Below are 144,179 nucleotides of genomic sequence, written 5' to 3' on the forward strand. Positions count from 1 at the left end.
CATCCAGCTAATTTGTTAATTTTTTTTTTTTTTTTTTTTGGTAGAGGTCTCACTATGTTGCTCAGGCTGGTCTGGAACTCCTAGCTTCAATCAATACTTTTCCCTTGGTCTCCCAAAGTGCTGGGAAGAATACAGGCATAAACAACCACCCCCAACTTGTACTTTCTGTTTTGACCCACCAAGTTTTGCAAAATTATGTTTCAGGGACTAGAATAATTATATTGGACTTCTCTTTATCCTAGGGTGGATAGCAAGAAAGGAGAGGGCATCCCATTATTCACACAATCCTGGGGGTACTCCATTTGTGACTTCATATCCAGCCATGCACTATTTTCCACATAGTTTTCTCAGGAAGTGTTCTTAGTGTCCTTTTATTCCGGTCAAAAGTTTTAAATATCAGATATAATGTTGTATTTATTACACTACCACATAGTACATGATTGCAACTCCATAAAAACTCCATACACACAGACACACAGACACACACACACACATATACACAAAACTACATATATACACACAGATACACACACAAACACATCCATATATAAATAAAACTGAGAAGAAAAACATAGAACAAATATATTTAATTTATTAGTAATGGGTTTATAGGTAGTATTTTAAATCAAAATTTTCTTTTTTTAACATTTAAAAGTGATTTATTTAAAGGAAACAATAACGAATTAGTGCATCACAACGCTTCAACTAGCCAGAATACACACAAAATGGAGCATCCCAGGCAATGGAAGGAAACATTTGTAATAATTTAAAATACCTCAAAAACTCACACCTGTAATCCCAGCTACTCGGGAGGCTGAGGCAGGAGAATTGCTTGAACCTGGGAGACAGGGGTTACAGTGAGCCGAGATGGCACCACTGTACTCGAGTCTGAGTGATACAGTGAAACTTCATCTCAAGATAAATAAATAAAAATAAAATACTTTAAAAACCTATAATTTAAAAAAAATATTTTTATTGATACCTGATCTTTGTACATATTTATGGAGTACGTGTGATATTTTGTTACATGGATAGAATACATAACGATCAGGTCAGAATATTTATGGTATCACCTCGAGTATTTACCATTCCTTTGTGTTGGGAACATTTTAAGTCCTCTCTTCTAGCTATTCTGAAATATATAATACACTGTTGTTAAGTATAGTCACCCTATCCTGCTGTAGAACATTAAAACTTATTCCTTCTCTGTAACTGTATGTGTCCATTAACCAACCCCTCTCACCACCTCCAATACCCTTTCCAGCCTCAGATAACTATCAAACTACATCTCCACCTTCATGAGATTGACTTTTTTTTTTTAACTCCCACATATGAGTGAGAACAAAAAGCATACTAATTTATCTCTGCCAGGATAGACAAGAAATGTATACTCTGGCTTGTCTCTGGAGAAGGGCACAAGGTAGCTATGGAAAAGAAGTAGGAAGGAGGCCTTCCTCTGTATACCATTTTGGTACCTTTTGAATTAGAAATTAAAGTAGTGCATTACCAACAAAAAGAAAGATAGAAAAAAATGTATACTCATCTTCCTTGCCTTAGTACGGGAAGTGGAATTAACATGATTCTTGAATTTTTGTTTCCTTATCTTAAGAATTCTCCACCTCTATTTTATATGGATCTTTTGGAAAACACACGTATTTAAGTAAACAACTTCCCTACATATCATTCAATGAAGCTTAATACCATATATATGACACTTTTTAAGATAACAGCTTAATCTGGGCATTGTGAAACATTCAAAAAGTATAAAATATGGAGAACCTATTTTTTAGGTGATGGAACACATAAAGAAGTATAAGTAATAGGGCAAACTCAAAGTTGTGCACATTAAATTATTACTGCAATGCCCAGCATAGACTCAAACACGCAATTCAACTAGACAAAGATCAGAGTGTGCTAGAGTATATAGATAGAGAAGATTTTGTGCAATGTTGTTGTTAGGTCATGCCAAGCTGCAGTAACACATTCATCCTAATATTTTAATGATTAAAGAACAATGTATTTGCTTATCTCTCATATGGCAGTCCAGGGTAGGTTTGGGGTTAGTTGAGTGACCCTTTTCCATTATCAGAAAAGTATTCAAACTGGGGATTTCTTTGTCTCTACCAATGTGTCCTCAGGGCATCTATCCCAGTCAGCCGAAGGGAAAAGAACACAGAGAAGTATGGGAATACTCTTGGGTGAGTCCACTCCTAAAAATGCACACACCCTTTCCTCTCACACTCCACTAGCTGTGGCTCAGCAACAAGGCCACACCATACTACATGAGATGCAGGGCTAGCCACACAGTTGACCTTTCCATTGCAATAGAGAAGTAGAATGAATTTTGGTGGACAGCTGGGAGTTTCTATCCCAGATACGGAACATCAGTGATTTGGAGGAATAAAGAAGATGACGAATGGCTTTGCTCAGGCAGGAAAAACAGTAAGTATAACAAGACTGTTAAACCTAGCCAGGACTCCATTTCTTTAGCTGATAAAGAAAACTTATTCTAGATGTTTTCTAAAATTGTTTCTGGCTTTTAAATTTCTGTGCTTCTGAGAGCTAACATTCTGTGGGTATTGTGTTCAGCTGAAGCAAGGTGCTCATGTTTGAAATGGTGCAAGATAACTCTTATGATGTGGGTAGAGTGGGTCTTGAATAATCAGTGTATTGCACTGGAGATTTTTTTAAAAATCAAGCAACAGATATTGATCAAGTACCTACTTGCGATGGTTAATTTTAAGTGTCAACTTAACTGGGTGAAAGGATACCCATATAGCTGGTAAAACATTACTTCTAGGGGTGTAAGGGTGTTTCTGGAAGAGATGAGCATTTAAATCAGTGGACTGAGTAAAGAAGACCCACCCTCAGCAGTATGGGTAGGCACCATCCTATCTAGCGAGGGCCTGGATAGAACACAAAGGTGAAGGAACAGCGAGTTTGCTCTCATTCTCTTGCTGAGCTGGGACGTCCATATTCTCCTGCCCTTGGACATTGGAACTCCTAGTCTTGGGCCTTTGACCTTGAACCATGATTCTCCGGCTTGCAGAGGGTATATGATTGAACTTCTTAGCCTCCATAATTGTGTGGGCCAATTCTCTCCATGTATGAGGATAATACATCTTCTCATACATTTTTCTATGTGTCATATTGGTTCCATTTCTCTGGAGAATGCTAATATACTATACACTTTACCAGGTGCTGTGGAGGACACAAAAGAGTTAACTCATTATTTTAGATAATAGATTAAGTACTACAGATGCACCTCAATACACGGGGTTACATCCTGATAAACCCATTGTACGTTGAAAATCCTAAATTAAAAATGCATTTAATACACCTAATCTACCGATCATCATAGGTCAGCCTAGCCTACCTTTAATGTGCTCAGACACATCAGCCTATAACTGGGTAAAATAATCTAACTCAAAGCCTATTTTATAATAATGTGGTGAATATTTCATGTCATTTATTGAATACTTCACTGAAAGTGAAAAACAATGGTTGTACGAGTACTCAAAATGCTGTTTCTACTGAATGCGTATGGCTGTCGCAACATCGTAAAGTCGAAAAATTGTAAGTTGAACCATTGTATATCAGGGACTGTCTGTATTTATGGGACAGCTGAGTTGAATGTAGAGAAGGGAAGTTTTAAAATGGAGCAGAATGGGTTGTGTTCCCAGGATTCCAGACCTCAGAATATGGGGTAGGAGATTGGGGTGAAGATGAAATGATCTTTGAGTATCATCTACAAGACTTTTCTGAAGGAAAAATAATCTCTAATATGAACTTGTTTTCCTGATTTGTCTCTTGCAATTGGCAATATTAAATTGTCATTCATTAAGAGTTCTGATTAATCAACATTGAGTTAACTTTAGTTTCCCTGCAAGTAAGAATGCATGACTCCATCCTCTATATTTTACAGGCCAGTTAATTAATTTAAAATTCTTTACGAGGTGAAATCAAACCTTTAGGCAATCAAGATATTCCCCAAAACATACCAATTCCTATGAAAATATATTCTCAGGTGCCATAATCACCTGAAAACTGCCCAATGTAGTGTTCTACTGCTGTTAATTCTTAGCCAGTCATATTGCTAATGTATTCCAGGACTCCTATCTTTGGATATAAGGATTTAACCTGACTTACTTTGGATTTATCCTGACTTACTTTTCTGTAGTTGCAGTTTTTAAAAAATTTGTGATCATAGATAAATTATTATCCTAAATATTTTAGGGGGAGGTTATTTTCACCGTTTTCAGGTTCAGTTTTGGCTACTGGGTCCTGTCTTGTTATAAACTCATTGCAATTATTTTTGTTGTCTTGAATACCTGCTTCAATTTACCTTTCTTATGTAACGCAAGAGCTGGGACTAGGAGTCAGGAGAAATGCATTTCAGTTGGGTTTGCCATTTACTAGTGGGCACATCATTACCCTCATGGGGACTTGGGTTTTCCTGTCTGTCAAAAAAGAGGATTAAGAAGGTAGTGTAGGTTGCACTCTCTTTGAAATATTACTCTTCTATATGTTAATATGTCTATACGTTTAAAAGTTCTGTTGCTTTAGTTTTTAAACAGTTTGTGACTGAGTGCAAAATTAGCTTCCGTGAATATCCTTTTCCTCAATAGCAGTACTAAAGGGCAAAAAATAGTTTTGTAGAAATGTGTGTATTTGCATGCTTAAGTGGGCTCTGATTTATATTGTGCCAAGTACCATTACTGACAATTAGGTATCCTTTGAAATGAAATTATGACTTAGAAATATATGTGGCATATATTCTACTCCAACTTACAAACGAGCTTATGGGAAACTTTAAAAAAATTCCACAAACCCTGCTAACATCTAAGAACTGTATAAATCGATTTACAGTTTTTTTTTTTTTTTTTTGCATAGAAATAATGTTCACATCTCTCAACTTTGGAACATCAGATAGTTTTAAACCTCATTACTTCACGTCAAAACAATCGTAATGGCAGCTCACAAGTAGAGTTCTTTCTTACTAGATGCCATGCTATGTACAAAATGTTTTATGTGAGTTATTCTTTTGCCCTACTTTAAAATCTCCACAACCAAGATGCCTATTTAACATGTATCTAAGGGAAACCTTCTTGTTCAATTGGTATCACACACATACACATGCACAGAATAAGCCCTTGTGAGGAAAAGAAACAAGGAGAACAGAGTCTTTAAAAAATAACCACCCAGGATTAATGTGACAGATCTAGCAAATTCTTTTTATTTACATAAAATGTGTACACATACTTTCTCTGTACACAGAAAATTCTAAGTATATATAGATATATGATTCCCACATATTTTACAATAAATAATATTTTACTCTTGTTTCTAGGTGAAAATAAAAAGATGTCTCAAAATATTAATCACCAACCACAAAATTACAAAAACATGTGGTGAACTCAGAGCAAGAACTTCAAGCCTGTACTACCACACACTAAGCTTAGTACAATTTTTACAAAAGACAAAAATTGAACACTGCAGATATTACCGGTAAAAGGAAAGAAATGAAGATATAAAATAGAGAACAGAGCTCTTGGTTTTTTGAACAGTGTGGTAAGAGTATTTCTTGTTGTTTAGGACTTCTCTTCCTTTAGTCCTCAATTTAATGTTTTACTTTAATTAATATTTTACAGATAAGAAGGGAGAAAGAAGTTAACATCTATTGTAAAAGGAGTGACCATTCCATGAGCGTCCTGAGTTCTAGAAGCCTTTTTCTTGGCCAACCAGACCCCTGTTTCTGTTCTAATTTAATGATCATTCAGTTCTACCATATAGGACTGCTATTCACCCCCACAGGGAAGATGAGAAGGGCACTGACTGTGAAGTGACATTAATTTGAAAGTCATTTCAAAAGTCTGGTAAGCCAGGTATCTTGGTTGTCAGCACTTAATAATTAGAAATGTTTAAATATAACTCTCTATTTCCACATAGAGTTTGATCTCTTATTCAAATATTAACTAAATGCAAGGGGAACTTAATCTGGGAGGCTAGAAATAATGAATCCATAATCCTGAAATTTCCTCCCTCTACTTCCCACTTTTGTTTTCTATTCTAGTCTAGGAAACAAGCACTTTCACTCAACTTCAGAGCTGTTCTACACATGTGTAAAGAATCACACTATCGAATGAATTGAATAAAGCTCTAAGCTATAGGATGCATACAAATTTTGTCATTTTTTGATTAATTCCACAGCATTTGAATTTATCAGAAGAGTCTAAAAGCATCATGATTTTTGTTATTGTTCAACAAACTTATTCTCAGATTTGCTTTCCCATTACATCAGTATTCAAACTCAGGGGGAATCATAAGAATGGTGACCAACACAGGGCTAAGTGCTCAAATCACATTCCACGCAACTCTAGCTCAGATGATAAGGAACTTGGTTCCACTGTGGCACTGTAACTTCACACACGAATTTTGAAACAAATTTTACCTTTTTTTCTCTCATATCAATAACAGCACAGATGGATGAGGGAAAAGATAGAAATATAAAAAAAAGGGTCCAATGTCAAAAACACAATTCATCTACCAAATACAATCTTTTCCTTTACCACATCTGCTATTTCTGCGGTAACCTTCCAAAACATATTTCAAAGGCAGGCTCATTTCAAGAGCAATGTTTGTCACATGCATAATTTTGTTCCTTCTTGTCACATATTGCTATCATTGATGTTTCTTTCAGAGAAACAATAAGATTTCTAGAACTTAGTCATCTTGCATGAAAGTGATGGTTTCATAAACAGTTTAACTTTTTAGATAAAGGTACCTACGATAGAAACAAACAAATTTCACATTTAAAGATGTCTCTTTTTCTTTTTTTAAATTTGAAAACCTGATAGGGAACTATTGTTCACTGCCAGAAACAAAAGGGATCCTTTATCATAAAGAGCTGGGCTTGTTTCTTTGTCATTCTAATCAAATACATATGTATCCCTCATTTCCACCACAGCAGGAAGATCAGCCAGAAGATAAGTATGGGGTCTCACTATGGTAATTGTAGTCAGGGCACACCTTTTGCACGAGTTTATAATCAACACTGTAAAAGGCAATGTAAATGCAAATGACCTTGAAGGGCTTGGAGCACAACCAAGACACATGGCTCTGAGTCTGCTCCTGGTAGCAGATCTTGGATGGGTCAAAGTTGCACAGGGCGGTCTTTTTCGCCCGATCTGTTTTTTCATACTCAATGCGACAATTGAAAGATTTGGATTCCTTGGTCTCCAAGGTAGACTGGGGGGAAACTTCAAATTCCACCACCTTGGAGGGTGGTACCAAGCTCACTGAAACATTGCCCAGGCCTGTTGAATTATGTCGGAAATACACACTGAAGGTTCCATTTCCATGGTCAACAATTTTCCCTGTGATGAGGAGATTGAGTTTGACAGTTTTAATGTTGGAATGAAAGTCACCCCATCCAAACATTTTCTTAAATTTTCCTGTTTTTACTATTGGCCTCCGTTTAGTTCTTGCCAATGGCTCCTGAATCTCCGTGATGTTGGCCAGCCAATCCCAAAAGTTTTCCATGCTGTCTGCATACGCCATGGGGCCGGGCTTGGGCACCGGAGACTGTTTAACAAACAGGCGCAGGGGACTGATGATCCTTGAGTGCACCACGTTGCCGACCAACGTCCCTGGAGCATCTTTGTCTTCCCAATCCAGCCCCTCCGTGGCATGCACCACTTCCTTACTGTCACAAAATAGCTGTTTGAAAAGAAGAAAGAGAAATAAACTTTAGGTAAGTGCCGTGACTGCGCACTCAAACTGAAGTCAAAGCGCAAGGGAAATTATTTCAACATTATTTAGATTCTTGTTCGACAGCATTTCACACACACAGCCGGGCTCAACAGAGTAACAAGATAAGCATTTAATTCAAGCAATGGAAAACTGCGAGTATGAAAATTAAAAATGGTGAGGTTAAGAACAAAGTATTTCATTTTAATGGGTTGATGTGATTTTAGTCTCTGTTTCCTGATCTTCACAATTCTATTTTTCCAGATTGGGGGAAGTAGTATATTTTGACTTCTCATTTGATATAATCATTAAATTGTCAACTCTTTTCTTTCAGGTGGAAGACAAAAATAGAGTGCTGAAGGTATCTACAAAGGAGCTAAAAACTGTCAATGATATTGATGTCTTTTAAGTATATTTGGAAATATTAAGGGGATTATTACATTCAAAGGCTTATAACATGTAATTTCATAGCTCTTTATATAATTCCATCTCAAACTCTGTAACAAAAAAGCATGTGATGAGGATTAGAAAGTTCTACAAAAAGTTTTAGTTGAAAAAATAGAAGTAAAAATTTAGTTGCCTTTATAAAAACAGAAAGTAATGTAGAGAGGTATATTTTGAATTAATAGGTTATATGTGAGTTAATAAATTTTATTACAACTGAATTATATCCTAAAATAATTGCTAAGAAACTGTCATGTGCATTGTTTTCTGGGTTCCTCAGTATTTTGGTTCAAATCATAGCCACCGAAACGTAAGACTTTATTCGCATTTGATTTTTCTTTTTATTCTTTGTGTAGTATAAGAGTCCCCATGTTTACTAAAAATAATTTAGTTAAGTAGATATGGATTTTGAGGGACAGGATCACTGTATATGATGCTGTTGCATGGAGTGAATATTTATGGATGATTTATTAGAAGTCTGGAAAATAGAGGTTTCTAGTGGAAACACAGCCTCTTATCTCTAATGGCACAAACCACTCTTGTAGTGATTCTACGGAAAACTGTCAGCATGATGAAATGGCTGAGGAAAGAAGTGAGGCTGTGTTTATGTACTTTCTCTAGCCCTTTCAAACTTAGCAAAACACTTGGTAAAAATGGTTTCAGATTATTCCCAAAATTATTGCTTTCAATCCAATTTTGAAAATAAATGAGAGACGTAGCCTGGATTATAAATACTGCATTTGACTAGACGGTATAGTTTGATAACACGAGGTTATCTATTGTGTGTTCATAAAAGTTTAGAAGCTTAAATCCTAACAGGGCTTTGTGAAAAGTGTTTCCACCTATGTCTAGTCCCCAAATCACTTTAAGAATTCAAGGACTCAAAATGTATAGATAGGTTTCTTTAAAATTATTTTTTGCTTTGGTAAGGATGGGAAGGTGCTACAACATATAGTTCTCCCTTTGGTTAATTTCTTGGAAGATTTTCTTCCGCATTCCTGGAGTTTTAAAAAATTCAGAACAAATTGGTATGATGCATATTCTTACATTTTGAGAACCTAAATCCATATGGCCTCTTCTTAGGGGCTTATACACCCTGAATTGATACTCCTTTTTCTCTCCTGGTGTTGAAAGGCTGGCAGATTCCCCAGGGAAAGAGGGATCATTACTCTGGATTTCTGGCTCAAAGTATTTCTGATACTGTAACTACAGCTTTCTGATTTTGCACACTTTTTTCTCTCTTATTGGTATATAATATTTTACATATTTATAGGGGTACACGTGATATTTGATACATGCATAAAATGTGTAATGATTAAGTCAGAGTATTTAGGGTATACATCATCTCGAATATTTATCACTACTATGTATTGGGAACATTTCAAGTCCTCCCTTCAAACTACTTTAAAATATACAACACGTTGTTGCTAACTATAGTATAGTCACCCTACACTGCTTTTGAACATCAGAACTTGTTTTATTTTATTTAAAAAAATGGGATCAATTTTTTTTTTTTTTTTTGGTAGAGATGGGGTCTCAGTTTGATGCCCAGGTGGTCTCAAGCTGCTGGCCTCAAGTGATCCTCCTGCCTCATCCTCCCTAAGTGTTGGGATTACAGGTATGAGTCACCATGCCTGGACTAGAACTTATTTCTTCCATCTAACTGTGTTTGTACTCATCCATCAATCTCTCTTCATTTCCCCCACCCCACCCTCAAATGCTTCCCAACCTCTGGTACTATCAAAATCCTCTATTTCTATGAGATCAAGTTTTTTAGCTCTTACATATGGGTGAGAATATGTGTCTGTCTTATTTCACTTAACATAATGACTTCCAGTTCCTTGAATATCATTTATTTATTTTTAGAGACAGGATATCACTCTGTCACCCAGGCTGGAGGCATAATCATAGCTCACTGCAACCTCAAACTCCTGGGCTCAAGTGATTCTCCCTCCTCAGCCTCCAGAATAGCTAGGAATACAGGTGCACACTACCATGCCTGGCTAATTTTCTTTTTTTTTCTTCTTCTTTTTTTTTTTTAATACAGTCTTGTTCTATCACCCAGGCTGGAGTGGAGTGGTGCAATCTCAGCTTACTACAATCTCCACCTCCAGGGTTTAAGAAATTCTTGCACATCAGCCTCCCGAGTAGCTGTGATTACAGGCATGCGCCACCATGCCTGACTAGTTTTTGTGTTTTTAGTGCAGACAGGGTCTCACCATGTTGGCCAGGCTGGTCTCAAACTCCTGGCCTCAAGTGATCTGCCTGCCTCGGTCTCCCAAAATGTCAGGATTACAGGTGTGAGCCACTGCTCGGCTTAATTTTTTATTTTTATACAGATGAGGTCTTGTTATGTTGCCCAGGCTGGTCTTGAACTCCAGCCTCAAGTGATCCTCCTACTTTGGCCTCTCAAAGTGTTGGGATTACAGGAGCGAACCATCATGTCCAGTCCCTCGAATACTCTTACTCATGATGTGTGCAAACTTCATTCCAATCATTTGGTAATAGCCCATGGAGCTCGACACCCAGACTCTGCTTCTGACTTGAGTTTCCTGAGAATGGAGACAGCCTGGTCCAAGTGACCTGTCCCAGCATCTCTCCAGAAAGAGGGCCAACGATGCATGGGCAGATAAGAAGCTCTTGCTAATCAAGGTCCAATTTCTCTTCTGTGATCATGATTCTTGCTGCCCATAGTCTACTACCTATTTTTCACCTGTTTCCAGTATTTCATGAGATTCACCGTGCTTGGTAAATGCTTGCAGACACACCTACCATTTGCGGAACATCTGGTTTACAAGAAGTGCGCCCTTACTTCCCAATCTCTACTCCCTGATTTGGTACAGCTTCTGAACTTCTTCCCTCACTCCCACCTTCCTTCTTCTATTTCATGGCATAGAGCCCTTCTGACATTTTCCCCTTTAAGCTTGCTTTTAAAAATATGTCTTGATTCTTACCTTTATATATCATAATATCAATTGCTTTATTACAAATACCATGACACTTTATCAGCAGAACTAAAATACATTTTTCATCCAAAAGTATTTTTTCAACCACAAGTATACAAATATTCTTTTATCAGCAGCAACGTGCCCTCTTTTTCTTTAAAGTGCTTGTTTAATGTTATATGTTTCCCTAATTTTTTTTCTGCCTGGTTCATTTTTCTTGTTTTAGTGCTTTGCCCAATTTTCTCCTCACTTTCACATTACTGATAAACTCATAAGAATTGAGCCCATCATTCAACAACCAGTAAGTTTTGCAATCATGTAGTCTTAGCTGATCTTGGTGCACTTTCAAATACATGATAGACACTGATACCTTAAGAGATCCTTCTCTTATCACTAGGACTTCCATTGTGATGGTTCTGAGATTACTCAATAATAATAATAATAGTAATAATAATAGCAACAGGACATTACTGAGACATTTTCAAAGATCTGAAAACTTTCCTTATAGCAGTTTATGTTGTAAGAGAACATGAACCAAATATATGTGACTCTCTTTAAAAAAATGAAAGTAGAAAACATTCTAAGCTTTCAAACAGATAAATTGAGTGTCATTATTTGCTTTTACAAAAGTTGTTTTATTCTTTGGAAAAGGTTCCCTATATGAGAATTTGAAATGAAATTAGATTTCTAAAAAAAAATCATTCTAACACACTACTGTTGAGGTCCAAACCTGCTCAAAAAGCCCTTGATTTTAAGATTAGTCAATATAATAAAAAATAATAAAATTTAGCTAATAGCAAAGATATATAATGTTTCTCTCTTCCAGTGACAGCATTCACTGGCAGTACCTTAGGTAAAAAGTACATATATATATACATATATGTGTGTGTATGTGTGTGTGTATATATATATAAATCTATATAAAAGCACTTTTTTTTAAAATTTGGCTTTCCTTAGCACATCATATTTCTAGCTTGTTTTGACAACAACATTAGCCAAGTTGGAAAAACTGTGTACAACCTCATCCGTTTATTACTTTAAAATACACGGACAGTTCTCACAAGTGCTGACTTCCAAATCTAAACCCAAATATCAAAAAGCTATCTGACAGTGATTTACTGGTAGAAGAATATAATGTAAAGGGCAAATATATTTCTCTATGTCTTTAAACAGATGACAATTTTATCTCCCCTCCCAACTTTCAGCCTTGGTATAACTTGTTCAGCCTTCCTCTTGTTACTAATCATCACTTTATAACATCACTGTTGAGAGCTCAGGCACCCTTTTCTACACCAGGTCTACCTAGATGGTTGTATGACCTAAGTCCCCAGTCCACATGCTCAACATGAAGACCTAATCAGAAGACTGGAGGCTGATGAGCCACAACCCTGCCCACCTCCCCACTGCTTGCCCATATATTCCCAATAGGGAAGCAGCCTGATATGATGTTTCCATGATATCAGAGCACAGGATTTATTGCCTAATGCCATTGTCACCCCTTGCTCAAGTGTATGACCTGAACCTCAGTTTTCTCACCTACATTTCCTTTGCTGTTTGGCTGTAAGGACTAAAAGAATGGACAGAAATTACTGGGCCTATTAAGGCATTCGATGACTGATGGCTCTTCCATGGTCCAATGGATAATCTCATGCCTCCTACTCAAGAAGTGTCTCCAAAGGGTTCTATGAATTCTCAAGCCTCCAGGAAACTGATTAATGGTTAATTGAGCAACTTGTTCAGTGCCATGTGATAAATTAATGACCAAGTAGAAATCAACCCACTCAACCCCAGAACATCAATCAAATGTTTCCCTATGTTTCTAGTCTTACTGGCATCTGAGTCACATCCAAATCCCAGGTGAGCTCTCTTTGCCAACAAAATGTGTTTGTAGATCTTTGATTCCAATCTACTACATAAATCAGCAAAGGGAGCTGAGAATATAAAGTGTCTGGCAGGTGCCCTCATTCCTGAACAGACAATTTCTGTGATACAACATGCTGGGAGAATAATGTAGGTGGTTCTGAATCTGTTGGTAATCCACTCTGTCCAAGGCAAGATTGTTAAATGTTATCTACAAAACACGTAGCTGTATATTCCTGGTTACTTTTGTATTTGCTGGGGCTCTTCGTGCTAATTTCAGTATCCCTGCTGTCTTTTCCCCCATCATATTATAATAATAATGCAAAAACATTTAACCTCAAGCATAAAATGGAGTTTTACAAAGGGGAAGAAAGAAAAATTGCTGTGCTTTATCTGTTTGAACATTCCTTGATTTCAACACATTTATCAAAGCTTAAGTAATTTATGTCTTGGCAGGGTGTATCAATTTCACAAAGCACACACATTAGCTAGATACAATGATATCATATTAGCTTTTTCTGCATCTTACAGAAGAGCTCAAAAAGATTAATAAATGCAGAAGCCTTCATCAATTAAATGAAGCAGGTGGAAGGAAGGGAGTAGAGGAATAAGACTGTATTTCATTTTGGTTCCTTTGTTTTTAGGGGGGAAAAGCTGACAGGTTCAAATCATTCATCATAACAAGCTAAAGTTGAATTTTACTGATAATTAAATGCATTTTTTCCCAAGAGGCAGAGAAGCTGCAATGAATTTTATAGTAGCAGATGTGAGAACTGTCACAAATTGTGGAAATAATTTATAAACTAAAAAGCATCTTCCTCTGCAAACATTATATCAGAAGAGACTTTTTAAACTGTATTCACTATATATTTTTTAATAAACATTTTTATTTTGGAATAATTTTAGTTTACAGAAAAGCTGCATAATACGAAGAGTTCCTATAGACCCTGCCCCCAGACACTGCACTCAGTATCCCCTACCGTTAACATCTAACACTATAGTATATTTGCCACAACTATTAAACCAATATTGATACATTATTACTAACTAAAGTCCATACTTTAATTGGATCTTCTTAGTTTTTCTTTAATGTCTTTTATTTGCTCCAGCATCCCGTGCAGGATCCCACATTAAATTTGGTCATCACCAATCCTTAGGTTACAAAGATTCTCAACTTGTCTTGGTTATAAGTTTCTCAGACTTTCCTTGTTTCAGATGAACTTAAATGTTTTCTGAAGTATCTGGCAGATATTTTGTAGAATACCCTTCAATTTTGCTTTATTCTATATTTTTCTCATGATTACACTAGGGTTAGGGGTTTCGAGGAGGAAATACACAGAGGTAAAGTGCAGCTTTCATCACTCCCTCTCAAGGGTACATGCTAAGCAACTTGTCACTGTGACGTGTCACTGTAATGTTAATCTTGATCTGGCTGAGGTAGAGCAAATGTATTTTTTTAAGGTTTTGCTTTCAGAATTCTCATAAGGGTTGCAGACTGTTGTTATTATAACCTTAGTTGAAATTACCTTTAATTCCGTGGCACTTGGTTTAGGATTTTTTTTTTTTAAGTCAGGAACTCCAAAATTTCAATTTATAACTCTTTACAGTATCACTGAATTATCTAAAATAACCTCAGAGTTGTTTAGGAATTTACAGACTATTTCTAAATTATTCTGGCAATTTTACATGTTGTTAATGTGTCTGTCATCACCATTATTCATATTGCTATTTTATTTTTATTTAATATTAATTCCTTAAAAATTGCACCCACTTTGATAGTTGATAGCTCTATAAAAAAGAGCTTATTCTATGAATATCTTGTATAGAATTAGAATTACTTGCTGACTACATTAGAATCAAATATCCCTTCTCAGTTTAGGAGCCTGCCCATTTTACTTTATTCTACACATCCAGTGAGAAAGGATCAGTCTTTAGGTGCGGCTTTCTTTGTAGGTCAACTTGTTTATCAAAGGGAAGGGAGCTAATGAAAGAAAACATCACTAAGGATGATTCTATATGTAGTGCTCTGGGTGGTGCAGGGACACAAACGCTACTTGGTTTCCTCTGGGTTCTATGACAGTCAGATATTTTCCACGTTTATAGGATAACCCTTTCCTACAGGTTCATCACTGTGATAGCTCCGCTTCTTCTCCGGAGCTATATGTTAGGTTGAATCCTGAACCTCAAAGGGAAGAGATTTCTCCACACTCACTGAATAACGAAAACTAAACAAAAAGCATTTAAAACTTTGAGCTTCTGGGGTTCAACTTCCGTTTAATATAAATCATGCCTTTATCAGAACAGTCCTAATAGGTGGTACTTTTGTTACTTACAGAGACGCTAAGGGAAGAGATACTGCCACCACCCTTGCTGTCCTAGGCCAGTGTTTAACAAGTCTAAATGACACGTTTATTAGCACATATTGACTCTTCACCTACGTGGCACCGGGGGAGTAGGAGAGGCCTGATTTTTTTTTTTTTTTGAGACGGAGGCTCGCTCGGTCGCCCAGGCTGGAGTGCAGTGGCGCGATCTCGGCTCACTGCAAGCTCCACCTCCCGGGTTCACGCCATTCTCCTGCCTCAGACTCCCGAGTAGCTGGGTTTACAGGCATTCGCCACCACGCCCGGCTAATTTTGTATTTTTACTAGAGACGAGGTTTCTCTATGTTGTTCAGGCTGGTCTCAAACTCCAGACCTCAGGTGATCCACCGGCCTCGGCCTCCCAAAATGTTGGGATTACAGGCGTGAGCCACTGCGCCGGGCCGAGGCCTGAATATATGCCCTTTCTGACTCAGCAAGAAGAGACTAGGTGACATTAACACACCCTATTTAAGAAAATGGAAAGCGTAAATCAGTTTAGAAATATTTCCACAAAAGTACTATTTTATTTTTGCAGGATTAAGTTTATTGCTTCACTGATTTTGCCTATACCTGCAATCACAGGAATGTTATTGTATTCTAACATTGTACTGGCTAATCATTGGACTGAGAAGAAAAAGTGGAGTGTCCCAATCAAATCAGCGCATTGCAGAAAAAAATCTGTCACTGCGTCCTCCAGTGACTGAATTTACCCAATCAGAAAAATTGTCCCAAGAGCAAAGAAATGAATAAGAAAAGGAGGGGCAATGAAGTCAATCAGGACAAGCAGGGAAGAGCAAGAGACAGGAACAGAAGTGCTTTGATTTATTAGAAGGATTTGGCGTCAGGAGCATAAAAATGGTTAATGGGTGCTGTAACTTAACAATCCCAGCACACTGTGCAAGCCACATTCCCTCTCTGAGCTTGGTTTTCTTAATAGTAAAATGGTGAAAAGCACAAGATATGGCTGCACTTCAAAGAGATGAAGGAGGCTGCAAAGTGGAAAGTGAATTAGAGTGAGGCTGGTCTACAGGCAGGAATACTTGTAAGGAGGTGAATACTGCACCACAGAGAAGTGAGGAGACCCTCAACCAGGTTCACAAATGTATGAGTTCATTTTTTTAAACACTTATTTGACACACACTTTTCAAACACATTTCAGGAGCCCACATTTGTGCTGTAGGCACTGAGAGTACACTGCTGAGCAGGACAGACACAGGTCCTGTCTTCAGACAATTTGCAGACAGCAAGGGGGTGAAACAATTCACCTAGTCATAGTTCTCATAAGGTCCCATCTCTTGTTCTCTCTCTCTATATATACATCTCGGTATATCAGAAGGTGGAAATGCTAATCCTAATTAAGGGAACAGGGTAAGCAACAGGGCAGGGAGTGAACAGAACTAAACAATTAATATCTTTATTTGGATGAGTGAAATGAAATCCAGGAGTTACTGGCTGATAGTTGATAAACAATGAATTTGTGACAAGAAAACCAATTGATCTTGGAATTTATACTCCTTTGTATCTGGTTCCAAATTGTATATTGATTTGTTTATAATTACTAATGAGAGTGTGATAACATTGTTAAGACAACAGTTATATTTTTTTCCTAGTGAAAGGCTAACTTGGTGACTATTTTCATGACCATAAACAGGCTCCGATGTTCAGTCTTTGCTGAATTCCTGACTTGCAGCTACCAGCTACAGTGCTTGGAAGTGATGACCTCAGCAGGCCTGGCCTTTCACCTTTCTACCTCCAAAGAGCTTTTGAAGGTGCATAAGATGCAGTCTTGGGTTCTGAGACAGTTAACCCTTTGTCATGATTATGCTATAGCCCTCTTCTATATAATCAATATAATATGTATTAGTGCTACTTGATAATTAGGTAACTATGGATTAAAAAGAATACTCTGAAACAATATAGAGTTGTCTTTATGTTTATAGGTGTGTTAAAAATATGCTAACAGAAAATAAATGTAGGTAACACCCATAGTTTTCACAGGGATTACTGATTGTTCTAAATGGAAGGCAAAGCAAAACAACCTAATTTCCCCCCATAATTATAAAATTGAAGAGGCATCTATACTTTAAGAGAATGTTTTCAGATTTCTGTGTTTATACTCAATATAAAGTGTTATGTCTTTACTGGTTGAATATGAAGCACTTGCTATAACATATATAATACACAATGCATAGATTGCATAGATCACCTACCACTAAGAAGGAATGTTGTAACTATTTTATAGTACACCAAAAATATGTAGTCCTCTACTTATCAAAGAAGAAAATTTTGACTTTCCAGGACTAAGCTGAATGAGCTGAATACTCCAAATGTGTGGATTTGCAGCAAGCTGGGAGAGAAAGTTGGCTTTTCCTTGATAACAGGACTGGCATATGCTACTAGAGAAAATTTCATACAGATCAGTACAAATATTTTTTTAAAGGCAGCTGGCTTTTCGGTCTTGGATACCCTATAAGTATTTATTATTGTTGTTTCAGAATGATGACCATTGCTAAGTGCAAGTTTGGAAGAATAAGTGGTTTTCTGAATGGACTTGTTCATGGTGTTGTTAACGATGGGATCTATATTGGTGGTCATTAATGATTTCACTGGGGTTATTAATTTAAGCCAAGAACCCCAAAGTGACCGCTATTATACAATCTAGAGGTGGCTTACAGATCCCTTTACAGTTGAAGAATTATAGAACCAATAATAAAAGGTGGTTCAAAGCCTCATTTGAGTTGCTTACATATAGCTTACATAGTTAGATTGCTTTGACAGTACTGTCCTATATCCTGCAGCTAAAACTAAAATGACAAGCTGCTCAGCAGAAAAAAGAACAACAGAAAAAAACCCAAAACCCTGTCATGATCAATTTTATCGGCATCCCATTTGAATATAACAAACAAAATATATAATTAATGATCAAATTCAGCATACCATTAAATTTATTGCTTGTAAACAAATCTTGGAAAGCATTTCTCTGGGTAGAAATTTTGCAGAATGTCATCCCTGCTGACAAAACAGGAACATGCATCTGCCGGACAGCATACAATGCTGTATTGATGATTAGTAGTATGGCTTGCCCTAGAGTCATATTTCTGGTGCTCCATTACAGAACTGTCACAGTAGATTAAAAGAAGAATGACAAAAAAAGGAATGAAAAATGATAGACTCAAACATATATCAATGTACTAATTGTACCTATTAATATTTTGTGGCATAATGTGGCATTGTTCCAAAATTCATTTTGTAAGTTGAAAAACAAATGATTGCTTAGGAGAAGAAATCTAAACAGTGGACATCCTTTCTGCTGAGAGTGGCAAATTCATTTTACCTTCCAGATATCTTTTAATAGCTACCCTTTACGTTATTCTAAATTGATACAGGAACTAACAGGAAACATAAATGTGAAGACAGAAATCTTAGCAGTAAGAGCCAAAAAAACTAGATTGCAATGCTTGGCAGTAGTTTTATTGCTAAGGTTAAATATGGCAATTCTTATTTTATCTTGATGACAGTAATCTGAAAAATCAGTGACACAAACCTCTGCAAAAAATTCAGTACACACACACATGCATGCACGCATGCCTACACACTCTAGACACACAGAAATATCATGTATGCATGCACATACCATAGTTCTCTGTAAATATTTAGGAGGATAGTGTCAAAGAAAACTTAGATTTTATTTTGTATTAGAAAGCTGAATTAACAGAGCTCTTTAACAAATTATGAACGGGCTGGAAACAAATGTTAAAGATGCTTTGTTGGAAGGGGCTGCTAAATATGATATGGCTGTGTGTCCTGAGTTAAAAATGGTCAGATCACAGTCTCAATACAAGTTTTGCGAAGTCAAACAAGGTATTCTTTTGATAATCTAGTAGATTGAAATACTGCTTTTGTTGCTAAGGAGTAAGTGACTCAGCATGGCAAGTGGCACTGTCCACTTTCATCATTCAAGTTTTCAATGAGAGACATGACCTTCACATGATGGGAACACATATATACTTCTGAAATATAATGGCCTGGGAGAGACAACATGAATCTATGTCTTGACCGCTAAAAGTTGGCATTTAAAAAGGAAAGTTGCAATGGAGGGAAGAACAGTCAAGTGAGGAGTAGTAATGCCAGATTATTCTATTTCCATGCCATTTTAGGCAGAGTTTCAGTGAGGGATGAGGAGACGTATACAGGGGAGGAAGAAGACACACGCGGTGTGGGTTTGGAAAATTGACTTTGTGTATGCTTTGTATTTTACTATCAAATCCATTTAATATTTCGGTCTTCAGGTACCATTAATTTGGCAATTAGCACATACTCACTGTGATGGTGAGTTTTATGTGTCCATTTGGCTAGGCTATAGTATCCAGTTAACCAAACACTAATCTAGGTGTTACCATGAAGGGATTTTGTAGATATGATTTGTATCTACAATCAGTCCACTTTTTGTTGTTGTTGTGTTTGTTCATGATGTTAGCATTAATTTATTGGTTACATTCTTTCACCAAACATGACATTTGTTAATTTAAAATAAATTTTCCAACTTTCTTAGATACATAGTACAGTATTTCACTTAAATGTAAATATTCACAGTGTATTGGGGATTTTTACAAGATCCTACATAAATATGCTACTTCATTATGATCCAATATAAATGTTTTTTAAGTTCAGTGACAGTTTACAAACTATAAAATATCTATCAACTGAAAATATAAATGCCTATTACTTGTGCATTTGAAACTGATAATTGTGTTAAAAGTATTTTTGCAATAATCATTCCTGACATTTCTAATGAGAATTACAGAGCCTTCACAAATAACCTCATTTGATTCTTACATCTACTTTATGGGGTATGTAGGGCAGGAAACAGCCTTAGAGAGGTTAAGTGGCTTGTCCAAGGTCCAAGTATTGAGAGGCAGCAATAAACCTAGGAATCTGGTCTTTGTATAAGGCCATTGTACTTTCTATAGTAATACTCTAATGAGACTCAACACCAAAAACAAACAAAACAAAACAAAAAGTCAAACAACAAAAAAACCTGATTAATATATTTGCCTTATAAATAAAAAACCATTTTTCTCATTATAAAGTAAAAAGTTTATTCTAGAAAATGAAACTAAGAAAACAGAAAAATTAAAGTCTGATAACTGTTAACATTTTAATATTTAATTCATATTTTCTATCTGTAATATAAATGATCCATATTTTATATATAATCTTTATTTTTAAGAACAATATACTGTATTTAGTTGTATAATAGGTCAAATGCTCTGGAAAAAAGATCTTGCAATCACTACAAGTAAAATCTAAATCCAAATCAGGGTCAATTTTATCTAGACCTCCTCCCTAAATCCTGGATGACACTTTCCTGTTTCAGCATTTGCCATCCAAGTCCAGACCAGAAGGAACTGGGACTGTTCCGGGCAGGAGCAAGCTCATTGTCCTCTGGACCTGCTGGGGTGGCTGCCCTGCCCTCTTAGCCCAAGAGTCCCCTTTACATCCATGGATCTGCCCTCAGAGTCATGCTTCCTTCATTTCTTCCCTTCTCTGTCCCTATCAGTCCAGGCTGGCAATATTACTGGCAGTATAAAATTTTCAAAACTTTTTCAGTCTCCTGTGAAATTCATGGGAGTTTAACGCATCAACAAGAGGGCCTTCCACACATCTTCACTGGATACCTGCATCTCTATTCCTGGTTTCTGCTGAGATGACAGATTGCATCCATGTGTCTTTGGCAAAAGTTGCCCAGCCACATCTTTGGTGTTTTCTCCAGACCAATCAGTTGATTTTAAGTTAAAAAGGTTATTCTTGATTATTGGGGTTGGCCTTATTCAATCAGCTAGAATGGCTTAAAAGCAAAACTGAGGTTTCCTTGAAAAAGATGAAATTGTACCTCAAGATGGCAGCATCAACTCCTGCCCAAGAATTCCCAGCTTGCTGATCTGCCTATGGATTTTGAACTTGCCAATCCCTGTAATCATGTGAGCCAATTCCTTGAAATACAGCTCTTGAGATATCTACCTCTCTATCTTACTGGTTCTGTATCTCTGGAGAGCCTGTTTGATTTTAATAGATATGCTCATGTGTAAATATCTTACTTTCATTAACTCAATTATGCCTGTTGCTTTCTTGTATCCTCCACAGAACCTAGTTATAGATTCACCTTGACTTACCATGGGGTTATGTCCCAATAAACTCAATTTAAGTTGAAGATATCATAAATTGAAAATGCATTTAATACGCTTAACCTACTGATCGTCATAGCTTAGCCTAATCTACCTTAAATGTGCTCAGAACTCTTACTTTAGTTGGGCAACTATAGTTGGGCAAAATCCTCTCACACAAAGCTCATTTTATAATAAAGTGTTGAATATCTTATGTAATTTATTGATGTTCTACTAAATGCTTATTGCTTTCATAACACTACAAAGTTGAAAAATCTTAAGTTGAACCAAAGTAAGCTGGGGACAATCTATATAAGGTTACTTGATGGTGACTTAATCACAGGTTTGGACTTAGGGCCAAGTGTCTCTCCATGCTGCTCCCAGAGTAAACCATCAAAGTATAGGTCACCATGCTTGCCACACTGTTTATTATTATCATTTTTGTTTTTTGACTTGGTTCTTCCTCTTGTATATTCCTTGATGGCTGCTACTTGATCTTATTCATCGTATGTCTCTAGCCCCTCTTATGGTGTCTGATTTACAATAAGTACCTAATAAAAATTGAAAAAATAAATCTGACTGGAAGTGTGTAACTTCCTGGACCTCTCACAACTTTTTATTTCCTTAGACCACTTTGGGAAATGTTTTAAATCCTAATTAAAACTTAATCAATAAAGCAGTCAACCAGGAAGTATAATGGAAATGAGGGGCGTCTTTCCTGGCATCTGGAATTATTTGTTAAGGAGATAAAAATCAAAGCTTTTTCTACTTCTCTGGTGATCTCCTAGTGGGGTCTTCTTTCTCTTCTCTCCCACCAGCAACCTCTTCCCTGTCTCAGAAGTCCTGGAAAAGGTTCAACAGGACTGTCCTGGAATTAAGAGATGGTTCAGACCACAGGAAGAGGCACAGTCTCTCTCTTGCCATCATTTCATGTTAAGCTCCACCCATTAGGAATTAGGCCCAGTAAATTTTCTAAAATGCAAATTTAGCTGTGAGATGTCTTTTTTTTTGTCTTTCAAAATAAGCTACTTTATTGAGGTATGATTGATGCACAAAAAGTTGTACAAATTGTTATTTATTTATTTATTTATTTTTATTATACTTTAAGTTCTAGGGTACATGTGCACAATGTGCAAGTTTGTTACATAGGTATACATGCACCATGTTGGTGTGCTGCACCCATTAACTCGTCATTTACATTAGGTATATCTCCTAATGCTATCCCTCCCCCCTCTCCCCACCCCACAACAGGCCCCAGTGTGTGATGTTCCCCTTCCTGTGTCCGTGTGTTCTCACTGTTCAATTCCCACCTATGAGTGAGAAAATGCGGTGTTTGGTTTTTTTGTCCTTGCGATAGTGTGCTGAGAATGATGGTTTCCAGCTTCATCCATGTCCCTACAAAGGACATGAACTCATCCTTTTTTATGGCTGCATAGTATTCCATAGTGTATATGTGCCACATTTTCTTAATCCAGTCTATCATTGATGGACATTTGGGTTGTTCCAAGTCTTTGCTATTGTGAATAGTGCCACAATAAACATACTTGTGCATGTGTCTTTATAGCAGCATGATTTATAATTCTTTGGGTATATACCCAGTAATGGGATGGCTGGGTCAAATGGTATTTCTAGTTCTAGATCCTTGAGGAATCACCACACTGTCTTCCACAATGGTTGAACTAGTTTACAGTCCCACCAACAGTGTAAAAGTGTTCCTATTTCTCCACATCCTCTCCAGCACCTGTTGTTTCCTGACTTTTTAATGATTGCCATTCTAACTGATGTGAGATGGTATCTCATTGTGGTTTTGATTTGCATTTCTCTGATGGCCAGTGATGATGAGCATTTTTTCATGTGTCTTTTGGCTGCATAAATGTCTTCTTTTGAGAAGTGTCTGTTCATATCCTTCACCTTCTTTTTGATGCGGTTGTTTTTTTCTTGTAAATTTGTTTGAGTTCTTTGTAGATTCTGGATATTAGCCCTTTGTCAGATGAGTAGATTGCAAAAATTTTCTCCCATTCTGTAGGTTGCCTGTTCACTCTGATGGTAGTTTCTTTAGCTGTGCAGAAGCTGTTTAGTGTAATTAGATCCCATTTGTCAATTTTGTCTTTTGTTGCCATTGCTTTTGGTGTTTTAGACATGAAGTCCTTGCCCATGCCTAGAAAACCCTAGGTTTTCTTATAGGGTTTTATGGCTTTAGGTCTAACATTTAAGTCTTTAATCCATTTTGAATTAATTTTTGTATAAGGTGTAAGGAAGGGATCAAGTTTCAGCTTTCTACATATGGCTAGCCAGTTTTCCCAGCACCATTTATTAAATAGGGAATCCTTTCCCTATTTCTTGTTTTTGTCAGGTTTGTCAAAGATCAGATGGTTGTAGACGTGTGGTATTATTTCTGAGGGCTCTGTTCTGTACCATTGGTCTATATCTCTGTTTTGGTACCAGTACCATGCTGTTCTGGTTACTGTAGGCTTGTAGTATAGTTTGAAGTCAGGTAGCGTGATGCCTCCAGCTTTGTTCTTTTGGCTTAGGATTGACTTGGCAATGCAGGCCCTTTTTTGGTTCCATATGAACTTTAAAGTAGTTTTTTTCCAATTCTGTGAAGAAAGTCATTGGTAGCTTGATGGTGATGGCATTGAATCTATAAGTTACCTTGGGCAGTATGGCCATTTTCACGATATTGATTCTTCCTATCCATGAGCATGGAATGTTATTCCATTTGTTTGTGTTGGAGATGGAGTCTTGCTCTGTTGCCCAGCCTGGAGTGCAACGGCACAATCTCAGGTCACTGCAACCTCCGCCTTCCGGGTTCAAGCCATTCTCCTGCCTCAGCCTCCTGAATAGCTGGGATTACAGGCACGTACCACCACTCCTGACTAACTTTTTGTATTTTTTAGTAGATATGGGGTTTCACCGTGTTGCCCAGGCTGGTCTTGAACTCCTGAGCTCAAGCAATCCACCTGCCTCAACCTCCGAATGTGCTAGGATTACAGGTGTGAGCCACCATGCTCGGATGAGGCATCTTTTTTTAAAGTCTTTACCTAGCTCCCTGTTACCTAGAGCAGTGGTTACAAACTCAGCAGTGGGACCCTTTTTCCACTAAAGTACACTTTTGTAGAATTCCATTATATACAAAAGATACCAGTACCATTTATTAATGCATTATATATGAGTTCAGATGTGTAAAAACTATTATTGAAAGCTTCATGAATGACAGCAATAAGGATCTTATGACAAAAATGAAACTTGAAATCAGAAGTTACAGGTGATCATTGCAGTCATATCAGCTTCAAAACAGTTCATGGCAGCATTTCATACATAAAGTGTCTCTTGACATCCTGATAGACTTGGTCACCACCGCCCCCGCCAACCCCTGGCCGAAACTGCCTTTATACTCCTATAGTAGCACCTGAACTGGTTTGTGTCCTTTCACTAGGCTGAACTCCTTAAACATAGGGACATTTTCTTATTCTCTGTTGTGTTTCCAATGCCTTGGGCAATAAAGCACACATGTTTAATAAATATGTTTCTGAAAATGTGTAAGCCTCCCCACTAAGCTCCAATGCCATTTCAATACTAATTTTATGACTTGGTTAAATTTTCCCCTGGAATTTTTCGTATTGCCATTTCTCCCTGAAATTTCCTGGAGGTTTTGTGAATTGGAATGTACCCAAATGACCATATCATGTTTCTAAATTATTGGGGATCAAGCCGTGAAGTTTAATTGACTGTGATTTTTTAGGAAACCTGAAGAGAAGAGCCATGCTTGAACAAGGTACAAAGTGAGAAGCTGCAAACCATTCCTGATGGGGTCCTACTAGTTTTAGCCCTTAGAGACTCAAATATAATCTCAGACTCCTGGCCCCAGAGGAGGAGAGTGGTTGGGTTTGGTGGAGGGGCTTGGTCAGATGCAAGAATGGTTCTGGAAAATAAAGACTGTGACTTACCCTCATTAACGGGGTAGGGGAGAGAAAGACTACTGGGAGGAGTGTCCTCCAGCGTACACGGGACAATTAGCAAAGCATCCATTAAATTGCCAAGGAGGGAGCAAGCTTTTCCAGGAGTGCCCATGTTGAGGTAAAGTACCAAGGAAGAAATTATTCAGATCAGTCCCAGTTTTATAGGGAAATCTGATTATTTCAGACTACAAGTGTTCTGGACCTAAATCGCACAGGAAAATGCTTCATTTCTCACTGTACTGCATTTGGCTTTTATAGGCAAATTTAGCCATCTATTAAATAAGCTGGAATACTTAATATCTAGCGGAATAGCCCCAGTGTGTTATTGGGGAGGGAGGAGCAACAAGTGATTCATTAGGTCTTTATGTACAGAGAAATATCAAGACATGAACTCATCGACTTGCTGATTAAACAGTTCACTTTGATGCTCCCTGAACAATGATGATGTACAGATCACACTGGCAACATCTCTTAAAAGGAAGAACTTGTGGTGGAACAAATGGGCCTGTATGTGCAGGAAGTAGCTTGAGGGGGTGGATGAGGGAGGAAGTGGTCAGAAAGTAAAGTTATCCAGAAACTCAGAGACAATCTTTAAATGTAAACTTCCCCTTAACAATGTCTGTCCCTTACACAATAATAAGGTCATTTGTGTTGATTTCCTTTCTGATTTTCCTCCTGCAAACGTTTTCTACTCCCTTGGCACATGCCTCATCCTTCCCCCCTATGCGTCTCTGTCCGCCTTCCCCCATTGGCTCAACCCAGAGCCTCAAGTTCTTCTTGATACGTCCCTCGTTTTCACTCTTGAATTCATCACTAATTTGTATATTTTATCTCCAAATCCATTTTATATTTGTGTACCTCTGTTCCCCCATTGTCAACATGACCTCTCTCCTGGGTACCTTCAGAAATGCTCATGTCCCATCTCACCCTTTCAACCTGCTTCACACGCAGCATCCAGAGTGACCTTTATACATCCAGGCCATGTCCCTCCACTGTTCACCCTCCTCAGTGCATTCCATTGCACTGATAATAGAATTCAGACTCATTAAATGGTTAAGAAGGTGCTTCTAGAGATGGGTCCTTCTGGCTTTCCAATGCACAATCCACTCACTGCTATATACTCACTGTCTTTTATTTTCTCTCAAAAAATTTAGAAATTGAAAAAAAACAAAAACAAAACTCAGAAAACTTTGCTCATGGCTGTCTTAAGACACATTAATGTTTGGTCTTGTTTCACCATCTTTCACTAGGCTGCAAGTTACTTACAGTGTTCTGTAACATCCATTTCACACATACTTGGGGGACACCCCCATATTTCAGGCACTACGTTGGGCACTAGGATACAATGGTAAGAATGGTTCTTACTCTATGGAGGGTAGTGTCTAGAGGAGACCAACAGAAACCTTGTAAACAAATGCATTCAGAAAATAAATAGAAACCATGGAAAGTGCACAGAAGAAACCCAGCACGAGATGCACCAGAGAATAGGTGGGACCCTTTAGATTGGGTGGCCAAAGAAGACCATCTTGAGAAGGTGACATTTAAACTCACACAGGGATAGTTAGCCAGAGCTCGCCATCACAACAAGGCAGGAGTGTTGTGGGCAGAGAGGCAGTATGTGAGGAGCCTTCTAGTCAGGGAAAGTGTGGTGAATTCTGAGAATTGCATGAGGCTAGTGTGGAGAAAGGGCACAAGGTGATTTTGGAAAAGTGGGCAGGGGTAAGAACATTTGGATTATCAAGGTGAGTGTCTCACTTGAAGGAAACAATTAATAAGTACTTGTTGGGTTTCCAGGTGATGATTCTATTCCAACTGCAAAATTCTTCAACTTACAAAATTGAGGCCCTTAAAATTAAGAGAAAGTCTAGAATTGAAGTCTCCACATTCCCAGTTGAGTGTTCTTTCTAGTATCACTATAGGGAGTTAAGTACCAATGATTCCATAGCATCTGAAAATGACTGATGACCAGTACATCTTCTATCATGCACAGATTGAATGTGAGAGACATATATTAATTGACAGTCTTTTATCAGCATGTGTGAATGCTTCTGATAGTTTTCCTGAGTCTGTCTTCATTCTAAAAGCAAATATTTCTCTGTGCCTGAATGCTGCCTCTTTCCTAATCTCCCTTTGCCTAATTAGCCCCTTATGTTTTCTGCATCAGGGAAGTTATTCCTCACTATTGGGAGAAAGTTATACTTTTCTGGTACATGCACTCTTGGAACCTGAGCGACAAGGTAAGAAGTGTAATCGCTTTGCTGGAAAGACCACACATGGAGGCCCTGAAATACATGGAGATGGAAAGGGGCCCAGATGAGTGCAAACTGCCAGCCATCCCTTCCAAGGACCCAAGTATGTGAGCAAAACCATCTTGAGCCTTCCAGATCAGTTCAGCTGTCAGGTGAGTACCACTGAGCAATCCCAGTCAATGCCTTTTCCAAAAGCAGAAGTGGAAGAACCAGCCAACTAAGCCCTATCCAAAGTTCAGACCCATAACATCATAAGATGTAATAAAATGGTTGTGGCTTTAAGACATCAAATTTTATGGTTAATAACATAACCAAAATATAGAGGGTGTGTGTAACTCTATGAAGTGAGGTGATAGCGTAGTAGCTACAATGTACAGGTGCTAAAGGGGTAATCAGAGCTTTGCCCTATAGATGAGGTTGTCTGAATGTGGAATGACCTGCAGAATGAGCCTGCAGAGTTCAGCTCTGAGTCATTCTGATTTAAGGAGCTCACACAAAGCCTGGGATCTGCCTAAATTCTGCCTCCACGATTTCATGGTTCCTGTTGAGGCAGGTTCTTGAAAAATCCAGACCCAATCCCTGATTTTTCCTGAACACTGTCACATTGTCACTGCTGGTATGAATTCCACAAGATATGAAGGTCATGTTTATACCACCGAAACATCAATGCTTGTTTATCATCAGCCACTGCAGTTCTGGTCAATTTTTATATTTCAACAATATTCAATATATGTGTAACGGAAGCTTTAAAACAAGCCTCAAATGATAAGCAACCCTCTCTCTGTTTTGTTTTGCCTAAAAATTCTTATCTGTCTTGGGTATTCACCAGGTACCTTTTTGCCATGAAGAGAATTCTTGAAGATTAATCCTAAATGTCCGCTGAAGATGAAAATGATGGAGCAAGTATTGTTAACGTGGGCCAAGAGAAAGCAGATGAAATTAATAATTGTTAGTTTTAATTTATTTAATAAGTTCACAACAGGCCTCATTCTTATGCATAGCATATTTGGTCTTTAGATATCTCTCTCACTTCTCATCTGACTATGGCCTAATTTTAAAATGTGTGTGCCTCAAAATACCTGGAGATTTCTAATATTTATAAAGATATTACATAAATAGCAGAGGATAGCAGAGGAGAAAGCAGTTAGAAGAGGCCTGGCTGTTCTCACTCCTCAATTCATCACTAATTCTTATACTCTGTCTCGAAATCTAAGCTCAGTCAGTTGTCAGAATCTCAAGAAAGCCTTTTGTTCATATAAATTAAACTTTTTCCATTTCATTTTACAATGCATGTAAGTTATAGTTCCATTTCATGCATATTTTTTAAAAGAAGATTCAAACAAGCTATTAATGGATTTCTAACCTTTAAAGACACTCTGCTTTCCTCTTTTCCATATTATTTCTTTCTTAATGCCTTTGCTTGACTTTTTTTCATGGTTTGTTCCATGAATGTGTTGTACTCCTCATGCTTTACCTCTCAACATAACTGAAACACTTAGGAGTGGCCATCTGTTCTGGTCATCATTGTCAGTTACAAGAAAGCTAAAGAATGTAACTGCTGATCCCCCATTTCCTTACCGACTACACACTTACAAGAGAGAACTTGCTGTTACGAAAGCATGAGAGTCCCTCCATCACCTGCCTTTGGTCAGATTGAAAACATAAGCTAAGACTTATGTTTAGGAGTAGGCTGGTTTGGGTATGGAAAAGATCAACCCACATGTTCTGCCATGTGAGCCATCAGAATTAGCGATTAACTTCTGAGACAGATGATGAGAATGAAGAACAGTATATTCAGAACCCACAAGTCTGATTGCCTAGCTTTATTGTGTGAATTTCTGCAGTATCCTCCATGAATTACTGGTATAAGGTTGCCATATAAATTATAGATTCTTGATGGTGACCATGTCTTGATTTTTTTTTTCATCAAAGATGTGACTCTCTAGAAGCAATAAACTATAAGAGAGCTGTATTGGTATACCAGCAGGGATGTCCAGCATTAGCCAGGTGAGATTCACAGTGGTTCACTGTAGGTCTGAGTATAGAGACAGTAGGTAGGCAAACCGTGGCTTGGGAAAAGGATGAGAGTTCTAACCATGAGGACTGCCCATCAACAGAACAGCCTGCTCCAGCCTGCTCCACCTATGACAGTGTTATGGGTTGAATTATGTTCTCAAAAAGATATGTTGAAGTCTGTGAAAGCAAAATGAAAATGAAAACGGGGCCTGAAAAATTCCTGGGCAAACAAAACCTGGTAGGCTTTAAAAATAGCCTTCATCTTGCTTAAGCTGCAAACATGAGTAAAACTTGGGTCATTTCTGGTAGATGCTCGTGTTAAAGAAAAATGAAACTTAACCTCAGCCAATCAAGAGCAGCCAACTAAAATATATAATTATATGATCGAAGACTTTCCATCAAGGTAAAACAAAAAAGGCGATTTTAAAAAACTGTAACCAGCCAAATAATTGCTTTGTCTTATTTCCATATTCACCTGGTAAATATTTTCCTCTAATGCTTCCTCAGTGGAGCACTACACCGCTTTTGGTTTGATGCCTCCCAACTGAGGAACTGTTGTTTACACAAATTAACTCTAAATTTTTATTTTGCCTCGGATTTTTCTTTCAACAAATCCTAACCGCGGGTACCTGTGATCGTGACCTTATTTGGAAACAGGGTCTTTGCAGATGTAATCAAGATAGTTACTATGGTAGATCCTAATCCAATTTGACAGGTGTCTTTATAAGAGGAGAGAAGCACAAAGGTAGACACCACTGACTCTGTGAAGACAGAGACAATCTCTGAAGATGGAGTCAGAGATTGGAGTTACGCTGCCACAAACCAAGGAACATTTGGGGCTACCAGAAGCTGGAAGAGGTGAGGAAGGACCCTGGACTAGAGGCTTCAAAGACGTCATGGCCCTGCCAACACCTGGATTTCAAACTTATAGCTTGCAGCCTATGAGGGAATTTCTGTTGTTTTAAGCCACCTGGAATGTGGTTTGTAGTATAGATGGTCTCTGACTTATGATGGTTCAACTTACAATTTTATGATTTTCTGACTTTATGATGGTGTGAAAGTGACACACATTCAACAGAATATCAATAAGTTACACAAGCTATTCAACTAGTCAGCCACACAATCACAAAGGTAAGCAACAGATATTCTAGAATGCATTGCTCCCAGATTATTTTGCAGGCTATTGCAAGTGTTTGGAGCAGGTGTGAAAATCATAGAGTGTACTACATACACCTAGATGTATAGCCTACTACACACCTAGGCTATATGGTATGTAGTAACTGTTGCTGTACTGAATACAGTAGGCAATTGTAACACAATGGTAAGGATTCATATACCTAAACATGTCTAAGCATAGAAAAGGGACAGTAAAAATACGGCATTATAATCCTATAGGACAACCATCATATATGCAGTTCGCTGTTGACTAAAATGGTATTATGTGGTGCATGACTATATCATTGCCTAGTGAGAAAAATAAGTTTCATAAATAGGAAATCCAAGAATACCAAGGGAAAAGAATTCCAAATCGATATTAGTGGCTAGATGAAAGACTGATAAACAAAAATGGTTTTCTAAATTTTAATATTAAGTGTTAAAATGTAGTTTGAAAAATATACTGTTCATGGTAGCAACATAAATTTTAACATATGTAGGAATAGCCTTAGCAAGAAAGTTTAGCATTTCTATGAGTAAATTTATAAAACTCTGACGAGAGGAACAAAGGTCTACACTAAACGAAGACACCAGGTGCTTGCTTGGGAAGAATGAATAATGTGAAGATATTACTTCTGCCCAATAATGTGAAGATATTACTTCTGCCCAAATAAATCTATATATTCATGTATTTTGATTCAAAAACTCCACAAAATTTTTTGAGGTAAAAATGATTTTTATTCAGAAATAAAAGAATAATATTAAATATTTCTTGAAATCAGAAACCTGACTAGTGAGGTTAAAATGCAAAAATAAACTGATAAACTATTTGATATAAACATGGTAGAAAAAAGCTTCATTCCCTTGTCAGATAAAGAGATTTTACATATTATCAAGAAAAGATGTAAAAATCAAAATGGGAACATAGGCAAGGAAAAAAAACCCACACAATTCATAGACAAGATATACAAATAGCCAATGAATACTGTGGTAAGCAGATAAGTATCCATTTAAAAATAATGACAAGGACAGGCATAGTGGCTCACACTTATAATCCTCCATTGTGAGAAGGTGAGGTGGGAGGATCCCTTGAGGACTGGAGTTCAAGGCTTCAGTGAGCTATGATTGCACCATTGCACTCCAGCTTGAGCAACAGAGGAAGACCCTGTCTCTAAAAATAAATAAATAAATAAACGGAAACATATTTTCTGACAATTAAGTTGGCATAGATATGTATATATTTTTTAATAAAACAGTCAGTGTTGAAGGTTGGGAAAGTGCCTGGAAGAATAAACAAGTACAATCTTCCCAGAGAAAAATGTAGGCACATGAACCAGTATCCTTAAAAAGTATGATACCCTTGAACCCAGTGTACCATGTCTAGGAATTTACCTTTAGTGAAAAATGATGTTCTGGTATACGGAAATAGATATAACTCAATGCAATAGAATAGAGAATCCAGAAATAAACCCACATATTTCAACAGCTTGTTATCTGACAAAGGTCTTATATCTAAAATATAATAAAGAACTCATCCAACTTAATAATAATTGAAGACATACCACTCCATGTCAAAAAATGGGAAAAATAATTGAGCCAAAGAAAATACATTTCACTAAAAATATACACATGGCCCATATGCTCATTATAAAGTGCTCCATCTCATTAGTCATCTGGGAAATGAGACTTAAAACCACATGAGCTAGCACTCCATACCCACTAGAAGGGCTAAAATTAAAAAGACTGGCAGTATCAAATGGTGGTGAAGACATAGATTAACTAAAATTCCTGTACATTGTTGGTGGGAAAATAAAATGTAAAAAGCAACTTTGGAAGGCAATCTGGCAGTTTTGTATAACATTAAAGATACACCTTTACTAAGATCCAGCAATTTTACTTCTAGGTATTTATCCAAGAGAAATGAGTACATATGTCTAAGCAAAGACTTTTACACAAAAATTTATAGCAGCTTTATTTGTAATAGTTCTAAACTGAAACACCCAAATGTCCAATTAATGAACCATCAAATATAGATAATTAAATAATGGATAATCAAATAGAAACTAATGGATAATTAAATTGAAAATAAAAATAGTAAACCTATCAGATAAAAAAGTAATTGTAGAGAAAACATAAATAGGTAATTTCATATAATTAAATAGTACTCAGAATAAAGATAAAAACTGGTAACATGCAACAACATGAATGAATCTCAAAAAGATCTCAGAAAATAAGAGTATATGTGGTATAATTCCATTTATATGAAACTCTAGAATAGGCAAAACTCATCTATAGGCAGATCAGTGGTTGCCTTTGATCAGGGGGTTGGTGGTGTTGACTACAAAGGGACTTAAGAGAACTTCTTGAGGACATGAAAAAAGTTCTAAACTTTGATTCTGGTGGTGGTTATACATGTGTATACCTTTGTCAAAACTTTTGAAAATGATTTAAATAATAAACCAAGACGGTTTATTATACTGTATGTAAATTATACCTTTTAGAAGCTTATTAAAAATTTGAAATAAATGATGCCCAGAATTTATGTACTAGTCTGTTAATTATAGCATTATTCACAATGGTAAGAATATACATTTAATGGAAGTATTAAAAGATAATTTATATGGGTACCCATTAAAATTATGTAAGTAAAGACTATTTAATAATGTGAAAAATAAAATACTATAAGTGGGGAAAAGTGATATACTTTTGTAAAAAATAGTTTATATACAGATTTAAAATTATTGGCAGGAAATATACAATTCATTAACTGGTTGTCTCAGGATAATAAATTCTTGGTATTTCCATAAAAACCCTAGAAGAAAACCTAGGCATTACCATTCAGGACATAGGCGTGGGCAAGGACTTCATGTCCAAAACACCAAAAGCAATGGCAACAAAAGACAAAATTGACAAATGGGATCTAATTAAACTAAAGAGCTTCTGCACAGCAAAAGAAACTACCATCAGAGTGAATAGGCAACCTACAACATGGGAGAAAATTTTCGCAACCTACTCATCTGACAAAGGGCTAATATCCAGAATCTACAGTGAACTCAAACAAATTTACAAGAAAAAAACAAACAACCCCATCAAAAAGTGGGCGAAGGACATGAACAGGCACTTCTCAAAAGAAGACATTTATGCAGCCAAAAAACACATGAAAAAATGCTCATCATCACTGGCCATCAGAGAAATGCAAATCAAAACCACTATGAGATATCATCTCACACCAGTTAGAATGGCAATCATTCAAAAGTCAGGAAACAACAGGTGCTGGAGAGGATGTGGAGAAATAGGAACACTTTTACACTGTTGGTGGGACTGTAAACTAGTTCAACCATTGTGGAAGTCAGTGTGGCGATTCCTCAGGGATCTAGAACTAGAAATACCATTTGACCCAGCCATCCCATTACTGGGTATATACCCAAATGACTATAAATCATGCTGCTATAAAGACACATGCACACGTATGTTTATTGCGGCATTATTCACAATAGCAAAGACTTGGAACCAACCCAAATGTCCAACAATGATAGACTGGATTAAGAAAATGTGGCACATATACACCATGGAATACTATGCAGCCATAAAAAATGATGAGTTCATATCCTTTGTAGGGACATGGATGAAATTGGAAACCATCATTCTCAGTAAACTATCGCAAGAACAAAAAACCAAACACCGCATATTCTCACTCATAGGTGGGAATTGAACAATGAGATCACATGGACACAGGAAGGGGAATATCATACTCTGGGGACTGTGGTGGGGAGGGGGGAGGGGGGAGGGATAGCATTGGGAGATATACCTAATGCTAGATGACGAGTTAGTGGGTGCAGCGCACCAGCATGGCACATGTATACATATGTAACTAACCTGCACAATGTGCACATGTACCCTAAAACTTAAAGTATAATTAAAAAAAAAAAATAAAAAAAAAAATAAATAAATTCTTGGTATTTCTTATTTTCTTCTTTGTACTTATCTCTGTTTCATTTTCAGATTAAACACACTTTTTTTTAAATTTGGAAAAATAATGCAATATGTTTGAGAAAAACAAAATAAAAATAATAAACTAATAGATAATCACCAGAGAAAATATAAATGAATAATATTAACATTTAATAAAAATTTCAACATTACTACTAATTAAGTACATAAACAACAGATACTTTTGTGATTAACAAATTAGCAAATATGAAATATATGAAAACAACAAATATTTTTTCAGAATGAAATACCTACTGCTTGAAAGCCTATTTCACTTTGTTATGACAATATAAATTAGTAAAGCATTTCTGGAAAGCAATTTATAATATGCACAAAAAAACCTTAAAGTTCTTCACTCTTTTGATGTAATAATTGTACTTCTGAAGCGTCCTTAGGAAATTTTTCCTCAATATCAATGGTGGCGAATGCACAGTGATGTTCACTACAATGTTATTTATACTTTGATAAACTGCAAACAACCAAAATCTCTCAAATTTGAAGAAAAATTTTAAGTGATTTTAATACATTTACTTAAGAACTTATTATCCAGTATTTTTAAATGATATGGGTTTTAATAATATGGGGAATACTCATTTCTATAATGTTAGGTTAAAATAGTTACAAAATTGTATATAAAGTACTATTTCAAGTATACTGTATATCAAAATCAATGGAAAAATGTTAGAATGAATATCCTAAAGTACATATAGGTTATGACTGGGCAGAAAGGTTTCTCATAATTTTCCCTTTATTTTTAATGCACTTCCCTATTTTGAAAGAAGTCAATAATAAACAGGTAGAAATTTAATAACGTCTTCCAGTAAGACTCAGGAACTAAAATATTCCCAGATGAAGGTGAACAGATTCAGGTAACTTGCTATTTAATGTAGAATCAGGGCCAGGCGTGGTGACTCAGGCCTGTAATCTCAGCACTGTGGGAGGCCAAGGCGGGAGGATCCTTTGAGCCCAGGAGTTCAAGGTCAACCTGGGCAAGATGGCAAAACTCGTCTTTACAAAAAATTTACAAATTAGCCGGGTGTGGTGGTGCGTGCCTGTGGTTCCAGCTACTTGGGAGATGGAGGCAGGAGGATTGCCTGAGCCCAGGAATTAGAGGGGGCAGTAAGCTATGATCACGCCACTGTACTCCAGCCTGGGAGACAAAGAGAGATTGCATCTCTAAAGTAAATAAAGAAAGAAAGTAGAATTATTTAGTCTTCTAGTTTCTGGTGAAATTGAAAAGGGTAATGAATTTTGGGACTCAAAGTACTTTGATGCCCAGACAGTAAATAATTAGGCATTTAACAAATTTAGTTTTGTATATTGGATTCTTAGCATACCAGGGACATGATGGTTAATAAATGCTCATTACACTGAATAGAAATGAAAAAAATTATTGAAAATGTATATGAATGTATGTATGTACATAAACATATATATACACATACACAACATAAAGCAATCTCCCCACTTGGACAATAATATAATATGTAACAAAGTTTCAACTACATATGCAGAGAAAATTGGAATGAGTACAAACCCATTTTGCAGTTGTCAATAAAGTACAAATCTTAATCTTTGGGGAGCAGAACAAATAAAAGTGTCTATGGAAATGAAAGTGCTGCCCTATAGCCCAGGGAGAAAAGAGCAAAGAGGAAGGCTTTTTTCCTCCTTTATCCAATCACGGCTGACCCCAGGGTAGAGCTGTGAAAAGAGAGAAAGTAAAGAAACAAGGCAATCTAGATTACCAGTCTATGCCTTGTGAATAATTCATTAAGAATCATCCTTAATAGAGTAGGGGGAGAAGGCAAGACATTTCCCTCTGGCTTCCTGTGCTACTCTCTGTGAAAGCAGCATCCGGCACACGGGATGGTAGAGATGGCCTAGGGGCAGCGGTGAGACTCGATGAGCAGGGTTAAAGAAGCAAGTAGGTTAATGCAGGTAGCCTAAGGCGGACATGGGAGTGAGGGCAGGCCTTGCTGGGCCAGGCTTCTGAGAAGGATGAATGCTAGCACAAGGGGCACATTTTCTGCAAGGATTAGGCTGAGTCAGAGCTTTGGGTGAGAACTTTCCTATTTGATCCCAGCCAGCTTCCTGCTGGGGTGCAAAGTATCAGCTGCGAAAACACGTTCATGTGTATTTTCTTGTTAATAGCAATCTTTAATTCAAAAGATCGAAAGTAAATCTATTTTGGCTGCAGGACGCCAACATAGATTAGGATATAAGTCGAGGCTTGTATGTTAATATGCCTTCTTCAATGCACGTTCAATGTAATAAGATAACATTGTTCCGTTCAGGTGCTGAATACATCCTTGTGCTGTGCTGTGCTGTTTGAGGGCGTCACCAAATTCTGTTTTCCTATTTCCCAGTAAGCCATGTAAGGCAAGTGATAATATCCTCATGTTGCAGATGAGAGATCAGGGCACAGAGAGTTTAAGCAACGAATCCAAGTTCCCTGAGCAAGTGCACCCTGGAAAATAAGCAGAGCCCAAGTCCCCAAATCCCTTTATTATCCCTACAGCGATGCATCTAATAGCCCATTTTAATCCAGCATTCAAACCATTTTTAACATTATGTACAGCTTTTCCTTTAATTGAGTAGGCTGTATAATAACCAAGCCTTTAGGAAAATACATATTTAGCACTATAAACATTTAAAAAATAAACCTTAACTATTCAACAATCTTTTCACCTATCGACATCTGGTGCTGAAAATTTCTACTGTGCTGAAACAGTTTATGATATTACTAACAATTACTGCTGGGTATCAAGCCACATAAATATTTAATGATACCATTAATTTCTGAAAGGAAAAAAGAGAATTTTCACATTAGGTTTAAATGAATATGGAATTTATTTCCCCATATTTTGCACTGATATTTAATTTGAAGTTCTTGAATTAAGGCCTCATGTCTGTGATTGATGAGAATTTGTTATGGCTCTTTAGGCCTCTCTGTTCACCTTTAAATATGGGCTTCCTTCCCCCTCGTGCAAGACATAAAAATGGGAATGTCCAACTCTATCAGACCAGCACCTGCTGACCATCCGTCTGTTGGACTTCTTAATGTCCTCCCTCCTGCTTGTTTCTTGGATGCCTGAGAGATTTCGCTTTACATTTGCTAAGACTGGTTCATTAAAATACTAATTTTAAACTGTAATTATCTGTTGGTTCATATCGGTGGTTGAACCACAGTGGCGCTGGTATCTTCTAACTGCAGGAGAATTTCACATCTGTTCTCATCCCCTGGAGTCTTGAGCAAGACGTGGTGCTGGAAAGGAGGCAGTTTGAAAGAGATGTAGAGAACGGCGTTTTAAGAAAAGCGACAAAGGCAGGCAGGAAGAATTATAAATATAGTAAATAGTCTCAATTGTAAAACTATTCATGATAATGCCTTCTGGGGAAAAAAGCAAAAGCAATCAAATAGGAAGCATGCCAGGTAACAGTGCTGTTGTCAGGTTGGGAGGATCTTAACTGTGCAGTAGCTCATGTAATTCTAGGAGCGTTTGCAATCTGCTGGCCCAAGTGGGTGAGAAGTGGGGTGGGGTGGGTTATACCTTGTTTTACGATAAAGGTCAAGAATATCTTTAGCCTGGTGTGGTATCAGCCAGCCTAGGGAATGCCCATTGGTTGGCAGAACTGAATGCAATTATCTGATGTAAGCCATAAATAAGTGAGAAGAAAATCAAAGAGCAAACAGAAAAACAGAGCGGGTTTTAGAAAAGAAATAGGAATACAAAGATGGATAGGAAGGAAGAAGAAAGCAAGGGGGAGAACACACACACCCTGGGGAAGAGCAGCCATATTTTTTGAGCACCAACTACACACAAGGTACTGTAGAAGGAAGGATAAAAAGAAGGGCTGTTCACTGAAGGTTTATTGTATGCTTGGTGATTTGCTTCTTTGGGTCAGGTGGGTATCATCTGCAGCATGCAGATGAGGAGATTGCGGCTTGGAGGGATCAGATTCTGACTTTGAGACCCTGGTTGTCTAATTACTTACTCTATGTCTTTTTCATTATATGATGTTGCTTTTTAATATTTCAGGGAGACGCAGAAATGAATAAGACACATATCTTTCCTTTAAAGAGCTCAAGGTCTTAGTAGAAATCATAAAGCAGTGTCATCCATATGTTACAGAAACTTGCCTCATTCATCTGGGGCTCTGGCCTGCATACGAATCTCCGCTTTGGTAGGTGGGGAGACTCTAGATAACATTTTATTTCCAGGTGAACACCACCCACACAGGCAGTTGGCTTTCACAAGGATCAGGCCCTGCCACTGCCTATCATAGGAGAGGTCGGTTACTCCGGTTTAAGGCAAAGCTAGTGTGGAGGAATATCAGGAGAATTCTCTGCAACACAGAGGCCACTTTATCATTTTCCAGAGACTGTTTCTTTTTATTTCCTTCCCCTTCCTTTATTTCATTTTTTCCTCATTTTCTTCTTCCTTTCTCTTTCCTTCTTTCTTTCTTACAGGGTCTCTCTCTGTCTCCCAGGCTGGAGTACAGTGGCACAATGATAGCTCAGTGTAATCTCAAACTCCTGGGTGCAAATGTTCCTCCTGCCTCAGCCTTCTGAGGAGCTGAATCTACAGGCACACGCCACCATCCCTAGCTAAATATTTAAGATTTTTTGTAGAGACAGGAAGTCTTGCTATTTTGCCCAGGCTAGTCTTGAACTCTTGGCCCAAGTGATCCTCTCACCTTGGCTTCCCAAAGTGCTGGGATTTCAGGCATGAGCAAAAGCATCTGGCCTGTTTCTTTTTCTGTTAGTGTATTCCATACTTAGGTCCTGACTTGAATAAAACTATAAATTCGTCCCATAGCCTCTTCTCACCTCATGGCTTCCACCCCTACCCAACCACTATCAGAAGAAACTACAAAAGATTCAAAATTTTTCTTGAGTTACCTTCCCACCCTCCCAACCCCCACAACAATAAGCTGCATAAATTAACTTGAAGAGAAAAAATGATAGAAATAGAGTGACAAATGAAGCCAGAGGGATGACTATTTCTTTGACAGAGAGTGTTCAATGCTTCAAATACAGTACAAAATGTTGCTGCCTCCGTCTACATTGGATGTGAGAACTAAATTGCCAGGTGCTAAGAATAACAACAACAACAACAACAACAACAACAACAAGTGAAAGATTTTTAAATCTTTGAGCAGCCAAATAAGCTTTAACAGTGGCCAAAGCAAAGAGAAGATAGGGAAGTTTAGGAAGAAGGAAGGGAAAAAGAACTTCTCTATTCTGAGTGTAGAAGGAGGTAAAGCAAATGAATGCTAAATCAAACTTAATGAGAACTAAATCAAAGGATGTTCTATTGACAAATTAATTTGGAAATCATTTAAGAAAAATTGTGCTTTAGCTTTTATTTATGTCTGCTGGAGTGCTTTAGCTTTTATTTATGTTCTCTCCCCTGTATTAAATAGCAAGTATTTAACCCAGGAACTTAAAGTCCATTTTTCTTTTATATCGTCAGGACCCAGTGACTGAACTGTTAGTAATTTAGCTAATTGAGTAAAACCTAATGCTTCGAGTGTTGATGCAGGGAAATAAAAATTCAAGATTTCCTGTAGATATGGGATGCATAATATTTAATGCTTCAGAGATCATCAGTAAAAGAAAATATTAAAGCCATACATACCCTCTGAGAGTCTAACTAATGAACGTCTCCCAGCTGTTGTTGAAAAATCAGCAGCAGCATCAGTACCAATTTCAAGACAAAGCACAGCTGACAGATGTTTGAAGGGATAAATCAGGCTGTACAAGGATTAAAATAATAAGTCCCCAGGGCCTTCTAAAGGCAGAGGTGCCACAGTAAACTGTTTCCAGCCACTTGAGTACAAGTGAAATATGCATCCTGGGGGTCATTATCCAGCAACCCAGTAGGCATCGGAGAGGTTCGCATATTACTAAAACCTAGCACAGGTTCTAACCACACTGAGCTTTAAGTAAGGACAGCTTTTACTGTTACTTCTTTGTTTTAAGGGAGTCTCAAGGATTCTAATTCAGTTACAGTGTTTGGGACATAATGTGACTAAATGTGAACTTGGCCAATAAAATGAAACATAACAACAGTGATTATGCATGTACATGTTAACCTATGCTTAGCATGTAATACAGTTATTACTAAAATGTATGATAAATAACCTCCTAACTGAGAAACATGCACTTACTGAGAACCCATCATGTGTCTACTCCTGTTTATCCTTTAGCAAGGCAGGTTAGGCGGGATCTTATTTAAAACATAAGAGGTTAGTCCTCTTTCCAAACTTAGGCAACCTCTGACATTCACAGGCTTTTCCTGCGCCAGCAGCCTGGACATGACTTTATTACATCACTTGCTAAATTACATTGTAATGATTTGAACGTATGTGAATTGCATTCCCTTGCCCATACCTGAATGTGAACCTATTGAGGGCAAAACCTAGATCAGAGTCAGCTTTTGTCTCACAGACCCTTGACAATGCCTGGGATACAGGATATTTGATAAAGGTCTAGCCTTTTCCTATGTGCTTTGGGAGCACCCGAACTATATGTCAATGTTCCTGACTAAAATGTGTCCTCAGGCTATTAAAGTATAAAATACAAGTAGATATACCGTCTTGAAACAAGTTCTGTGGAAGGTAATGACTGACAGATATAACCCAGGCTCTGTAAGCCAGGGGCTGGTCACTCCAGCTTTGTGTTAGAATCACTGCCCCTTAAAGAAGTACAGTCTACAAACTATCAGCAGTTCAAGATAGATACTTCTGTGTTTGGAAACTTTTATGGCAAGTTGATATTAGAACATTATTTAATCATTTGATTGTGCATGTTATAAAAGCATCAGATTGGCACCTAAACAACAGCTGGTTATTTATACAGATAGTTTGAGAAACACAGTCCTAGAAAGCTTATGCCATCTCAGACCAATTAAATCAGAAGGAGGGGAACTGGGAGCCTGCACATCTTCAAGGTATTTAGCTCCTTTAGAAGATTCTACTGTAGTGATATTTTAAGGGTTTCTTTTCTGTTGCTTTTAGAGACAGGGTCTTGCTCTCTCAGCAAGTCTGCAGTGCAGTGGCACAATCATGTCTTGATTGTACAGCCTGAACTCCTCGGCTCAAGTGATCCTCTCACCTTAGCCTCTTAGGTAGCTGGGACTACATGTGTGCACCACCACGCCCAGCTAATTTTTTTTTTTTTTTGAGATGGAGTTTCATTCTTGTCACTCAGGCTGGAGTGCAATGGCACAATCTTGGCTCACTGCAACCTCTGCCTCCTGGGTTCAAGCGATTCTCCTGCCTCAACTTCCCAAGTGGCTGAGATTACAGGTGTCTGCCACTATGCCTGGCTAATTTTTGAATGTTTTTAGTAGAGACAGGGTTTCACCATGTTGGCCAGGCTGGTCTCAAACTCCTGACCTCAGGTGATCTGCCTGCCTCGGCCTCCCAAAGTGTTGGGATAACAGGCGTGAGCCACCACACTTGGTCTTTTAAAAAAATTTTTTTGTAGAGATGGAGTCTCAATACGTTGCTCAGGCTGGTCTCCAACTCCTGGCCTCAAGCAATCTTCCCATCATGGCCTCTCAAAGTGTTGAGATTACAGGCATCAGCCACCATGCCTGGCCAATAATATTATTAAAAATAAACATTAAGATCCTTTTTTTCCTTCTTGATTTGAGATATGGAATTCTCATATTAAATATACGTATATTTTAAGTCATGTCTGAGGCATTTTGAGACAATAAATAATAATTCTTTAAAAAAAGAAAGCTTTTTATAGTAAAGATGAAACAATAACATGTAGTACTATGCTTATTTTGGCAGTCTAAAGACCCAGAGTGTCTTCTGTCTAATCCCTCTTAGTAGATTTTACTCAGTAACTGATTTTGGTGCTGCCATTACAATTTGAGGGAAGTTCCCATTATCTAAATGAATTCCCTGAATTTATTCTACACTATCACTGCCAAGTTGGTCATCCTGCCTGTCTTTGAACGTGGTGTGACAGGGAGCTAACTATCTCCCAAGGGAACCTATTTCATCTTTAAATTCTCTGTTAAAATTCTTGTTTCTACTAAGCTGAAATCTGTCTGCCTAGAACTTTATTTATTCAGTGGTCCTCGTTCTCTCTCTCTTTCTAGAGTCTTACAGAACAAGCTCAGTGATTCTTCCATAAAATCAACATTCATATAGCTGAGGATGTTTGTATTACTGAGTAAGCCCCTCTTCGGACCAAATGCCTCCACTTTTTAATCAAAAACCATTCTTCAATTCTCATAACCATCCTGGTGACTTCACTCTGATTGTGATCCTGTTCCTTCATATTCCCCATAAAAATGTAATACGATCAATGAATTCCAGAAACATTTATTAAATCCTTACAATGTGAGAAGGATGCAAAGTTGAAAACCAGGATTTCTGCTCTATATGTGTTTACAGTTTTATGTATCAGAGTGTTTTAAGGGAAAACAATCTATGCCTGTGGTCTGACCATTACAGAACATACTATGTCTATTAATAAAAAGATAATAAATATTTACTAAGAATTTTCTCTGTGCCTGTTATCTCATTTAGACCTCACAACAACCCTGAGAGGCAGGTATTATTCTACTATCCCTATTTTACAGCTGAGGGAACTGATGCTTAAGGAATTAAGTTGGCAGTGTAAGCAAGAAAGTAGCAGAGCTGCTGTAGTCTATATTAAATGACATGCTCTAGAAAAGTTAAGAAGTTGTTTAAGGATGTTAACCAATTGGCCAGATTAACCAATGTTCTCCATTGGATCTTGCTGATGCCCAAGTATCCCGAATGCACACAGCTGGTGGGCTGTTCTCTAGGATCTATCCAATTATTTTGAATTTTATGTGAGACAGCTGTTTGTCCCCATCCTGTTTATGCCAGTTATAGTTGTCATTTTAATTACGTAACTTAATAAAGTATTTATTAGATAGGCTGATGAATATGAATGAGAAAAAAGTTGTTCTTTGTATGAAAATTAAGGCCAGGTGTGGTGGTTCACGCCTGTAATCCCAGCACTTTTGGAGGCCAAAGCGGGAAGATTGCTTGAAGTCAGGAGTTTGAGAACAGCCTGGGCAACATAGAAAGACTTCATTTTTTTTTTTAAGTAGCCAGGTGTGGTAGTGTGTACCTGAAGTCCCACCTACTCAGGAGGCTGAGGCTGGAAGATGACTTGAGCCCAGGTGGTTGAGGCTATAGTGAGCTATGATTGCACCATTGCATTCCAGCCTGGGTAACACCGTGAGACCCTGTCTTTAAAATAAACTAAAATAAAGAAAAAAAAGTTAAGGTGAATGCTTAGAGAAACTTGTTGCAGATGGGTCTTTTAAAAAATTGCTGTTCAATAAATGAGAGCAAGAAAACTATTAAGAGATAAAAGGAAAAATGTAAAAATTCTAGAAAGATTTAGATTGATTGGAAGATGACCCTAAGTACTTGCCCCGTGACAAAAAAAAAAAGAAAAAAGAAAAAAAAAAGAGCAAGAAGAAGAAGCAACAGCTAGGAATCTTCTTAGATGATTCAATATGGGTGAGTTTTATTTAAATGACAAACTTCAGTCAGGGGATTCATATTCTGAAGGATGATATTCACATATTGTTATAACCAATCACAACACATATCAAACAAATGAGAACAAAGGCCAGCCACAAAATCCAGATATGGCCATACCAATGTGTACTTGATATGCCCTCAAAGGAAAAGGTTTGATCCTACATCAAATAATTTGTGAAAGAATGAACCTTCAGCATTTAAGTTTAAAAGTTTCATGTATGTTGGATATTTTTATGAATCACTTGTGGCCTGATCTGGGGGGGAGAAAAGCTTCTACTACACTGTGAGTTGGAGCTGGGATCTAAAACTGGGTTGTCTGACCCCAAAGAGCATTTGCTTGACATCTGTGTGTACTGCCTCCAAATGCTTTATGCTATCACTTTCCTCTCACTAAATACCACAGTCTATTAATACAGTCTAGGGTTGCATAAGCATTCTGGGAAGCTTATGCACATTTGGAAAGCTTTTGCCATATTGATGACTCACAACTTTAGTTTATTTTCAACTAAAACTTTTCCATACTTGCTAACCATATATCCTTTATCCTCTGGTGGTGGTGTTCTTTTTGTATCCAAGTGCCAGGTCTTAAAATTATCCCTTGTAACTTTCTTCTCTGTGGATTTGGTCCATCATTCTAGCCTGAGATCCTTTTGAATCCTCTCAGCCAACAGGTCCCTCTCTCTCTAAGCCTCATGTCATTAGCTAATTTAATAAGTAAGACTTGTGTCTGCCCTTTTAAAATCTGACCTTGTCAGAAGACTCCCTGGACAGTCAAGCTGATTACTACGGATACTCCCTCCATTTCTCTCTTACTGAAATAATTTGTGATGGCAGTCACAAATCTCACTGTCCCAAGATGCCAGGGCTGTCTCCTCTTATAGAGCCTCATGTGTGGCACTGTGCTTGTCTTGTCCATAACTGCACTTACCCTACTACACAGGGCATTTAATAAATGTGTTTAAATCACAGAATTTCATTGTTTTTCTGGCATGGGACAACAGGAAAGCCTATCTGGAAAAACAACAATAACAACAAGACAGCTGCTACTTTCCTCAGCTGTCACACACGCTGCCCACTTCACAACTATCTCCCCGGCCATGAACTTGAACTTGAGAGAAGAATGAGCATCAATGAATTAAGATGTTTTAGAAAGTATCTGAACATACAATTGAGCTGGCACTATTTTGTACATCAGGATTTTAATATTGCAAAGGACTGTATTGATTGCCTAAATCTAAAAATAATTTCATTAATGGAAGAAGATGTAATGTGATTTAATATGCAAATTAATGCTGCATTCACTGAAAACTATTAAACCAGCTCATTTAGCAATTTGAATGAACATTGCTAATACATTTCCAGAGTTTTCTTTTTCCTCTACAATCATACTGAAAACTCCTGAAAGACAACAAATGTCTTTTAGTTCTGAATACTCTATATAGCAGTCTAGAAATAGGCCAAGCTAATGTGAGGTATAGTGCTTATTATTCTTTGAATGTTGTTCTAAATTAAGGAGACAAGTTGCAGAAAAGTTAACTACTGTGAACTGGAAAACCTCCAATTAAGTAGTTGGATTCCAACCTCTCCTTGACTCACAGGCTGGAGGACATTTATCAAAGCATAGGGACATCGGGACTGAAAACAAGGGCTGATTTAGACAACAAAAGCTCTGATTCACTCTCTCCATGTTGACAAAATATACTCTATACCCACAAACTTAAGCTGTGTCCATGCACACACAAACCAATCTGAAACAAAAACAAGTGAGCATTTAAATTTAGACCAATTATGACAGCAAAAGCTGTGTTCTTTGGCATTCTACCAAACAAAAAGCTTCAGAAACCAGCACTTCAAATACTCCCCTGGTCCACACATGTATTCTAGCAGCAGGGACTGGCAATGGAGCTAATTCCAATCAACGAGGAAGCTATTTAGGTCCCACAAGGCTGACTCTGAGAGTCGCTGGGGGATGCTGGGGTGCTGGCTCCACTCGAGATGGTACAACAGCCCCTTCTATCCTCTCAGGGAAACAGGGGCAGCTGCCCAGGGGAGGCTCACACTGCACTTTCTCTCCCATCCTAAATCCTACAGGAGCCTTCACAGTTTCTCTTTTTATAATTTTATTTTATTTTGGTGAAATAGAGATAACAAAATTTGTCATCTTAACCATTATTAACAGACTTTATTTTTTAGAGCAGTTTTGAGTTCACAGCAAAATTAGCAGCCAAGTACAGAGATTTCCCATATACCCCTGCCCCCCTCCCTACCCACAGCTGCCCCATTACCACCTTTCCCCCCACCAGTGTGGTGCATTTGTTACAATCAATCCTACATTGACACATAACTACACCTAAAGTCCATGTTTATGTTAGGGTTCACTCTTGCTGAATCCTATGGGTTTTGACAAATGTATAATGACATGTACCCACCATTATAGGAGCATACTAAATAGTTTCACTGCCCTAAAAATCCTCTGTGCTTTGCCTATTCATCCCATCCTCTCCCCAACCCCTAATTCTTTTACTGTCTCCCTAGTTTTACCTTGCCCAGAATATCATCTAATTGGAATCAGTAAGTACTATTTTCAGATCAGTGTCTTAGTATTTCACTTAGTATTGTACATTTAAAGTTTTTACATGTCTTTTCATGGTTTAATCATTTCTTTCACCTGTGGAATAACATTCCATTGCCTGGATTTACCACAATTTATTTATCCATTCACCTACTGAAGGATATTTTGGTTGCTTCCTAATTTTAACCTCTTTTGTGTGTACAATTCAGTGGCATTACTTGTATTCACAATATTGTGCAACCATAACAACTGTCTATTTCTCAAACTATTCCATCACTTCAAAAAGGAACTCTGTTAAACATCAAGCAATAACTCCCATTCCTCCCAGCCCCTGGTGACTTACTTCCTGTCTCTATGAATTTACTTATTATTTAATATTTCATGTTAGTGGAGTCATACAATATTTGTCCTTTTGTGTCTCGCTTGTATCACTTAGCATAATGTTTTCAGGTTTGTCCATGCCGTAAATATATCAGAACTCCATTCCTTTTTACGGCTAAATAACATTTAATTGTACGTATGTACCACGTTTTGTTTATTCCTCACCTCTTGATGAATACTTGGGTTGTTCCCACCTTTGGCAATTGTGAATAATGCTGTAATGAAGATTGGTATAAAAGTATTTGCTTGAGTCCCTGTTTTCAATTATTTTGGGTATATATCCAGGAGAGGAATTGCTGAGTTATATGGTAATTCTATGTTTAGCTTTTAGAGAAACCGCCAAACTTTTTTTCAGCAACTCCACTATTTTACATTCCCACCAACAACACACAAGGGTTCCAGTTTGCAGCTTCTCTTAAACCCAAGCAGAGTAGTTAGTTCAAATGAAGGTTATCTTGAAGTTACCTGGCCTATTGATTAGCTGGCATCCTTCCTCCACCCTAGACTCTATGAGATAAATTTTACTATAAGCTATTATAATTTACCACTCTCAGGCCTACAGTTCTCCATTAGTTTCCCTCACTAAGACTTCTGTTTGTATGCTCTGGACCTCATTACTCTCCTAACATAATCTTGATTCACTCGCCGTCTGTTTTCCACCCTGCTGAAGCAGCCCAACACACCTCTGACTCCCTAACTCATCTAAACCACCCATGCCAAACACTTTACCCAAGCTGGCTACCCCGACTTCCTCAGTCTCTCTCCGACCTTCCTTGGGCCACTCAGCATCTGTGCTAATGTCCTCCCTGCTCCTTGGTTCACAGTCATCTTGCTGCCATCTTCCTGGAGCCGGATCCCCACTTAAAATGAGGGGAGATGCTCCTTTTGACTCTCATATTGCAAAATGTTATCGCTGCACCATTCTATTTAAAAATCTCACCCAGAGGAGGAAAGCTCACTAATTAATGGACACTTTAATGGAATTTCCTTCCCATTTCTATCACTTTTTTTTTTTTTTTTTTTTTTTTTTTGGAGATTGAGTCTCGCTCTGTCACCTGGGCTGGAGTGCAATGGCGCCATCTTGGCTCACTGCAACCTCCATCTCCCAGGTTCAAGCGATTCTCCTGCCTCAGCCTCCAGAGTAGCTGGGATTACAGGCACCCACCACCACGCCCGGCTAATTTTTGTATTTTTAGTAGAGACAGGGTTTCACCATGTTAGTCAGGCTGGTCTTGATCTCCTGACCTCAAGCAATCCACCCACCTCAGCCTCCCAAAGTGCTGGGATTACAGGCGTGAGCCACCGCACCCGGCCCCTGTCACTCTTATACCTTCCTTTCATTCATCCATTTGCCTCCATCCTACTTGATGCCTTGGCTATCTCATGACAACAGCTTGCAAACCTGTGTCTGCCTCTAAATTGTACTTGAATTGAATCCATCTTTGGTTGCAGTATCATATACAGTGCAGATTCTTTTACTCAAACCTATCAATTGTTCTTTAGTTCCTACTCAGTGATTCAAAAGGATGATTCTAGCAGTTCAGGCCTCCCACAAAAGCCCAGTCCACCTTTTCCATGATATCTCCTAACAGACATGTCCCCTCCAGCTCCTGACTGCCCATGTTGGGCACATCCCTTTGTGTCTGCCTCATGACATGGCCTTTGTGGTTCTCATTTACACCGTTCTTTGCTTAATGAACTTCTACATTTTGTTTAAGGATAGTGTTTCCATGATCACTCTAGCTAGAAGTAAAATGAACATCCTCTGCTGGTCTGGCACAGTTTGTACCATTTGGCTTATGTTTAGTTTGACCTAAAGAGCAACCAGTTAGCTTGGGGTGTCACTAGAAGAGGGCAGATGGCTGGCTGCCAAGTGGTTTCATAGCACCTTGGGACATTCACCAAGGCCAGTATCTGATCTTCAGTTTAGTAGGCTGAGGCACTTAACTTTGAGCAGCACATCCTGGGCAGAACTGCCTCTCAGGAATAAATACACATCACATCAGCTCATGGAACTGATGTGTGTGTGTGCACGTGCATCGCAGAATGCCACTAAATTAATTAATTTATAGCAACAGCTAGAACCTTCATGGATGGAAGTCTGTGCATTACATGAGTAAAACAGTCTCTCCCCAATGGATAGGCCTGAACCAGAAGCCAATTTAGAATCAGAATTTTTAGTGAGTGTGGAATCAAACCAAACTGCTGGCTTGATGAGTCAAAACAGGAATTTCTCTGTCACAGAGGCTGAACTGCTCATAACCTTAGGCCAAAGATCATTTCCTGTTTCTGGACTTCGGAGTTCTGTCCTCTCTGGGTTGACCACATGTTGACTCAGTTTTACTCAGAATGGCCAACAATACAATCATCACAACATTGCCCCCCACCCTGGGATACTAAGGAGCCTTCAAGTGCAGTTCTGCTTCCCCCAAATTCGGTGGCAGCACAGTATCTTTGGTTTATCCCCTGACCAAATTCAACCACTAAATATGTCTAAGTATACCCGCTTGATTTAACTCCCAGAAGGCAATGCTTCCTTCCCCTCACCCCCTTCCTATGTTCTTGAGAGTTACTTTACTGTTCCACAAAGCATTGGCTATTGTGCCTCTGACCACAAAGTCCACTGCACTATAAACACTTGGGTTCAGCTCTTATCTTCATGTGTGAATTGAAAACTCCATGAAGACTAGACCAAGGCCTTATACGATGGTCTATGCCACACACGGCCTAGCACACAGCAGGTGTTCAGCCAATATTATTAAGAAAAGGAGCAAACAGGGGCTGTATTAGTAAATACTTGTGATAAATTCCTTCCAATTCTTTCTTCTCTCAGGTATATCTAACACTGGTGATGGTCTTCACATGATTTTTAAGTGTTGGTTATTCAAGAAAATCTTCTGAATGAAGAAATAAACTAAATTAATTATCCAAAGCTTCCAGGTCTTCAGTAATTGACTATAGAGAAACAGTCCTTGTTAAGTCCCAAGGGGCCTCCTTCTGGGAGAAGCCTGAATTGAAAGGCCATTCAGGATCTGCTTCCCCACTGCCGATGGTTCTTCTGAGATGGATCTGCGACTGGGCTCCTGCCAGCTGCCCTTTGGATTTGGGTCTGACCTCCCTTGATTCAAGCACTGAGCCTCAGCAGTCACAGGACAGCATGCTGAATTTTCTAGGAGGATTTGTTGTTGACCCAAACGGTCTGAAGAGGGACCTTTGTACGTTGGGAGTGACAGATTATTTGTCCCCCAGCCATCTTTAGAAGCTTCCAAAGGAAGGGAGACAAGATAAAAGCCCAGTGTACTTCGCTCAGAGCTTTGCTGCGTGGTGTTAGGTTATCCAGTGTGCTCAGGATTCATCTCCTGATTTCAGTGAGAGAAATAAAATGAATATAGGAAAGGAAAACATGATATATGTAAAACCCTTTCTAAAGCTGGCTTTAACAGCACTTAAAGTCAACTGTAGAAAACGTTCTCTCTCTCTCTGTGTGTGTGTGTGTGTGTGTGTTTTAATTGCAAATTGGTGTGCAAAATCTCTGTTTGCTCAGGATCTCCAGAGACTGCATCATGATGTGTGTTCTGTGATGAGGCCATGGGACCAGGCAGTAGAACTGAGACAGGACAGCAGGGACAGAGGGGAGCTTCTCCAGCCTTTTGTTTCACACCAAATCACAACGTACTCATCAGGGGAATCCAATGTGTTCCTTATCAAACCTTTCTATTTTCAGCGTAAATTACTGAACAATCCTCCAGATACTGATTTTTATCTGCTTGCTAGATAAATATTAGTTCCTATTGGCACATTCCTATTCAGTGCACCACTCACAAGTTATGTAAACAAAGAAACAAACAAAAAAGCAAAAAAAAAAAAAAATTTCACTACAACTAATAAAACAAAACAGAAAAAATCAGCAAGAAGAGCTTCTTTCTTTTTTCTTATTGTCATAAAAGTGTAGCAGCTTAAATATATGTCCTAATACAATAAATAGCCCATTTGTATGGTTATTATTGGTTATTTCAGTTCTCAAAATTCATACTAGAATAAATTAAATTTATTTTCTAACTCTGCTTCTCTCTTGCTGTAGGTATGTGCGTACATAGGGGCAGAGGGCATGCTAAGCAAAAGAGCAAATAAAATCTCAGCAAAAGATCCCTACAAGTAGTTATATTTTTGTATTTTTGGCTCCCTATTTAAAAAATAGTTATTTGTATTTTCATTAATTCCACAAATATTTATTAAGCTCCTGTCCTATATCCCACTTAATAATGGATATATCTTTTTAAGCTAAATTTCATATCCTGAATATCTCTGAATTACTAGAAATGGGGTAACTTTTCTCATTAATTAGAAGACTTCCAATTTCCACACCTTAGGAAGAACCTTAAAGTCTTTTTGAAGGTTATATTCAATGAGTGACTGCTGGACTCCTCTATCTAACACAGAGACAGGAAGCAGGCAGACTGTGTTCGCTTCCCTACAAATTGGAAATAACACACACTTCTATTACTGGTCTGATAAAAAAAAATCCAAGAAAAAAGGTACTGAAGATCCAAGTCCACCTTCTGGGATAATGGTGTTAATTTCATTGAATTACTTTGCTCCACTATATCCTTATACCAAATTATCTAATTTGTTTCAACGGATTCATGCAAAAGAACACAAGAGCAAAAAGTCCAGTGCCTGAAAGAAATTAGACTATGTACCTAAACAACTTGAATTCATGTCAAATAATATAACATATAATGGCATAATATGTGTATATGTATTTTCCAGAACTGATGAATGACATTAATGTACAGATGATAATTCAGCAAGAATGACTAAAAGAATTTCATGAGTAGACACATTACCGTAAATTTCCTGAACATCAATGGGAAAGTGGAAAAGTAAAACTTAGAAGTGAAATTTGAAGCAAAATATGGGTTAATCATGAGTGATGGATGCATTGGTGTTCTATCAACTCTAGGTACTCTCATCCGAGCATGCTAAAAAGAATTCTATTTCATTGTAGATTCACTACAGTACTTTGTTTTTTTACTTGAATCCCTGGATATTTACTATAATTGACTATAAGCTAATAGCTCTCTTGGCACAATATTTATTATCTATTAAGTGAGTTTAGAGTTTGATTTTTCACTATCAACTCAATATTTAAAAAGCAGAGATTATTTTATACTGGATACACACAACCATTTAGTCCAGTTATTTAGAGTAGAGTTTCTCAACCTTGGCTGCGACTTATAATTATTTGCAGGGAATTTTTTGAGCCCTTCCTCTAGATTTAATTTGTCATAATGTGTGTCCATACATCAGATTTTTAAATAAATGTATTGAATATAACAAACATCACAATAGCAGGGTGAATTATAACAAAGTGAACATAACCCTGCTTATCAGGGTAAATAAACCAGGGTTTGTTTACCAAGTGCTTTCTCCTCTGAATTGGAGGGGAGAACACCTCTGTGTCACTGGTCGGGCATGTGGACAGGTGGGTTTCCCAGGAGGGCACACTGACTAGAAGCAGACAGGAGGCTGGGAATCCTTACAATAGCCAAAGAAGGAGATCCTTATTCTGGCGGTAGAGGGCTTTCCTGTTTCTACTTCTGAACAAAGCTGTTTCCTTTATATTTTCCCTCTAGAGGTCTAGAGTCACCTAAATCTCCATTTCTTTTTCCTCCCAGGTCCAGGATGTTTACTAGAATCCCTTCCCAGTCTCATCAGCCACCTCTTCAACAGAGAACAGGTCTTGAATTTTATACCAAGGGCAGGAACTCTCCATGCCAGCTATATAGTAGCCTCTGTGTCCTGGGGTGGGGTGAGGGCTAGGGAAATAGCTGGACCAGCTATTCTAAAGTTAATTCTTACATATCTTGGCAATTGCCTGATGATCTACTTTTTTCTTTGTCCTTGTTGACTTTGTACTTGGAGTTTCTTTGGAAGCTTCTTTGGGAGTTGAGAAAAACTGCTATTATCTCTGGTGCTTCTGGTTTTAGTTTTTCTTACTCTGATTTCTCTCTCCAAAATTTCCTTACACTTCATAGCATACCGAACTCCATTTTTCTAAATAGCAACATTATGTTGCATTATCTTCATATGGATATATCTTTTTATTATTTCGTGAAACCATGATGTTATGGTCTGCATGTTTATATCCCCCTAAAATGGATGGTAGTAGATGGGGCCTTGGGGAGGAAACTAGGTTTAGATGAGAGCATGAAGGTGGAGTCCCAAGGGTGAAACTAGTGCTCTTATAAAAAGAGAAAGACTAGAGCTCCCTCTCTCTGCAATGCGAGGACTCATTGAGAACACGGCCATCTGCAAAGCAGGAAGAATACTCTCACCATACACTGAATCTGCTGGCACCTTGATCTCGAACTTTCCAATCTCCAGAACTGTGAGCAATAAACATCTGTTGTTTCCAGAACTGTGAGCAATAAATATCTGTTGTTTAAGCCAGTCAGTTTGTGGTATTGTTGTTACAGCAGCCTGAGACGACTAAGATAACAGGTATTCAGTCTTTTTCTAGATACCTATCCCTGTTATCCTGAATAGCCCCTTATGATCGGTTCCACCCAATTGACTGATGTAGCTATTGTTTCTGCTCATAAAGCACAGTGAAAAGCGGCATGACACAGTGGAAAAAATACTGGGTTTAAGGTTTTGAGGTGATGGTTCTAGTTCCCACCCTGGAATAAACTTGTTAAGAAAGTATGATCAAATCACCTCATCTTTCTGGGGCTGCTTCCTCATGTTTAAAATTGAAGGGCAATTGGTTGGTATTTACCAAAATTAATAACACACTTAACTTTTGAGCCTGCAATTCCTCTTTCAAGAATTTATCTTGCAGGTATAACTGCACATGTTTGAAATGACAGATGGATAAGATTATTCACTACAGAATTAAAAGAAAGAATTCTTTGGTGTGATATTTGGAACTCACATGTTTCAAATCAACAGAGAAATAGTGAAATAACAATGATCCATCACACAATGGAGTGCTATGAAGCTGTAAAAAAGAAGGAAGGAGCTTTTTATATACTGATAAGGAATAATACGCAGGATATGTTATTAAACGACCAAAGACAAGGTGAAGAAGAATGTACATAATCATACACCTACCCTATGACCCCGTAGCAACATTCCTATGGCTTTATCCCACATGAAAATCACCTGGAGAACGTTTAACAGTATTGAGGATATGGCATCTCAAGGCAACTGTCTTAGTCCGTTTTGGCTATAACAAAATACCATAAACCAGGTAACTTATAAGCAACAGAAACATCTCACAGTTCTGGAAGCTGGAAAATCCATGATCAAAGTGCCAGCCGATTTGGTATCTAGTAAGTGCCTGTTTTCTGGTTCACAAATGGTGCCTTCTTGCTCTATCCTCACACGGTGGAAAGGGAAAAGCACCTCTCTTGGAAAAAGGTCACTAAACCCTTTTGTGATGGTTCTAATCAACTCCCAAAGCCTCTTCCTCTTAATGCCATCACCATGGGAGTTAGAATTTCAATGTATGAATTTTGGGGAGACAGAAACATCCAGACCACAGCAGCAACCTGTATGCTTCAGAAATATGAACAAAAGATCAAAAGAAATTTGAGGAATCAAATGGATCCCAAATAACCCTAAAAATTCTAAATGTTATCAACAGAAATGTGAGGAATCAAATGGATCAAAAACAACTCTAAAAATTCTAAATATTATCCTTAGAAAGATTAGGAAGGCAATTGTACTGCAAAACAAGTCAAGAAAGAAATTTTTGGAAATTAAAATAAGATTGCTGAAATCAAAGTCATTAGACCTCTCAAACATTATAATAGAGTTGAAAATCAAGTTATTGATCTAGAAGCTCAAGCAAAGAAATTTCCAACAACCAAAACCAAAAACGCCATAAGAAATAAAAGAGAAAGTAAAACCATAAAAAATGGGTTCAGGAAGTTAAATAGCTGACTAAAAAAAGTTCTAAGAGATGAGAACAGATAGGAAAGAGGATGGAGGAGAGAATAATAATAATAAATAATGAAATGAAAATATCCTAGGTTTAAGAAAAATTAGATCATTCATATTGAAGTCCTCACCAAGGCTAAGTGAGTTTGATGGGGAAAAGACACATACTTAAACTTTACATACTGTTGAAATTAGTGAAAAGACAATTTAAAAAATTTCTAATGAGAGAGAAAAAAATGGGGCCACCTATAAAGGAAGGAGAATTAACAACAGATTTTCCTTCAGCAACAGTGGACACTAAAACTCAAAGAAGCAAAGATTGTCAAACAAACAAAACCCTCTCTGGGATAATGACTATGAGTTTAGAATTCCATATTGAAACCACAATTTTTATGTAATATTTTCAATCATACAAGTTTCAGAAAGCTTGTTGCCCTCACAAGCTCTCCAAAAACATTACTCAAAAAGGCTCTCCAGCAGAACAACTGAGAAAGAAATATATTATATGAGTCAGAAAGGTAGCAGCTGAATATGACTTGAAAAGGGAGAAAACTAAAAGGAAATGAAAAGAGAAGCCACTGGACCTTGATGCCTGGGGCATTATCCTATGAGTGGCTAAAGGTAAGTGTCTTAACGATATATTTAATTCTCTATAAATCCAATAGCATAACTTGGTTCTGTAGTAAATATTTATAAGAGCATAATCCCATTAATGCCTTTTAAAGTTGGTTCAAAAGCTTTGAATTAACCTATAGACTACACACGGAATACATAATCATAGCCCCAGAACAGCAGATAAAGGGAAGTACAGGAGACGGGAGACACAGTCTCACTAGAGTGTAGAATTTCTAAATCTAGAAGTCAATAGCTACTCGCTAAAGTTGGGGGGTGGGGGAGGAAGAGGAAAATGTAATTTAAATTGTAATGATAACCCTAGAAAAACTACAACACAAAAACACTTTTTTATGTTTATTCCTGGGGAGAGAATTAGAGATACAGTAAGAAAGACAGCTTTTCATTTTTGATTAACAAGCTCCTTTATTAATAAAAGATTACTTAAATAACTCAAAGTAGAGCTATATAATGGAATACTGAGTGGTCTTTGGAAAGAATGAGATATGTCTATATATATTTTTGTGGAAGATTATCCACAATTATATATACTTAAGGTAAAAAAAAAAATTTGCAAAATAGAGTATCATCCCTATAAAGGTAAGAAAATTCTTTATATGTCTGTGTGCATGTATATAAGTAAATGCATTTAAAAATATCCGAAAGGAGAAGCTACAGGTTGAGGGTACAGGGGAAGAAAGGAGTCTTTCGGAATTTACTTTTTAAGCTTCTGAATTGTTTTACTGTTTGTAATAAGTAAATATAATACATAATATGTAAATACTACTTTTAAATAACTTTCATACTTTTTAATTACAAAGGTAATTTTCTTAAAAAGTAAGAAAAGCAAGTATATGAATGTATAGTGTTACTTTCTTCATTTAAAACTTTAAATGGGCAGGGAGCTATGGCTCATGCCTGTAATCCCAGCACTTTGGGAGGCCGAAGTGGGAAGATCGCTTGAGCCCAGGAGTTCGAGACTAGTCTGGAGACTGGGTAACATGGCAAGACCTCACCCCTTCAAAAACCACAAAACTTTGAATGTTTAAATATATTATTAAAATTAGTCTTTATTTTTTCATAGCCATATAATGCCAGTATTATTTATTAAACTATTTCCCATGGAATGGAAACACTCTCATTTTCATATTGTAACATCCCACATGTACTTATATATGTTTCTTGGTTTGATTCTATCCCACTGCTCTATTTACTTTTTCTTGTGCAAATAGCTTTTTATAAAAAAATTATTACATTAACTTTAAAGCGAATTTCAACATATGGTACTACATGTACCACCTCATTATTCTTTTTCCCTCATACATTCTTGGGAATTCTTGCATTTATTTTTCCATATGAACTTTCAAATCATTCAATCCAGTATAAAAAACAAATCTATTGAAATGTTCTGGGATTAGATGAAACATGCAGTTTTAAGGTAAAAAAAAAAATTAAAAAAACAAACAAACAGAGGCTATATGGTTAGATCAGCAGAGGTCAATCGCCACCACTGGAAGGACAATGCAAAGTAGGTCTCGTACTGATGGTATGAAGAACAAAAGCAATGACTGGGAGAGTCTTGTCCTCTTACATACAATCCTCAGTAACAAAAAACAAGTATGCTTGTAAACTTTCTCACAGGCCATGACGAAACATGAGTATTTACAGACAGCAGTGTTCACTGACCAGGGTCATTATAAACTGAACAAACTTCGGTGAAGAGCAGGCATTTCTTCGGCTGCTCTGAAGGGGTGGTAAGAGGCAAGGCCACGTAGTCAAGAGTGAGGGCTGACTGCCCCAGGACTGTTGGTGTGAAGACGTAATTGACAGTCATAAATTAAATCTATTTATGTCACTGCAAAATGGATGACCAGGTCACTGAGGCACTGCAGCTACAAAGAGAGAGAAAAGGCTCTGACAGTGAGGAGCGTGCAGCTCTTTGGAGGAACTGTAATCCTAGGTGCAGAGGAGCCACGGCAGCACAGGGGGCTGGCTCCACACGCACTGGCGCTGTGGCAAGAAAATACGGTTCAGATCCCTGTTCTCCCATTTTCTAGTTATAGGATCTTGGGGTCTCTGAGCTTCAGTTCCTTTATCTGTAAAACACAGATAAATGCTTCTGAGTAGAGCTGTTGTGAACATTAAACCAGATACAAAGCCCCTTGGACAAATCCTGACACACTGGAGTCTCTCAAGAGATGCTAGATATTAATGATAATCCAAAATGCAAAACAGATGGAAACAGGGCAGAGAAGGTAGTATTTAAGAGTGCCTGAAGTAGAATAAAGTGTGTAAATGTGAAACTGAAGGACGCATGCAGGGCATTATTAAATACTTTTGTATTGTGAAATTAAAAGTTGCCAGAGGGGCTGAGTGTGGTGGCTCAGGCCTGTAATCCCAGCACTTTGGGAGGCCAAGGTGGGTGGATCACAAGGTCAGGAGTTCGAGACCATCCTGACCAAAATGGTGAAACCCCTGTCTCTACTAAAAATGCAAAAATTAGCCGGATGTGGTGGCCTGCACCTGTAATCCTAGCTACTTAGGAAGCTGAGGCAGGAGAATCGCTTGAACCCGGGAGGTGGAGGTTGCAGTGAGCCGAGATTGCACCACTGCACTCCAAGCTGGAGACAGAGCAAGACTCCGTCTGAAAAAAAAAAAAAATTGCCAGAGGTGGGGAAAGCTGAGCCAGCCAGAAGACTGAGAGGAACACAGGAATTCAATTGGAAAGAGTCTATATGCTAGGTCATGAAATCATGATTTTATATTATAGAAGTTTGTTATTTTTTAATGGAGCAAAATAATAAGATTCATGTTTTATAAAGACCCTCCTGACAACAATATGGAGGATGTACTGGAGGAATTTGGAGGTAGGGCTGTGTGGTAAAACTGTAGGCAGGAGGATCATTTTATTTTATTTTTTAAGTCACAATGGAAGAGATATGATGTATGTAGGGAAAAAAACTAATTTAGAAAAAGACTATGTTTAATAGCTACAGAAGAGACACAAACTATGGGAGTTAAAGAATCGCCCTTGCTAGGCTCAGCCTCGCTTTCTTACCTTTCTTCTCTCTCTTGGCAAACCTAAAACTGATAAAGCTTTAAAATTCCCCAGGCTGAGTAACCTTGTTAACAAGTGGGATAATGCCTGTAAGTTTGCAGGATTTAGATGCAGCAGGTAGATATGAAAGTGTAGTGTGCTTTGAGTATTCTGTCTTTATTGAATTTGCAGACCTACAATAGCAATGGCGGGAGCATGGCTATTTTTGCTTCAAAGTCAGTTGCTTGATTCAGTAGAAAGAGCACAGGCTACAGACAGTCAGACTGGGAGTTGAATGCTAGCTGCTCCACTTATGCTATAAGTAGGTAAATTAATTTCTCTCAGAAAGTCAGTCTCATCTGTTAGTGTCTCTCTCATGAAATTCACTAGTAGAAGTAGACAGAACAACAATAAACAAATACATATTAAAGAATGCTACTGATGGTAAAGAGCAAAGTGAGCAAGAGGATAGAAACTAACTGAGAACTGCTTTTTATTTAAGGTAGTCAAGAAAGGAATCCGTGAGAAGGTCATATTTAAACACACACTTGCAGAAAGTGAGAAAATAAGCTTTGAACACATTTTGGAAAAAGAGAATTCCATGCCTAGAAAACAGCAAATGCAAATGCCCTACAGCAGAAGAAAGCTGGGCTTGGGGGAAGGAAAATCAGGGAAGTATGTGTGGTTGGAGCGGAGCCTGGGCAGGGCAGCGTGAAGACTCACCCAGTAAGCATGGGCAAGCGTCCAGGCCAGGATCTTCTCTAACTGACCAGAGCAACAGGAAGCTGTCCTGGGCAGAAGAGAGGCACCATCTAACTGGCTTGAAGATCCCTAAGACTGCAGTGTTGAGTGCAGACTGTAGGGGGCAGTGGGAGGAGAGATCTTCCAATAGTTAAGGAATTCCTGCAATGATTCCAGTTGAACAACGAAGAAGGCCCAGTCTAGGCTAGTAGGTGGAAGAGCTGTTCAGTGGTTATATTCTAGATAACGTTTAGAAGGTGGTGCTGATAGCACGTGCCGATGGATTGCCAAGGTGTGATCTTTGCTCAAGAGATTTTGGCTGGTCTTGTAAGAATAAAACAAAGTAAATAAAGTGCCTACAATTACTCAAAAACATCAGTTCTTTCCGCCTTCCTTTGAGGTTCTTTGGCCTCTGTAGCTCAGGCCTCTGCAAGTGCTCAACATATGCAGAATCTGGTCAAGAGTGGCACTGGGTGATTTTTCAGCCATTGCCTATTGCCTGCTGTGTCCTTGTCTACTTGTTTTCTGGGTGAACAAAAACAAAAAGGTTAAGTACCACATTATTTTATATCTATTGCCAGGGCAAGCAAAGGCAAAAACTGCTTGAGACAAGATATTTTCTTTCCCACGACAAGACTGAGGAGATTTACTGTAGGGTTTCACATTAAAGCAAAGCTAAGCAACACAAACAGACAAGCAAGCAAGCAAGCAGACAAACAAACCGGGTGCATTTCTCAAAGCTCAAAGCCCTCATCCAAGGAACTTTAATGAAGCCTTGAAAAGCAAACAGTAGTGGCAGAGGATTTAGTTCCAGGAAGGGGAAATTTTAAAAAAATTCATTGAAGATTATACATACTGGAATATGAATGAAAAATCATGGTTGAGTGTATTTAGCAGAATACTTGGCATTTGAGGGGAAAAAATCAGCCCATTTGGCTCAAACCTATCCCTGAAATCTAGTTCTCAATGATTACGCCATGAGGACACTCTTCTCTGAGTGAAGTTTTTATGTTAAGCCAACTGTGAGGGGAGCAGTCTTGGTTCTTCCTAATGCCCTGCTTTCCCAAGTTCTATCTCCGTGTGGAACCCTGGCCCTAGTCTTTTCTAGGGTGGGCGTCTCACAGGCCCCCTGGCTTTACTTCATAAAAGGAAACTGACATGTATTGGGCCTCACCTCCTGCCAGGACCCTGGTACTCAATGGAATTGTCACAGTACCATTGCAGGTGAAGTATCATTATTTCCGCTTCTCAGAGGTGGTGCTGGAGAGAAGCTCAGCCACTCGCCCACATCTCACAGCTGTTACTTCATGACAGCAGGGTGCAGCTGAGCTGCCACGGATTCCAGGCTTTTTGGCCTCCCCTAGCCTTCCTCCCAGCACATTTTCCATTGCTGACTGGTATTTGACACTGACTTCCCCCGGATTATTTCACCATTGCTCCTAAACCATTCGGGTCATAATTTCTTTTTTTTTTTTTAACTTTTAAGTTCAGAGGTACATGTGCAGGTTTGTTACATAGATACATTTGTGTCATGGGGATTTACTGTACAGATTATCTCATCACCCAGGTATTAAGCCTAGCATCCATTAGTTATTTTTCCTGATCCTCTTCCTCCTCCTACCCTCCACTTTCTGAAAGGCCTCAGTGTGTGTTGTTCCCCTCTATGTGTCCATGTGTTCTCATCATTTAGTTCCCACTTATAAGTGAAAGCATGTGGTATTTGGTTTTCTGTTCCTGTGTTAGTTCCAGCTCCATCCATGTCCCTGCAAAGGCATGTCATGGTTTCTCAATACTTTTATCAGGAACAGTTGTAGGCAGAACATTCTATCAACTTTAGGGAATGTTGCACCCATTTAGCATGACTCTGTTTTCTGCCAATCAGTATCATGTCTTCAGAGACTGCAGGATGTGATGAGGCTATGGGAAGTAATGAACTCAGGTCTGATCACCAAACCACTGCTGTCAAATGGGGTGATTGTATGTGTGTGTGTGCATGCTTGTGTGCTTACAAACAATGCAAATAGCCTAATCCCTTTGTGGGGCAGAGCTCAGCAGGTCATTGTTCACTGCTGGATGCCTGTTCTTTTCATCCTAACCATTTTTCCACTGGAACTATTTATTATTTCTTCCTTTAAGAAAAGAATAGCCTCACAGGGTGTTGACGACACTGAGTAGCTCATAACATATGACTGCTTCAGTGCAAAGGAGATGTGGCGAAACAGTGAAACTCTACTCCTCATAATTGTGCATATATGTGTGTGTTTTCTTGTCCAAATGTGTCTGTTAGTAGCTCAAGAAGATAAATATTATTAATCAATTAGTTAATTAAACAAACAGCAACAGAGTGCTTATTCTGCAACATGCTTTATGCTCCATGCTCTCTTTGAAACTAGGCACTCATACACAATAAATACCATTATGCACAGTTGAAAATCAGTCTGTGAGTGGAAGAGGCTATGCCAATGGTGACATTTGCTGTGTGCTCTGATTGCTACTGAGCTCTCCCTTATTCTGGTGCTCCACAATTATGGACAACTCAGTATTTTCTGCATTAACAAATGGGAACAGTGAGAAAGATAAACCAATACATAGCACGATTAAAACAAATCTATATTTGCTTTTAAATGTAGTCTCAAATATAAACAAAGGTTGTTTACTTCATAGAAGAGTTAGGAGGACAGTTAGTTATTGGAATACTTTATCCTACTACTTTAATCCTCTGTGAGTTTTAAAATGTGCAGTTATTGAAGTAATTCATTACAAATATTTACAAAGTGGTTGATGTTTAACTTTTTCAGCTGATGCTTTATGTTAAATGGACACTGAGCTTGCATTCCAAAATAGATAAGACAAACTCATACATTTATCTACCCTCTGAACCCAGATCTTCCCTTACATTGCATTTTACTCAGATCTATACCAATCTGTAATAGATGTGAGCTTCTTGGGGAAGGATTGAGAAAGGAGGTGAATCCATAAAGTTAGGATTTCTCACATGAGTGTCAGATTCGATAAATAATTTTTGGCTTAAAGGCAAGTCATTCATTAACAGAAGCTAAAATCATGGTTTCATGAACGAAACCATTTTCTTCAGAGTTTTAATTCAAGGTTGGGACAAAAAGATGTTGTAGACTTATGTTACATAATATTTGGCATTGTAGATGCACTGATTTTTATTCTTAAGTTTATCCCATATTCATCCCACCAAACTGTTTATATAATTGTTCTTTGTATTTCAAAATTATCTTCTGACGGTGAATTATGTTTTCCAGCTTCAGTGATCAGTGGCTTTCTCTGACAGTCTCCCTGTGCTTATTTTCCCCTGCATAAAAAAATCCATTTACTGTACGTAAAGAATTTTCAAATGCACAGGTAAGAAGTATTATCATTGTTCCAGTAATGTCATTCACATTATCTCCATTTATATTCTTGTTTCAGGATGTAAGAATTTGTCTCTGTGCTGCAATTCCTTGACTATATCTGGATATTCTAGGTTTTTGCATACTGACTTTTTCTCTTCAGCATTCATAACACCTCCCAAAGTGTGGCCAACTTAGAAGCTTTTTGTTTCATTTTGTTTTTGTTTTGAGATGGAGTCCTGCTTTGTTGCCCAGGCTGGAGTGCAGTGGCATAGTCTTAGCTCACTGCAACCTCCACCTCCTAGGTTCAAGCAATTCGCCTGCCTCGGCCTCCTGAGTAGCTGGGATTACATGCGCCTGCCACCATGCCCAACTAATTTTTTCATATTTTTAGTAGAGATGGGATTTCACCACGTTGGCCAGGCTGGTCTTGAACTCCTGACCTGAAGTGATCTGCCTGCCTCAGCCTCCCAAAGTGCTGGGATTACAGGCGTGAGCCACCAGGTCGGCCTGCCAACTTAGAGTTTAATTAATATAATGTTGATTTATTTCCTCTTAGATTGTTAACCAAGATACAGAAATTGTGTTACTATACTTTCCTTAGGATTTCTAGAAATTAAAAATATTCAGTCTATAGTGAACTAAATTGCTTAATTTGCATCTTTTTGGAAAAAAGTAAAAAAAGAAACACACACACACACACACACACACCCTCCAACATAGCACCAAAGGCCAAATTTTATCAGTTGAGTCAATGAGATGTGTGTGTGTTTTTTTAAATAGGCTTTATTTTATAGAGCAGTTTTGAGTTTACAGCAAAATTGAGCAGCAAGCACAGAGGTTTCTCCCACACATGCACAGCCTCCCCCATTGTCAGCATCCTGCACCTCAGTGGTACATTTGTTACAGGAGTTGACCCTACATTGACACATCATTATCACCTGAAGTTCACAGCACTTATTAGAGTGAACATTAGGGTTTACTTCTGGTATTGTACATTCTATGGGTTTGGACAAATGTGTAGTAACATGTATCCACCATTATAGTATCATACAGAATAGTTTGACTGCCTTAAAAATCCTCTGTCCTCTCTCTATTCATCCCTCCCTCCCTGCTCACCCCAGGCAGCCACTGATCTTCTCACATGCATTTTCTAGATGCCATATAGTTGGAATCATATAGTAGAATGTAACATTTTCAGATTGGCTCTTTCACTTAGTAATATGCATTTAAGTTTCTTCCAAGTCTTTTCATAACTTGATGGTTCATTTTTTTAAAGTACTGAATAATATTCCATTGTCTGGATGTACCACAGTTTATTTATCCACTCACCCACCAAAGGACATCTTGATTGCTTCTGAGTTTGGGCAATTATGGATAAAGCTGAATCCATGCTCAGGCTTTTGTGTGCACATAAGTTTTCAACTTATCTGGATAAATATGACGGAGCATGGTTGCCAGACTGCCTTCAAAGTGGCTAAACCATTTTGCATTCCCCCAGCAACGAATGAAAATTCCTATTGTTCAACATCCTTGCCAGGATTTAGTGTCAGCATTTTGGATTATGGCCATTCTAATAGGTGTGTAGTGGTATCTCACTGTTTTTTTTGTTTGTTTGTTTGTTTTTTGCAATTTCCTAATGACATATGGTATGGAGCATCTTTTCATATACTTATTTACCATCTGCATATCTTCTTTGGTGAGGTGTCTGTTAAGGTCTTTGACTCACATTAAAATCTGGTTGTTTTCCTATTGTTGGATTTTATAAATTCTTTGTATATTCTGGATAATAGTCCTTTATCGGTGCGGGGGGCGGTGAGGTGGGGGGGTTCTTTTGCAAACATTTTCTCCCAGTCTGTGGCTTGTCTTCTCCTTTTCTTGACACTGTGTTTTACAAAGCATTTTTAATTTTAATAAAATCCAGCTTAACGAGACATGTTTTCATATTATTTGACCAAAATAAATATGGGCCCACTTTATTAACTCTTATTTTCCTGAGTGTGTGTACCTTGCCAATCTTTCAGAAGACAAAGGCAGACATTACTCCATGAATGAAAATATAAAGTAGTTGGAGGCTTGAGGTTCTAGTGTCAGGCTGCCAGGGTACCAATCCTGGCTCCGGTATTTCCTAGGTATGTGACCTTGGGTAAGTTTCATAATGTCTCTGCTATGGACTACACTGTGTTCCCTCCAAATTCATATATTGAAGCCCTTGCCTTCAATGTGACTGTGTTTGAAGACAGAGCCCTTAAGGAAATAATTAAGAGGTTAAATGAGGTCTTAAGAGAAGAAGACACCAGAGTGCGCGCGCGCTCTCTCTCTCTCTCTCTCTCTGTCTCTCTCTTTGAGCATGCAGAGGATCATATGAAGACACAGGGAGAAGATGGCCACTTGTGAGCCAAAGAAAGAGGCTTCACTAGAAATCAACCCTACCAGGACTCTGATTCTGGACTTTCAGCATCCAGAACTGTGAGAAAATACATTTTTGTTTGTTTAAGCCACTTAATATGTGGCTTTTCTTATGGCAGCCCTAGAAGACTAATATAATTTCTAAAACTGAGTTTTCCATCTTCCATGTATAACAATAACATGTATCTGATAAGGACTATTTGGATTAAGAAGAATGGCATTTAAATGATTTGGCATAGGACTTGTCATATAGAAAGATCTCGATAAATGTTAGCTATTATTTTCTTAATAAAAGGGTGCTTACTGTAGTGGCATTCAAAAAGAAGGCTTTTTACCTGAAACACATTCTTCCTTAAGGCATAAATAATGCTTATAAATGTGTCCTGTAGTTTTTTAAATTCCTATATGAAAATCCTGCCAGAACATCAATGTAGATGCATTTATTCTCTGATAAAAAGTTTGACATTATGTAGACAGCAAGCTACGCATAATAAATAAAGCAAAAATTAGAGAGTAAAATGGCACACATCAGTAAAACATCCAGATGTGTCCTTACAAAGTATTTTCATGACTTCTGTTTTCATCGTCTAGTCTGAATGTCGGGAATCATGCAAACACTGTCAAAGTTTTGCTAAGGGCTTACACTACCTCCTGGTACACTATGGCCTTAAACCTTAATAAGGTCTCTTAGGAATCTAATCAATTTTCTAGGGTCAAATAGATTAGGATTTTGCTTCTATTTCTTTTCATACATATTAGTCCAATTATTAGACAAGATTTTCTTGGAAAGTCATAGATTACAATGTATGGTTCCATTCTCCCAAGCTATCCAGAATTCTCGTGAGGTTTTGCCAATTATTTCATTAAAGAATAAGTTATTCCTATTGTCTTAAAAATCAAATGTACTTCATTTTTTAAAAAATGAGATTGATATTGAATTCTGCTTATAGTTCTATTCTTTCCTAGAAGTAAAAATAGTTCTAATATCTCCCCAAGTATTTTCTTGGAAAAATTGGATTTACTTGTTCCTTAAAAGAAGTGACATTTCTTTTATGAAATGAGATAGGTAGTCAAACAGGTCTATCTTTTCTTTTTTTCATTAGAAGCACAGTTTTCAGTACATGCTAGCATACTAAGTCTATATCTTTAAATGAGGGGAGAAAGTAGAGGGCTTAGAAGACTCGGAGGTAAGTTTCTTTTGTCTTTGATGCTTCCAGATAATTTACTTCTACTTTCCTTGTCCTAATGGAAAAATGTTGATAATAATAAAGGGACCTTTTCTACCTCTGGTTTAGTATTTGAGGGGAGATTTGCTAAACTCCATTTGAAGAAAGTTCAAAAGTTCTTACCTGTCCAAAAAAAATCTTTTGATCTACATTACTCTTCCTGTCCCAATATTTTCTCGAGTTTTTCTCACCCCAGTAAATAACACCATGAGTTTCTCAAGCCAGAAGCCCAGTAATGATCCTTCATACCTTCAGTTCCCTCCATACTCACATTCAATTCTTCATCAAGCCTTGCAGTTTTACCTTCAAGCCCTATTTGGTGTCCACCTATGACTTTATTTTCACTGCCACTACCTTTAGCCAGGCCAACAACTTTGTTCACCCAAATTGCTCAGTTAGCCTCCTAAGCATCCACTTGGCTTCCCACTGTCTCCTTCTCCTCAACAGCTTTAGTGCCTGATACGGTTTGGCTGTGTCCCCACCCAAATCTCATCTTGAATTGTAGTTCCCATAATCCCCACATGTCATAAGAGGGACCCAGTAGGAGGTAATTGAATCATGGGGGTGGTTTCCCTCATGCTATTCTCATAATAGTGAGAAAATTCTCATGAGATCTGATGGTTTTATAAGGGGCTTTCCCCTTTACTGGGCTCTCATTCTTCTCTCTCCTGCCACCTTGTGAAGAAGGATGTGTTTGCTTCCCCTTTGGCCTTGACTGTAAGTTTCCTGAGGCCTCTCCAGCCTTATAAAACTGTGAGGCAATTAAACCTCTTTCCTTTATAAATTACCCAGTCTTGGGTATGTCCTTATAGCAGTGTAAGAATGGACTAATACAGTGCCTTTAAAAAATAGAAATCAAAATGTTGCTTTCCTATTTAGCCTTCTAAAATCTTCCTGCTGCATTTAGAACACAATCTGAATTTTTTGCTATGGCCAAAATGTTCTCAAATCACGAATCTCTGCCTACCCTCTTAACATTACTTCTTTCCACAGCAGCACACTTTCCATGGAAGCACACCATTTCTGAGCTACATTGGCCTTTTAGTTTCTCAAGCTGCCAAGCTCCTTCCAACATGCTGCAGCTTTCAAACATGACCCTGTATCTTTTGACACTCCTCTCTTTAAGGGCTTATGACTCCCGTTTCAAACTGTGTGGGTTTATGTCTTCTTTGGTCAATAGCGTGCTTCTGAAGTGATGTTTTTGTCTGCTCGGGCTGCTGTAACAAATACCACAGACTGGGAGGCTTAAACAACAGACATTTATTGTCTCACAGTCCTGGAGGTTAAAAGTCCAAGATCAACGTGTCAGTAAGTTTGGTTTCTTCTGAGGCCTCTCTCCTTGGCTTGCAGATGGCCATCTTTTTGCCGTGTCCTCATTATGGTCATCCCTTGGTCTGTATTGTCTATGTCATAATTGCTTCCTCTTACAAGAACACTAGTCATATTGGACTAGGGCCTGCCCATATGACATATGACTTTTTAAGCTAAGTTCCCCCACCCCACCCTTTTTTTTTCTTTAAAAAGAGACAAAGTTTTCCTCTGTCACCTAGGCTGGAATGCAGTGGTGCAATCATAGCTCACTGCAGCCTTCAACTCCTGGCCTCAAGTGATCCTCCAGTCACAGCCTCCCAAGTAATTGGGATTACAGGTGTAAGCCTTTGCACCTGACCCTAAATTACCTTTTTAAAGGCTCTGTCTCCAAATATAGTCACATTTTGAGGTCCTGGAGGTTAGGACTTCAACATATGAATTTTGGGGGCACGATTCAGCCCATAGCACTTCTGAGGTGTGGTTATAAATAGCCAGGCATCATATCTTGTTTACTCTTGAGGCCCTGAGCTGCTTGATAAGAAATATAACTACACTGAGGCACCATGCTATGAGGCAGCCCAGGGCAGAGATCATTTGTATAGATGCTCAGGATGATGGCCCCAGTTGAGCCTAGCCTTCAAGTCATGCTAGCACAAGAGCCAGACATGATCAAAGTTCTAATAACTCTAGATGATTTCAGTCCCTTGTCTTCCAAGTTATGCAGATGTTAAAAGTCTGTCTTCTCAGCGGGTGCTCTGTAAAATGTGAAACAGAGAAAAGCCATTTCTCTTGCATTCTGTCCCAATTCCTGACCACAAAACCCATGAGCACAACAAATTGGTTGCTGTTTTACGCCACTGGGTCTGAAGTGGTTTGTAATGCAGCAATAGCTAACTATAACACCATCTCAGGTCTTCACAGAGGCTCTTTGCTCTCCCTGGTATCCTCTTCCCATGCCCTTCGTTGTCATTCTTCACATTTTGCCTTAAACATCACCTCCTTAAATAGGCCTCCTCTGACAGCCAATGTAAAGTTTCCCCTTTCATTGTCTTACAGGTCCCTGTTCCTCTCCTTCAGAGCTTCCCTAAATATTTATCATTATTTACTTCTTTTTATTTATTCAGTTTCTGCTGCCTCCATCGTGCTGCTTGCTTTTTTAGAGCAGGAACCACTTTTCTTTTGTTCACCCTGCATAGGATGTGCTCTATGTGCTCATAATAAGAGGCTGTGGAATATCTGTTGAATAAATAAATGACTATGAGTTCAGTATTGCTGTGTTCTTGTAAGAAAAAAATCACTGAAAGCAAACTGATAGGATTTAGGAAAAGCTCGGTCAAATTTAAGCAATACGCTTTTATTGTGTACCTGCTCTTGCCAGCTCTAATCTAGTAGCTGACAATGCAGTGATGACCCAGGAAACCCAAATGTATAAATAGATCCTCTAGAGAAGAACATAGTGGCAACTCACAGATAATCCTCTGTTTGTCATCATCTCTCTGGGCTTTGACAATTTAAGGTAAGAGTCATGATTAATATAATGATTGGGCTAAAAATGCTAATCCCTTGGTAGGTAGGGCAGAGTTTCCAAGTTCACCAGGAAATACCATGCTGAGCTTTAATCTGTGAACACTCAAGATGATCAATTTTAACAAACTGGGATAGATCTTCTAAAGACTGGGGAGGTCAACCTGCAGACAGGACTGGAGGGCCCAAAGACAGGACTGGAGACCAAGGACCCAAGATCAGCATTCATTTATATAGCAAGTAGGGCCATTGGACCAGCACAAGCAGGAGACAGTAGAACGGCCCTAATCAAGTCCAGCTTCTTCACAATCCCTGAGAGTCATCTTCTTTTGAAATAATACGTTTTGGGCCCCAACAGTTTTGTAGTGGTTTCTAGCAGGTTCTGTCATCATTCACAAGATATACATTGCCTGAACCTTTGATCCATATGCATGCACTTCTGCCAAAATCTGTAAATTATCTCTGCATAGGCTTCTATGGGTGGGCAGGTGTGTATGGATAAGTGGATTAAGAGGAAACAGAAATAACGAAACAGTGGCAAACATGGTAACGCAGGTTAAGGAACTGGCTTACTGCTCCAAGATACCTTGATTTAAATCCACAGTATGTCAAGTTGAAAATGGGAAACTATGGACAACATTGCTTTGCAAGTTTGGTGATCTCATACACAGTGTGTCAAAAGGAGGGCTCTGTGATTAAGGATGTAATCATCTTGGGCAATCAAAGATGTTTTTTGAATCCGGTAGAGAAAACTGGCCTATGGAAAGTCATAGAGAAGAGGAGAAAGTCGAGAAGCTCTCCTGGTAACTGGTCACACATCCAGCACTGGAAGAGAGTAGGAGATGCATCTGGGCCTTTTAAAAGGCACCAGCATGGTTAGGTAAGGAGGACAAGTAGAAACACTGATGTGTGAGATTGCGAAGGAGGGGATTCTTTTCAGGAGATGATCTCCTCTGAAATCTGTCAATGTCAGCCTCCGGCTGTGCACTTCCTTCCAAGTAAGGTGAGATTTCAGGCTCTCTCAGGCATGTTGGCCGAGGCTTCATTCCTGTGCCTAAAAGCTCTGCTGTGCTGGACCTGCTCTTCTCCTGACTTGTCACCTTGGCTTTACAAGACACGCTAAGGTTTTTTTTTTTCTTCTTCTCCTTCTTTGTCTAGGGTCTTTTAAATGTTCCTCCTGCCAATATTCTGATTCTATTCTGTGGCTTTGACCTGTGATTCTGAAGTCCTAATAACTGGCTCTTGGTAATTCTTAACACTGTAGCTCTTCCTGGTTCCATTCCTTATTCTTCCTATTCCACTTTTAGAGGTCTGCTCACCAGTGCTGATTAAGCACATTATGGCACATTTGACTTAAAGCCAAAACTTCTAGATTAAAAGAAAAAATTCAGAGGCAAATCACAAATATTTGGTATTCTATAAAATAAACTTCTAAGCAATTGAATATATTTCCCTCATTTTCATGTAGCTGCTGTGACTTCTTCCTCTTAAATGATCTCTTGTTCTGTTTGACATGCACAAATCCTTCAAATGCCTTATATAGCTCTTTGTTTCTGAACACTTGAGAAAAGTGAACTTACTGAAGCAATTTGTGTTGTATGGTTTTTCTTGTACATCCATCCCATATCTACACAGTCTATAATGAAATGACCTGAAGGAGAAATTCCCTTGAAGCTGTTCTTTCTATTGAATAAAAAGTTTCTGAGATCCCTTAGTATGAATGGTTCAGTGATAAGTGTATTTAAAGAAATCAAGATAAACAAAAGGCCACTTTGTTAACTGAGAGTAACTCAGAAAGAACGGATGCGAAGTTACACATATTGAGAAGAAACATCTGAATTTAAACAGGGGCTGAATGAAGATCTGGATATTTTATTTCTGTGTAAACCTAGAGGAAAGCCATTAACCAAGTCTTCAAGTGACTCAAAACTGGGAAAGATAGTTAATATTTCAGGTAACATAACAAAGAGCCAAAAGGATCTTGAAAGGCAAGAAGAAAAGAGTTTAAATGAATGGAGAGACATGTGAAGTCTTGCACTTAAACTTAGAGAAAAATTCTTCAGAAATTGTCATTTTACGTGAAAATATATCTGTATGTTGAATTGTCCTCTAGCTACAATTATTAATAACAAGGGATATGACATCTAAGAAAGCTCTCACAATGTTCGGCTGCATTATAAGTACAGACAATAGGTGACTATCAAAGGAGGCTACTGTACCCATGGGGCTCAGACTCCATCCTGATATTCAGACTTGATTCTAAAAATGACATTGAGTAATACAATTATTTCCTGAAGACACTGACCAGCATCTGCAAGTGTCCTGAAAACAAAGTCAGGGATAGTGGAAAGATTTGCAACTACATCAGGAAAAGAAAAGACGTAGGGAAAAATGTGAATGTTCATTGTAAATACTTGAAGAAACGTTAAGCAAAAGAAGAATGAGGGTGAGCATGGTGGCTCACACCTGTAATCCCAGCACTTTGGGAGGCCAAGGCAGGTGGATCACCTGATGTCAGTAGTTCAAGACCTGTCTGGCCAACATGGTGAAAGCCCATCTCTACTAAAAATGCAAAAATTAGCCAGGTGTCATGGTGGGTGCCTGTAATCACAGCTACTCAGGAGGTTGAAGCAGGAGAATTGTTTGAACCTGGTAGGAGGAGGTTGCAGTGAGTCAAGATCCCACCACTGCATTCCAGCCTGGGTGATAGAAGAAGACTCTGTCACAAAAAAGAAGAATGAGATATTCGAGGTGGCTGTAAAGGGCAGGTCTAGAATGCACAGAAGTCACTGAGAAACAGGATTTACGTTGGAGATATTCAATTCAATGAGTCTGACTATCTGTCACATTCTGAACATTGGGGATACAAAGATAAATAAAGCTGAATTTCTGTTGTCTCATGCATAATTTAGAGAGAAAGACGATGAGGTAAACACAGTAACTATTCAATGTGACAGGTGGTAGAAAGGAAGAAATGGTCAAGCCAGGGAAAGCTTTAGGGAGAAGGGCGTACTTGAGCTGAATTTTAAAAAAGGAATACCTCCTTGTAGAAGGATGGAATGTGAAATAGAGAGGGTGATCCTGAAGATGGGAATGCCAGCTATAAAGGTGACAGCAATAAGCCAGAGGGAGACCACAGTAGTGATGAGAGATTTTGAAGAGGCAGAACAAACAAGACTTGGTGGCTGATGGGGTATGGTAAATGGGGTGAAGAAAGTATGAAACCAGAATGATTCCCAAGATTTGTGCTTTTGTGCTCAGATGGCTGATAGAACCATTTGCAAAGAGATGCAATATGGTGAGCATGGATAAGAGGAGAGGAGAGAGAATTCAGTGTAGGGTAAACTGAGCTCACAGTGGCTCAGAAACATCTTGATAAAGATGTAGAATGAGGAGATACAAATCAGAAAACTGGTCAAGGGCCAGGGATGTAGATTTAGGGGCCATCAGTCTATAAGTAGTAATTAAAATGTTAATCTGGGGTGTGACCAAACAGGAAGAAGGTGAAGTCAGTAGTTGAGATTAGGCAGAAAGGCAGTTATATTGGGTAATAAGCATAGATAGAAATGGCGCTGTTCTGGCAAGTCCATGACAATGGATGCCCCTGAACTTGGGGATGTTGGTTTTTATGAGTTATGAGGTAATCAGCCTCCTATAATTCCATGAATATGAAACAGCTGAACTATGAGACTGATTCTTGTAGGAGTTTTATAGTTGGGATTCTGTGATGGTGTTGTATTAATCTGTTTTCATGATGCTGATAAAGACATACCTAAGACTGGGAAGAAAAAGAGGTTTAACGGACTCACAGTTTCACATGGTTTGGGGAGGCCTCACAGTCATGGTAGAAGGCAAGGAGGAGCAAGTCATATCTTACATGGATGGCAGCAGGCAAAAAGACAGTGAGAGCCAAGCAAAAGAGGTTTTCCCTCATAAAACCATCAGAACTCATGAGACTTATTCACTATCACAAGAACAGTATGGAAGAAACTACCCCCATGATTCAATTATCTCCCATTGGGTCTCTCCCACAACACAAGGGAATTACGGGAGCTACAATTCAAGGTAAGATTTGGGAAGGGACACAGCCAAACCATATCATTTTTCACCTGGCCCCTCCAAATCTCATGTCCTCACATTTCAAAACCAATCATGTCTTCCCAAAAGTCCCCCAAAGTCTTAACTCATTTCAGCATTAACTCAAAAGTCCACAGTCTAAAGTCTCATCCAAGACAAAGCAAGTCCCTTCTGCCTATGAACCTGTAAAATCAAAAGCAACTTAGTTACTTCCTAGATACAATGGGGGGTACAGGCATTGGGTAGATACAGCCATTCCAAATGGGAGAAATTGACCAAAACGAAGGGGCTACCAGCCCCATGCAAGTCCAAAATCCAGCAAGGCAGTCAAATCTTAAAGCTCCAAAATGATCTCCTTTGAATCCATGTCTCACCTCCAGATCACACATGCAAGAGGTGGGTTCCCATTGTCTTGGGTAGTTCTGCCACTGTGGCTCTGCAGGGTACAGCCTCCCTCCCAGCTGCTTTCACGGTCTGGCATTGAGTGTCTGTGGCTTTTCCAGGTGCACAGTGCAAGCTGCCAGTGGATCTATCATTCTGGGGTCTGGTGGAGAGTGGCCCTCTTCTCACAGCTACACTAGGTGGTGTCCCAGTTGGGACTCTGTGTGGGGGCTCCTATCTCACACTTCCCTTCTGCACTTCCCCAGCAGAGGTTCTCCATGAGGGCCCCACCCTTGCAGCAAACTTCTGCCTGGGCATCCAAGCATTTCCATACATCCTCTGAAATATAGGCAGAGGTTTCCAAACCTCAATTCTTGACTTCTGGGCACTTGTAGGCTCAACACTATGTGGAAGCTGCTCAGTCTTGGGGCTTGCACCCTCTGAAGCCATGGTCCACGCTCTACATTTGACCCTGTCAGCCACAGCTGCAGCAGTTAGAATGCAGGGCACCAAGTCCCTAGGCTGTACACAGCATGGGGTCCCCTGGTCCAGCCCATGAAACCATTTTTTCCTCCCAGGCTTCTGGCCTGTGAAGGGAGGGGCTGCCATGAAGACCTCTGACATTCCCTGGAGACATTTTTCCCATTGTCTTGGAGATTAACATTTGGCTCCAGGTTACTTATGCAAATTTCTGCAGCCAGCTTGAATCTCTCCTCCAAAAATGGAATTTATTTTCTATCACATTGTCAGGCTGCAAATTTTCCAAACTTTTATGCTGTTTCCCTTTTAAAACTGAATCCTTTAACAGCATCCGAGTCACATCTTGAATGCTTTGCTGCTTAGAAATTTCTTCTGCCAGATAACCTAAATCATCTCTCAAGTTCGAAGTTCCACAAATCTCTATGGCAGGGGCAAAATGCCACCAGCCTCTTTGTTGAAACATAACAAGAGTCACCTTGGCTCCAGTTCCCAACAAGTTCCTCATTTTCATCTGAGACCACCTCAGCCTGGACCTTATTGTCCATATCCCTATCAGTATTTTGGGCACAGCCATCCAACAAGTCTCTAGGAAGTTCCAAACTTTCCCACATTTTCCTGTCTTCTTCTGAGCCCTCCAAATTGTTCCAACCTCTGCCTGTTACCCAGTTCCAAAGTTGCTTCCACATTTTCAGGTATCTTTTTAGGGGCATCCTACTCCTGGTACCAATTTGGTGTGTTGGTCTGTTTTCATGCTGCTGATAAAGACATATCCAAGACTGGAAAGAAAAAGAGGTTTAATAGACTCACAGTTCCACATAGCTGGGGAGGCCTCACAATCATGGCAAAAGGCAAGGAGGAGCAAGTCACATCTTACATGGATGGCAGCAGGCAAAAAGAGAGTGAGAGCCAAGCGAAAGGAGTTTCCCCTTATAAACCATCAGATCTTGTGAGACTTATTCACTATCATGAGAACAGTATGAAAGAAACTGCACCCATGATTCAATTATCTCCATCTGGGTCCTTCCCAAAACAGAAGGGAATTATGGGAGCTACAATTCAAGACGAGGTTTGGGTGGGGACACAGCCTAACCAAAGAAGGTGTCCTTGCTTTTCACTTCCTCATGTCGCCAGTACCCACACACTTTCACATTTATTTCAGAGTTGGTGTGTTTCTGGAATGTCTCAGCCTCTCTGGGTCATTCTCTCCCAAGTCAAGAGCAGCATCTTTGGATTATCCAGAGTTGGATGCTCCCTCCAGCTCTTGAAATGGCCAATATCCTCATCGGTATCTATAAAATACATGATTTTGAGGCAACTAAAAAAGTGGAGAACTTATTTGAATCATTACATAGTGTGCCATCCTTTGGAAGACATTGCCAGCCTTACTATATGGTAAATACCTCGGTGATCAACATGATGGAGTTGACTCATTGCCTTGTTAAACAGAACACCTTCATTTTCTTTTTTTTTTTTTTAATTATACTTTAAGTTTTAGGGTACATGTGCGCAACATGCAGGTTAGTTACATATGTATACATGTGCCATGTTGGTGTGCTGCACCCATTAACTCATCATTTAACATTAGGTGTATCTCCTAATGCTATCCCTCCCCCCTCCCCCCACCCCACAACAGGCCCTGGTGTGTGATGTTCCCCTTCCTGTGTCCATGTGTTCTCATTGTTCAATTCCCACCTATGAACACCTTCATTTTCATACGTAGAAACAGTCTAGTGTAAAGGAAAGAAAGCAGAGTTTGAATTAAGATTTGAGTTCTATATCTGACTTTATTACTTTCTAAAATTTATTTTCTTCATCTGTAAAATGGGAATAATATATAGCTCATGGAGGTATACTGGTAATTAAATAAAATGATGAAGAAAGAAAACACTTGGTATAACGAATGACACTTGGTGGACTCATTCCCCAAATGGAAATCACTATTTATAATTTTATTTTGGAAAAAATTTTCATCTCCCCTTATTGTGTGCAAAAATCTTTATCTAGCCTTTAGAGATATATCTATTACATCACTCCATTAGGATAAAAGATTTGAAGCAAAAAAATTTGTGATAATTCAAAGGATTTTCATGGCACTGATAAATGGGTCTTTTGTTCGGTATAGATTTCCTCAATCACTTCAATGCTCATTATAGAAGCACCTCTGTTCTATTCTCTCTTTTACAGTTTTGTTCCTACAACAAAGGAAATCAAAGCACTCAAGTTCAATGTGATGCAGCGCAACTCTGATCTAACTACACTGAAACAAAGAGTCAGAACCAAGGGGACTGCCTGAATTTGCTCCCCTTGCTCCGCCTGGTTAATGCCACATGCAGAAAATATGTTATCGCTCATGCCACATGTACCGCAGCATCAAAGGGCACAAAATCGGATGATTAGGAACTTTGTCTCTCATCAGCTTCTTTGGAGATGGACAGGCCTATAAGACCTTGTCTGCATGCAACTCACACAGACTCAATAGACGGCACAATGGAAATTAACAAGCCCTGAAAGAAATGTTGGCTCCAATAATTAACGAAGTCCTGGGAAACAGAGTTATTTTTTTTTGAGAGGGGAAACTTCTAAATACAACGAGTTAAAATCCACCATGGATGTAGGATGGTGAATGAATGTACGTATTATTGCTTCCACGGGAAATGTTTTACTGCCTGAAAGCAGAAATTATAAAGTATTGCATCAATAATAAAAAAATAACAACTTTCAACAACACAATAATAATAATGATAATGTGCTTTTCATTCAACCAAGTAATCACTGAATTCCACATTAGATTAATACACTAGGAGGCTCCAGGAAGAGAAAGAGAACGAGGGCCACAGCCCCAGTGTGAATGAAGCCATCAGACATATATAAACAACCACAGGATTTAAAACCAAAATTATAAGTACACACACACATTCAGAAGAGGGAGAGATAGTTACTAGTTGGGATGATCAGGAAAGTCTTCATATGAGAAGCAGCAATGAAATGCAGTGAGGAGCTATTTTGGAAATAGAATATGGGATGACCTAAGCTGTGGAGGGTGTAGAACAGGAGGAAGGGAATGAGGGAGGGAGGAAATGGCAAGTGGTCCTGCACACCTGCCACATGGGCACCACAGGGGGATCACGGGAGGCAAGGCTGGGGGGACTTGGTGGGGGCAGGTTACTGAGGGACTTAGATGCCAGATTGAGGACGTTTGACTTTCCTCTGCAGTTTAGTTGATGGAAGCCATCTGCTCTCAAGCAAGGAAATAACATCTGATCAAAGGGGCTGTGCAAGCTTAACCCAGCAATAGTGAAGCTATCTCAGGTTCATTTTTTGGAATGAAGTAAGGTCTGTATGGTTTATTTCATGAAACAAAAAATAAACATAAGCAAGCAACAAGATAGTGGCATTGTACAGAATGAATTAAAAGAGAAGAGGGAAAAAATAGAAGTAGGGAGACCAGATAGAAAGCAGATGGGAGGATACAGTTCTTGACCCTGGAAATTTGGATATATAGACTTTGAATTGTTTCCATAATAGCTGTGGTAATTTTGCCCTCATCCCTCTATCTCTGCTCTCTATAATCCTCTTAAGCACAATGGTGCCAGTTTTCACAATGGCGTTCCATATCCCCAGAAAAGACACATGCAGACTGGCCCATGCTGGGGTCAAGATCACACTGGAACATTAGGGCCACAAGGCCACCAATGACCTGGCCACAGGAGATCCTGACTATGATGATGGAGTAGAAAAGGGTGAGGCTAGTGTAGAGTTTAGTAACTGGGCCTTGGGTAACTTAGGAAGAGAGGGCTGTAGAACTGTTTATGTCTGTCCTTTGAAAAAAAGAGTTAACAACATGAAGTAAAGTATCATTTTTCAACTTTCTGGCTGGAGCTGCTCTGAAATGGTGCTCTGTTTTTTCTGTTTCCTCTCTTAATTTGCCACACAGGTGTCCACTTGTTCTTGAACTTTGCTTGTTTGCTTGCACACCTTTTCAGAAGTTTACCAAAATGTGGTGAGGGGTTCTAGTCACCCTGAAATGAATCCGCTAATTAAATTAATTTTATCTAGGGTATATTGCTTAGTCCAATTAAGTTACTAAGCCAATCACATCAGAATAAATCAACCATATCGTTATGTAACTCTTTTTAATAAACAGAGTTATAATTATATGAAGGCAATTCTGAGGATGCCATATGCTACAACGCAGGGTACCTAATTTATTTCATTGATTTGGAGAGACAAACTCACTCATGTGTAATAACTTTTATCATCCAAGATTTTAATTCTTATTGCGTTGTAAAGTTTAAAGTCTCCTGCTTGCTTTATAGATCACAGTAAGAATTAGTTTGCAGTGGGGCTTGTGGGGGAAACGGAGGGTATGTATTAGGTATGAAATGGTATGCATGAAGCCACGCTGTAAACTCTGCCACAGAAATATGGGGGAAAAGTGCCGATTCTTCCTGCCCTTTTGAACAGCCAATACAGTAGAGATGTGTGTGGGAGTTGGGGGTGGGGTGGGAAAAATACATCTTGAAATAGATGCTTGAAGTGGAGAACCATACTGGGACAATCCCTTTGCTTCCCACCTCCCTCCACATTTTCCTGGCAAGTAATAGGTGCTATATAAACTCCTGGTAAAAATGACTTATTTTAAAATATAACAGAAATTCCACTTAACAGATCTGAGAAAGGGAATGAAAACACCTTTGTCTGTCAACTTGGCCTGATTCTCTACGAATGCTGTTGACTTTTCAGCTTTGTTGAGGATGGGACCAGGGAAGCATGCAGGGGCGTTAGTCCATGGCAGTATAATGTTCAGTTACTGTCTCTGGCCAAGTGACTGCTGGCAGAGCTGTGGGCATCACTGGCCCAAGAGACTCACACACACTTATTCATTCAGCCACTTAGACACGAGGAGCTCAGAAATGCGGGTGGAAGAATGTTCTTGAGAGCTCCTGTGGCTGACCTTTCTTTGAAGAGATTTTAGAGAATGCTAGAAAAACAGGAAATCATCCTCCATGTTTTCCCCCTCATATTTCTTACTAATGAGTTCTAGAATTGTTTAGTCCAAAAATCCCAGTGATTTTGGTGAAAGATGCACAAGCTGATACCTCATTTAGGGATGTAATTTCCCTGTCTGCAGAAGTAGTTCTACTCATAAATCCTATTTTGAAATAACCGAAAGGCAAATATTACTAGAACAAAATAATGTATATTAAAGCAGCAAAAGTGGCAGAAATTGATGTGAAAGCAAGGTACTTAGTGGATTACATACTTTCTGCAGTGGTTACAACTAATCCTATTCTGGGCTGCTGCTTGAAATAACTAGATATCACCTACATTTGCTTCTATTTCCTTCCTGCCCTTACATAATTAATTAGATGCCAAATTGACAGAAGTAGAGGATCACCAAAGCAGAGAAAGACCTGTATTGCATTCATCTGGGGGCATTAATGGGGAAAATGTTATTAATAGCATGGTAAAATGCACTATTGCTAATTCACAGTTACAACTTCCACAAAATTGAGCATATTGCTCTCTATTTAGTGGGCTTGCAAAGTCAATTCCATGCCATCATTACCTCATGATTCTAGCCAACTGTCAGCATTCCAAATGAAAGAGATCAACACAAAATTTGGACCAGATTGAATGAATTCATTACCAGGGTATTAATCCCAGGAATAATGAGTCTTGGGCTCAGATACAGATTGCTTTATTGATCTTCCAAAGCTCCAGATCTGGGGTGTCCGGCAGCCTCATCGTGTGAGATGCCTCAGAGCTAACTCTTGACTCCATCTTCAGGGCTCTTTACTGTCATGAGGGGCTGGAGCTGCAAAGGAGTATGGGTTTCTTCTGGAATCTACATGGGTTCAAATACTGAGGAATCCTGGAATAAAGTGAGGCCTTTTTAACACAGCATATTTGGAAATACGCCCTGGAACTATTTGGAAATAATGGAGCATATTTAGAAAAAATAGATTGCTTTTGACTAATGGAGAGATGAATTTGGGTCTTATGGGAACGTATCAGAATGTATTTCTGACAGGAATTTTCTCACTAATATTTCTGTGGAATGTTCATTTCAAAAACCCTGGTATGACTGTGGAGTCAGAGAAGAGTGTCCGGTAACAGCAGTAGATCCCATGATGTATGAAAGTGACAGGTGTACAGGACACCAGCAGGGCAAATGAATGAGCAAGCAAGTCTCCTGCTTGGCTGAAACTGTATCCATTCCTAGCAAGCAGGCATCTGCACTTGCTGTTGGGCCCAGAACAAGTCAGCTTTATTTGATGAACCCAAATAAAAAGAAATATTGACCTAACTTATATCCTAACTGTAGTTTTGCAAAGTCAACAAAGTGCTTTTGAAGCTCAGCTTCCATAGGTATCCAGGAGGTCTAGAGACTGACCTTGAAAACAATGGATTACATCACAATAGAGATATAGTCGTGATTAAAAATAACAACAAATATTGATTGGTCTCGGATATGGCAACCACAAACAGCAACAACATTTTTATCCTGCATTTTCACTTCTAAATCCATGTGTATTAGTATAATTTAGTGAGATCATTTCTTATATACAGGACTATTCCCTCTGATAAACAGTTGTAGCTCACATTTCAAAGAAAAAAATAGCCAAAAGAAAGCAATCACAAATGTATTTCAAGAGAGGTATGCTACTGTCAAAATAGTTCTTTTGATTGCTTGTAACAAAGACAGTTAGCCTGCATTAATTACATACAAGGAGAAATGGATTTACATATACCACAAGTTATCTCTGGAAGTCACAGTCACCCGGGTGGGATCCACCTTAGTAAAAAAAAAGACTGAAATTAATGTCCATTAACTGGCGAAAGGATAAATAAAATGTGGTACATCCATACAACGAAATGCTATTCAGTTATTTTTAAAATGAGGTACTGATACCTGCTACAATATGAATGAAACTTGAAAACATTATGGTAAGTGAAAGAAGCCAGTTAATTCAACTACATGTTGTATGATTCCATTTACATGAAGTGTCCAGCATAGACAAATCCATAGAGAAGTAAATTAGGGGTTGCCTAGGACTGGAGAGAGAGCAGGGAGGAGATGAAGAGTGACTGCTAATGGATATGGGGTTTCTTTTTGGGAGACGAAATGTTGTAAGACTAGATAGCAGTGATGATGACAAACCTGTGAATATACTGAAATCCACAGAATAAGACACTTTGAAAGAGTGAATTTTATGGCTTGTGAATTGTATCTCAATGAAGCTGTTATAAAAATGATGGAAGTAGCCAGGCGTGGTGGCTCATGCCTGTAATCCCAGCACTTTGGGAGGTTGAGGTGGGCAGATCACCTGAGGTTAGGAGTTCAAGACTAGCCTGGCCAAGATGATGAAACCCCATCTCTATTAAAAGTACAAAAATTAGTCAGGCATGGTGGCATGCACCTGTAGTCATAGCTACTGGAGAGGCTGAGGCAGGAGGATTCCTTGAAACCAGGAGGTGGAGGTTGCAGTGAGCCGAGATTGCGCCATTGCACTCCAGCCTGAGTGATAGAGTGAGACTTCATCTCAAAAAAAAAAAAAAAAAAAAAGAGACAGAAGGTATCCTGTTATTTTCATTAATTTATTATTTTACTCTGTCTTTAAATATCCTACTCTCTTACTCGCTTTAAGAACATTACTCCATCCTCATTATTAGTAGAGGGGTGATTTGGCCAGAAAAAAATTATATGTGTTTTCAGTAGGTATAATGTTATATGGATTTGTCTATTACACTGTACTTTCCTTTTTAAGAATGTTGTCTCCATAAATAAAGTAGGTGACAGTATGCTTCCTCTTACAAGTACAGATAAATAGTCTGTGAAACTGATGATTGGCTTCATAATGGATATGTTTTCTGTCAAAACAAATAAAAGTGAAAACAAAAAAAGACAAGGCTTTTCCAGAGGGAGGGAATGAGAGAGAATAGTAATGCATTGTTATCTTTGGTTCTAGCCTGACTACTTCACATTATTCCTTAAAAAAAAATAAACTGGCTGTTCCATTAGTACCCAAAGGCATCTTTTGGACCAATATTTTCTTTGATCAGATCAATGTTTTGACACTGGGTAGGTGTCTATCTGATCCCAGCCTCCCTACAGTTACTGATGTGTTTAATCTGCTATTTAATCTACTATCTTCCCTATGTCTCCCTCCTCCAGGTGCTCCAAGCCTTCTTCCTCTTCTTGAGCCTCTCTTACTTTATGGACCTGCTTGAACATGCTTCCCAGTCACTCTCTCTCGGGCACTGGTCCTTAAGGTCTGCTTTTTCCCACTGTGTGATGAATAGAACTCTTCCTGGCTCTAGCCCCACCATGTAAGGACCACGAATCAAGCTCATTTCTTCCCTGCCTAGGCAAAGGATCTCTGAGTGTAGACAGCTGCTTCCAGAGGACTTTTCCCATCTCCATGCCCACATGCTGTGGAAAATGATGTGAGGAATATTCCTGGAGAGTGCAGGACTCTTAGCCACGCAGCCTTTAGGTGCAAGTACAGAAATGTGAGCCCAGCTGTCAGCTCTCCATGTATGGCTGGCAGAGCAAAGGAAACAACTGCAGCTGCTGCAATGATGAAAACACGATCTGATTTCCATCACTCCTCTGTGACTGCTGCCCCTAAGACTAACCCTTTCAAGCTGCCCTGCTTGTTTTCTTGGTTGCAGCTGTAGCTGGGCATGCCAGGTGCCCAGCATACTGGGAAAACTGAATGCATAATGCTTTTCATCTTAATGCTACAAAGGAGAAGTAGAGTGAGGGCCATTCCCTGAAACAGGATCAATAGGTTGTAGGATTTGAACCATATATTAACAAATTGCTTTCTTAAGTAGTTTTACCAATTTACACTCTCACCAGCAGTGCATACGAGTGTCAACTTGCCTACCTTCTCTCAAAGACATACATGGATATGGAATAGAATCTTTTTGCTAGTGACTATTAGTGAGTTAAGCAAGCTAATTGTGTACTGGCCACTTAAGTTTCCACGTCGGTGCAATGCCTATGCACATCCTTTTCTTCTTTTTTTTGGGGGGGGGTGTTGTTTGCATGTTTTTCTTTATAGTTCTAAAGTCTTACGCAAAAAGTTAATTGTATAATACTTTCTAATAACAGAAAAATAGAGAAACATGAAAGAGCATCAATAAGAGAATCAATAAACAAATTGTGGCATAGTTATATACTGGTACATATTATAGCAATAAAAATGAAAGACATTATGTTTTAAAATGGAAAAATCTTGGAAACATAATGTTGGGTTAAACAAACATTTGCAAATGCCAGGCACATCTATCCAACAATTTCAGGACAGCTGTTACCTATGGAGTGAGAAAGAGAGGAATTCAATTATAGGGTGGGGGGAAGAAGCAGGAAGGTGGTTTAGTTGTATCTATCTCTAATGTTTTATTTAAGAAATTTGATACGGCCCATAAATACAAAATGATTAAAGAGTCATAACTCCATTGGGTGATAACACGGCTGGTGGCCTAGTCCACCAAGAGATGGTCAAAATAGCCATCCACAGATTCTGGAATTCTGGTGGCAGTGCTGATAGTCGTGGGGATAGGAGACAAGGAAGGTGGCAGCACACAGGGGAATTCGTCGTCCTGTATGGAAGCTGTCTGAATGGACTAGGTTGGCAACTTGAGCCCATTCTAAGAAGGTGTTAGAGGATGCTGCACATTGAGCCTGCAATAGCAGCCAAGCACACCAAATTCTCAATTTTCAATTTTACAAAATAGAGATGTCCCTGGGTACCTATGGAGACTTCTTCACAGCCCCCATCAATCCCTCTGTTATCTGCCTGTGCTTGTTCCCCACTGGGACCTCAAGAAAGGACAAGCTATTCAGTAGAGGTGCAACTTGTGTCCTGTGAAGCGGCAGTTCACTTTGCCTCCAGGCACCTGGGGACATGACTGAAACTAAGAACCTCCCTTGGGGAGGAACTGGCCAAAGGTTTCCATGCTCCCTCGTGCCTGGCTCCAGCCAGACAGAGGATGAATGGTGACCTGTATCTGACTTTACGGTTAGTCTGTGACGGACCTCAGGGCAACAAGAAGCTTTGGTGGGCAAGCCCTTCTTGGTAGGCCCAGCTTCCCAAAACTGCCACAATGGATGAGGACATTGTCAGTCCTCCAGGAAGCTAATATTTCTTGTAAATGAAATGTCAAATTGAGCACATGGGAAGACATCCAAAAGACTACTGCTCTCTCTTGCTCATAACCTACTCACCTTGGCCTCTCTTACTTAAAGCTCCAAGACCCCACTATCACTGACCAAATTCCTACCATCAATTTCACATGAGAATTCTGCTGTTGGTGTTGTCTAACCCACAGAAGTTCCCACTGCCACCACATACTGCCTTTCATTTTCTTTTTCTCAAAGAAATTTCCTATAAAAAAGGGTTTTGAAGCAGAAGACAGCAAAAGAGAAGTGACTGTATGATAAACGCAGTGCCTGGCCCTGATCCTGAAAAGAGGGTACCCTTGTTTTTTCTAAATCTTGCAAGAAGCTTCTTTTAAATATGTAGATAACAACCCAAATCAAGGTTTCATCAAATACATTATATTCCCCTCCCACCTAAGGTTAAATACTCTGCTGTGAAGATAAATCTCAAGATATTTGAACATTCTCCTATTGATGGACGTTTAGGTCATTCCTAATTATTTGCTACCATACGTAGTGCTGTGATGAATATTCATGCACGTTTATCATGCATCCTGAGGGTGGACAAAGTTGACAATTCAGTTCTTATTAAGCTTAAAGGAGATCAGGCAGGGAAAGAAAATTGATGCCCTTGCCCAGTGAACCTTGCTGGATGTCAGGTGTTCTGGGGCTGGTAGTTGTTGGGCGCATTGCTTGAGGAGGGGCTGGATATTAGGATAAGAAGTCAGAGAGGTACCTGCCCTCATTCTGGGACTGTGCTTTGACACTAACTGGATGGAGCACTGAAGGTCCAACTGGAAAGCTGAATGTAATCCCAAGGCTGTGAAGGGGCCCCGTGTGGTACACTTGGCCCCTGATTGTGACCTGTCCCCTCCCATGGCTGTCAGACCCTCATGGTATTAATGGATATCTCTGGAAAATGGCACCCTTGCAACATTGGAGGTTCTGCTATTCCCTGGCTGGATCTAGGAAGAGTGGGTGTCAAAAAGGGGGCCATAAGTCTCACCATGCATACATGGTAGTGTACTTTAGGATCTTTTATCTGAATTCAGTCACTCTGGCTGGGCCTACCCTTCCTGTTACATAGGCCTGAGAAGGACTGGGGGAGTCCCCTCTCTTCTTGAAGTCCACTAGCCTGACCACAGAAGATGTTTTCCAAGGACTCATAAAACCCATTGAGGGATATCAACCATCTCTCCAGAATTTGTCTACGCTGCCTCCCTTCTCTCCAGTTTCAGTTTACTGCTTCCATCTACCTTGCCTCAGCTCTATTTTCTCCTCCACACCTTCCCTAGAGGCTCTCACCTTCAGGCTGTCTTTGCTCTGATCACTACTTCTGGACTTATTTCTCCAGGATGATTTTAACATCTTCCCTCTGACATAGTTTTGATGCTAAGTGAGTGGGTCTAGAGTTGAGCTATGGGTCCTTTTATCAGCTTTGCCATTTACCAGGGTAAATTACTTCATGTATTCATTTATCCAGTATTTCACGATGTTGTCATGTGGGAGGCACTGTGCTAGGTGCAAGTAACACGGCCATGTGTCACGAAGGAAAAAGGACAATGAACAATTAAAGTTTGCTTAAGCACTCTAGCCTCAGTTTCTAATCTGGAACACAGGAATGAGACAGTTACATCTATCTCGGTTGACTCAGTGAGGACTGCTGTAAGGCTTTCAGTAGTGTTTGAGAATGAAAGCTCATTAGGTGTTAACTCGATATCATCATTTGTATCTTCTGCAGGTCAGCATTGCAATGAGGCATCCTGTTGCCCAACAAGGCAACTTTCTAGGCTGTTTCTCCAATATGGTCCAATCTGGGACAATTATAGGACAAGAATAGAGTACAAATAACAAACGGTGTGCAAAAAATGTAGTAGTGCCTGGAACAATTTATTGCTGAAATGGATAGAAATAAATTAGAAATAAAGAATGCCTGCATCTGAAATTCTCTCTCTCTTTCCCTCTCTCTCTCTTACATGCACGCATACACATACACACATGCACACACATACAGTAATACCATGGAAACTGTATTTATTACAGAAAGAAGAAATTGTCATATTTAAATAGTAAAAGAAGAAGCTTCTACTTACTGACTATTGGATTAACTTTTAGAAATCAAAGATGGCACATTATTGCAAAGCTAATAATAAGATGAATCAGTGTACAAGGCAGAGCAACTGAAGTTAGACTAAAAAAGACATTAAAAAAATAAAATTATGCATTGTGATCAGCAAGCTTAAGGGATGCTCTGATTATATAATAAAAACAATCAAAGAAAAGCAGTTTTGCATTTTTGCTTTTTCACTACTGCTCTTACCAAAAGGACATAATTTCTTATGACTTTAGTTCATCCAGTCCTAAAGTTTTAGGTTTCATTATGGCTTTTATTTCATTAGTGATATTGTTAGGCAAATTTCACCTTGAATTTTAATCCTCAGATGTTGAGGGAGGATCCTGGTGGGAGGTGACTAGATCACGGGGCAGTTTCCCCCATGCTATTATCACAATAGTGAGTGAGTTCTCAGGAGGTCTAATGGTTTTGTAAGTGTTTGGCAAGTTCCTCCTTTGCTCACTCTTCTCTCTCCTGCTGCCTTGTGAAGAAAGACATGTTTGCTTCCCCTTCCACCATGATTGTAAGTTTCCTGAGGCCTCTCTAGCCATATGGAACTTTGAGTCAATTAAACCTCTTTCCTTGTCTTGGGCAGTATCTTTATGGCAGTGTGAGAATGGACCAACACAACTAGTAAAGTTATTATTAATGATAATACCTTACATTAATGATATGCCATGTTTATAAAATTCCTTTTATATACTTTAGCTTTGATTATTGATATGTTTTAAACATTTTCCAATAATGGATCCCAAATGTACAAAATGTTCAGTGTAAATTTTTATTTAAAATAATAATTTAATACAAGTTCAAGAATTAAGAGGTTTTCTTTATGCTTTATCTTTCATCTGCCTCTTTATCCTGAGCAGAATTATTAGTGTAAAAATAAAATAAAGATATTCAAGGTTTTGAAGATAGTTGCAGAAAAAAAGTAATTTTAAATCACAAATAGTTAAGAATACAATTTATAATGTCAGAATAAAATAATAAATTTCACTGACATGAAATATTTCTCTTATAAAAACACCACAACCTAGATTTTGTTCTTTGTAAGAGATAAAATTTAAATGAGCAAATATTCTTCTACAAACTTAAGACCAATGCAAGCGTTTCCTAGTATCTGTATAAAACAGAGTGTGTTGCTTATTTAAAGGGACTGTTTTGTTTTATCATTTCAAATGATGCTTAGAAGTCAGGTTGAACCCAGGAACCTAGGGCCACAGGTGTCCAGTCTCAAATAAGACAAAGAAAATAGCATAGTAGGCATTTCACTGATTAGAAGACATTTCAATTTAAACATCGTTTTCTTCTCTGTCTTAACAGAAAATACACAAGGGATACATATACAATGATGTTCAGGGTGACAGGAGGCTTCTATAGGATAAAAATAATAATGCAGATTTTTTTTACTTCCAAAATACAAGTCTTCTTTATTCTTTTCCAGGATGAAGATTGAAATGATGCTTCTTTTATAGCTCACCATATACTATGCTCAAAGAAGCATTTTGTGAATGTAAAAGTTGTGTTCTGGTTTTAATATCTCTCATGAAGTAAATAGAGTAAGTAACCTGGAATATATGCAAATAATTTCATTCTAAACATTAATACATAGTCCAAATATACACTGGGCCATAAGCAAATGAAGGATTAAGTAATTCATCATTTTGGGGTACTAAAATAAAAAAACTCATGACATTTTAAGACAAGTATTTATCTAGTAAATAGCCAAATTGTAGAGTTATAAACATCATCAGAAGTAGAGCTGTAAATGTGAACCAGCAGATTGAAATCTCATTCATTTGTCCAGTTATTTATTCAGCAAATATTTATTGAGTGCTGCTACAGCCCAGGAACTATGCCTAGGTATTAGAGACACAAAGGTGAATAAGACCCAGTCCCTACCTATGAAGGTCTTGCAGATAAGTGAATGATGGCAAATCTGCTGGACAAAAATATCACTTTAAAAATTAAATTACAAGTAAAAAGAGATGTATACACAGTCTCAGTAACTTCAAGACAACAACAACAACAGCCATAAAAATCTAAATAGTACAGGCTTGATATGGGTAGGATCTGTGTCCCCACCAAATCTCATATTGAATTGTAATCCTCAGTGTTGGAGGTGGGACCTGGTAGGAGGTGATTGGATCTTGTTCGGATGTTTCCATGTCTGGCTTCTTCACTTCACTCTGGGCTCAGATCAAAGGCCAAGTCATCTAGGCCTTCTCTTGCAACCCTCTATAAAGCTGTGCTCTCCTGCTTAACCCCACATCCCCACCCCACCCCCACCCCCATCTCTTTCTCATTACCCTGTGTTTCCTGCATAGCATCCTTTACTGCCCAACAGTCTCCTAGAGACTTACTGCTATTTTCTATCTTTCTGCTAGAATATATGCTCATAAGAGCAAGTAACTAGTTGTCAAATGAACCAGAATATCTTGACACAGAAGGTACTTGGCAAAAACATTTGTGCATGGAATCAGTGAGCAGTACAGATCACACTCTGAGATCCAGCTACCCACAGAAACCCAGATAAGAAAGATAATATTTAGGGAATATAATTTTAAGAACAAGGTAACTATATACTTCTCTCAGTTGTCTAATATATCCTCAACTTAAAATTTGGAATGTATTCCAAAATACATGAACTACATTATAACATCATCTCAAATAACTATGTGCTTTGAATTGCCTTTTATTATTATGGCTTCAATCTGTTAGTCAGATTTTATGAGAAACAACCATATAAATTTTATTTCCATATTGGCTGTGAAACTATTGTGAACAATTTTTTCCTTTTACCTCCTTAAAATATCCTAATAAATCCATTCAGACTTTGTAACAAGGGAAAGTTTTGCCTCTCTGAGAAACTGGTATGTTCTCTCTTCAAAGGAGACATATAATATAACCATATTTCCTTATTTTTCTTGGCCACCAGATAAAATAGTGTCAGCCTTCATGATGAATTATAATAACTGTATTAAACTTTATGGTTAAAGTATTTGTTTATTCCCTCATAATTCTGTTTAGATTTTTTAAAATTAATGTTATCATATTTTTTCCAGGTTGTCTTCAATTCTTATTTGAAAGGTTGTAAGTAATACTGAATTTAAATTGTAATGGTAAGTCCTAAATGTAATACTCAAAGTGCTCAATACCGAACTGAGTAACAGACATTGCTGAGACTGTGGAGAGATAACTCTAGGAATATTTGAGATGCTTAAATTACTTTGAGCTTGGTTTCAAAAATACATTGAACTATGAAATAGAGGCCCAAAAGGATAAGAAATAAATTTTGAGAATAAAGCAATAAAGAATGATTTAATTTTAGCTAACAACATTATTAAAGGCGTCCTGTATCTAACAATGCGATAAGGCAATGTAAAGAGAGAAAGTCCACATATGATTTCTTTTACACTCAAATCTTATTTACTAGGCCCAGGATTCTGACAAATCCCTCATTTTCTCTCAGCATCAGACTCCTTATCCCTAGATTGAAAGAAAAACACTGTCCTGGTGGGGTTGTGATGGGGATTGAATGAGATAATAAAACTCAGGCATCCAGTAGAGTTCTTGGCACAAAATTAATAACGGAGAATTCAGGAGAGGGCCTCTTATCTGATGCCTTTAGGTCTGGCACTGGGCCAGTTCAAAAGAGACATCTATATCTGAGACATGTACAACCTCATACATCATACACTGTCTTACACATTTTAAACATACTTTTAATGCCAGAACAGTTTTAAGTTTGCATAAAATTGTCAAGAAAGCAGAGTTCCCATATACACCACACCTAATTTCCTTAGTTTCAACATCTTATATTAGTATTGTATATTTGATATTATTAATAAACCAATATTGATATATTATTATGAACTGAAGCCCATACTTCGTTCAGATTTCCTCAGTTCTCTCCTAAGGTCCTTTTCCTGTTCCAGGATCCCATCCAGGTACGCATTCCATTTAGCTATCGCGTCTCCTTGACTCCTCTTGGCTGTGGCAGTTTCTCAGACTTTCTTTGTTTCCGACGACCTTAGCAGTTTTGAGGAATGCTGGTCAGGTTTTTAAAGAGTGTGCTACAAGTGGAACTTGTCTGATGTTTTTCCCATAATCAGACTGGGATTACATGTTTGGGAGAGGAATACTACGTAGACAACATGCTGTTTTTCATCCACTGTGTTAAGGATATATAAAATCAACATGACATTACGTTAATTTTAACCTTGATCATCTGGATGAGGTATGACTGTCAGCTTTCTCCATTATAAATTTATGTTTCCCCTTTTCATACGGTATTGTCTCGAAGGAAGTTATGCACAGCCCACGCTTAAGTTATGTTTCCCCTCCTTGAGGGTGAAGTATCTATATAAACCATTTGGAATCCTTCTGCATGGGAAATTTGTTTATTATTCCTCATTTGTTTATTCAATAATTTATATCAGTAAGGATAAATGGTTATTGATTTTATGCTTTGGGTTATAATCTAATATTAATTTACTCTGTTGTTCACATTGACCAAGATTTGACCACCGAGGGTTCTTTCAGTTGGCTCCTGGGTCCTTGCGACAGTGAGGGTTTGCTTGCGGTTTGTTTGATAATTTTGTTTTTGAGCATCTCCTTACTTTCTGGCACTACAAGACACTCTAGGACCATGTTGCATATTTCCTGCCCAGGTTCTAGAATCAGTCATTTCTCCAAGAAGCCTTAATTCTTTTCTTGTATGAAAAATGGTATTAGAAACCAAAATCTGGTTTCTAGGCATGCTCATTGCTACTGGAGTGTTTTGTTTTCAGGCCCTCTCAGCTGGTAAAGGCAAGAAAATATATATGTGTACGCTAACTTGTAAATATATACATATATCTATAAATATTTTTATGTGCAACCATGTGTATCTACATTAAACTAAAACCGAGTGTCTACAGATGTCTCCAACTCTAATTCATCACCAAATAGATCACTGTAGCCTCCTCCCCTTGATATCTGTAAATTCCAGCTTCAGAGTGAGAAATCCAGCTCCCACTGTACACTATACATTGACTTAATTGATCTATTCCAGTATTCATGTATTGTGACACAAGAATTGTTAACCTACAACTCCATGGAAAATAACTTTATTAACTAGAGTACAGTGCTTATATACAGTTGCTTGCCATTAGTTTTACAGACTCCACTCACCATTCATATATACAATTACTTAGATCAGGAAACATCACCCCCTCCCTATCCTCTTCAGTGAGGTTATTTCAATATTTTTTTTTTTTTTTTTTTGAGGTGGGATCTTGCTGTGTTGCCAGTCTGGACTCACACTCCTGGGCTCCAGTGATTCCCTCCCATCCCAGCCTCCCAAATACCTGGGACTACAGTTTCAAATAATTTTAATACAATTAGGCTATTTTGTCATATTTTGTATTTCATCCTGAAATCCCCCAGCCTCTTTATTGATTTTTTAAGTTTACATATGTAAGGATTCAGTCGCCGCACTGGAAAATTGTATGGACTTTAACAAATGCATAGCATCACATATCCACCATTAGAGTATCATACAGAATAGTTTCACCAGACTAAAATACAGCCTGTCCTTCACTATCCAAACCTTCCCCTTCCCTCTGAACCTTTGGCAACCACTGATCTTTTTACCATCTCTATAGCTTTACCTTTTCCAGAATGTCACATAATTGAAATTAGAAAGTGCGTGGTCTTTTAGACTGGCTTCTTTTACTCAGCAGTGTGCATTAAAGGTTCATTTATACATTTTCATGGTTTGGTAGCTCAAATTGTTTTTATCACTGAATAGTATTTCATTGTATGAAGGTACCATGGCTTGTTTATCTGTTTAACTATAGAAGCACAGCTTGTGTGCTTCCAGTTCTTTGTGATTATAAATAAAGCTGCTATAAACATTTGCATGCAGACATTTTTTGTGGAAATAAGTTTTCAAACCTATTGGGTAAATATCTGGGAGTTCAATTGCTGGGTCATATGATAAAAATCCATTTAGCTTTATAAGAAGCTGTCAAACTGTCTTCCAAATATTACAGTCAAGCTATATCCCAAAATTGCAATACAATTTTGTGTTTTGATCAGCAATGAATGAGAGTTCCTGTTGCTTTGCATCCTAATCAGTAATTGGTATTGTTAGATTTTGGGGGATTTTAGGCATTCTTATGTGTATTGTGGTATCTTCTAGTTGTTTAAATGTTCAATCACGAATGACAAATGATGTTAAGCATCTTTACATATGTTTATGTGTTACCTGTACATCTTCTATGATTAGGTATCAGATCTTTTGGCCATCTTTAAATTGCTTTTTACTGTTGAGTTCTAAGAATTCTTTGTATATGTTGCATACAAGTTCTTTATCAGATATATATTCAGCATATATATCTCAGTATACGGCTTATCTTTTCATTCTTTTAATAGTGCTTTCACTGAGAAGTTTTTAATTACAATAAGGTTCAAGCTGTCAATTTTTTCTTTCACAAAGTGTGCCTCTATATGACCCAAGGTCACGTAGATTTTCTCCTGTGGTTTTTTTCTAGAAGTTTTGTAGTTTTGCATTTTGAATTTATGTCTATGGTCTGTTTTGAATTACTGCTGTGAAAGGTGTAAGTTTTATGTCTACATACATATGTTGCATATGAATGACCAACTGTTCCAGCATCATTTGTTGAAAAGGCTATACTTTCTCCATTGAATTGCCTTTGTTCCTTTGTCAAAAATCAGCTGACTATATTTGTGCAGGTCTGTTTCTTAGTTCTCTTTCTTGCACCATTGATCTATGTGTCTATATTTGCTTTTTTTAACCAATACCATGGTGTATTGAATACTACAGCCTAATAGTAAGTCTTAAAATCAGGTAACGTGAGCCCTTCAGTTTTGTTTCTCAGTATTATGTTGGATATTCTAGGTATTGGACTTTCTATAAAAATTTTAGAGCCAGTTTGCAATATCTGCAAAGTAGCCTGCTTGAATTTAAATTGGTATTGCATTGACTCTGTTGATCAAGTTAGGAATAAATGACATTTTAACAATATTGAGTTTTCCAATTCACAAACATGCACTGGCTCTCCATTTATTTAGATTTTTTTTTGTTTTCTGTCATCCGTGTCTTGTAGTTTTTCACATATAGATCATGTACATATTTTATAAGATTTATACTTAAATATTTCAATATTTTTGGTGCCATTGTAAAACTGGATGTTTCAGATTTCAAATTCCAGTTGTTCTTTACTGGTATATAGGAAACAAATGAACCTACTAACCTTGTATCCTGAGACCTTGCCATACTCACTTATTCATTCCAGGAGTTTTTATTGTTCTTTGTATTGATTCTTTGGGATTTTTCTACTTATTCAATAATGTAATATTTATTAATTAAATGAATATTTATTAATTACTCTTTATGTAATCAGTTTTATTTCTTCCTTTCTAATATGAACACCATTGATTTTGTTTTCTTGTCTTATTGAACTAGCTAGAACTTCCAATATAAATCTTTTTCATTTTGATCAAAACATATAATGCCAATCTTTCACTGTTAGGCCAAGATATGTTTCCTTCAGAATGGGTGTTATGTGTTATATTTCTTGCAGAAACCACACTTACTCTAAGATTTTTCAGTACCAATTATTTTAAGCACCCCCAAAATGGACACACTTGAAAAGAAATCTAGGTGCAGAATTTGCTTAAAATTTTAGGACTTTTTTTTTTTGCCTTTTTATGTTTCAAATGCGTTGGTCATGCTAATTTCCCCAGCTATTTAAAAAAGTAGCTTTTACTTAATCTTTCAAAAGTGTTTAACTGAATTTTTATGAAAGAAAATCTCTTTCTCTTGGGAAACAATTTTTATCAATCCACAATAATAATTAATTAAATTACAGTATCACAATAACAAGTGGAGGTGGCATAAATACGTTGGATACAAAAGAACACTGATATAATAATAGCAACTCTATTGGCAGAAGCAGAAGTTTTCGCTCATGGCCTCAAACTCTCAGTGTTCCACAAGACTAGTTAGTATATTTGACAGAGGAATCAAAGCCACTAGTTAGGCTGGCAAATCAGTTAAGTGGACTAAGAGGTAATTTATTGTATTAAATTATAGCCTTAATTTTGGACCAATGAAGGAATGAAGCAATATTCAGTGGGTATGTGACTTACTCATTCTAATAACTAACTAAACTCTTACTCTAAGCAAAGTAACATAACACTGTCTTTTTTATTTTGTGGAAATGTGACCATCTATACAATCTGAAGTAGTATGTCTTTAATAAAAAAGATTTAAAATAGGTTTAAATCTATCACAATGCAAGGCTACCCGAAAAAGGAAGCCAGCAGTTTATAAGAATTGTACTGAACACTTCACATAGAGATTTCCATTAATTTAAGCATACTATAAAGTTCTTCAGGGCAAGAAATATGCTTCCCATTTCCTCATATTTCCTACAACAATGGCCTTGTAATGGTAGGAAATGTTGGCTAGGCTGAACTACATTTCTCAGAATTTCCTTCTATGCTGGGTTAGATGGGCCATGAGAGAGATTCTTCTGAGATGTAGAAGGCGTAAGGAAGAAGACACACACGTGCTGCTGCCGATCTGCTGCATGAACATGAAGCAGCAGCAGGCCTATAATGATTCCACCTTCCCTTGGGTCCTCCTCCACTTTCTCTGACATCTGGGTCAGGTGTGTGTGTAACTCTCTGAAGAAGGGCCCTGGCTTCAGCAGGATACCCTTGTAACCAAGGTCAGAGTTAACCAGAGCTGACCTAGGTTTCTGTCCGTGCTTGTGGCGTTCCCATTTATGCTTGTCAGTTCTTGCCTGCTTGTGATCTCCCCTTCCTGACTGCCTGCCCTGTGGAATTCATGCTGCAGCATGAGACACAGAGAAAACAGGCTTACAGAGACTGATTACCTAGCCTCCAAATTGTGTGAGGCCAACCATCCCCATAATAAATCTATTTATGTGTATGCACACACAGATAAAAATACCTCACTCTCTTATATATGTGTGTGTGTGCATGTGTGTATGTATGTGTATGTATGTATATGTGTGTGTTTCTTTATCTATCTATCTATCTATCTATCTATCTATCTATCTATCTATCTTTCTCCCACTGGTTCCACTTGCTTGGTTGAACTCTGACTGATACATACCTTAATGAATTTTCTACCAAAGTCACGTTCCTGAGGGATGGGAATGCTGGCCTGAAAAGCATTATTAAGATGTGGCTTTCAACAAGCTCTGAGAATGAGAGATGGGGAAGCACAAGGATGAATGAACCAAAGACGAACATGTTAAGACTCTCAAATAGACTCATGTTTTTAGAGAAATTTCTATCATCTTCTAAATCCACAGACTAAATCTCATAAAAGGCCAAAACCCTTTTATGATAGAAACTCTAGAAAAATGAAAAATCATCACTGGATGATACTGCACTTCTTTTGACAAAGCTGATTGCTGATTTTAAATATTATTTCCTAGGGTCTATCTATAATACTATTAAATAGTATTACTGAGGATCTACCCAGGATCTTAGGACACCTCTGCCTGAATTCTGCTCTGGCACCAAGGATCACATTCCTCTGTTCTTGAGAAAATTCTGTAGAATCACAGAATTTTAAGTCTAAGCATAACTGAAAGTTCATATCCTATCTCCTTATTTACAGGGAAGTAATTGAGCTTTCATGACATTTTGACTTGCTCAAGGTCATCTAACTAATGGACAGGAAGAACCAAGACTAAAGTTCAAATTCCTGCTCCCAATCCAGTGTTCCACTCACAATAGTGTTTCTCTTCAAGCCTCATGTCTCCACCTGCTCCCACCATGGGACTTCCTGATGAAACATACCCTGCTTAACCATCATATGTCTTTAGTTTGTCAAGTTATATGCTTGCATTTGCAAATTTCCAGCTCTCAAAATTGAAAGACTCACAATTAGAGACTGTGGCCTGGTGGATCTTGTCCCTGACTGGTTGACCATGTCTGGAGAAATCTGATGTCATCAGAATGTACTTAACACCAGTTGTACCTCACCAAAAACACCAGCAAAAAGTTTGCTCACAAGTGGTCCCAAGCCACACCATTCTTCTGAAAAATGAGAGACAGCTGGTTGAATCTCTATATCACAATATGCTTATGTCATGAAAGTGTTTCCTCTGGATACCTTGACAGATATAAAACTTATCATCTCAGGTCCTGAGGCAATTTTGCAGCCACCCACCCCAGTTATAAAGCAATTTGTGACCAGGTATGCTGGGGGAGTAATAGATTGACATTTGAACACTCTTTTTAACTTCTTTTGAACTTCAAAGGACTCTGGTGCATCATTTTTCCGGACATTAAAAGAAATTTCTTTCCTTTTTTCAATTTTTTTAACCAACACATCTTTTGCACAATGATTCACAACTGCCCTTGATAGTGGGTGTTTTTATTAAGGTGGCACATTTCAAAAAATGTTTTAGTATCGTTTATGAAGGCAATGTGATATTTCAAACAGCAAAAGCTTACAACAGTGGCTTAAAGAGGCATGGATTCAAGAAACAAGAAGTAATGAAGCAAGCAGGCTAGTGGTGGCACAGAGGGTCCACAATGCCCTCTGTGCCACCAGGCTTTGCCCATCACTATTCTCTGCTCTTGGTCTATGCTTGGTCCAAGAGAGAAGTAGCTCTTGGTCCATGCTTGCTCCCTCATGTTCACAGGACGGCTGCTGCACCCCCTAGCTACAAGTCTACATTCCAGGTGGGAAGGTGGGAAGTGGGCAGAGTACCAAGGACAGAAAGATTGCCAGCCCAGTTTACCCTTATTCTAATTTTTTTTTTAAAAAAGAGGATTTCCCAGAAATAATGCTCAGCAAATTTCCACTTGTATATCACGAGCCACACCTATCTTATTAGTCATCCTGGAATTTTACAAAAGACAAAGAGGGTATGGATAGAGATTGTGACAACCACTGCCACAGACTCCTATGCCACTGTTTTTTTTTTTTTTTTTTTTTTTTTTTGAGACGGAGTCTTGCTCTGTGATCCAGGCTAGAGTGCAGCAGCGCAATCTCGGCTCACTGCAACCTCCGCCTCCCAGGTTCATGCCATTCTCCTGCCTCAGCCTCCCGCTTAGCTGGGACTATAGGCACCTGCCACCACGCCTGGCTAATTTTTTGTATTTTTAATAGAGATGGGATTTCACCGTGTTAGCCAGGATGGTCTTGATCTCCTGACCTCGTGATCCGCCCGCCTCGGCCTCCTAAAGTGCTGAGATTACAGGCATGTGCCACAGAGCCCGGCCACCACCCTTTTTCTATAAAGTGTTTAAGAATCATTCTGAATAAGGCTTCAAATTCAAAACCTACTTCTAGAAATTTTATTTTAAATAAAAAATTAAAACTTATTAAATTCATTCATCCCAAAGAGTGGGAAAATTAATAAACCCAACTCTACATCAGACAAATGTCCATATATACAGGGTGACAGAACAATAAGATAAATAGGCTACCTCCCGCCAACTACTAATGAGCAATAAGACACTCATCTGCAAACCATCTCCATTGCTCCCTGTTGTATACCGAGTCTGTCCCCATGCTCAACATCTGCTTAACTTTTGAGATCTCTCAGCCTGACGCTTTGAAACAACAACAACAACAAAAGCCCCACAGGTTAGAAACATGCTTCCTAACAGCAAAATTCTGGGAAGATATATATAGAACAGAGAAAACCATGCCTCATCCATTGCACGGAGGTCCCTGCTTTGGAGCAAAAATGCTGTCAGGGTCCTGAATAAATCATCTATCATCAAAAATCATAATGTGTGTAGAGGATTTTCTAAAACTAAGTAGAACTAGCTCCCTTTAGGCTAGTGTTTCTCCAAGTGTCATCTCATCTCAAAAACTGCATTAAAAGTCCTTAGATGAGGCTTAAAAATTAAAATCAGGTTCCTGGCGGTTCCTGGCACCACCTTAAACCCATGGTATCTATCTCCCAGGCAGAAACCCAAGAACTTGCATTTTTAGAAACTATCCCAGATCACTGCATATTAAAAGTTGTGAACTGCTTTCTTAGATTAAAATACCAGACTCATGGACGGAGTGGACAGGCTGGCAGAGTTCCCAGTCAAACCAGGTGTGGACTCTCTGTCTGAAGTCAAATGCTGGTGGGAGAACAATCATTTCAACTCCAGATAGAAAGTGAGCTCAGAGGAAAGGCTTGAGATCCCTTGGCCAAGCAAACATCCCTGGCAAGAGCAGGCACCTGATTAAACCCAGGGTCTGCACGTATACTCCTCCAACTGATTAATAACCCTGCCAAGTAAGCATCTATGCTATAGGGATTTTCAGGGTGCCAGAGTTTGCTCTGCCTGAAGCTCAGCAAGCCATAAAGATCCAAAGATTTTGTCGAAACCTATTGCCACCATCTGCCCCCACCCTCATCTTCATTTGAGCATATCCAGTCCACCTCAAGTCTCCCCTACCTGGGCTCTGCCTAACAACAAATTCTTTCACCAGCGCATTCTCTGAAGGGTCCCATTGCTAACCCCTACATCAAATGTTTCGTCTGATTGATGTCATCTGATCTCATGAATCACCAATGGCTGTCAACTACTCTAGCAATGGGGCAAACCTGATGACCATTTCCCCGGTCAGGTCCCCAGTAGTCAGGGGCCAGGACATACTCCTAGTCACATTTATGCATCAGAGCTTTTCAATGTCATTTGGCTACATTTCTTTATGGGTTTGAAATTTCTTTGACTTACTAATGCATCTGCTGTGCCTCCTGTTGGTTTCAAGCAAGAAGCTGAAGTATGTTCTGTTGCACAGAAAAAAGTGCTATTCTGAGAGATGATGTAGAAAATCCAAAAGGGGTTTCCTGTGCCACTTGAAGCTAAGAAAGCTGGTTTGGGCTTTAGTACCCAAGTACACCTTCTCCCACCCCCAAAGTTCACTAAAATAAAGTTGGGAAAGTGGTTTTTCTGGCCCCTCGCAGATGTAAGAATATTTAACTTTCAAAGATTCTGGTTGAAGTACATATCTAAAGCAAAATATGTTTTATCTTATGCGTCCAAAAGGCAGGCATCTAAAGCTAACCATTTAAAGTACTGATCAGTGTTCAGGGAGGATGTCCAGGGAGTAATGCTAAACACACAAAAACATCATATTTCAAAGAGTATAGAGTCACAAAGGCAGAAGTCTAGATTAGGCTGGTTAAAACTGAGTAGCATAAGCATGACTGAAACTTAGATGAGTTTGTGGGTTCTCAGAGAAAGAGCTTAGCAGGAATTTCTGTTGGAAAATATACTAAGCAGATTCAGAACTGAATGTGAGTGAAGGAGAAAGGAGCAGGTGTGAGGACAAAAATCACAGGTTTTGTTTCTGTTATGACACTTCTAGCTTGTCCCTGATATATCTGGAGATGAGAGGTCAAAATACACTTTATTACATTATCAACAGTGGTCAACTTGAGGTCATAGGCATCCACATTTGTTCTTTCTCCAGATTTTGCACCAATGCTAGCACATCACTTGCCATGTTCAGACATTACCCAGAAGCTCTAGCATCCCAAAATTCTTAATAAAAATTCTTAATAAAAATATTCAAAGCTCTCATTAATAGCATTCAAAGATCACAGCCCTTGCCCACTGCTGGCACTAATATAATACTGCAGGCATTTCATTTAATAATATCTTGGGCACAGTTGTTTTGGTTCCACCTCATTTCAGTATAAATCCAAATAAAAACAAAATAAAATATTATGGAAGGAATTTGCTTAATGATTTGGTCACATGCCTTCACCATATCAATTCTGGTCTACTAACTAAGTGTGGTACAAAAGATGAGAAGGGTTTATTACACCCTAATATTTTTCTTGTTCAAAACCCAGAAGTCAAGTTGTTCCTGGATGAAAATGCAAATCTCTTCTCTGACAGCCTAAGATGGGATGTTGTGGATGACGGCCTAAGATAGGATGCCTTCATCAAATGGAGACAGTGGGCTGTGTCTGGCTTAAACCAGAACAGTCTGCAGATGACACTCTTCAACTGAAAGTAGATCTGTCCCCTTTATCTACTGGAAACAAGCTTGCTTAGTATAATGAGAAGAGGAGCTATTCCATACAGACCAAGCTTGGCTCCTTAAGCCAGACCACACCTATGTATTAATATATGCACAATTATGTTTCATTGTCTCTACTTTCATATACAGGAGAGTGTATTACGAATAAGTTACAGTGCTTATAAGCAGGTGAAGTGATGACTGCTAAAATCATATCTGGTCTTTCAAAAACTTTAAATCATGAAATAATCACTTTAATTAAGACTAAAATAAAAATCTGATACAGGATGATTGGAATTTGAAAAGACAGTAAATTAAGTTATACTAAGAAAGTGTCCTTAGCATATAAATATCAGCAAATTAAACCTATTACCTCATCAGAAAAATCATAAATCAATGAAGTAAGGAGATCAATGGAGGAAAGCACTAAAATATCAGAATAAACACAAAATCAGAAATTTTTATCATAAATTTTAAATTATTGACTGCCTAAATTCTTATTTTCATAATATTTTTCTATCAAAGAACTGAATCTAAGCTTTAGAAATAATATTTTTCCTATATTATTTAATTATTCCTCTAATTATAAAAATACATTAAAAAATACTGCATAGCATATTTTAGTGGGAACAAGTGAGTCTGTAATAAATATTACAAAGTCTTAAAATGTGGATGTTGTTGACTGAATATCAAACTTTTCTGGCTATATGTATTTACTTCCAAAGGGCAAACAATGGAATCAACCAGTTCTCTGGCTACTGAGCATATCCTTTCTTTGTCCTAGTAGAGAAAACAGTTAAGCTTGAGAGAATCAGGTAGAGAAAGTAACAGTCTATTTTAGTAGAGTGCTTTAACTGAAGTGTAGAAGTCTTATCCCAAAGGATCTTTATGACCATACTGTAAGGAAAGGAAATAAACTCAGAGCTCCAAAACAAAGGGGTTTCGAGCACACTTTGAAGGAAATCAGTGACACTGAACCAGCAGACTGAGGGATTAGATGGAGTATGCCACCCCAAAGTTTTTCCCTGCAATCTGTTACAGGTAGTTTTCCAGGGGCTCTGAAGCATAACCTGTCAAGGGAGTTACTGAGTGATTTCTCTCAATAGTTCATTCATTCATCCATTCAAGCATTTATCTGATGCTTACTATGAGGATGGCTGTGATATTGCAGAGACTGACATCCACATTCTTTGTGTTCATAGATTTCACTTGAGCTAAGTGAAATACACAAAGATGTGCACCCACAACTACAATACCATGAGATAAATGCTACAGAGGAGTTATGCACTTAGTGTGCACCAGACCACAGAGAAACACTTAACATACCTTTGAGGAGAGGTCTGCAAATGCTGTAAAACCCTCTCATGACCTAAGGCATTCCCCTTCCTGAGTCACTGGCAATCTTTCCCTTTGTGCTGGCTTATATTCCACCCTCCAAAAGAATCATGAACTCACAAAGCCAAAGGATACTTAAGAGAAAATCTGATCCAGGGGTCTCCAAACCTGGCTGGGCCCCAGTATCACCTGGTGCTTTGGCTCCAGCCCAGAGACACTGATGTAGCATGCCTAAATGTTCTGAAAATGCTTTCTTGCTACAGCCGTTGTAGCTGGCCCATGGACCAGCATTTGGGAATCACTGAATCCAATCATCTCAATTTGCAGAAAGAAGAATTTAGAGGAAATTAACATCCACAGAATTAAAATGACTTCAGCAAATGAGTGTTATAGGCACATTAGGACAGCAATGGTGAAACATCTGGCAAAGGAATTTTTAGCGCAAATATTTTCAAAAAATGTTCCCAAGGTTTCTGATATAAATCATATATAATAGGACTATCTATCTATCTATCTATGATGGTCACAAATTATATAACTGGTAAGAAAACTTCAAGAAAATGAAGTTTAGTAATGTTACTTGTTGCAATGAACTACAAATTAGCTTTGCTCTTCCCAGTAGGAAAGTTATAAATGAAAACACTGAATTGAAACTCTGATTCTTAAAAATATCTGATTTATCAGGAAGAAATAATTTGCCCCTAGAAATATTTTCTAAGGAAAAGCTTAGCATAGTGCCATGCCTACTGTAGACACTTAAACTATTGAGTGGATGTATAAGAATATGAATGCAAGTATTAACAAAACATGTTTTTCTATGGCCATTTCCTACATTAACCTTTGATAGAAGCTAAGAATACATTGATAAAGAAGGGCTTGACTTATTTAGGGATGTGTACAGAGAATGGTAGTAGCATAATTAGGTCTATCACTTCCAAGGCAAAGACAAGCAAATGAAAAATGCAGCCTTTCGTGCAGTGAGAAAGTTCAGTAAGAGAGTGTTATTTGTGTGCCTGCATGTGTTTATGTATAAAGACAGGCACAGGAATGTGCTGGCCTGTGCAGGGTGCTCCAACACACTCACTGTGAAGGGTACAGAAGCCTATGTGCAGGTTCATTCTCCATATATATAAAGGGATTGAGCAGCAGCCCAGCTGTGTTCCACTGTGGTTCTCAGACCTGATCACAATAAGTAAGGTCAATATTTATGCATAGTTAAAATTTTGTGAAAATATATTTCAAATTGTAACACCACCAGGGATTCTGTTTACGTTTCTATTACCACGTTTATCTCTGGAGGTTAACATGCAACTCTCATAGGGTACCTTCACAGATACATTTTTTAAAAACTAAGAATTACCTTAAAGAAAAAACTTAACTAAAAATGCATTCCAATATAGAATAATATGATTCATGCCATTTATAAAAATAGAGTAACTCACAGTTTACATTTCAGTAAACTTGAAAATCTCCAATTTTTCAATAAAAAGGGAATGCAACCTAGCTCCTAAGAGTGGAATGTAATAGCTGTAAGCTGTTTTTTATCTCAAAAACACTGAATCAAATTTTACGCTCACAATCACTGCATTTGTTTTCATACCAAAAATATAACCTGGGTTTGTGATAAACTCTTTGAAGAGTGTAATCCTATTATATTTTAATTGTAACAAATTTACATGTCAAGTGTGATGTAGTTCACGTTTTTATTAACCAACCAATATTTGTGATTGCCAATTTCAATTTTATTTGCTGTCTTCTACAAGGTAATTTTTCTCTCATTACTTCATTTTAAAATATGGAAATTAGAAGGCTTTACTAAAACTTTCAGAGCCAGCCCTAACAACTGATAATATCTGAACCTGACACAAAACGAAATGTGTGACAGTGTCTAGTAGGAAAGGAAATCTTGTCCAGGCAAGGAATATCAGGGGGAACATTCATCATTTATTACCCTCAAAAAGGAAAATTTGTCCAATAGAGATGTGTGCACTGGGCACAGTGCCTGACAGAGTTGGCACTCAAAGATATTGGTTGAACTGAATAGAACCAAAGGAAATTTGCCTGAATTAGAAGAACTAAAATGTTAAGAAAGAAACTAGATCTAAGCAAAATGCTGACCCCGCTTCCTAACAGTTCAAAGACAAAGCATTTAGTTGAGAGAGGCTGAAGCAGTCACTTGGTTCAGCTTCTCGCATAGCCAGAAATCACCTATGGCAGGTTTCTCACCCACTCCAGGTCTCAACTGGGCTGTTTTTGCTCCCCAGGGGACATTTGTCAATGTCTGGAGACTTTTTTTGGTTGTACAAGTGGGAGAAGGTGCTACTCGCATCTGGGTAGGAGCCAGATGTGTTATTAAGCATCCTACAATGCACAGGATGGCTCCCAACAACGAGAAACTATTTGGCTCAAAATGACAACAGTTCTGAGGTTGGTACACCCTGCCCTACAGCATGATCCAGCAGATGGCCTCTGCTTTCCCACTTCCAGAAGTCAACTCATGGCCACAGGAGCATGACTTTACCACTGCTGGACAGCTCTCCCTGCTGAAAAGACCACCTTCATTTTGAAATTTACGGAGTAATAAACATTTATCAAAAGCACTATGAAAAAAGAAGCATATTTTGAGGTCAAATACAAAACACAAAATATACATTAAGGTCAAAATGCTTTTTCCACATGCTAATTTTAAATTTATTTTCTAATTTATTTAAATTGTAGAAGAAATGAAAGCACAAAGTAAACAAAGATGCACACTGGATTTTTGTTGATTGTGTCACTTTTAATTCTTCCAGTATTTGGTAACTTTTAAGACTTTGCATCTATTTCTTAATTTATTAATATTAGATGGCTTCTATTAACTTCTTACTATGTAAGATAAGGAACCTGGCATGCTTGCCCACTTTTACCTCTTGTATTACCTTCACCTCTAAATTTTTATTTTAGTTCATCAATATTTATTATATTATACTCTGTTCTTAAGCAATATCTAAATCTTTCATGCTTTGAATATAAATCCATTTCAAAAACAGCAAACTAATAAACAGCACTTATGAAGCTGATATAACTTCAGTAGAACCCCCTATAGAGTCACAGTGTGGCCTGACTACAGAAGGAAATGGAACCCCATGCTTTCCCAGGACCAGAGACTGAGTCACACTCAGACTGGAGTGCAACTGTGTGCCTCATCATCCCTTTGCTCTCTCTCTCTCTTGCTTTGCAGCACCTCTTTGAGGATTTCCCCAAATGGAGAGAGCAGTAGCTCCCCTGAGACCCTTGCATGCCCCAAATACCATTTTTTTTATTTTAAGTTCTGAGATACATGTGCAGAACATGCAGGTTTGTTACACAGGTATACATGTGCCATGGTGGTTTGCTGCACCTAATCACTTTTACCTTCTCTAATTTTTTCCTCTTCTGTCCTTCATATTTGATTGATAATTTGACTATTGATTCAATATCTCCTACTCTACAAACTGTAAAGATATTATTTTGTTGTTAATAAGATAAAACGTTTTTTTCCTAAGTAATCTATCTTGTTTTTCTGAAAGCTTTTAGAATTTTCTGATTTTTCATTTGAGTGTGGAAATTTCACCAATTTGTTATTTTTAAGTCGGGCTATTCAACACTGTGTCTTTGACCATGTCCTTCCTCTCATTGCCTCTGTCCTCTTTTTCTGGAGCTCTTCACTGGATTTTCTGGATTTATCCTCTGTGTCTCTTCACACTTCTCTCATATTTTCCATTTTGGTTTTTTGTTCTCTTCCATGGGAGATTTCCATGGCTATACCTTGTAGTTCACCAGTATGTTCTTTATTATCTCTATTATTTTCAGCCTTCTCCTTAACTTTTTATTTCGTCAGTTATAAATTTCGTTTATAATAATTATTTATTGTTCCCCAGTTGATCTTTCTTCATAGCAACCTGTTCTTATTTTCAGGATACAATATCTCTTTGACTCTCTGAGAATACTAATTGGGCATTTTAAAAATTATAATTAGTTATTTGTATTATTGCTTGCCTCCAAGGTAAGTTGTTCTGTTTTCTCTTTGCCCTTTTTTTCCTGATGATTTATCTTAAGTGTCTGGTGATCTCTGGTTATCTATGACTATTTATGAGTGGAGATCATGTGGATTAATATGAACAGCTGGAATGGGTCTTCTCTGTAGTTGTTTGGGTCTCTTTCTCTAATAGAGCTCCTTCTTTAGTGAGAGTGCTAACCACAAGTTTTCTAAGGGGAACATCTATTGTGGATTCCCTAGGATATGCAGAACTGTTCATCAAAGTGCCCTGCCCTTCTCAAGCTAAGGCGTATGACCCAAGCCAACCAGGCTTTCTCAACCAGAACATAGCATCTTAAATGAAGTGAAGCAAGGATTGTAGAGACAGGGAAAAAATGGTTGGCATTTATTCATTATCTTGGCTAATTGACAATTTCCTGACACACAAACCCTGGATTCTGTTCTAGACATGCCTGGTTCATACCCTTTCTGTGAGCTGCCCCATTTTAATAATTTCTTCTCTGCTTAAGTTAGTCAGAATCAGTTTCTGTTGCTTGTGCACAAAGACCCTAAGTTAATACAGATGGAAAGGAAACTGACATTTGTTAAGCTAATGTTATGGGCCAGGTATTTTACATTTTTTGTAAGTAATCAGCAAAGCCCTCCGAGATAGCTAATAACTACCATTATTTTATAAGGAAAGAAACAGATTTAGTAGATTTATTAGCTTGTCCAAGATGCCAGAGGAAGTACCAGAATCCAAGTCAGCCTGACATCAAAACCTACGCTTTTCCCTCTACTCTGAAATATTCATGGAGCATTGAACATACAGGCCCTGCTGCAGTTAAGAGTATGTGACAAATATTGGAGGAGAGATTTAAGTCTGGGAAAGCCAGGAATAAGAATTTAGACTCACTGTGTTCAGAAAAAGAGAATCGCAATCTCACTCTTAATAGTGTAGTGGTATAGTAAATCAAAGGAGAATTTAAGAAAGATGATTCTGTGATATGTGGGATGAATTAAAAAGGCTCATGTTGGAATAAGATACACCAGTGAGGAGGCTGTGATAGTGATGACATGGCTGGGGATGGAGAGGAAGAGAGTTTACAATGGGACTTGGAAGGAAATTTCATAGGTTTGTGTGACTGAATGGTTATTATAGGGGATGAGGAAAGATGAGCCAAAAATGACTACAAGATTTCCAGTTGCAATGAAGGAAGCTGAAAGAATGCATGCACTTGCCTCCCTCCAAAAATCCCAGTGAAAAGAACTAGAAATGCAAAAACAAGAATAAATGTATAAGAGTGCTAGAAAGAGAAAAGGATGCCAAAAGAGTCCATAAAATCAGAATCCCCAGAAGACACAAAGAAGAGTAAATCAAAATAATGGAAAAGCCAAGCATGCTGAGCAGGCTGTAACCAAACAAAGGCAAAGGAGAACCACACGTGGGCAGGACACTGAAGTTTTTTCCCCATGTGCACCCAATTCCCACCACCCAGCTTAGTGCAGCAGGATTTAGGCACGAAACTGGCACCAAGGCAGCTACCAGGAGGCTCCCTTGAGCACAAAGCTCGTGGGATTTTGGATGCTCACCCCTTACCCTGAGGCTCCATTCATTTTGGACCTCTTAGTAACTTATCTATGAAATTTGCCCCTCAAGTCTTCTATTTATGCTGTTAAACATAGAAAGAAAATGAAGGCACTCCCCTAGCTACCATTCTTACAAAACAATTAATATAATACAAACTCGAGGGCAAAACAGGGCGCAAATTCACAGTGTGCAGTAAGTTTTTAAAAATTAAGGTTATAGTATATATAATTTTATGTGAAACAAATTTAAGGATACAGAAACATGCATAATTTTAAAGTTAATAAAAGGGATTCAATAAGGGTTGGTTGAGGAAAAAACCTGAGTGGTAAGTAGTCATAAAGGAAATAAAAAGTTTATAAAAGACTTCTTTTCCCAAAACAAAAAGGCCCAAATGGATTAGAATGATTCCCAACAAACTGCCAAAGAAAAAGCAATTCTCAAATATTTTAACTCTTTCCAGAAGTGAGGGGGAAAATATAGAAGTCTTTTTAATTCGAATCCTACCATAATCTTTATACAAAAATCTGGCATGTTTCACTTTAGTTATATTTCATTTATGAATATAGCCAGTGTACCTAAATAAAATGCTAAAAATACATACATAAAATAAAAATAAAAACTAACAAATAATAAACTTCATACTTAGTAAAGTTTATGTTAAAGATGGAAACATGAGAACATGCTTAATTTCAGAATTATTCAATAATATTTTGAAGGTTCTATACAGTTCTCTAGGAGAATAAATTTTAATATGAGACATAATGTTCAATAAAAAGAGTCAAATATAAGATTATTTGCAGATGATATGATTGTCTAGACATAAAATCCAGGGGAATCAAATAAAAAATATTACAACTAATAATCGAGTTCAGAAATAGAACAGATACAAACATAAACATACAAAAATAAATAGTTTTCCTTACATTCCAGCAAAAATGAATTTTAAAATGTCAGCCATATAAAAGATATCCTTAACAACCTAATAATGTACAAAATATTCAGGAATAATAAAGAACAATTGTGTATGAGCAATATTAAAAAGAAACTATAAAATTTAAAGGCTGTAAAAAACTGAAACACAGGAAATTACTTAAAAAGGCAATTCACAAAATAAGAAATACAAATGGTTATTAAATGTGAAAACATGCTTTATATACCTGATAAGTAATACAGTATACAATACATGTTAAAAACAATGAAGTACTTTCCTTTAATAGATTGTCAAAAAAATTTTTTTAAATACCAGTATTCAGGTAGCGTGATACAGGCATGCACATACAATGTAATACCTTATATTGGTACAATCATTTCAGAAAACATTTATAATTATCAAAATTCAATATATACATTCTCAATTGAACCAACATTTTCAATTCTAGGAATTTGTGTTACAGGTATACTTACAACTATATTAAATAATTCAAAACAATTTAAATATTAATTAGAAAGATTAAATATATTATGGCATATCAATGCCATGAAATACTGTGAATCTTTAAAAATATAAGTTGCTCTATCAAAGAAGCCAAAATATGCTATTGCATTAAAAAAGCTTGTTACAGAACATGGTACTGTGCATGATATAATTATTATAAAAGCATACATATCCACAATACCTGGAAAGACGTACATTAAACTATTAATAATGCCCTGAGTATAAGGTATGAGGTGGCAGAAAGCAGGCAGGGGTGAGGATGGCTACTTAAAGAAATTCTGAGTAGTACTAAAAAAAAAAAATTAAACAGAAATCTTAGATGGAGTTCCCCAGAAGGACAGGCTGAAGCAAGTATTTGAGGGCTATTGATTTAAAACAGAAGCACTTCTGGGGAAGCCTGCTAAGGGAGCAGGGCAGCTGGTGAAAGAATGGGAAAAAAGTCATGGAAGTGCGTGATCTCAGGCAAAGTCTTGCAGAGGGTAGCTTCAGCCTGCTCCTGCAGGGAAGACCCAGATTATCTGTTTCACCTCAGTTATATCTGGGAGCTGTCCAGAGTCGGGGCAAGGGAGCTGGGCTTTCATACTCTGACATCTGTCAGTCATTAGTCAAGAGCTTTCCAGAGGAAGTGAATGGCACCTGTGGCTCTGAGTGCATTCTGGCAAAGTGCCTCCCCAAAAGAAATCTGGGTGGAGAACCAATAACACCCACTACAATATTACTTTTATAATAAAATACATATTTTCATTAAAAGAAAGAAAAAGAGAGCAAAAGCCATGTGCTACTAGTAAAGTAAAATTATATATTAATGCTCTCAAATTCTACACAAGTCTGGGCACCTACTAGACAGGGTCCCTCACCCACCTGCTTGTCCTCATATTCCTACCTGTCCACTAGAAAACCAGGGTTTAGCAGCCCGTGAACCCACACTTTCTCTCTCCTTTTTATCTTTTCCATCTGGAGTGGTATAGGTGAGATCCTGAAAAGTTAGAGGAACTCTCAAAACCTCTGCTGATCCTAACTGGAGCCACATTACTTGGCTACTAACTTAACATGAAAACGGCATTAAAGCTGAGACCCTTGGCAACTGGCCTCCATGAGGTTAAATTCTATTATTTATTTATTTGTTTATTTAGAGACAGAGTTGCACTCTTATTGCCCAAGCTGGAGTGCAATGGCACGATCTTGGCTCAACGCAACCTCTGCCTCTTGGATTCAAGCAATTCTCCTGCCTCAGCCTCCCAGGTAGCTGGGATTACAGGCATGCGCCACCACGCCTGGCTAATTTTGTATTTTTTAGTAGAGACGGGGTTTCTCCATGTTGGTCAAGCTGGTCTCGAACTCCCGACCTCAGGTGATCTCCCCACCTCGACCTCTCAAAGTGCTGGGACTACAGGGGTGAGCCACCGCGCCCGGCCCATGAGGTTAAATTCTAAATAGAACTCCAGATTAAAGAAATGCCCCAAGAATTCATTTGTTCTATTCAACTTGTTTGACTTTATGGCAAAGCTAAGATGAATGAATTAAGGTTTCTAGCTCAGTGGTCACTGAGCAGAGTGGGATGTTTCCTAGAAATGTCCCTCAAGTCCATCACTCTGGGTGTCAGTGATGAGTACCTAGAAAGACAGCACTCATCATCAAAGTGGATGATTCAAGTTTACAATCTGTGCAGTCTACAGTCTGTCTCTGAAACCTGTGGTGTGCTTTTGTTGCTTCACCTGTAAAATGGATGCAATAACTATCATTCTACTTACTTTTCAGAGCTGATGCACAGATTAACCATGAAAGAATTTTGCAAACCATGTAGTGCTTTACATCCTGTCACTTGTCTTAGCACAAAGGCTCCAAACATTAAAAATGGGATGGTGGTGACTTCAAGATCCAAATCCATGAATGTTGGAAGGCACTTGTTCAGCACAGATGTGTGTGGCCTTGCACATGTTGAGTGTGAGTTAACAGTAAAACATCCAAGTAAAACAGAACAGTAAATTATGGAGACACCGACTTGGAGCCTGAGCAACAGGGTAGGAACTGAGATACAAGCTGGAGAGTCAGCAACACAGGAGCAACAGGTAAATTCGAGACTACGGAACACACGCTTTTGAAAACTTCATCTTTTTTTCAATTTCCATAGCCATATTCCTCAAGCCAATCCCAATCGTCTCCTGTTTGAACTATCCAAGTGCAAAACTTCATTAATACATATTCCTGTTATCATTACTACAAAATGTTAAATGATGCTTTATGGTCCCTAGTCATTTATTGTATGCATTATCCATTGAAAAGATCATACAGATTTTCATACTAATCAACCACTTTCAGTAGTTGTCTACACACACAAATGAGGAATGGAATTTGGGAATAGAAATCACATGTGTTTTTAACAGCCATACTACATATGTGTTCTTTCCCTTTGAATAATATACATTATTTCTTAAATTACTGTTTTGGGTGAATAAATATACCTGCTATATAAGTTAAATTGATAAGATTTAAAAATTATCATCATATATGATAAAGCTTGAAAATCATAATCTTGCATATTCTTGCATGAAAAGACTTACACAATTTATGTAAATTTTGTTTTTAATGACCTTATAATCACTTTATGTGGCAAAAAAGCAGCAATATCTCAAAGTCAAGTTTCATTTGTAGAGACATTTACGTGTTTACAGTTGGATTGAATCCCAGGACTAGTTAGTCTTTCTGTTTCACTTGGATTTTCTCCTAAGGTTAGGACCATTGGCAATTTTCTCCATCTTTGGTAGGTCTCACATGCCAGTTTTTTTGTTTGTTTTATTTTTAAAATTTTGTAACATTTACATGTGAACTCCTGAAACCATTGCAGTTAGTTAAAAGTATTTCTGATTTAAATAGACTGTATTCTATTCAGGCACACAAAAGTCACTTGCTAGTTTTCTGGATGAAGAACAGTATTAATCTGTAATGTTGTTTATCTTAATAATTAGAATTTAACTGAGAGTCAATTTTCCATTTATTTAAATTGATGCAATGACTAGATGTTAGTTTACAATTTAAAATGGTATGGGGGAAGAAAATCTCTGAATGCACCATTTTAATTTAACTTTTTATTGATTTTGCTGATTATATGTTAAATAAGTGCTCATCAATTCTCTGCCTGGTTTTACTAAATTTTCCCTTTCCATAAGCACAGATCTAGTAATCCATCTTGTAGTGTTTTAAATCTACTTCTAAGTATATACATCACTTGTGATGTGGTTAACAGCATAAAATACATGTGAAATTTATATTTAAAACAATTACATTTATATGTAACATATATATACAGTAACTAAAGATGTAAATCATATGAAGAAAAATTCAGAACCCCTGTTACAATATATTAAAAAAGGAGAGATGTTAAAAACAAATTTTTATCTACTTTGTCATTAATGACTTCATTTTATAGATGAAAGTTCTCAGGCTGTTAAACGAACTGCCCAAGACAAATACACACTCACAGGTGCACACGTGCACACATACACACACACTCACACCCTTGGACCAACTCTATTTTGTTGACTGCTATGTTCTCACTGCTTGCTGTAGTCTCAGTGTAAAGTCTGGATCAAAACAGATAATGAACAAATATTTGTTGAATGTTCAACTGATTCAGAAATAGACTCCAAGTCTTTTGACATGAAATTCATTGTTCTTTCCAAAACATGAATGGAAACATTTAAAATATCCTTCTCTATCTTCTAGTCTTACTGGGAGAATAGAATGTGATAATTGTGTGAAAGAAACTTAAAATTATGTAAGTGCATGGAAATCTAAGTCAGCGTTATTATCATTATAGTTTACAAAATGTCTCATTTCTCTTACCATTTAAGAAAGGAAAAGTTAACTAGAATGGCAATTTAGTATACGTGCTACTGAAGTGAGCACAAGAATGGCAATTTTAGATACAACTATTTGATCTTTGTGAATGATCTGACTAGGAAAAAGAAAAATATTTCCTACAGCATTTGGGCTTAAATAATGGAAATTTCATTTTTAATGGTAATTCTATAAGGAAAGATAATTCCTTATTACCAATCTTACAGCATAATGAACCAAACACTTGTTTGAGAGTTTTAATCTAGATTTTCATAAGTTAAAAAATAACATAAAATAGAAGTTTTCAGTCAATCACATCTTAAAATTCTTTCTTTAATATGAAAATCTATACCACAACTTATACTGTAAATTGCTTTAGATTCCTTTTTTATTTAGCAGGATTTTGAAATAAAGAATAGAGTTGTCATCAATACCATTAATCAAATCACAGCTAATAAAAAATGCATTAGTAAATAAAGATTTATAAAAGGGCACCTGATTTTGGCATAATTAAAAATACTTATGACGAAATAGTGTTAGAAAATCTTACGGCAGTACAATATATATGTTAACTGGGAAAAGGTTATCTAAAATCATTTAAACATATCCCAACTTAAATTATAACCATTGTGGAAGTCAAAACCATAGGATTGTGCCTGCTAATTTAGTTACAAAGTCAATAATATAGAAATTAGTTTGTTAAATCACCATCCTGCATACTATAAGGATACCTAGAGAGTAACCTCATATGGGGAGCACTCAAAATCATTTGGACCAATTTTTTAAAGCCGTTTTGAAATAATTTACTTCCAAATCAAGATATTAAATGCCAGCTTCTAACCAGCAATAATGCTTATGGCTAAGATAGAAATGAGATTCGTTACAGAAACGCTGACACAGCCTTAACTGTAAGCACTTGAGTGTGCAGCTATAATTCTTTTTTCAAATCTTTCCCAGTAAAGCTTCAGGTAAAAGAGTCCACAGAATATGTAAATGGTAAGAGACAGTCTAGAGCTTTTACAAAATCACAAACCTGTGACACATTTATATTCATCTTTGATTGCTACCACTAAACGACTAAATCATTCAAGGTGTATTGATTAGCTCTTTAATAGATAAAAGGTGGGCAGCATCTTATATAAACCAACATTTCTTAATACATTTGATTGGCAAGAACTACACATTTTAAGCTGACAATGTAAACCTCTAAAATATTTTTCAAAAAAGCTTTCTGCCTTATTTAGCATTACAATTATTAATCAAAAACCATAAAAAAGAAAAAATTACAAAAAAATACAGAACAAAGATTAAGAAAGCTTTTCTTTTCCATTCGGAAACTAAGCAATAAAATAATTTCCCAAGCAGTCAGTTTTCTGTATGGAAGGCATTTAAAACTGGACCAGATAACATAATACCAGAATAAACCAAGGGAATACAACTTGTACTGGGAGGTGGGTGACTGGAACCAAGGATTTAATTGTCTAATCTTAATTTTCATTTTTTAAAGTGTGTAAAATAATGATGCTTATAATGAGGAGTTCATTTTAATGCACAGTCAACTCTAAGTCATAACAATGATATAGTGGTGTTTTTTTTTTTTCCTCCACATTGTCATATAGCCAACAGAGGACTATTCATCCGGCACTGGAAAATACTATGTTGATGTTTATTGATCAAGGCTGTATGAGGAAAGTTGTCATTTCTGAATGGAAGATAGTAAAGAGTTATCAATTCTTGTAAGTACAGAAGAAGAAATAAATAGAATCATCAGACTAAACAAATATTAAAATTATTAGTTTTAATGTAAGTACCCTTAATAAATTATGTGATACTAAAAAGATGAACCTAAAATGTTACCATCTTTCATCACAAGGATCTGATTTTATAGGATTCTAAAAATTTGCCAACTTACATTGCTTTTAACTAATATTTTATTTTGTAAACTCAGCATTGTATCACAGTAAAACAAGTTAAAATGTGTAAGAAACTGATTTTTTAAATCAGCCCTAAATTTTATCTTAAACATTAGCTAATCATTCATTTAAATTAAAATTTATCCTTTTTATAATCTTCTTTTTACCTAAAGGCAAAAAATCACACTTATTACCAGTTACAAATCATCATGCAAATCTGTAAACAGTTGACATCTGGTGAAGTCTTTACCTTGTATCATGATGAAGCAACACTCATTTTGATATAATATTCATTTCAAATGCTAATTTTTTTCTTCATTAGTGGCAGAAAAGATATAACATGCTCTTAATATTCTTTATAAGAGTATGTTGCTGAATAAGAATTTTTTTAAAAGGAATATGTTCAAGATGGATATTTAAATCTTGCAAATAGCAATCCCATTAATTAGCTATAGCAACCTGTCTGTTAAAAGCACTATACACAGGCCAGGAAAATTGGGCAAGGACAGGTAAGAGACATACATTCTTCCTAGGCTACCTGCAGTATTTATCAATTCCACTTACTGTTTTCTTAGAAGTTTTAAATATCACATAAACAGGTAAAAAAAATTATAGTTATTGTGACTGTATTATATATACGTGTATATTATATATGTTATATATAACCATAGCTAGTGACTTATTTGGGCTCAATTCCCTGTGACTGCTTTCAGAAACAAACAGGTAATTTTCATATCACTAAATGTTCAATATGCCCAAATGAATCTATTATTCTTTTAAAATATTTAATATTTTTTAAAAGTATGTTCTTCAGGCTGGCAGTGCAGATGGAAAAGTAAAATCCAATTTCGACAATAAGGTAACTTCACTCCTCCCTCACCAAAAAATTAAAACAAAACAAAACAAAAAAAGCCTTATGTCAGCAAAGGGCAGATTTTTTTAGTACATATGGTTCCTAGAAAAGTAAAAGACTAGTTTCATATCTAGAAAACATTTTATCCCCTTGCTGTTAGGATTTAACAAAGAAGTCCAATATCAGCTGAAAAAGGTAGAACAAAACTATGAGCCATCCAAATGAGCAAATCATGATCTGTCCTTTTTGACACCTACTGGAGTGGGGCATATGCTGGGATTGGGGAATATTTCAATTTAGATATGCTCAGCCACTCTGTTTTCCTTTCACATTCTAACCCCCTTGTGTTATAAGGCTGGCAACAGCTCTAAGAATGTGGAGAATGTAAACAGCCTTTTATTGTCCGAAGGGATGGCAGCGTAAGGAATGTGTGCTTATCAACAGGGCTGCAGCTCCCTACCTCACTTACCATGATAAAGTGCTCCAGGAGAAAAACATTACAACCCAAGCACAATCCCAAAATGGATTAGAATTTGACATAAGCTTTTTTAAAAGCAAATCAATCAGTTCATGCTGTAATATTAGAATCTAGCTCTTAAGGAGAGCATATAATCCCTTCAAGATGTATTTCCTATTCCTTACTGACTATGGTGGTGTGGAAAAAAAAATATCTAACATTTCCAATATAGTAGCTGGGAGGAGAACTTTTCCCCGACACGTGCCCAAATATATTTTCTCATCTTTAAGAGCCTATCACACTGCTTACGGAGCAGATACACAGTTCATATTTATTAAATGCAAAATTAATGAACTAAGATTCGTGAAGATATTCTGAAGACCCCACATAAACACCTGATTTCCCCAGGCTTTTCCTTACACACACCATACAAATGCTGCTTTGTTAGATCACCTTTTATTAGAATCCAGACTAAAAAATTTTAAAGCAAGGGATACTAAAGATTAATGTGGCATATATTTTGGATTCGTAATGCCTAAGATGTAAAATGTATTTTAACATGGAGTATTGTAGATAGCCAGTATGTGATGGCTCATTCAAGGATATTTGGGCATATCATTGCATTTTCTTCTTGATGCCATTGAAGAGTTTCTGAGTTAACGCTGTGCAGGTGAAGCTAATCTCCACCGTAACAAGCATGGACCACGGGCATCTCAGAGGTCTCTCCACCTTTTAGAGTTTCTTCCACCCTCAGAACTTGCAAAGTGCCTCTGCCTTAACAATATCATACATATCATAAACTTTCAAAGTTACTTGATTTTCCCCCTAATAGGAAAAGAAAGAGACAAAGAGAACGAGAGAGAGAGCGAGAGAGAGAGAAGAGACTGTCATCTTCTAAGTGCTTGGGCAAAGTCTTAAGTATGAGGACCAAAGAAACTATGGCATCAGGAGAAAGCCCTCTTAATAGCACCCTAACAAGGCAAGAGCTAAGTGACCAGAAGAAATCCATCACAGATGCTGACCCAGCCAAAGCACTCCCCTTCTGTAATTTTACTTTAAAAGTTCATTCTTGAAGGTCTTACTTTGGTTTTCCCTTAACTATAATTAGCCATGCATATAGAACATAGGCGTATATCAGGAGGAGGAGAGCGTGGCGCCTCGCGGGAAGAGAGAAGAGAGTGACAACGCGAACCCCAAACCACATTTTAATACGTTTCTTATTCCTCAGTGCCTCCGAGCCACCCAGACCAGGCGGGAGAGGTCTCCCTGAAAAGACAGCTTCGAGATGCCCGAGAGGGGGCTCCTGCGCGGAGCTGGGCATGAAAGTTATATCTTGTGTCCCCAGCTGGCAGAAAGCCCCATCCCAGTCCCTAGCGCCAGACGGAAAACGAAGAGAAATCCAAGCTGTCCCCCAAATCCGTATTTTGCCTAAGTTTTCCCCCAGCAAGGCGCCACTACCTGGCTCTGAGAACGAGGATGCATGCACTATGCTATGCTTTGGGAGAAGTGTCTGTGTGCATCTGGGCAAAACACCACGTGAAAAATAAACACCACCAAGCCTCTCAAACTGTGAACTGGAGGAAGGTCTTTCTGCCCCTTCTCATCCTATCAATTTACTTTCCATCCTCTCCTTGACCGCTTATCAATAAACCGCTTCCTTCTCCCGGACCTACTTCCCGGCCACCTTCTGCCTACTTTACCCCAGCGCTCAAGTCCCAACCCGTGCTAAGCCCCTCAGTCGCCTGTAGATCCCGTCTATTCCGTTCTTCAATTCTTCCCTTTCGACCTCTAAGGCAACCCAAAACTCCTTGACCTCCGCGCGCCCCCAACCCCACTTCCCAAGCAGGCCCAGGCTGGGCTCCAAGTCAGCCGCCTGCGCGGTTTTCCCGCCGAAACGCGTCCCCGGCGTGTGGGGCGGCGCGCGGGCCGGGCACTCACCAGCTGCAGCAAGCCAGGGACCACCACGAGGGGCAGCGGCCGCAGGCGCATGGTGCCGGCTGGCGCGGCTTTTCACGAGCTGCGCGCCCTCGCCTGCCTCTCGCGCATCTCCACTTCGCGGGGCAGGACTGAGGACGCCAGGGACACAGCGCGGCGCTTCCCTCCCGGAATCCGAGCGCTGCGCCGTGCCGCGCAGCTCTGGCCGGGTGGGCGGGCAGGGAAGGGGGAGGGTGGGCGGACCGGAGGTGCCTCTCCCGGCCCCCCGCGCGCCCCTCCTCGGAGGGGGCCGGCAAAGAGCGTGCGGGGCAGCTCGAGCTCCGGCACGCGGCGGGGGGCTTCAGTCGCGCCTTGGACTCTCCCGCTTGGCCGGGCTCGGGGTGAGCGCGGGGGGCGCCTGCGGGAGGGAGGCGGCGGCTCGGGCGCTTGGGTGATGGGTTCAGTGCGAGGCTGCTCTCCAGATCCGATCCCGCCGGACGGATGCCTGGCCGAGCTGAGCACGCCTGGCCAGCCGGTGCCCCAGAGCCCCGAGAGGCCGGGTGCCTCCTCCCACCCCCGCCCAGCAGAAGGCCGGTCCGAGAGGCTCCACTGTGCCAAGCGCCCTGCCCACTGACTGGCTCTCGCTTTGGCTGGGGAGATTGGGGATGAGGGGAAGAAAAGGTTCTCCCTGGGTGGCTGCAAGAAAGAGTGCGCCCGCCTGGAGAGCGCCCAGAGAGTTTAGGAGGGGAAGGCGATTGCAGAGTCCTGGGGCGGGGCGTGGGGGCTGCGAACGGAAAAGGCTGGGGCGGGGAGGTGAGGCTGCAGCCCAGGACGCCCTGGGAGAGTGCCCTACTCTGCGGCAGCGCCAAGCTCGCAGAGCCGCGGGTAAGGGGTACAAAGTGCGCCTGGTGCGGCTGGAAGGATTTCTGGGGTTGGGGAGTAATGGGGACCTCGAGGGACCAGGAGCAGAACTGTGAGAAACGGAGCTAGGTGATGTCTGGTTTACTCCGGTTTGGGGATGGTATAGACAGCTAGGTGTCCTGAAGACAGACAAAGTTGCTCCCAGACCTTCTGCCCGGGCTTTGGAGAAGCAGAATAATGGCAGGATACCCCACCACAGCCTCCGACTTCAGAAATATTGGAGAGGGGTATCTTTGAGGCCGGGCGAAGGTGCAAACCTGATGCCTGTGAGCCTCGACCTCCGTGTTAACAACTCACCATTGGAGAGATCCTTAACCTTTTACTATCTTTGTGCTGGACACTCGAGTGGAAAAATCAAAGGCAATGGGGCTCACAGACCTGCACTGTTTTTACGGTAGAACAGAGTTTGGGCGTCATTCGTCACTCCTTTATTGAACAGGTGGGAAACCTAAGGTCCGGAGAGATACATTCACTTCTCCAAGGATGAGACTTTAGGCAGTTGCTCCGACAGAATACCCAAGGCGGGAATGTTTCTTACATCTAGAAACGCAAAGCTCTTAGAGAAGAAAACCATGTTGAAGCAAGGGAGTAGAATTGCAATTGATTTCTAGGCTTTAAAAAATAAACCCAACAAAAAGCACAGATTAAGTTGTAATTTTTGGACAAAAAAAAAAAAAAAGTTTCCTTCTCCTCTGCTTACCACCCCCACCCCAAAATAGAAATGAAGGAGGGTTGTTAAATCTTAGCGGTTGAAGCAGAGCAGCCTTGGTCCTAGGTTTCAAAGGCAGGAGGATTGCTTTGACTAGGGCAAAATCCTAGTATTCCTTTCACTGAGTGTGCCAAGATTGTGCAGATGGGGAGGGAGGTTATTCCAGAGTGTTCTGGGATCCCAGTGTGAATTTGAGAGTGTGTTGTCCTTGAGCCTGCAGGTAGGGTATCTTTCCAGTACAACTCCATTTCCTGTAGGGAGGGAGAGTGGCAAGCAAGGGGCATGCATCCTCCCTAAACCCTTGCTAAGCCTGACTGGGGGTTCCATGGTAAAGGATGCACCAGCTGCATCCCATTTCTGCTTGATCTCAGACTCTCCTTTTGCCTTGCAACAGACTCAAAAACAAAACCACTATTTGCATATCCAAATCTATATCTCACACATTCCACTCCTCATCCCTACAAAAATTCCCTCTTTACCAAGGCTTAGAGCCCTGTTCTACCAGTTCTAGTAAATTATTCTGTCCCAAAAGCACAAATAAGAGGATTTCAAAAACTGGAAGGATCTCTATTGGTTGATCTTGCCCAACTTTGCGTCCCTGGATAGGGCTGCATCTTATTTACAGACAACCTTTTTGAAACAAAACGGACATAATAGGAAGGGTTTTGCAGAAACAGAGGAACCCCTTTCTGAAGAGGTACAGCTGGAAGAGGAGAGAGGCTAACCGCTTTGCAAGAGGCACTACCTCATTTAGACTTGGTGTCTCTGCCTGAGCTGAGCTGACTCATCTATAGAGCCAGAAGGTGAGGTCCTGTCTCCATTTGGTACTTTGGTAGTTTGCCATTCAGCTATCACAGGCTTTGTAAATGAGGAGGGCATGATTTAACACATTATTGAAATAAATAACAAAGTTGTTTAATTACTGGAATAGTTCACTTTTTTCCTTCAATTTGTTCATATTTCTTAGATCATTTTTGTTCTTTTGAGAAACTACATAAAGTTTAAAAGTGGAAGTTAAACTCAGACATGTGCCCTAGTAACACTAAGTATTCTTACAGAGAAACATGCTGAGGGATGTTGAATTCCAAGTTAAAAGCTAAAAAACACTAGCGAACTTTCGTGCCCCAGTGATCAGGCCAGGTAAAAGAGAAGCCTAACAGCCCCACTAACCTAAGTCTGGCATTACTGTGTTTATTTATAAAATAACTACTGATCTTTCTGGATTCCTCCCAAATTTTGCTGTGCAGACTACAGTAAAGAGAAAGAAAGAATGGAAAGAAGAAAGGGAGAGAGGGAGAAGAAAAGGATGAAGAGAGGCAGAAAAATAGAAGTATTTAAGACATTGTCCTCCAGCAGCATGCAGTCTGAGAAATATGCAATAAACAAAACACAGCAGACAATACAGCAAAATATAAGTGCTGTTTAGTACAGCTGGAGAAAGGAAAGATCATTGTAGGCCAGCACGAATGCTTCTTGGAAGAGGCGAAACGTGAGTTTACTCGGTTTCCAAGAATGGCCAAGATTAGTTTACATGGGAAAAAATGGAGGAGATCATTCTGTATGGGAGAAACAGAATGAGCAAAGGCAGAGTGGAGGGTTTTTATAGGGCATAATTGAGGGATGAACAAAAAGCAGCCCAGACTGTGACTGGAGAAAATATGTTGAGGAAAAGTGAGAAGAAAGTTAGGTTATGGGCTGCGCTGTAGAGATCTGGGAATGCCAAGCTAAACAGTTTAGACGTAATCTGCAGGAAATCATGGAGTCATAAACCTTTTTTGGAGTAGACAAGTCATGCATGAAGAGGCATGAAGATATAGAGGTGGAATGAGGAGATGGTCATGGTAGTTGGAAAGAAAGGAATAGAGGAATAGGGAGATGTGGGTACAAGGGCAACAGTGAAGAGTGAACTGTGAACAGGAACTGAACTTGGGGTTTGAATATTTTTAAACTTTTCTAGCATAGTAGAGGAGTGTTTTTTTTTTTTTTTATCACCGCTTTTTCTCTTTTCCAGTCTATTTAACAACTAGAGAATCAGATCAGTGCTTTCTCATTTTGAAAGGTAGTCTTCACAGTGTGAGGGGAAAAAGAATGGTTTTTTTTTTCTCATACAAACCCGTAGTAGAAAGTGGGAGCTACCAAATTTTACTGCCACGTGATCCAATTGTAGTCTTTTAAAAGCAAAGAACATATCTAGGTTTATGTTCAATGCTTTGAGATCAAATTTGTCAACTTATGGCTCATCCAGACCATTAGTTTTTTCCAGTGCTTTCCCTCTGTACTTAACTTTCTCATCCTGTACTGTTCATTAGTATCATTACCAGAAAGTGGAGAAGGAAATAGTATGCATTTCAGAGTTTCAAGTGAATATTAGATAGTGTTCAACTTTCTCACTTTACAGTTAAGAAAACAGGCCTGAAAAGTTCTGTGACTTGCATCAAGTCACCTAGAGATGCTTGGGCGGATCCGTAAATTGATTCAAAGGCCTGAGATTCTCAGTGCACTGCCTGTTCCAGTTCATTACTCTGCCTCAGGTATTTTCCAATTGGCCAGCAGTTATAAAAGTTTTGATGTAGTCAACAAATGAACCTCTAGCTAATAATAAATGTGACAATGATCTATGAATGCTAAAAGCCTCAGGGTCTACCTTATAATCAGGAAAACAGGTTTGACTATAAGGAGCCTGAAGCATTGATCTGGCAGTAATTTTAAAAGGGTATGAGGGAAAGGGAATGATATGGCGTGAGGCTACTGTGCAGCCCTCAGACTCAGGATTCCAGAACATGGTAGCATTTACCCCAAGGATAGGGGAAATTCTCAGGAAGGCTTCCAGCTTCTCAGACCTCTGCAATAGGAAGCTGGTGGGGTTTTTGGTAACAATTCTTAACAACTGTTATAAAATCCCTTTGAGTGGCCACTCTTTCTTTAGTGATTGAGTCACTTATTTAATGAAATGTGATGCTGTATTGTATTGAATCTCAACACCGATTGCATAATAGAATCACACGGAACTTCAAACATCACTGAGGGTGGGCTTGAACATTGATATTTTTCACCCAGGATATTTCAACATACAGCCATGGTTGGGCCCTACTACTCTACCAGGAACTTGTGTTTCTTTTCTCCACCCTCCCTCTATCCTTCCCTTCCTTCCTGCCTTTCTTCCATCCTCTACAGAATTATAGCCCTAATCGTTGGAATACACTGAGGCTTTAACCAACTATCATTAGGACCTATTTACTTTCTTGATTCTGTAGGACCTTCTCAGGCAACAACTGGACATTTTCTTTGTACATATTTAGCACGATTGGAGGATTTATGAAGTTTTATTGCATAAATTTATCATTTGTTCCAGGTTTAAACACAATTAACTGATCTGTAGTTAAAGTGCTTTTCTCCCAACCTTTGGTGGCTGCAACACTACCTCTTCATTATCTCTTCACTTGGATGCTGGAAGGGGGTAACAGGAGTGTGTTGGTAGTTGATGCAACTATCAGTAGTCAAGAGGAGAGGCTAGAGGGGAAGGGAGACAGGCAGGATCCCAGCAGGCCCTGTGATGAAAGGGCACCTGGGTCAAGAGAACATCACTCAAGACTGACAAGGCAGCAAAGAGCTTCTTCCTGGGTGCCAATATTGCATCTCTACCAAATCAGAATGATTTGGTAAATGACTGATAAACCTGTCATTATCTTTCCATGGGTAGATAGAAATAAACCTGTCATTATCGTTCCATGTGTGTTCCCATGCATAGTCCACAGATGCATGATTATTTAACTGAATAATCACCTTGTCTACTTGTACATCAAATATGACAGCTTTCATTACAAAGGAATTATTTAACCTGCCTCAAATGTTGCTTCATATATGGAGTGAAAGCAGGGGAACAGAACCATGGAAGGTTAGAATTGGAACATCTTGTTTAACCTCCTCAGTTTGTAGATGAAGAAACTGAGGCCCAGAGAGAGAAAGTGATATCCCCAAAGTCACACAGCCAGATTGTGGCAGATCAAGATTAGGCCCCAGGATTAGTGCCTGTTTGGACTATGGTAAGCTTACTCTGTGAGGTAGCCCGGAGCTCTGAGGTGCCTATTTCCTGTACCAAGATGATTATGAAAGAACAATGAGGGGGAAACACATTTACAAAATATCTTAGTTAACCAAATGCAAATTTCCCAATTTGAGAATACTTAGAGTTCCTAAGAGGGGGAAGACAGAGACCTGGGATGAAAAGAGATTGGAGTAAATGCCATTGCCCCCACAACTTCTCATCATGAATGAATAAAGCACTATTGGTTGCAAGTGCCCAAACACAGCTCAAACAAGTCAAGCAACTACAACAGAGGAAATTTAATAGCCTATGTGAATAGGAAGTTCAGTGGCTGAAGGTAGTTTTAGGCAATTTAAACCAAATTTTAAAATTCTTGAGCAGGATACTGGGCCAGCCATTCTGAGTTTGTGTGTAATTCCCTTAAAGTGGGCTGGGTGTGGCAGTTGGAGAAGGCTTGATGTTAGACCCTGGAGAGCAGAGAACAAAAACCTAACTCCTAGAAACTAATTTGTGTAAGAGCCTGAACCTTCATCACCACTTGACATGGTCTTTCCTCGTTCAAGTGCCTATAGTTTTTCTTTGCTAGGTCTCTAACTGAATGACTCTCATCTTCTAACTTCTTATCCCACATTTCTGTACTTGCCTGGTTCCTTAACACTCATCACCTTATTAAATGTAGAGCCATACTTGCTGTAGCAGATGAACTGAAGTTGTAACATGTGGATGATGGTTCAAGTATCACATATGCAGCTCTCTTTACTATTCTTACCGCCAAAGGAACATGAAGTTGCTCCCTATGCAACAAGGATGTCACCACTTGTCAAAACATAAGCAGCAGCTATGTTAAACCAGCAAGTTTAAAAACACCAAGGCACTATCCACCAGCTTTAGGTAATTATGATTTATTTTAGTTTGTTTGTTTATAGCCAGGTTCTTAGTAATTTAAACATTGCATTCTGAAATGCATGTGACTTTTTCACTGTGCCCTTTAGCAGGATCAATGAGTTCTGCACCGTGTTGCCTTTTGAGTCTTCTTCATTGTTTTTGTGAAATGCAATAGCACGGTGTTCTTCGTGGTCTCTCCGGACCTCAGCATTACTGTTCAAGTGCTGCTTTCATGTGTTATTTAAATCTGTGTCAAATGTGTGGTACCTTCCCACATGCAAACAGAAGTTGTGTTAGGAAACAAGTCAGCTTATTTTCCTACTCTGATAAAGTACAGGTTTACATTAAGAGGCTACTAGGATTTGGTTAAAAAAAAAATCCCAATTTCTAATCAGTGGGGACTTCTATTTTCTTCCTCAGCTGATCAAAAATGAACTTGTCTGGTATTTCCCTGGCAAAGTAATAATCATGCTAAGATTTTTTTCACTATATTTATTGGAATATCTTGGGTGCTATCTACTGGCCAAATGTGGCATTGCCTCATAAAAGGTGAACAGGCAAATTGCCATAGCTCTTTTAAAGATAATTTTGTGTGTGGGCTGAATATATGCCATAGGTTTAAGCACACTTGGGACCTGCCTTCTTGGACAATATCACTTCCAGACATCGCTCATTGCCTTTGAGATTGGGGGATCACTTGATCAGAAGTCACACAAGTTGTAATATAAGTGAAATATAATGGGTAGGCAGGTTCCTGCTTGTCCTTCCTTAAAATGGTTGACTATAAATAGCTTAAATCTAATTTGCACTTTGCTGAGCAATGTGAATGGATAAAAATGTTACTAATTTCAAATGAGCTTAGCTATATAGATTCAATCAATAATCCTGTATCTTCATGTGTACATAAAGGAAAATAAGAAGTTAAAAAGATTCTTTATAGTTATTTTGCACTTAATACTAGGTAGAATGTACATGCCAATTGATAGTATTGGTCAAAATACTTGAAAATAAACAGATAAACAATATTCAGCATAAGGTAAACTCATCCAATTTATGCTAACCGAATCATATTCTTTCCCCAGGAGTTTTTCTTTTTTAAGCATCTTGTAATTTACCCAGAAGAGTACATTATGCTTTAATCAGATTTGCAGAAAGGAACATATCAGGAGAAAACACGAAACAGTGAGACACTGAGAGACTATGCCAAGTGAGATGGGAGACACAGTCAAAGAGCAGAGGGATCTTACTTACTGTAGCAAAATGAGCAGTTGTCCCATTTAGGACAAATAGCTGTAAGGGAAAAGCCAAGGACATAAGATCAATATTGATCATTGGGAGGTAATGAAGAGAAAAGCCCAATATGTCAACATTAACTTAGGTGAAAATCTAGATTATAAGGCTGTACTTAACAGGAACTTAATGCAGGCGTATAGATTTAACAATATACCAGAAAATAAAATGCCCTATCTTAATTTCTAAAGTTATTAAAATGCAACTTATGCCTTTAACTCAATTATTCTAAATTGCTTATTCAGTCATTCGGTGTTATTTTTGCCAGGTCATACTTACTTCAGGTTGTATTCTATTTCAGATTGTAATTTTTGAAATTGAATATCCTGATTCTGGGACTGTATAATTATTTAACTTATTCAGTTTTCTGTATATTATTGAATAATGATAGATGTAAACATTTTGATTGAAATGAGAAAGACCATAAATTAAAATATTCAACTATCATTTTAAACCATTCTGTTTTGGCAGTGGAATATTTTTTAAAGTTATGTTTGTAGGTGGAAGTAGGAATTTTACTTGCACTTATTTTCGTTTTTGTTTTAAATTTTTTTCTTCAACTTTTATTTTAAGTACAGAGGTACATGTGCAGGATGTGCAGGTTTGTTACATAGGTAAACCTGTGCCATGGTGGTTTGCTGCACCTATCAACCCATCACCTAGATATTAAGCCTAGCATCCATTGGCTACTCTTCCTGATACTCGCTCTCCCTCCACTCCCAGCCCGGGCAGGCCCCAGTGTGTGTTGTTCCCTTTCATGTATCCATGTGTTCTCATCATTCAGCTCTTACTTGTAAGTAGGAACACACAGTTTAGTTTTCTGTTCCTGCATTAGTTTGCTGAAGATAATGGCTTCCAGGTCCATCCATGCCCTTGCAAAGGATATGATCTTGTCCCTTATTATGGCTGAATAGTATACCATGGCGTATATGCACCGCATTTTCTTTATCCAGTCTACCATTGACAGGCATTTGTGTTGATTCCATGTCTTGGCTATTGTGAGTAGTGCTGCAGTGAACATATGTGTGCATGCATCTTTATAACAGAACAATTTATAATCCTTTGGGCACATAAAGAGTAATGGAATTGCTGGGTCAAATGATATTTCTGCCCCTACGTCTTTGAGAAATCACCATGCTGTCTTCCACAAAGGTTGAACTAATTTAAACTCCCACCAAAAGTGTAAATGCATTCCTTTTTTTCCACAACCTTGCCAGCATCTGCTGTTTTTTTGACTTTGATAAAAGCCATCCTGACTGGTGTGAGATGGTATCTTATTTTGGTTTTGATTTACATTTCTTTAATGAGCAGTGATGTTGAGGTTTTTTATATATGTTTGTTGGCTGCATGTATGTCTTCTTTTGAGAAGTGTCTGTTCATGTCCTTTGCCCACTTTTTACTAGGCAATGTTTAATGTTTGTTTTCTTCTTGTAAATTTGTTTAAGTTCCTTGCAGACTCTGAATATTAGACCTTTGACAGATGAATAGATTGTAAAAATTTTCTCTCATTCTGTAGGTTGTCTGTTCACTCTGATAATAGTTTCTTTTGCTGTGCAGATGCTCTTTAGTTTAATTAGATCAATTTTTGCTTTTGTTGCAATTGCTTTTGGCATTTTCATCATGAAATTTTTGCCCATACCTAGTTCCTGAATGGTATTACCTAGATTTTCTTACAGGGTTTTTATAGATTTGGGTTTTAAATTTAAGTATTCCTTTTTTTCTTTTTTTGAGATAGAGTCTCACTCTGTTGCCCAAGCTGGAGGGCAGTGGGGCAATATTGGCTCACTGCAACCTCTACCTCCCAGGTTCAAGCGATTCTCCTGCCGTAGCTCCCAAGTAGCTGGGATTACAGGTGTGTGCCACCATGCCCAGCTAATTTTTGTATTTTTAGTAGAGACAAGGTTTCACCATGTTGGCCAGGCTGATCTTGAACTCCTGACCTCAGGTGATTCACCTGCCTCGGCCTCCCAAAGTGCTGGGATTACAGGTGTAAGGCACCATACCTGGCCTACATTTAAGTCTTTAATCCGTCTTGGTTAATTTTTGTATGTGGTGTAAGGAGAGTCCAGTTTCAATTTTCTACACATGGCTCGCCAGTTCTCCCAGCACCATTTGTTAAATAAGGAATCCTCTCCCCATGGTTTGTTTTTGTCAGATTTGCTGAAGATCAGAGGTTGTAGGTGTGTGGTCTTATTTCTGAGTTCTCTATTCTGTTCCATTGGTCTATGTGTCTTTCTTGTAACAGTACCATGCTGTTTTGGTTACCATAGCGTTGTAGTATAGTTTGAAGTCAGGTAGCATGATGCTTCCAGCTTTGTTCTTTTTGCTTAGGGTTGTCTTGGCTATTCAAGTTCTTTTTTGGTTCCATATGAATTTTAAAATAGTTTTTTTTCTAATTCTGTGACAAACGTCAATGGAAGTTTAATGGGAATAGCATTAAATCTATAAATTACTTTGGGCAGTGTGCTCTTTTTTATGATATTGATTCTGTCTATCCGTGAGTATGGAATGTTTTCCCGTTTGTGTCATCTCTGGTTTCTTTGAGCAGCAGTTTATAGTTCTCCTTGAAGAGATGCTTCACTTCCCTTGTTAGCTGTATTCTTAGGTATTTTATTCTTTTTGTAGCAATTGCAAATGGGAGTTCATTCATGATTTGGCTCTCTGCTTGCCTGTTATTGGTGTACAGGAATGCTAGAGATTTTAGCACATTGATTTTCTATCCTGAGACTTTGCTGAAGTTGCTTATCAGTTTAAGAAGCTGATATGATGGGGTTTTCTAGATATAAGATTATGTCATCTGTAAACAGAGATAATTTGACTTCCTCTCTTCCTATTTGAGTACCTCTACTTCTTTCTCTTGCCAGAACTTCCAATACTGTGTTGAATAGGAGTGCTGAGAGATGTCACCCTAGTCTTCTGCCAGTTTTCAAAGGGAATGCTTCCAGCTTTTGCCCATTCAGTATGATATTGGTTGTGAGTTTGTCATATACACCTCTTATTATTTTGAGGTGTGTTCCTTCAGTTTATTGAGGAGTTTTTAACATGAAGGGATATTGAATTTTATCAAAGGCCTTTTCTGCATCTATTGAGGTAATCACGAGGTTTTTGCATTTAGTTCTGTTTATGTGATGAATCACATTTATTGATCTGCATATGTTGAACTAACCTTGCATCCTGGGGATGAAGCGAACTTGATTATGGTGGATAAGCTTTTTGATGTGTGGCTGGATTCAGTTGCCAATATTTTATTGAGGATTTTTGCATTGATGTTCATCAAGGATATTGGCCTGAAGTTTTCCTTTTTTGTTGTATCTCTGCCAGGTTTTTGGTATCAGGATGATACTGACCTCACAGAATTAGTTAGGGAGGAGTCCCTCCTTTTCAATTTTTTGGAATAGTTTCAGTAGAAATGTACCAGCTCTTCTTTTTACTTCTGGTAGAATTCAGCTGTGAATCCCTCTGGTGCTGGGTTTTTTTTTTTTTTTTTTTTTGGTTGGTAGGCTATTTATTACTGCCTCAATTTCAGAACTCATTATTGGTTTATTCAGGGATTCAGTTTCTTCCTGAGTCAGTCTTGGGAGGGTGTATGTGTCCAGGAATTTGTCCATTTCTTCTAGATTTTCTAGATTTTGTGCATAGAGGTGTCTATAGTATTCTCTGATGATTGCATTTCTGTGGGGTCAGTGGTGATATTCCCCCATATCATTCCTGAATGTGTTTATTTGATTCTTTTCTCTTCTTTATTAGTCTAGCTAGCGGTCTATCTATTTTATTTTATTTTTTTTGGAAAAACCAGCTTCTGGATTCATTGATTTTTTTGAAGGGTTTTGTGTGTGGGTGTGTGTGTGTGTGTGTGTGTGTGTGTGTGTGTCTCAATCTCCTTCAGTTCAGCTCTGATCTTGATGATTTCTTGTCTTCTGTTAGCTTTGGAGTTTGTTTGCTCTTGGCCTTCTAGTTCTTTTATTTGAGATGTTAGGTTGTCACCTTGAGATCTTTCTAGCTTTTTGATGTGGGTATTTAGTGCTTTAAATTTCTCTCTTAACACTGTTTTAGCTGTGTCCTAGAGATTCTGGTATGTTGTCTCTTTGTTCTCATTGGTTTCAAGTCACTTCTTCATTTCTGCCTTAATTTCATGATTTACCCAACAGTCATTCAGGAGCAGGTTGTTTAATTTCCATGTAGTTGTGTGGTTTTGATTAAATTTCTTGATCTGGAGTTTTAATTTGATTGCACTGTGGTCTGAGAGACTGTTTGTTTTTATTTCAGTCCTTTTGCATTTACTGAGGAGTGTTTTACTTTCGATCGTGTGATCAATTTTAGAGTAAGTACCATGTGGTGATGAAAAGAATGTGTATTCTATTGTTTTGGGGTGGGGAGTTCTATAGATATCTATCAGATCCACTTGATCGAATGCTGAGTTCAGATCATGAATATCTTTGTTAATTTTCTGTCTTGATGATCTGTCTAAGATTGTCAGTAGGATGTTAAATTCTCCAGCCATTATTGTATGAGAGTGTAAGTCTAACCTCTTTGTAAGTTTCTAAGAACTTGCTGTATGAATCTGAGTGCTCCTGTATTGGGTGCATATTTATTTAGAATAGTTAACTCTTCTTGTTGAATTGAACCCTTTACCATTATGTAATGCCCCTGTTTGTCTTTTGTGATGTTTGTTGGCTTGAAGTCTATTTTGACAGAAACTAGGATTACAAACCCTGCTTTTCTCTGTTTTCCATTTGCCTGGTAAATTTTTCTGCATTCCTTAATTTTGAACCTATGTGTGTCTTTGCATGTGAGATGGGTCTCTGAAGACAGCATACCAATAGGTCTCGGCTCTTTATCCAGATTACCATTCTGTGTCTTTTAATTGGGGCATTTAGCTCATTCACATTTAAGGTTAGTATTGTTATGTGTGAATTTGATCCCATCATCATGATGCTAACTTGTTATTTTGCAGACTTTTTTATGTGGCTGCTTCATAGTGTCACTGGTCTGTGTACTTCAGTGTGTTTCTGTAGCGATGGTAATGGTTTTTTCTTTACATATTTATTGTCTCCTTCAGGAGCTCTTGCAAGGCAGGCCCAGTGGTGATGAGTTCCCTTACCATGTGCTTGTCTGAAAAGGATCTTATTTCTCCTTCACTTATGAAGCTTAGTTTGCCCAGATATGAAATTCTGGGTTGGAGATTCTTTTCTTTAAGAATGTTGAATATTGGTCTCCAATCTCTTCTGGTTTGCAGAGTTTCCACTGAGAGGTCCACTGTTAGTCTGATGGGTTTCCCTTTGTTGGTGACCTGGCCTTTCTCTCTGGCTGCCCTTAACATTTTTTCTTTCCTTTTGACCTTGGAGAATCTGATGATTATTTGTCTTGGGGTTGATCTTCTCATGGAGTATCCTACTAGGGTTCTCTGGATTTCCTGAATTTGAGTGTTGGCCTCTCTTGCTAGGTGGGGAAGTTCTCCTGGATGATATCATGAAGTATGTTTTCCAACTTGATTCCATTGTCTCTTTCAGGTACTCCAATCAGTCTTAGGTTTGGTCTCTTTATATAATACAATAGTTCTCAGAGGTTTTGGTCATTCCTTTTTATTCTTTTTTCTCTATTCTTTCTGCCTGTCTTATTTTAGAAAGATAGTCTTCAAGCTTTGGGATTCTTTCCTCTGCTTGGTCTTATTCTGCTATTGATACTTGTAATTGCATTGTGAAGTTCTTGTATTGTGTTTTTTAGCTCCATCAGGTTGGTTATGTTCCTTTTTAAACTGGCTATTCTGACTATCATCTCCTGCATTGTTTTATCATGATTCTTAGCTTCTTTGCATTGGGTTACAACATGCTCCTTTAGCTCAGTGAAGTTCGTTATTACTCACCTTCTGAAACCTATTTCCATCAATTCAGCCATCTCAGCCTCAACCCAGTTCTGTGCATTTTCTGGAGAGGTGTTGCAGTCATTTAGAAGAGAAGAGGGACTCTGGCTTTTTGAGTTTTCAGCATTTTTGAATTGATTCTTTCTCATGTTTGTGGGTTTATCTACATTTAATCTTTGAGGTTGCTTCCCTTTGAATGGTGTTTTTATGGGGTTTTTTGTTGTTGCTGTTGTTTTCTCTTTGTTTGTTTTTCTTTTAACCTTCAGACTACTCTTTGTAGGGCTGCTGCAGTTTGCTGGGGTCTCTTTCAGACCCTAGCTGCCTCAGTTTTTCCCTTACCTGGAGGTATCACCAGTGAAGTCTGCAAAATAGCAAAGATGGCAGTCTGCTCCATCCTTTGGAAGCTCCATTCCAGTGAGGGACTGACTTGTTGCTGGCCCAAATGTGCCTGTAGGAGGTGGCTGGAGATCCCTGTTGCGAGGTCTCACCCAGGCAGGAGGAACAGGATTGGGGACTTGCTTAAAAAAGCAATCTGGCTCCTTTTTGATAGAGCAGGTGTGCTGCATTAGGGGGAACCCTTCCTTGTCCAGACCATTTGTATTCTTCAAAGCTGGCAAGCTGGAATGGTTGAGTCTGCCAAATCACAGAGATAGTGGCCACTCCTCTCCTTGGGAGATCTGTCCAGAGAGATCAGCACTCTGTCCACAGAACCCTGACTGGAGTGGCTGAAGGTCCTGAGGGGAAGTCCCACCCAGAGCCTCACTTGCTATGTATTGGACCCAAGGCCCTGGTGGCATGGGCTCCCAAGGGGATCTCCTGATTCACAGGCTGCAAAGATCTATGGGAATGGATCAGGGTCCAGCTTAAAGAAGCAGTCTGGCCACAATCTGGCAAAGCAGCTGCACTGTGTTGTGGGTACTCTTCCTCATCCAAACAATTTTTATTCTTCAAAGCTGGCAGGCTGCAATGGCTGAGTCTACCAAACTGCAGACATGGCGACTGCCCCTCCCCCAAAGAACTTGGTCCTGTCTCAGGCAGACTCCATCCTGTTGCCATTGGCTGGCTAAAATTCCAAGCCAGTGAGTCTTAACTTGTGAGGTGCCGTAGAAGTGGGGCCCACAGAATGACAGTGCTTGGCTCCCTGGATTCAGCCCGCTTCCCAGGGGTATGTACACATGGATCTCCCACCTTGCAAGGGATCCTGGGGCCAGAATATGTAAAACTCCCAGGTCTCTGTGTGTGCCTAGGTAGCTGCTCTGCTGAGCCTCCACACAGCTCTGTGTATTGGACCCAAAGCCCTGGTGGCATGGGCTCCCAGTGGGATCTCCTGATTCACAGGTTGTAAAGATCTGTGTGAGAAGCATAGTTTCTGGGGTGCAGTGGCATAATCACTCACCACTTCCCTTGGCTGGGGGTGGGGGTTCCTTTGGCTCAGTGCTGCTCCTGGGTGGACTGTCACCTCCACCCCACTTTTCTTTGTTTTCCATGGATTGAGTTATTTGCCTAGTCAGTCCCAATGTGAGAACATGTATATTTCAGCTGAGGGTGCTGAATTCACTCACCACTTTCGTTCACTCTCTGTGATTGCTGTGGACTTCAGCTGCTTCTAACTGGCCATCTTACACTTATTTTTTTATTTTGTATTGTTCCTAAATTGAGCTCTTTATTTTTTTACACTTCAGGTGCTGTATGTATACTATCACATATAAACAATACAACAATTTTATAAGGTAGGTATTAGCTGAAATTTACAATGACAAAGCTAAAGAATAGAGAAATGGAGGTAAGGGCAAGATGGCCAAATAGGAACAGCTCCTGTCTGCAGCTCCAGGCGAGATTAACACAGAAAGCGGGCAGTTTCTGTATTTCCACCTGAGGTACCTGGTTCATCTCACTGGGACTGGTTAGACAGTAGGTGCAGCCCACGGAGGGTGAGCAGAAGCAGGGTGGGGTGTTTCCTCACCTAGTAAGTGCAAGGGGTTGGGGAACTCCCTCCCCTAGCCAAGGGAAGCCATGAGGGACTATGCCATAAGGAACAGTGCTGTCTAGCCCAGATACTACACTTTTCCCACTGTCTTCACATGCGGCAGAACAGAAGATTTCCTTGGGTGCCTATACCACACGGGCCCTGGGTTTCAAGCACAAAACTGGGTGGCCACTTAGGCAGACACTGAGCTAGATGCAGGAGTTTTTTTTCATACCCCAGTGGTGCCAGCAAGACAGAACCATTCACTCCCTGGAAAGGGGCTGAAGCCAGGGAGCCAAGTTGTCTTGCTCAGTGGATCCCAACCCCAGATAACCCAGCAAGCTAAGATCCACTGGCTTGAAATTCTCGCTGCCAGCACAGCAGTCTGAAGTCTACCTGGGATGCTTGGGCTTAGTAGGAGGAAGGGAACTTGCCATTATTGAGGCTTGAGTAGGTGGTTTGCCCCTCATAGTGTAAACAAAGTGGCGAGAAAGTTGGAACTGGGTGAAGCCCACCGCAGCTCGGCAAAGCGGCTGTAGCCAGACTGCCTCTCTAGATTCCTTCTCTCTGGGCAGGACATCTCTGAAAGAAAGGCAGCAACCCCAGTCAGGAGTTTATAGCTAAAATTTCCATCTCCCTGGGACAGAGCACATGGGGGAAGTGGTGACTGTAGGCATACCTTCAGCAGACTTAAACATTCCTGCCTGCTGGCTCTGAAGAGAGCAGCGGATTTCCCAAAACAGAGCTCAAGTTCTGCTAAGGGACAGACTGCCTCCTTAAGTGGGTCCTTGACCCCTGTGCCTCCTGACAGGGAGACACCTCCCAGCAGGGGTCTACAGACACCTCACACAGGAGAGCTCTGGCTGGCATTTGGTGGGTGACCCTCTGGAATGAAGCTTCCAGAGGAAGGAGCAGGCAGCAATCTTTGCTGTTTTGCAGCCTTTACAGGTGATATCCAGGCAAACAGGGTCTGGAGTGGAACTCCAGAGCTCCAACAGACATGCAGAAGAGGGGCCTGACTGTTAGAAGGAAAACTAACAAATGGAAAGCAATAGCATCAATGTCAACAAAAAGGACAACCATGCAAAAACCCCATCCAAAAGTCACCAACATCAAAGACCAAAGTTATATAAATCCATGAAGAGGAGGAAAAACCAGCGCAAAAAGGCTGAAAATTCCAAAAACCAGAATGCCTCTTCTCCTCCAAAGGATCATAACTCCTCGCCACCACGGGAACAAAACTGGATGGAGAATGAGTGTGACGAATTGACAGAAGTGGGCTTCAGAAGGTGGGTAATAACAAGCTCCTTCAACCTAAAGGAGCATATTCTAACCCAATCCAAGGAAGCCACGAACCTTGATAAAAGATTACAGGAAACACTAACTAGAATAACCAGTTTAGAGAAGAACATAAATTACCTGACGGAGCTGAAAAACACAGCATGAGAACTTCATGAAGCATACACAAGTATCAATAGCCAAATCAATCAAGTGGGAGAAAGGATATCAGAGATTGAAGACCAACTTAATAAAATAAAATGTGAAGACAAGATTAGAGAAAAAAAGAATGAAAAGGAATGAACAAAGCCTCCAAGAAATATCAACTGTGTGAAAAGACGAAACCTACGTTTGATTAACGTACCTGAAAGTGACAGGGAGAATGGAACCAAGTTGGAAAACACTCTTCAGGATATTATCCAGGAGAACTTTCCCAACCTAGCAAGACAGGCCAATATTAAATTCAGGAAATACAGAGAAAACCACAAAGATACGCCTCGAGAAGAGTAATCCCAAGACACATAATCGTCAGATTCACCAAGGTTGAAGTGAAGGAAAAAATGTTAAGGGCAGCCAGAAAGAAAGGTCAGGTTTCCCACAAAGGGAAGCCCATCAGACTAACAGTGGATCTCTCTGCAGAAACCCTATAAGTCAGGAGAGAGTGGGGGCAAATATTCAACATTCTTAAAGAAAATAGTTTTCAACCCAGAATTTCATATCCAGCCAAACTAAGCTTCATAACAGGAGAAATAAAATACTTTATAGAAAAGCAAATGCTGACGGATTTTGTCACCCCAGGTCTGCCTTACAAGAGCTCCTGAAGGAAGCACTAAACATGGAAAGGAACAACCAGTACCAGCCACTGGAAAAACATACCAAATTGTAAAGACCCTCAATGCTATGAAGAAACTGCATCAACTAATGGGCAAAATAACTGGCATCATAATGACAGGATCAAATTCACACATAACAATATTAACCTTAAATGTAAATGGGCTAAATGCCCCAATTAATAGACACAGACTGGCAAATTGGATAAAGAGTCAAGACCCATTGTTGTGCTGTAGTCAGGAGACCCATCTCACATGCAAAGATACACTGAGGCTCAAAATAAAGGGGTGGAGGAAGATTTACCAAGCAAATGGAAAGCAAAAAAAAAAAAAAAAAAAAAGCAGGGGTTGCAATTCTAGTCTCTGATAAAACAAAATTTAAATGAACAAAGATCAAAAAAGACAAGTGTATTACATAATGGTATAGGGATCAATGCAACAAGAAGAGCTAACTATCCTAAATATTTATGCACCCAATGCAGGAGCACCAAGATTCATAAAGCAAGTTCTTAGAGACCCACAAGGAGACTTAGACTTCCACATAATAATAGTGGGAGACTTTAATACCCCACTGTCAATATTGGACAGATCAATGAGACAGAAAATTGACAAGGATATTCGGGACTTGAATTAAGCTCTGGACTAAGTGGACCTAATAGACATCTACAGAACTCTCCACCCCAAATCAACAGAATATATATTCTTCTCATCACTACATAGCACTTATTCTAAAATCAGCCACATACTTGGAAGTAAAACACTCCTCTGCAAATGCAAAAGAATGGAAATCGTAACAGTCTCTCAGATCACAGTGCAATCAAATTAGGACTCAGGATTAACAAATTCACTCAAAACTACACAACTGCATAGAAAATGAACAACCTGCTCCTGAATGACTACTGAGTAAATAGCAAAATTAAGGCAGAAATAAATAAGCTCTTTGAAAGCAAAGAGAACAAAGACACAATGTACCAGAATCTCTGGAACACAGCTAAAGCAGTGTTTAGAGGAAAATTTATAGCACTAAATGCCCACATGAGAAAGTGGGAAAGATAAAAATCGATATCTTAACATCACAATTAAAAGAATGAGAAGCAAGAGCAAACAAATTCAAAAGATAGCAGAAGACAAGAAATTACTAAGATCAGAGCAGAACTGAAGAAGATAGAGACACAAAAAAACCCTTCAAAAAATCAATGAATCTCAGAGCTGGTTTTTTGAAAAGATTAACAAAATAGATAGACTGCTAGCCGGACTAATAAAAAGAAAGAAGAGCAGAATCAAATAGACACAATAAAAAAATGATAAAGGGGATATCACCACTGATCCCACAGAAATACAAACTACCATCAGAGAATACTAAAAATACCTCTATGCAAATAAACTAGAAAATCGAGACGAAATGGATAAGTTTCTGGACACATGCACCCCCCAAGACTAAACCAGGAAGAAGTCAAATCCCTGAATAGACCAATAGCAAGTTCTAAAATTGAGGCAGGAATTAACAGCCTACCAACCAAAAAAAAAAAAAAAAAGCCCAGGACCAGACAGAGTCACAGCCAAATTCTACCAGAGGTATAAAGAGGAGCTGGTAGCATTCCTTCTGAAACTATTCCAAACAATAGAAACAAAGGGGCTCCTCCCTAACTCATTTTATGAGGCCAGCATCATCCTGATACCAAAACCTGGCAGAGATACAACAAAAAAAGAATATTTCAGGACAATATCCCTGACGAACATCAATGTGAAAATCCTAAATAAAATACTGGCAAACCAAATCCAGCAGCACATTATAAAGCTTATCCACCACAATCAGGTTGCCTTCATCCCTGAGATGCAAAGGTGATTCAACATATGCAAATCAATAAATGTAATCCATCACATAAACAGAACCAATGACAAAAACCACATGATTATCTCAATAGATGCAGAAAAGGCCTTTGATAAAATTCAACACCCCTTCATGCTAAAAACACTCAATAAACTAGGTATTGATGGAACATATCTCAAAATAATAAGAGCTATTTATAACAAACCCACAGCCAACATCATACTGAATGAGCAAAAGCTGGAAGCATTCCCTTTGAAAACTGGCACAAGACAAAGATGTCCTCTCTACCACTTCTATTCAACATAGTATTGAAAGTTCTGGCCAGGGCAATCAGGGAAGAGAAAGAAATAAAGGGTATTCAAACAGGAAGAGAGGAAGTCAAATCATATCTTTTTGCAGATGACATGATTGTATATTTAGAAAACCCCATCGTCTCAGCCCCAAAACTCCTTAAGCTGATAAGCAACTTCAGCAAAGTCTCAGGAGAAAAAATCAGTGTGCAAAAATCACAAGTGTTCCTATATACCAATAATAGAAAGCCAAATCCTAAGTGAACTCCCATTCACAATTGCTACAAAGAGAATGAAATACCTAGGAATACAACTTATAAAAGATGTGAAGGACCTCTTCAAGGAGAACTACAAACCACTGCTCAAGGAAATAAGAGAGGACACAAACAAATGGAAAAATTTTCCATACTTATGGATAGGTAGAATCTCTATCATGAAAATGGCAATACTGCCCAAAGTAATTTATAGATTCAATGCTATTCCTATCAAGATACCAGTGACTTTCTTCACAGAATTAGAAAAAACTACTTTAAATTTCATACGGAACCAAAAAAGAGCCTGTATAGCCAAGACAATCCTAAGCAAAAAGAACAAAGCTGGAGGCATCACACTACCTGACTTCAAACTATACTACAAGACTACAGTAACCAAAACAGCATGATACTGGTATCAAAACAGTTAATATAGACCAATGGAACAGAACAGAGGTATCAGAAATAACACCACACATCAACAACCATCTGATCTTTGACAAACCTGACAAAAACAAGCAATGGGGAAAGGATTCCCTATTTAATGAATGGTGTTGAGAAAACTGGCTTGCCATATGCAGAAAACTGAAACTGGACCTCTTCCTTACACCTTTTACAAAAATTAGCTCATTGTATTAAAGATTTAAACATAACACCTAAAACCATAAAAACCCTGGAAGAAAACATAGGCAATACCATTCAGGACATAGGCATGGGCAAAGACTTTATGACTAAAACACCAAAAGCAATTGCAATGAAAGCCAAAATTGACAAATGGGATCTAATTAAACTCAAAAGCTTCTGCACAGAAAAAAGAAAAATAAAAAACTATCATCAGAGTGAATAGGCAACCTACAGAATGGGAGAAAATTTTTGCAATCTATCCATCTGACAAAGGGCTAATATCCAGAATATACAAGGAACTTAAACAAATTTACAAGAAAAAAACAAACAACCGCATCAAAAAGTGGGAAAAGGATATGAACAGACATTTCTCAAAAGAAGACATTTATGTGGCCAACAAACAGATGAAAAAAAGCTCATCATCACTGGTCATAAGAGAAATGCAAATCAAAACCACAATGAGATACCATCTCATGCCAGTTAGAATGGCAATCATTAAAAAGTCAGGAAACAACAGATGCTGGAGAGGATGTGGAGAAATAGGAATGCTTTTACACTGTTGGTAGGAGTGTAAAATAGTTCAACCATTGTGGAAGACAGTGTGGTGATTCCTCAAGGATCTAGAACTAGAAATACAATTTGACCGAGCAATCACATTACTGGATATATACCCAAAGGATTATAAATCGTTCTACTATAATGACACATGCACATATATGTTTATTGCAGCACTATTCACAATAGCAAAGACCTGGAACCAACCCAAATGTCCATCAATGATAGACTGGATAAAGAAAATGTGGCACATATACACCATAGAATACTATGCAGCCATAAAAAAGAACGAGTTCCTGTCCTTTACAGGGACATGGATGAAGCTGGAAACCATCATTCTCAGCAAACTAGCACAGGAACAGAAAACCAAACACCACACGTTCTCTCTCATAAGTGGGAGTTGAACAGTGAGAACATATGGGCACAGGGAGGGAAACATCACACACCAGGGCCTGTTGGGGTGTCGGGTGCAAGGGGAGGGATAGCATTAGGAGAAATACCTAATGTAGATGATGGGTTGATGGGCGCAGCATACCACCATGGCACATGTATACCCATGTAACAAACCTGCATGTTCTGCACATGTATCCCAGAGCTTAAAGTACAATAATAATAATAATGAAAGAATAGAGAAATGAAGCATTTTCCCCAAGATCACTTAGCTATCGTATGATAGGACCAGGATTTGGACTCAAACTCTAGAACTTTCTCTCCTAAGCATTGCACAGCATTGTCTCAGACTCTACCGCTGTTTGCATCTTATGCATAACACTCCAGATCTTTCCAAACATCTCTTCATATTTCTTTTACTGGGACTGCAGAAATGGGGTGGGGAAAGTAGCATGTAAGGTGATGCTTCTAAAGAAGGGGAGTGTGTGTGTGTGAGAGAGAGAGAGAGAGAGGAGAGAGAGATTGAGAGAGAGAAAGCTAGAGGGAAAGCGAGAAAGAAAGTGAGAGAAAGAGAGAGAGAGAGAAATCTGGCACAATGTCTTACAGTGAGTGGGAATCCTCCCAATTCTTGTTAAGTCTTAATATAAGATATGTTGTATTTCTTTATTTCACTCATGACTCCAGTGATGGGTTTCTCTGTGTAACCTCATCAAACTGGGACCCACATTTCCCAGTATATTTTTCCATGTATAGCTGGGTTAGAATTGACCAATGTGGAACTCACATGAGATCTGATCTAGAAGGCAGAAGCTCTATAGCAGCCATTCCGCTTTAAAAAGTCTTCTCAATCTGTGGTAATAGATGGCCCCAGAGTGAACCTAGCCATCCTGTCCTCCCTCTCTGTCCTATCTGTTTATTTTCCCTACTGCTGTCCCTGCTGGCCAAGGCTACCCCAGGCCCACCTCTAGATGCTGGGTGGTGGATCCACAAGGGTAGTAAACACACAGATGCAACACCCTCCCATGGATTGCTCCTTCATGACCCTACTGGGCCTTTCAGAACATCCTGAGAGCTCCAGTTTTTCACCTGTACCAGTACTGCACCAAGAACAATTGGTGACCCCTCACAGATGCTTCAACTCCCCCTTCTGAATTTTCACTTCCTCAGCCACTGCCATAATTGCATAATGTCTAATTTCTAACAGAAAAATCCCCAGTCACTCATAGTAGCCCTGCTTCCCTAACTGAACCTTGACTGGCATAATCTCCAAATTTTATCCTCTCTTTTTTAAATTAAGTTACAGATGAGGTCTCACTATGTTGCCCAGGGTAAAGTCCAGTGGCTATTCACAAGTGCATGACAGCCTGAAACTCCTGGGCTGAGCTCAAGCAATCCTCTTTCTCAAGCCTCCTGAGTAGCTGAGACTACAGGCTCACGCCATCACGCCATCTCTTTCATTTACAACTTAAAATTGGTCATACTGATCATAATTGGTCAGTAAGCACTGAGTCCCTCAGTCCCCTTCATGTCAATTGCCCGATCTTTTGGGCTTAAATGCCTTCCTCTAGGATGACTATGCCTCTTTCTGGTATGTAATGGAATAAATATTACCACAGGAGCATTTCTTGACTTTCCCTTTATTTGCCTGCGAAAGAGGGTTCTGCCGGGATGTACTAATTGTTTCCCCCTCTTTTCCTCCTTAAGACAAGTCCTACCTTATCAGATTTCTTGGTGGGCTTTAATGGTGGTAATTCAAGTGTAAATGGAGAGTGAAATGAAACAAAAAGAAAGGAGGTAGTGAAGGTTCCAGAAGCTGTAAAGGAGAGAGGCTGGGCATGGTGGCGATGGCTCACTCCTGTAATCACAGCACTTTGAGAGGTTGTGGCTTGTATTAATCAGGTTCTCTAATGGGATGAAACTAATAGGATAGATGAATATATGAAGGTGAGTTTATTAGGAGAATTGACTTACACAATCACAAGGTGAAGCCCCCCAATAGGCAGTCTCTAAGCTGAAGAGGCAGCCAGACCAATTCCCAAAACCTCAAAAGTAGGGAAGCCAATAGTGCAGCCTTCAGTCTGTGGCCAAACGCCCAAGAGTCCCTGGCAAATCACTGGTGTAAGTTCATGAGTACAAAAGCTGAAGAACTTGGAGTCTGATGTTTGAGGGCAGGAAGCATCCAGTAGGGAGAAAGATGGAGACCAGAAGACTCAGCCAGTCTACTGTTTCCATGCCTGCTTTTAGGCTAGTAGCTGATTAGATGGTGCCCACCCAGATTGAGGTTGAGTCTGTCTCTCCTAGTCCACTGACTCAAATGTTAATCTCCTTTGGCAACACCCTCACAGACACACCCAGGAACAATACTTGCATCATTCAACCCAATCTAGTTGACACTAGTATTAACCATTGCAAGGCAGAAGGAGTTTGGAACCAGCCTGGGAAACAAGCAGGCCCCCATTTCTACAAAAAAATTATTATAATAAATTTAAATTTAAAAATATATCAAAAAACAAAAAAAGAAGAGAGAGGTGGAAGAAGTTTTAGTATAAATGCAGTGGAAAGGAAAAAGAAGATTCTAAAAAATATTATATGGTCTATACATGCTTTTCATGGTATTCAAAAAATTAGAAATCTAAGTCATTTTGAAATTAGTTTTAGTTGCATGGATTGGTTTCTTCAAATTGTGGCCCCTCTCTGGGACTGATCCACGTAGACTCTGGTTTTGAAAAGGTTATAGGCCAGGCGTGGTGGCTTATGCCTGTAATCCCAGCAGTTTGAGAGGCCAAGGACGGAGGATCACTTGAGGTTGGGAATTCAAGACTAGCCTGATCAACATGGAGAAACCCCGTCTCTACTAAAAATCCAAAATTAGCCAGGCATGGTGGCGCATGCCTGTAATCCCAGCTACTCAGGAGGCTGAGGCAGGAGGATCACTTGAAGGCAATCGCTGGGAGGCAGAGGTTGCAGTGAGCTGAGATCATGCCATTGCACTCCAGCCTGGGCAACAAGAGTGAAATACCGTCTCAAAAAAAAAAAAAAAAAAAAAAAAGAAAAGAAAAAGAAAAAAGAAAAGAAAAGGTTACATATATATACATATATATATATATATGTATATATATATAGGGGTCATGTCTATAAGACAGTCTCTGAATAGACAGTAAAAACAATTCATCTAAACCTCTCAAATTCCTCATGATTTCAACACTTTTTATGACTCCAAATTAATCTTTTAAGTATTATACAAAGTGCAAACGCTGATATCCAACATGAATAAGTTTTTCTCAAAGTATATTATTTTATGAAACAAGCTCCAAGGAAAGTTAAAATATTTACATTAAGGAAAAATTGAGTTCAATTAGGTTTGGAAAACATAGGACAAAAGAAAGTTAAACATATTGGTTTATTCAAGAACTATTTAAATTTCTTAATTTTTTTTTTCTGGGAACTTTTGAGAGCCTCTTTTGGGAGTAGCATGATCCAAAATATATTCGTAGGATCACAAAAGAGAAACACAAAGTAGCCACGTCTTCCTGCACAGAGAAGAAATTGAGTGGGGTCATAGGTAAAGACAAATGTATCTGGATTTTTGTCTCTTCATTGATCATCCAGAAGAAATAATGGGGAGCAAATCATGACATATACAACAAATATATACAATTTTTGTTTGTCAGTGTTGTGAACTGAGTCAGACTTATGCATTTGACCTGGTAAGAGACAGATCAGCTTTTACCCCTTAATTCTGGTTAGCATATTTCTGATTAAAGAAAATTAAAGTCAGCATGAAATAGAAGTGGTCTTCTTTTAGCTTTTTGAAATAAATATTTTGCATACAGTAAAATTCTCTCTTTGCTTTGTACAGTGTCATGGTTTTATGCAAATGCATAGTTATGTATCACATAGAACAGTTCTAATTCCCTCACAGTTTTCTTATGCTGTCCCTTTGTAAGCCCGTCCCCACAACCCCAAACCCTGATAACCACTGATTTATTTTCCATCCTAAGTTTTTCCTTTTCATGAATATCAAAAATCATGTAGCCTTTGGAATCTGATTTCTTTCACTTAGCAAAATGCCTTTAAGCTTCATCCATGTATTAAATAGTTGCATGAATCAATAGGTACTTCCTATATTGTATTTTATAGAAGTTTTAGAGTTTGTTTATCCATTTTCCTGTTGAAGAACATGTAGGTTCTTTCCAGTTTTTGGTAATTACAAATAAAGTAGTGTGAATCTAGATTTTCCAACTCACTTGAATAAATAGCTATTAGTGGGACCGCTGGGTTATGTGATAAGTGTATG

At 38.6% G+C, this 144,179-nt stretch overlaps 1 protein-coding gene across 1 annotated transcript; it reads right to left on the reverse strand.

Annotated features, from left to right (window-relative positions):
- Nucleotides 1–5,207: 5,207 nt before the first annotated feature.
- Nucleotides 5,208–118,683, reverse strand: NXPH2 (neurexophilin 2). Its single transcript, XM_001156594.7, has 2 exons — nt 118,182–118,683; nt 5,208–7,719 (listed from the first exon to the last, which is right to left on the reverse strand). The coding sequence occupies exons 1-2, from the start codon at nt 118,230–118,232 to the stop codon at nt 6,976–6,978; spliced, it is 795 nt and encodes a 264-aa protein (XP_001156594.1). The 5' UTR covers nt 118,233–118,683; the 3' UTR covers nt 5,208–6,975.
- Between the last annotated feature and the right edge of the window lie 25,496 nt (nt 118,684–144,179).

This window comes from Pan troglodytes, chromosome 13 (genome assembly GCF_028858775.2).
Source record: "Pan troglodytes isolate AG18354 chromosome 13, NHGRI_mPanTro3-v2.0_pri, whole genome shotgun sequence".
NCBI classification, from domain to species: Eukaryota; Metazoa; Chordata; class Mammalia; order Primates; family Hominidae; genus Pan; species Pan troglodytes.

Excerpts from the sequence above, each read along its gene's own strand:
- NXPH2 (XM_001156594.7), bottom strand. The coding sequence starts at position 118,232 with ATGCGCCTGCGGCCGCTGCCCCTCGTGGTGGTCCCTGGCTTGCTGCAG. Across the intron at positions 7,720-118,181 it reads TCCCTGGCTTGCTGCAGCTG|CTATTTTGTGACAGTAAGGA; the intron begins GTGAGTGCCCGG and ends CTTTTCAAACAG.